General features: G+C 35.2%; 1 protein-coding gene across 3 annotated transcripts; it reads left to right on the plus strand.

The window, feature by feature from the left end:
* The first annotated feature begins 25,837 nt into the window (after positions 1 to 25,837).
* PKIA (cAMP-dependent protein kinase inhibitor alpha) lies at positions 25,838 to 120,409 on the plus strand. 3 transcript variants are annotated; one of them, XM_019453327.2, is made up of 4 exons: positions 25,840 to 25,952; positions 83,979 to 84,109; positions 113,622 to 113,799; positions 116,906 to 120,409. In XM_019453327.2, exons 3-4 carry the CDS (start codon positions 113,649 to 113,651, stop codon positions 116,983 to 116,985), a joined length of 231 nt encoding a protein of 76 aa, XP_019308872.1. In that variant the 5' UTR covers positions 25,840 to 25,952; positions 83,979 to 84,109; positions 113,622 to 113,648; the 3' UTR covers positions 116,986 to 120,409. The 3 variants fall into 3 exon arrangements, with proteins under 3 accessions (XP_019308871.1, XP_019308872.1, XP_019308870.1); XM_019453326.2 differs by lacking the exon at positions 83,979 to 84,109 and having other exon boundaries at positions 25,838 to 25,952; XM_019453325.2 differs by lacking the exons at positions 25,840 to 25,952; positions 83,979 to 84,109 and adding an exon at positions 106,931 to 107,055.
* Positions 120,410 to 122,062: the final 1,653 nt, after the last annotated feature.

Consider the following 122,062-nt stretch of genomic DNA (forward strand, 5'->3'; position numbering starts at 1 on the left):
AACCTGGGAGTTTTTTAGTTTATCCAGTTCTGAGTTTGGGCAATTACCTGGTTTAGCAAGTTTACTGAATGGAAAAATCAATAAAATACACAGTAGTAAATCTGCCCAGACAAGATCAATTCATAAACCACCACAGTCTCTCTGCCATACAAGGCAGCTCCAACATGGATCAGTGATAAGAACCACTTACACCTCAAGGCAGTAAAAACATTTTTTGCTGACCCTAAACTGTTCAAGGTCATTCTACTTCTTACAATGTAAGTGAGGGTGAAAACTGAAGAGTCAGAAAAATTCATAGGAATTGAGAATTTCAACACATTTTAGAAATCATTAATCCCAGCCCTTTCTTGTCATAAGTAAACAAACAGTAACCAAGAAATTAAGTGACTTGTTCACTTCTGCCAAGTAATTAGTGACAAATGAAATCAGACCTCAAGTCTCTCCATTTCCACATCAGTACATCTTACTTCTCTGGGCTTCCTCTCCAAGAAAACCTCTTTTAAATGAATCATTCATTCAACCAATCAACAATCAATCAATATTTGTGTGTGTGTGTGTGTGTGTGTGTGTGTGTGTGTCTGTGTGTGCTTGTACTTCTTGGCCTGTAGTTACATTTTTCATGCATTCACAACAGATTCTTTTTTAATAATAAAAGCTTCATTTGGCATGTAATTATCTTATTAATCACTCATGAAGTAACTCCTATAAAATTGCTATAGAGCCATTTTGCTGTTAGATGTACATACTACTATTAGTTGTTTTATTCATTTATTAAACATTATTGAGAACCTAATCTATGCTATATACTACAGTTGGTGCTTGGAAGCAGAGTAGTTGTATTTGCCCTTGTAGTACTGTAGGTTAAGTGAGAGCAATGAATACTAAAATAATTATCATAAAAATAAACACATGTAATAAAGAGCCTAATGCCATTTTTTACGTTGGATTGCTGACAGCTTTCAAGACCTACCGCTTTCTTTGTCCTTTATTCCCCACATCTAAACAAGCAGATAAGAAAGCCCCAGTTTCTTCCTTTTTTTATATTATCTATCTATCTATCTATCTATCTATCTATCTATCTACCTACTTATCTTTCTACTTATCTATATGAAAAATGTCAACAAGAATTTTTTAGCAACCACTCAATTACTTTAGAATACTTATTGAGTATTCTATTACTTTAGAATACTTATTGAGTATCTTTTCTGTTCTGGAGACAATGCTACGTACTGGCAATTAAACAGTAAACAATACAGACATGGCCCCTAGGCTTACATTCATTCCCACACATGTTCTCCAGATTTCTCCTTATATAAGTCGGAAAACTCAAGTAATTATTTTAGAGTAGCTCACCTCTTTATGAGTCACACTGTGCCTCACCTTTAGGAAAATGTTGGGACTTGAGCCTAGTGTTAAAAAACAAAATTCATCTGAGTGAATTTGAAGATCTACTTGGCTTTATGCAATAATTCATGAATTGGGCAGCATCCCACCTAGAAAGTGGAGAGGACCTCCATGTAGTTGTATGAAACAGAAGGCTTCATACGAAACAGAAATGTTTCTGTTCATGTATGTATGTATATTCATATGAACAGAAGGTTCATATGAAACAGAAATGGGGAAGAACAAAATGTCATTAGAAAAAGAAAAGACAGGATTATTTCAGGCCAGGTCACCTTCCTTTGGAGGAAGGAGGAAGGTTGTCTATCATGCAGATTATCTTACTACTAAGATCAGGAAATTCCAGACTGGTTAAAGGTCACATTCCTATAATTAAGTCTAGGTTTGCTGTCCTAAATCGACTGCATTTGGACCTTTTTTTTTTTTTTTAAGACTAGTTATACATTTAGAAGCATACAGTGATGGTGTGGGTACATTTTGAAGAGAATCAGAATTGTTTTGCATAGCAACTGCCTCAGGGGAGGGTATTACTGTTTCCTCAGGCAATGCAGAATTAATGCCCTCACAAAGAGATGGAAAGGTTTGTACCACTATGGCTGGGAATGCCCCCTGCACTGGGGATGGGGAGACCTCTTCCACATGCAAAGACTACCTATCATAATTTAGGATTCGTGGTCCCCAGTTTCATATTGGTCTTCCCACATATCTCCAACACAACTTAAAAATCCTGTATTTTTTTTTTTCTCAATCAATGCCCTCACTTTAACAGTAGACACTGTGAGGTAGAAGCTCAAGTTACATTGTAATTCAGCCAGTCACAAATGAGATCATGTGGCACCTAGGTGGCTCAGTTGGTTAAGCCTCTGACTCTTGGTTTCCATTTAAGTTATGATCTCATGGGTCATGAGATGGAGCTCCCAGTTGGACTCCACACTGATAACACAGAGCCTGCTTTGGATTCTCTCTTCCTCTCTCTCACTCCCCCTTCCTAACTTGCGCTCACTTGCCTGTGCATGCCCATGATCTCTCTCAAAATAAACTTAAAAAAAAAAAACAACAACAACAACAAGACAGATCATGCATTCTGTTTTCAGCTATTTCAGCCCTGTGGTTACAAAAGATAAGGGTCTCCCTCAGAGCACACAAGGAAGCTCTTAGGCCATTGCTGTGGCTTAAACTGGGAATTTGAATAACTGAGCTTATTCTTTTATTTCAACACTTTGTCCAGAGGCATTGGGAACAACCAATCAATATCACTATATTTTTTAGTTTTCCAAAATGTTCAGAAGTATCATATGTGGAGTTACTTGGTTCCTTGCTTCTTTTTTTTTTTTTAATTTTTTTTTAACCTTTATTTATTTTTGAGACAGAGAGAGACAGAGCATGAATGGGGGAGGGGCAGAAAGAGAGGGAGACACAGAATCGGAAGCAGGCTCCAGGCTCTGAGCCATCAGCCCAGAGCCGGACGCGGGGCTCGAACTCACACACCGCGAGATCGGGACCCGAGCTGAAGTTGGACGCCCAAACTACTGAGCCACCCAGGCGCCCCAAGGTTCCTTGCTTCCTATAAGTGGTTGATTAGGAGTAACCAATGCAGATATACTGCATATTTCTAAACAGTTCAAGCCATGAATTATCAGTTCTCTTTACTGCTGGCAATAATTTCATTAGTATCTTTAAATGTAAACAGATTAGAGAGATAATTCCAGAAACTCCAGAACCAATTCAGAAAATTCATCCTTAAAATTCCATTCTTCTAGAACCACTCTTGGTAACAAAATCTGTATTAGTCAGAATTCTCCAGAGCAACAGAACCAATAAGATATTGGTATGTATCGATAAAACATATATAATGTAAATAGATATTATATATATGTACATGTATATGCACATATATTTATATATATATTTACATAGAGATTGGTTTACATGATTATGAAGGCTGAGAGGTCCCACACTCTGAAGTTTGCTGCAAGCTGGATGCCCAGAAAAGCCAATGTTGTATTTCCAGTTCAGACTCAAAGGCCCGAGACCCGCTGCCAATGATGTAAGCCCCGGCCTGAGTCCAAAGGCCTGAGAACCAGGTGCACAGATGTTTGAGGACAGGAGATGATGTCCCAGTTCAATCAGAGAGCAAATTTGTACTTCCTTTGCCTTTTTGATCTATTCAGGCCCTCAACGGATTGGATTATGCCCACCCACATTGATGAGAGTAATCTTTTCTACTCAGTCTAGTGCTTTAAATGATAAGGTATTCTAGACACACTCACAGACATACCTAGATGTTCTATCAGCTACCTAGGTATCCCATAGACCAGTCAAGTTAACCATCACATGTAAATACCTGAAAAATTATAAAAAGCATAATGAACAGAAATGTCTATCCAATGGAGGTTGACAGCTAAATAAAATATGCTGGAAGGTATCTAAGTTTCTAAGAACCTTAACAATAATAAAGTCTTAGAGTTGTCAAGACTATGAAAGCAATATTGCAAGGTACAATATTGTTCTTACTTTTAAAAAATGTATTAATATCCAAGGGTGCCTGGCTAGCTCAGTTGGTGGAGTATGCAACTCTTGATTTCAGGGTCATGAGTTTACACCACACTGAACGTAAGGATAACTTAAAATTGTTTTTTAGTGCATTGACATGCAGATATTCATTTTGAAATAATATTGTAAAAAACTATAATCAGAATAATCTTCCAAATACTTCCAAAATTATGCTTGGCCAAATTTTCCCCCCAAAATGACACTTATAAGAAATTTACAGATATAGCTATAATTTTTCCTAATAATTGCATAAGCTATCTGCATACTAAAATATGAAATGTAAATTTTTAAAAAATCAGTGTTTAATTCTTTCCATTGCTTTCCTTTATTTATTTTAATATATATATATATTTTTTTTTTTGAGAGAGAGAGACACATACACACAGAATGCAAGTGGGGGAGGGGCAGCGAGAGGGAGACACAGAATCTGAAGCAGGCTCCAGGCTCTGAACTGTCAGCACAGAGCCCAACGCATGGTTCGAACTTATGGACCACAAGATCATGACCTGAGCCAAAGTCAGAAGCTTAACCGACTGAACCACCCAGGTGCCCCTTGTTTTCTTTTACTTAATCCTAGAAATACCTTTTAATATATTTGTGAAATATATACATGGTAACTATTCCTTTTGAAAAAACTTGAATACAGTGTATCCAACATATTTGAGGAAAATCAATATCAGCAAAATCATACTATTACTGAACATTACTGTGTATATTACTTTGTGTGTCTTTAAAAGACTCCTATTTATAAGAAAGGCAATAAAATTTTGCAGAGCTATTTTACAAGATTATCAAGAAGTATTTAAATTGTGATGAAATAATTGACAAAGGGCATAATAAAAAGTTTGATAAAAATTTTAAACTCTACTTTATTTTGATTCAAGGAAGATTTGTACAATTGTGTGTTTTAGCATTATTTTTGTTGGTCCAGTGAATTTGTCCGAGGAACAATAAACAGAACATTTTATTCATCTATTTATCAAGACAGTAATGAGTTCCTTTATTGCTTCAGGATGTAAATTATGTGTCCTGTGAAGGATTCATTGACAAATGCATGTATGCTTCTCTGCTCTATTGACAAGCTTTTAGATGTAAAGTAAGGATTGTTCTCTAAAATTTATATTTTGATTTGACAAAGAAAAATAAGCTACATTAAGTTAAAATTTAAAGTTATTTTCAATGCTTTAAAGGAAGTGCACATATCCATCTAAATACTATGGTGACTGCCCATTAGAATAGGTAGGAATAAAACACAACATATCTAAGTATTCACAATTAAATAAAATATATATTTATATAAATAAGCATACTTTGAAATACACAATAAAGGAAAGAGAAAAGATGGTAAAGAGTATTTGTCTATGCTAATACTATAAGTCTTATTTTCTTTTCATAGTTTCATATTGAATAGGAAAGTGTTTTAGTGCTTGTTAAAAAGCAAGTCAATACAAGAAAACCATCCTAATATAAAACTCCAGTGTGATAATATAAATAATAAAAATAAGGGGTGCCTGGGTGGCTCAGTCAGCTAAGCATCTGACTTCAGCTCAGGTCACAATCTCATGGTTCGTGAGTTTAAGCCCCACATCAGGCTCTGGGCTGACAGCTCAGAGCCTGGAGCCTGCTTCAGATTCTGTGTCTTCCCTCTCTCTTTGCTCCTCCCTCACTCATGCTCTGTCTCTCTTTCTCTCAAGAATAAACATTAAATAATAATAATAACAATAATAATAATAAAATAAGAATAAAATAAATAAATCATAGTATAAACCTCATACAAATTTAATATTGTACAAATATAATCATGTACAGCCTGCCCAATAACAAAGAAAACATTTAATGATTGGCAATGGAATAAACATGAATTTGAATCCATCAGGGCATGTTGCTAAACATCCTTTGGGCAGAACAACAAACCTGTCCTAACTTCATTTTCATCATCCATACAGTGGTTATAAACATCCCAACCTTAAAATAGTGGTGATTAAAATATGTTATGTATATCAAACACCTGCCTGGTAGTAAGCAACTAATAGTTTATGTTTTCATTGTATTAATAAAACAGAGTATGACTCAAATATTTTTAAATAGAGAGGCCCTTCTGTCATGTATTCATAGTCAATCATTCTTTTATCATCCATTCATATGTTTATTAATTAATAGGTGTTTGTAGAATGCACATTATGTGTAAAGTCCTGTTAAAAACACTGTGATACTCTGCCACACAGAAATGCATTCGATATGAAATTGTTGACACATCTTAACATGTCCTAAAATCACATTGCAGTACCTCTCTAGAACAAAAGGAAGGGAAAGATAATTAAATTCTTCAGATGAATACAAAGTTTTGATGTATATAATTTTAATGGTATAAATAATTTTAATGGCATGGAAAATGCATATCAGCTGAAAAACTATTAGAAAACCTATGGAGGCAACATAATGTCATATATTTTAACATATTTCTATATCTGAAATTTAGTATAATTTTAGCCACAAATCATAGAAACCTCAATTCAAACTATCTTAAGCTATAAGGAAATTATTTATTTTACTTAAGAGGAAATCCGGAAATATAGCAGACTTCCAATTCAATTGACACACTGGATTAAAATGTGACCAGAGAAGGAAGTTCTTTCCATTTTTCCACCTGACACTCAGCCAGTTATTGTCTGATGACTGTCAGCTCCATTCCTACCTGTGTACTCTCCTCTATGTCACAAGGGGCTGGATGCCTCAAACTACATTTCCAAGGAACCCATGCCAATGGAAACTCTGGTAGGAGATTGTACAATGGGAAGATAAATACACTATTTGGTTTCTTCTGGTGATGCTTTTTGATGCAGCAGCAGCAGTGAGTGGCATTGGAAGAGAGAAGACCAATGCAGCAAACTTCAGGCTTTATGCAGCATGGTCACTACTACAGGCTCTTATGTCACTACCCTGTGGCACTATTACTGCCTTCAGCAAATGGATGGCGGGTGTAGAGACAAAGACTTCAGTCCAAAGGTGAGAGCAGCATTCTGCCGTGTGTCACATTCTTTTCTTCCCTTTGCTCCTCCCGCCTTGCTCTTTCTTTCTTTGCTATCCCAGCCCTTTTAATGACTTTGCAATTAATATCCTGCATTAAATCTTCCTGTTTGAGCACCTAGTTCCATTTTCCTGACTGGACTCTGTCTGATACAGCCATTTTCAATGATGACTACATCCTTAGGCTGGAGCAAGACGACAACAGCACCAGGCATCAATCCAGGTACAGCAATGTTCACAGGAAAAAAAAAAAAAAAAAAAAAAGGCTTTCTCTTAGAAGTAAAGGTCTTTTCCCCAGAAAACCCATACCAAATCACTTCTGTTTATGCACTATTGTCCAGAACATAGGCATATGGACACATCTAAGAGGACTGGCAACAGAAAATATCTTTATTCTGAGTATCCAGATGTGGTAATACATCTGGATAAAACTTAGAAATCCTATTAACATATAAAAACATAGATATTTTCACTCTCTTTCAGAGGAACAAGCACCAAGCCCCAGCACATTAGTGCATTCAGCAAGAAATCTAGGATCCCTCAAAAATTCAGTCCTCTCCACAAAGTACAAATGTAGCTCCTTATGGACCAGTAATCTACAAACGAAGGTTATCTGCTTCCAAATTAAATAATATGCAATAAAAGCTCAGAAAAGTTCCACAGCAATTTTTACATCCTGTTGCACAGCAATAGCAAACATACTCTTCTCCATAGGTAAAATAAATTCCTTCATAAGCCAACCTAGTAGCTGCTGGTTTTATTTTCCTCAAAGATTTCTTTGTCCATTATCCTCCACAGTCATTATTTGACATGGACTTTAAAGAAAATGGTATCCTTAGACACTTTTACAGGCCATTTCCTGATGGTGCAAGATAGGGACCAGACATTATTTCAGTCGGGCTTGTGGGTTCTTTGCAAAACAAGCCCCTGGAAAACTTAGTAGAGTTGGGGTTTGTTTCTGGTCAGCCCCATGTGTGGGTTACCATAGCCAAAATTCTCATCTAGCCACAGGTTTTCAAGGCTTTGGCATTGCCACAACTGACCTCTGTACCTGCTCATTCCACTCTATCTCAGCTTAAGTCTCTGAAGGTCCTATTAAAGTATGGTTTGGAGTGGTGTTTTAGCAAAGGTCTCTCTCACATCCAACACAGACCCAAGATTCTTCTTGTGTGCAAGCAGTTTATTTGGGAGTGTGTTGGCAGAGAGCAGGCAGGAGTTTCTCGTAACTGAAAAGGAAAGGAAGGAAAGCGGTTTCAATAGGGGTATGTCAGATGACTAGTTTTATGTGTGACTTTCTAAAGAGACTCAGGAAATGATTCTCAAAAGTTTTTGGTTGAGGAGACCTGAAGAAGCATACAACCACTGGCTCACATCCCCTATTAGTTGAGAGTCACCTCAATTTCCCTGAGTTATGAGTGCTCAGGGGGTGCCACTGTGTCCCATGCTAAAGAGTTAGAAAAGCCTTGGAGCAGAAAAAGAGAAACACGTAGTACATACTCTGAGGTAGGGTGCTGTCAGGCAAAGAGAGTTAAACCCTACACAGGATTTTTTTACTATAGCTATGGCTGGAACCAGAGATAAAGGAGAGAGGAAGTGAGACAGTATACAGGAGGTGACTGTACAGGTAGAAAGGTATTGTCCTTAATCTGATCTTTGCTGCTAGACTGTTTCCCACTGCCTTGCCTTAACTTTTAAAGGAAGTGCTTTAAAAAGACCTGAGGCCACAGTCAAATCTCCTTTTGAGGAGACTGCAGCCATGTCTTGTAACCACTTGCATTTCAGGGAGAGAAACAGTTGGATTTTTCTACCTTGCATGGTCCAAACGTCATATTCTCAATCAGTCTAGATTACAGGTTACAGGCAGATAGCAATATTCCCTTTCATCTCTGTTTGCACGTTGGCTAACTCTAGCCTGAGTTCACCTCTCTTCTGGAGAATATACAGAAAATAGCAAGAAACAGCTATACAACAGCATTCTGAGTATCTCCTTCCATATAGGCAATGTAGGTTAGGTCAGCCTGTGGCTGCCTTTCAAAATAATAGGATGCATTAGTTTTCCCAGCAATTTTACCTCAGCATAGCAAATCTCACCAACCCTCCAGGAGACTGTATGGGTTACCTCAAGCAGGGCCCCTGGAACAAAAGAAGAGGTCTAATGTCTGGAAGAGGAGGAATGTCCAACACAGAAGATCTATATGGAATGATTAGGAAGGTCGGAGGAAAACTAGGAGAGGGTGGTGGTGTTGAAGCCATAGGTAGTGAGTGGTTCAAAGAGGAAGAGATTGACTGTGCCAAATGCTCATAACAGGTTGTAAAATGAGTCCTGAAAACTGACATTTGGGGTTTAGCAACAAGATGACCATGAGTGACAGTGATGGGAAATGCATCTTAGGAAAGCAGGTCCCTAGGCTCCTTGTTTTTCAGAGAATGTCCATCCATCCCATAGAAACTTTCCACACAGTCTCCATAAAAATAGAAAAATGAATCCTTGCTTTTTAGCATAATGGAGATGATTTGGAACAAACAGCATTAATAAGGTTAGTAAAAAAATAGATCATTCCTCAAAACTAATGGCTTTATTTACTCAAAATATAATTTTTAAAGTTCCATATATTTAAAATAAAACTATTGTTTACTGGAATATTTTTTAAAATAATATTTGTCAATAATTGGAAAAAAGCATCAACTTCTAATTCTTACAATTATAAAATCATTAATATGATCTACTTAAATATCACAGGAACCCAGTCAATACTCAGAAAATAAGAGTTTTAGTAATAAGTAATGCTAGTGACTTTATGAAGAAAGTCAATGAGCAATCATGATCCTAAATTCTGATTTTCTAATTCCTCTTAGTACCTCAAGTTATTGTGATAGTTACAAGCAATTTCTTCATTTCAATTAAAAATAATTATCATCACTCAGTGTTTGGAAATGAAAGGGGAATGTCACTACAAGGAGACTACCAAAGAACTATAGCTAAGATTTCTTGTTGACATTATATATATATATCTATATAATTACATTTATATAATTACATACATAATTAAAAAATTATAACAAACTTTGAACAGAAGCTTTAAATAAGTGTGATTTATGCAGTTAGTAGAGCTGCCCTACTATATGCAATTGGACTCTCTACTCTCCTTTATAAAGGGCAGACCAGTTTTTCCAAGGGGAATTCTTAAACTCATTAGATACGTGAGATTCATTATAATTAGTTTCATTTAATACCACAAAAAGGACTTGTTCACAGGCTATTTTACTCTCTTCTTCCTCGATAGATGATTAGCTAGGTTCATTTTTAAATGGAAGATATACTCTAGATATTTAAATGTAGGGCATCTCTTCCTTTCAAATCTCAGAAAGAAAGGTGTGCTTCAGTTTCCCTATGGAAAGTTCTAGTATTTGGCCCCTCTTTTGAATGAGAAACTAATCCTATTTTCCCTATTCTTCTCTGGCTTCTTCCTTTCATCAGCATTGAGCCTCTTTATCCTTTTTCTCAACCCAAAGCATAATTTTGTCTCATTCCAGGCCATTCAAAAGTTGTATATCAGGAGGTAAACAAAAACAATTCATCTTTAATTATAAAAATAGAACAGCTATGGCATTAATTCTTAAATAGTGCAAAATTTTGACCCCTCGCTATATCAAAAAGTGTTCTTATGACATAGGGTTCAAAGAGAGACAATAAACGAAAATGTTTTGGTGACTCATTTGACATCTCATTCACTAATAGGTTTTTATTCATTATGGTGAATATAAGGCACATTTTTGTGTTAGGCAATTAAAATGAAATAATTGTCAGACATATTTTCAATTGCATTATTAACATTAAAACTCATCTTTAAGGTAAAATGTACTTTATACTTTATAGTGAGAAAATAAAATATGTCAATATGCAAAGAAAATGTAATTATAATACCAACTAATGTTAATTGGTGTCTTTTTAAAGTGCACAAGCAGTACTTACATGATTTTTTCATTAATCCTGAATATCAATAATTTATAAATGAAGAAATCAAGGCATAGAAAGATAAATGACTTGTCTAAGAAACAAAGTTTGTGAGGAACAAGGTTAGACTCAACCCGCATCTCTGACTCTAATTCCCATGCTTTAATCACAGTGGCATACTGCAGAGGATTACAGATAGAATTTGACTTTGAAAGGGGTGACTGGGTGGCTCGGTTGGTTAAGCATCTGACTCTCACTTTCAGCTCAGGTCATGATCTCACGGTTTGTGGGTTCAAGTCCCGTGTCGGGCTCTGTGCTGACAGTGCTGAGCCTGTTGGGATTCTCTCTCCCTCTCTCTCTGCCCCTCCTGCTCTCTCTCTCTTTCTCTCTCTCTCTCTCTCTCTCTGAATAAATAAACTTAAAAAAATACAACCTTAAAAGAAAAAGAATTTGACTTTGAAAGCTAATAAATTCCAGTTTCTAGTGAGATATCTTTATCATGCCTTCATGTCCAAGGAAAAAATCTGATCTGTTCTGCCATTAATGATAATGCTACTTTAGAGGAATGTTCTGGAGGAAAAGGATACTATTCAAATTTATTTTTAAAGTTTGTTTTTGTTTGGCTTAACTCTGTTTCCTAATTTTTTCATGCTAGGATGAAAGGAAAAACAAAGATTAAACTAACAAAAACACGGTGTGCGTGCGTGCATGCGCACACGTGTGTGTGTGTGTGTGTGTTTAATTGGTAGAGCAATGGACAATGGTTGTTTGGGGAAATAAATGACCTGGGACCTAAAAATTGCAAGGCTGGGAATCCAATGAATCTTGATCAATCAATAAGAGATTAGCAACACCCTGGAAGCTTTATGTGGTTCACAAGGCTCTGAATCAACAGTGGGTCAGTATCATACAACTGCTACATAAGACAAGTGTCTACAGCTACCAAATGTGGCATGAAGAATCAGTAACAGAAAGGAACTAATCAGAGTCCATGCTTGTCACAGATAGATGTGGACTGTTACTTCCTTGAGCTGCATAAAACACAGAGTTTTAGGATCATTTATGAGAGAGGAGTTCCGCAAGAAGGGAATAATAGTATATACAGTAATCTGGCAAAAGAAGGTTGAGCTCATTTTAATGTAATGTAAACAAAAGGTTTGTTCTAGTATTTCTCCCTTGAGTTAGTGAAGAGTTCAGAAAACTTACCATAGCACGCTCTCAATGGCACCATTTTTAAAAACTTTTGCTAAATCCTGCTATACAAAAAAGTATCTGTCCATCTACATTTCTTTATTTTTAAGTGTTGCTTGGAAGGAAACAAAATAGATAAAGATTGACTGAAGGGAGAGATGGAAAGTGACTTGTTTTAGAAAAGGTTCCAGGAAAGATCTCTAAGAGGAAGTGACATTAAAGCTGAAACAAGAGTATGAGAAAGAAAGAAAGAAAGAAAGAAAGAAAGAAAGAAAGAAAGAAAGAAAGAAAGAAAGAAAGAAAGAAAAAGAGGAAGAATAAAAACGATATAAATAGAAACTTCCTACTCAGAAGTGCTGCATGAAAAATCTCATCCTGTACCTGGGTAAACGATTGACTGATACCAGTGTGAAGGAGATCAACACAAGACACAGCTGATCAGATTGATAGGGACCAGAATCTACAAGGCTAAGGATTTTTATTTTATTTTAGATGCAAGTGAAAGCCATTAATGGTTTTGAGAAGATAGTGGAAATGATCAAATTCTTTTGGGATACTAGACTGTTCAAGTAGAACAAGGGAGAAATGACAGTGCCTTAGACGAAGATGGTGGCAATGAATATGAAGAGATAGATTCCAGAGCACTTATTGATGAAGTCTACGCAAAAATTGAAGAAAAGAAAGGAATCAAGGATTATTCTTAGGTTTTTTTCTTTGAGTTAGTATTTGAATATTTGAATCATGGTACCATTCATTGAGGAAGAAAAGATTTGCAGGATGGAACAGTTTGGAAGAAGGAATAATTAAATAACTGGTTTTCATTTTAGACATCTTAATTGTAGAGATGTCAACCAATGTTTCTCAGACTTACCCAATGAAAAGAATTATCTAGGGAAGTTATTACATATATGGATTATCAGTTTTTCTGCTAGAAATTCTGGCCCATTAGGTCTGAGTTGAGCACAAAGTACCAGATTTTTTTCACGCTCCATGGATACGAGGCAGCTATAAAAAATAAAAATGAAGAATATCTGTATCAACTGATACAGGGTGATTTACAACATACATGAGAAGCAAAGTTCAAAAGAATATCTATACTATGCCACTTTTTACACGTAAGAAAGAAGGGACCATAGCAAAATGCACATGTATCTACTCATCTGTGCAAAAAGAGATACAGGAAGGATAAATCAGAAACTAGTGTAATTGATTATCTATAGGAAGCAGCAGGGAAAAGAAGAAGAGAAGGGAAGAATGGGAATGGGATAGAAGGGATGAGAAGGAGATGACAGTGAATTTATATTATTGTATAGTTCCAATTAAAACTATGAACATTTTTCACATACCCAAGTAAATAAATAATTAAAATCAAGCAGGATTTGAAAGGATACTAAAACGGAACATAAAGAGTTGCAAATAAACCTCACTTTATTACAAATGAATAACAAAATCACACAAAAGGACGTAGGAAGAACTAACTTCCAAAGTAACTTTGGAAAACAGTACTATAATATACTGTAATTAAACATACACTTAATATATACTGCAAGGCTAAAGACAAAAAGAACTATACACAAATATTAAACTTGTTAGTAAATTTATTTTTCACAGAGGTACAGGTTAATGATTTTTAAATATTTTATGTGTATTCTAGAACTGAGCAAAAAATAGATTATGGATAACGAGAATTGGGTTTTTAATTGTTAGCGAAAGGAGTTACAAATAAGGAAAGGATAAGAGAGACTAGAATAAACCCTATGGGATTGGATTGGAATCAAGGTAGTAGTAGTCTGAACTCATGTATCATTTTGAACTCTGTGTGTGTGTGTGTGTCTGTACCTGAAAAGATAAATATAAAAATGGATACATATTTGTATGTGTGTATATATGTATTCGTACATATGTTGTTAAGTCTGTCTACTCAAGAGGCAGTAGGTAGTTTGGGTAGCAATTAGTACACCTCATACCAAGATGCTGATTTCTAAATACCATTATTTAATGCAAAGAAAAAGAACTCTATGGAGAGATGACTGATTCAAGCCTAGGACAAGGAAAAGTAAAAGAAGGGTCTGAAACATTTGTAGTGCCAGAAAGTAAGGTATGACTCAAAAAGTTGTATGGCTACGTAGGAAAAACATGGGAGACAGCTTGAAGTAGTACCAATACCCAAATCTGGAACAATTTGAGAAACAAAATAATTAATAATAGAAATGGATTTTAACCCACAGAACAAAATAAATACCCACAAGTTCATTCTGATATATATAAATAAATAACTGAATAAATACAGAAATGAAAGAGATGGAACAGCTCTTCCTTTCAGTTGAATTATAGTTAACAAATGTGGACAAAATAATGGGAACAGAAAATGATAATTTGTCAAATAGCACAGTAATTGTTGGAACCAGGGATTATTGATCATGTTAAAATTAGTGTGAGAAAATAAAACAAGAAGTAGAACATTTGAGCAATCTCAATTTCAAAGGGAAAAATAGTAATTTTGCAGCTATCATTATAACCAAGCCATCTAAGTTAGTATCACCATTAGTGAGACATATGAATTTCTTGAATCTCCTGATATGGTGCACTGCCAAGGGCATAATATCTCCCTGTGGTGTGTTCTTGTCAGGAAATACATAACCTCAGTCTAACCATGAGAAATTTATCAAACAAATCCAAATTGAAAAACATTCTACAAAATAACTGGCCAGGATTCTCCATTAGTTCAAGGTCATGAAGATAAACCTAGGAACTATCTTAAATTGAAGAATGAAAAGATACGGCAAATAAATGCAGTAAGGGAGCGCGGATTTGAACCTGGACCACAGCAAAATAGACAATATTTGAATATTAGTCTAAAAATTAGATGATAGTATTGTGTCAATATAAACTTTCTGGTTTCAATAATTGTGCTATGATAACATAAACTTACCATTGGGGGATGCTGGGTAAAGGGTATATGGGAACTCATGCTGCTATATTTGAAGTTTTTTTGGTTAACTAAATTTGATAACACAATTTTGTAAAAACTTAGTTCGGGTGTTTCTTCTTTTTCATTTCTTTAAGAAAGAAATCTCGTTGTTTAGTGATAATGCTAATTCAGTGGGGAAGATGAGATTTACACAGAAGGAAGGCTAACATTCTTGAGTTGTGGCACAGGGAACAGCCAACTTTGAATGGCCACTTAAAGACTTCATACAATTAAGTGTCACGAGTGGAACGCATGAACTACACAAATTTATGAGGAGTTGGTAACATAGAATCAAAGAATTTTCTCATTGTAAAAACTCTTACTTTTCCAACTTCTTAGCTTCAATCTCTGCTAAAACACTTCAGTGACAGGAAGCTCATTACTTTAAAATGCAATCTATTTTACAGTTGAAAGGTTCTACTTGCTAAAATGTTCATCCTTTTATCCACCTAAACCTGGCTAATTGGTCTAAAATCTTCAGTGTGGAAAAACTTAATCCCTTTCCTTGGACAACTCCTAATGTAGATTCGAGCCATCACCTTTGCCTCCTGGTCTTGTTTTATCTCATCTTTTCTCAGTTCTTCAGTTACTTTTCATAGTGCTTAGATTCCAGACACTTGACTGCATTGATCACTTTCTCCAGCATAATAACCCATTTGTTGAATATGGTATTTTAAGTCTAAAAAAAGTTGTTGTTATGTGTAAAAAATCCAAACATAAAATTTCCAATCAATAATTCTTCACCTAACATGATTCAAATATACTAATTGTTAAGTAAATGAGAAATTCCAGCTTATTTCATTTGTACAGAACTAGGAGAGTATGTACTTATCTATAATGTGCAGGCAATGTGAATTATTTGTGTGTCTATGCACATCTCATGCTATATCTGATGCTGCTTAACGATGATATGAACGTGATATTCTGCTATGTACCAAAAAGTTAAACATTCAAAGAAAAATCTTTGCTCCCCATGGACGTACATATATGAACTTTTTGCTCTATTTTTTGTGTACTTCTCACTTTCATTATTCCTTTTTGGCACTTAAGTACATTCACCAAATGGTACCATAAACATTAAAGTAGATTACTTCATTTTACCTTTCATGAGATTATTATACTTATCAACCACTATTTGAGATCTTACATACGAGCAAGTCATTCTTAACCAGTTAAGCACAGAGTTTCAGTGAGTGCTATTGAAAGTGCACACACTTAGATTTGAACAAATTACCTCTCTGAGCCTTCATTTTTCTTTGTGTAAAATAATAATAATGTTGAACGCATAAGGTAGACAGTAGAAAACCACCTATATGTAGGTGCTACATGCAGTTTATTTGACCGACAATAAGCATTCATTTACCGTTAACATGATGATCATGGTGATGGTGATGATGATGAAGCTATCAGCAAGTGTCCTTATTAAGTCTTTAAGCATGGGTACATAAGCCACAAGTTCATGTCTGTGTACATTTAGTTTCTAAGACTAGGCTACCTTTGCCCTCTCGTGGCCAGCTCCCACTCTTCCTCTGTTTCAAGACCTTCCAAGACAGCTTAGGCCCTTTCTTGTATGAAACCTCTGTGAACTACCCCTTGAGAATGAACTTAAAATATGTTGCTTGCATTTATATCATGTACAAACTTTGGCAGTGAAAGTTATAACATTTCATTGCAATTTTTGTCTCTACGTCAAACTGCAACTCTTTTAAGGAAAACAACTATATCTTATTCCCAGGACCTAACAGTGCCAAGCACATAGTTAAGTCTTCAAAAGTTTGTTTTCTTGTTTATGTTTTTTTATGAATGAAATAGTGAAAAAAAAAAATAAGGAATGATTGTTAGAAGATACTCTTTGTTCTCTAGGAGGTATATTATAAATGCTTAGTTAAGCACATTGAAGTTACTTCTTCTAGTAAGTTACAGAAAATTCTTAATGAAACATTAGACTCATTGATGTGCACACAGTCTTAAGAATGGACTTCCTCATAACTCGTACAATTTCCTACATAGCAAGTAAAAGTTAATCAATGTCAGGCTTTCCTCTATTTATATTTATATAATCTTTAATTTAAGAAAAGCCATCTCACGCTTCTCAGTTAAGTTACAAACATTAAGGATTTTAATATTTAAATAAGGGTGAGACTAGCTTTCTCTCATAATTCTTCATTCCCATATTTAAAAAGAATGTCAAATTTTTAACTTTTTTGACTACCATCTTACAGATTCAGTTAAAGTGTGGTCCTTAACATCATCCCAAGTTTTTAAACTAATAGAAGAGGATTAAATATCTAGTGATTTGAATGTCTTTTGGTCAGTCTCTTGATGTTTCTTTAAAAATAATTCCCATTGACCACAATATCTGTACTTTCAGTCTTTTTTTTTCCCACTAAAAATAAGAAAAATTCCTGGTGACAGTTACAGAATCATCCACGAGGGGGCAAACATGCCTTTATATACACAGTGAGGGGGAAAATTAGCCTTCATATACTGCTTACATTGGAGGGAAAAAAATGGAAGTGAAGTCAATAGTGAAATTTGGCCCAGATTAGAAAACAAGACAAAAGAAAACAAAACAAAAGAGGACTACATATCTCTTTGAAGATAAAATGTTTTCTTTAATTTCTATTTTTTATTCTTATTTCCAGTGCTAGAGGAAGTGCTCTGCAAGTCAAAGCCAAGTGTAGCTTGCAAAGCACTTGAAAACACTGCAAGTTCTGTTATACTTATTTCTATACTAGCAATTTTAAAATTAAAAAAAGTTTTGTAAAATGCATTTCTGAAAGACTTATCAAAAATATGCACCTCACTTTAGATGATGCTATCGACTTAAGTGCCAAGAAATTACAGTTAGGAATTAAGCTGAAAGAAACACTATTCCTGTGGGACCAGGTGAACCATGGGGGTCCTAGTTGTGTTTGCTATTAACATACCACTCTGAGTCAGGATTTTCAGCTCTTGTGATCCAATATACAGTTAAAATCAAGTGTAGTGTCCAAGGTCTAAGGTCTAATTCCTCAGTTCCCTGCTTCACCCTGTTACAGTCCATGGTCCATCACTAGAATCACTCCTTTGTGTGGACTCTGAAGTAAGTCCCTTGGCCCTCACTCTCAGCTGTATTGGCTGTGCAAAATGCCAACCCTCACAAAATAGAATCTTATGCCAATTCAGTACCTGTGCCGAGCAGCTAAATATGGCTGGAGAAAAAGGAGCAACCTTGCTAATTGGTCTCATTTAATTTATAATCACTAATCCTATGTTAGCTCTTAGTACTTAGCAGAAAACTGACTACTTAATCAATTTTCTTTCCCTCTTCCCTAGGTGATAATTTCATAACTTTTCCTTCCTTACATCTCCAACACCTATGCCTCTTTCTAAATTCTCAGATGCTTCTTATTTCATTGACAACATAGGTAGATCAGAATAGAATCTCCACAAGCTCCAAACATCAAGTCTACCAACCTACTTGGGACTATCAGAAACCATATGCTCTGCCTTCCTTCTTTTGGCAGAAGAAATATTTGTCCTCCATCTCAGGCCAAACCCTTCACTCTGCACTGGATCCCTCTCCCCTTACCTAATCAGGGATTTTTCTTCTATTGTGTCTCTTCTCTCCCACATCATCAATTATTCGCTCTCTGCTAGATGTTCCCATCAGTGTATAAAGATGTAATACCTCCCATTTTAAAGGGAAAAAAAAATACTTTCTTTGCTCCCATACTCCACTCTAATTAATGCTCCATGGCTCTGCTTCTCTTTATAGCAAATCACTCAAAACTACTTAATGTTTCCACTTTCTTTCTCCCATTTGCTGATTTTTGTCGTCTCCGTTATACAGAAACTATTCTTTTCAAGGTTATTAATTATCTCTATGTTGCCAAATCTTAGACTAAATTATCAGTTCTCATCTTACTCAATCTACTAGTGGCATAGCACTAATAATCACTCCCTCTTCCTTCTAACACCTTTCCACTTGACTTCTGGGACAGTTGTTCTTATCTCTGCTGACTTGTACCCTTTGCTGGATCTTCTAGATACTGCAGTGTCCCATTGGTCAGTCCTCCAGCATCATCTATTCTCTGCCTATGCTCACTTCCAAAGTAATTTCATCTGGTCTAAAGACTAAATACTATGATGATTCACAAATTTTCTACTTCAGCCATTGTATCTCTCTCTCTCTGAATGTCAGACTACTATATCCATTGTATACTTCACATCTCTGCTAAGACCTGATAGGTATCACAAATTTAGCATGTCCCAAAACAAACTTCTAATCCCTTAAAGCTTTCTTTTAGCCACTGCCAAAAAAGGTCCTACCTGATTTGTTACTCACCTACCTTTCTAATCTCATCTTCTAACAATTTCCCCTTTTGAGCAATTCACTACAAACAAATTAGCCTTTTATAGTCTTAACACAGAAAGTATAAGCCCACCTCCCTACATATGCCAAACCTCTTTTTCAATGTACAACTGACCCTTGAACAACATGGGGGTCAGGGATGCCAACACCCTGTGCATTTGAAAATCCATGCGTAACTTTTGACTCCCCTAAAACTTAACTAATAGCTTACTGTTGACTGGAAGCCTTAGTGATAACATAAACAGTCAATTAACACATATTCTGTATGTTATATGTATTATATATTATATTCTTACAAAGTAAGCTACAGAAAATGTTAAGAAAATTAATTAAGAAAATCATAAGGGAAAATACATTTACAGTACTATATTGTAAAAAATCCACCTATAAATGTACCCACGCAGCTCAAACACATGTTGTTCAAGGATTGACTATATTCATATAGCATGCTCTCACACTTCCAAGTCTCTGCTCAAATGTCCATGGACTGTATATAATTGCCCCCACCCTTGCATCATTATACTGTTCCTTCATGGCCCTTCTCACCAACTAAAAAGCAATATTTGTCCGCTTATTGTCCTGTTCTACTGGAACATAAGTTCCATTAGGAAGAGATTCATTTGTTCACTTCTTTATCTCCAGTTCCTAGAACAGCACATATGGGACACTCCATCAATACCTGCTGAATAAATATCAACTTTCTGCAGACCAAACACAGTTCACTGAAAACTATGTTTAAATCACATTTAAATTTCTTTTCTTTTATTAGACTAAATTGGATTTGAAGAATTGAATATTCCTTTTTCATGGAAAAATGGAGAAATGTAGAAACATAATTCTTTATAAATACTATTTAATAATCCATTCATTACAATAGAAAAGTTTTCATTAAAGAGTACTTTCTGCAGAAGGGATTTATTGGCTTGGTCAGAGTCTTTAAAAGACTTGAAATTAAAAAGATTTAAAGAGCATTGCCTAAGTAGATTGTTTTACTTCATGACTTCATAATGATGATAAACAAAAAAGGTGTACTTGAGAATTACTTACACCACTCTGTTGAATGTATCATACGCCGTTTACTAAGCATTTTACTTAAGCAAATATACATTTCACAATTAAATATAGAGTTCCAATCACAGAATTCTCCCTGTATTATACTGATCTCGTATTATATGTCAAATCTTCACCAGTAAAAACAAGGTGAATTCTTAGCAATGTCTAAAGAAACATTTCTGTTCTGTTTGCAGTGCTCTTTTTTCTTTCAGTTATATCTGCTGATACTATTCATTATCTAGTACCCATCTTCATACGAATGATTGTTACCTTGTACTCTTGTATCAGTACTTTTTACTAGTGCAGGAAATCTTAGTCTATGTATAATTATTTGAATGCAACTTTTACTGTAACTATAAATTTGCTACCCTTGAATTACATCTGTACATGTTTTTCATGATATATTTTCTTACCTCATTGAAAGAAATGTTTGTCATAAACTTTTAAGATTTCTGTGGATCATGATTAGTCAGCAGCCGCCACCACACACACACACACACACACACACACACACACACACACACACTACTTCATAGAAATTCTCCTAACCTTTCTTATAAATCAAAATTATGTGAAACAATATTGACTGTCATGTACTACGTGCCCAATTCTTTTCTAGTAAACCAAATTTCCAGCTTTAGGCACACTCCTGTGGAGTGATGAGAGCAGGAGACCTGGCAAGTCAGTGGGTGACAGACGTTGGAGCCAAATCACCCTGACAACTCCTCTCCATAATAAATCTGAGAAGCTAATCTCTGCTAAATTGTTAATGGCTGTTAATGAGATACTCTATACTTGGTTACCACTCCTTGACAGTGTATTTGCATTTAAATGAGCCTCTTCTGGAACAACTCCCTAACCCAAAGGACTGGTTCCACTGCCAACAGCTTCAGGGACACAGGGCCTCTGGCTCTGGTTTCACATTGTCCCTTGCTGAGACTCATGATATCATTAGGCCATTTGATCTCTAATTCCAGGATATCTGAAAGGAAGAACTGCAGACCTCAAAGTCATGATCAAAAGGTTATTTTTTTTTTTAAAAGACTGTGCAATGAGAAGTCATAGCGTAAAAAAAATGATCTTTCACTTCACTCTATTCTCTACTCATGAAGTTATCTGGCATACTGGTGTATGTCAGGTTCTGAAAAGACAGATTCAAGCTCTATATGTTGACATGAAACATTTCTCATTTTTTATTCCTTTTCTATCTAGTTCCCTTTTACCTCTTGTCATGGTATAGTACTTGAACAGTTCGTTTCTGCCATTCTACATCTTTAATTTTTGTCTTTTCTCTAGCACCATCAACACTGATTCTCTACCATGAGTAAAAACACCTGACAAGAGTACTTTGATAGATGAAGGAACTTAAATTATCACGAGAAACTGTCTATACTTCCAGTGAGTCTGGCTTCATAGAATGGAAATTATACCATATACAACAGAATATGTTTTAGGACTGTCCCAAGTTGCCACACTTAATCTCCACAGCCTCAGAAAAATTAAAGGAAAAGATCAAATATCTACTTTCACTTTCGAGGACAAGCCAATGTAATAGCCGTTGTTCTTCTTATTTCAAAAATGAGACAAAATCAGATTGTGAATAAAAGGATCTGAGCTCAGATCTGTTCAACTACAAAACCCCCGAACTTCGGAGTCATCGCAGTCTTCTGGTTCCCTCACCTTTTCTTCCTCCTTCTCCTTAACATTATATGGACTTTTGTCTCTAGCACCTGATACTTAGCAAATCCTGTAAATAACTTATAAATTATTAAGCACAGGATTTAGCATATTCTGTCTTCCAGGTGTTCAAAACTCTAAAGGAAGATGGAAGCCTGCCCAAGTGGCCAAGGGTAACACTTATCAAGCATGAGCTCCCCTCATTGCCTGCACTGGGCAATTTTGCATCATCTCATAATATCCTCAAAAAAAAAATGTTCTGTGGATGGGATCCTAACCTCCTTTTTACCATGGTTCTCTTTAACAATCTGGAGCAGTTTATGTAACTCTTCTTAAAATAACACTTTTAAAATTCATACATATAATATATGTAACTTCAAAGGAAACTAATTACCAATTTTTAAATGCAGTTATTAAAATATTTTTAAAACAAAATTTGTGATATAGAAATATACAAGCATTTAAATTCACTAAATAACAAGATGTAACAATGGTTTATTAAACTACTATACTCAAAAATAGTGATATTGAGGTAATGGGCCAACAATTCTTATATTGCTATATGTGTACACTGGAATTGAACAGTTGAGCAAATGGATGAAAGATTGTTGGAGCCACATTTCTTACTCTCGTTGTAGGAATTTATGAATTAGCAAGGAGAAGAAACTAAAATGAGCTATGTGTTAACAGATTACACTTGAAGACATTAGTATGAACTCATATTTAGCTCAATATAAGTATGATAGTTACATTTAGCAATATTTATAAATATGTACACATATCTATAGTAAAAATATATTTTTTTACTACAAATACATATTTCTGCTCAGAGAGCCTAAAAAATGATATCCCCTTAGCAACCACCACACCTTAAGCCCAGATCTTGTTTTCTATTACCATTCTCCAATAAAAAGGAATCAGGACTTCTTGGAGAAATGGCTGATTGTAGGCCTGGGGCAGGAAATATACAAGATGGGCCTGGAGCACCTTGTAATGCCAGAAAGTAAAAAAAGTAATAACACACACACACACACACACACACACACACACACACGCACACATCAAAGGAGCACAGGAGCCAACAAATAGAGCTCCCGATGGATAAAGCTGTAACAATTTGAACAAAATAAAGCAGTATTGGATTATGACCCAAAGTATAAAGTAAATATGCACGAATCTATACTGATATAAACAAATTGCATAAATTAATATTTAGGGGACAATAGGCAATCTCCTGTGCAGAATTTCAAATACTTTATGTACATACTCTGCCATCAAGAAGCTGGAGGACAACTCTCCACTCCTTAGGCATAATCTTCACATAGTGACTTTCTTCCAACAAGCACAGTATGGAAAGGAAGGAGTAACTTTACAGTGGAGAAATCTGAGCTCACCGTACTCAGGTGATCAAGGTCAACATCAACAGTCATAAATCACATTTATAGTATAAATTCCTGATGTGACATTATGAAATTGGCACTCTATCTTTGTGGTCATCCTCCCAATAAACCATAACCCCAGTCTTATGGTGAGAAAAGCATCAGATTACAACAGTGAGGCATGCTACAAAATACTTGACCACTACTACTCAAAACTGTCAAGGTCATCGAAAACAAGAAAAAACTGAGGAACTATCATAACTCAGAGGAGTCTAAGAGGACATGACAACTAAATGCAATGTGGTGTCCTGGGTGAGAGCCTGGAAACGAACAGAAGACATTAGGTAAATCCCAAGGAAATTGCACAGACCTTGGTTAATATTCATGTAGCAATAGTGGTTCATTAATTGTAACAAAGGTACCATACTAATGTAAAAAGTTAATAATAGAGGAAACTGGGAGTGGGATATGGAAACTCTGTACTATCTCCTTAATTTTTCCATATATCTAAACTCATTCTAAGAATATATATAATGTATTAAATAAAACAAAAAAGGTGATGATGACTTGATTGTACCATCAGAATAGTGATTTTGAGATATCTACAAAAACTGAAATAGGAAATTATCTGGGACTTCTGTTGGTGACAAAGTCACAGGTTCCCCTAATATTATTGTGGTTCATTGCCTGCATTTATATTTAAAGGAAATACTAAATGCTAAACTTCAATTACGGATTAGCAAAACTAAAGATGTAATATTCCCATCCAGATTCTACATACTCTGTGACACAGATTAAGAACCTCGGTGATATTAATGGCCTAATTTTATAAATTTGAGGCTCAGAGATATAAATTAGGTTGCTGCAGCTTCCAAAAAGCATGCATTCTAGGACCAAGAATTCTTAATGATTTTTTTTGGAATTCTGTTTGCTACACTACCTCCCAATTTTGGAACTGCTAAACAGAGGGATGGGAGGGAGTTTTCTTCATGAATCAAATGTGCTTCCCTGGCCTTATGCAATGCAATGCTTATGCTGCTGTTCAAATCCACAAGGTAAAACTGGCTTGTACCTAGTGATGGGAATTCCAAAAGTAAGTTAAATGAGGAAACTCCATTCACACTGAACTCTAGTGTCAAAGAACATCTCTACTTGGGAATGGCTTAACACTGGGAGAAAAAAAGCACCAGCTTTGCTATAAAGAGGGCAATCCTTGGCCCTTTTTCCCCCTTAAATCCCCAAACCACTTAGTGGGTCAGAATAGAGAAAGAAAGGGAGAGAGGTAGTGACGGGAGGGGGGTTGTCGGGGAGAAAAAAATGAGAGAGACAGACAGACAGAGAGAGGAAGGGAGAGAGACAGATTAATAGCTGGTGCCAATTTTAAAAAAAGGTTAAGAAGGGGCTTATATGTGTATTTGCTTACATTATTCCTAAGGCCAATTCTGATAAATCCTTCGGAGGCAAAAAGAAGATACAGCCATCTGCCAATGTGGATTCTGCTTCTTGGCTTCCAAATATCATAGCTGTCACCAGAGCAGCCAGCCCAATTGCGGGGGGTGGGGGTGGGGGGGGGGGGTGTTAGAGGCAACATCTGTACACTAAGTGCACCACTAAACAGCAACAAAATCCTAGGGCCACCCCTCTCTGTTTCCTCGAGTGCTTTCTTTGGTCGGTCCTACTTCTCCACTCCTTTGGGAGTTTCCCATTCTATTACGTAGGCGACAGGGTGAGAGGTCCCAGCTTTCATGATTGTGAGTGGTTTGGCTGTGTGTGTACATGTGCGCATTTGTGCGTGTGCGTTGGGGGAAAGTGAGGCGTGCTCCAAGGGGTTTAGAAAGATTAATTGCCAATTTAAAACATTTCCGGAGCGTTTGAATGTTTATCTCAAAAGACAATCCCAGTCTCAAATTCAGCGAAATGAACAATACTGATAAGGAAAATGAAGAGGGTGGGAAACCCACACAGTCAAATGGAGCTGTCCATACAGCGGGCGTGACAGGGGAGCTCTCGGAGGAAAGGCGCTATGCAGAGAAAGTCCCTCTGGCTCTTGTCTCTCGGTCCACAATCCGGCAACGCTTCCTCCGTAAAAGCATTAATAGGAAAGAAACCTAAAACCCGGAGGGGTAGCGATCGTCGGGAGCAGTTTCCAGACTCCCTTCCCCGCGGCCGGGAGAGGTCCCTCTCCCCCCGCGACTGGCACGGAATGTGGTGATCCGGCCCGGGGCGGGGGATGACTTCATGCTGCCGGAGCGCGGCGGCGAGAGCAGCTGCTGCAGCCGGCAGGTGGGGTGGGGGCCGGCGGAGCTGACCAGGCACTCGGCCGGCTCCGCGGCACTGCGGCCCGGGGGCAGCGGGCGCTGGGACTTGAGCTGACTCCATCCCGAGAAGGTAAGCCGCCCGGCTATTATTAGCTTCCCCCACGTCGCTAGGTTCTTTCCGCGCGGTTAGTAATGGGGTTTGCAATACACGGGGAAGAAGGGGAATATCTCTGCTGCATTCTGCAAAGGGAAAAGGAGCAACAACTGGATTGAAATGTTAATCAGCCAAGTGCCTGAGATTAGAGGAGCGGTGTTACTGGGCAAACAAAGAAGACGGTCAGCCTCTATACTCTTCAAGATAACCGACCGTTGCAATGCCAGGTTTGCTTAGACACTGAAGAAGATTCAAAATGTGAAATAATTGGAGTTGCACTTTTATCTTTCTACTTCAGCCTTCACTTGGTTATTTTCTGGTTTTTGGAGCAGCAGGTCCTTGGAGGTAGCTTGATGAAGTAATCAGAAAGCTTTCCTCTCTTGCCTTCCTCTGTCCTCTCCCTCCCTAGTTGTCAGGATGGGTCTGTGCCCATTTCAATGTCAAACACCGACTTCAATACTGAACCTTTAGTAAGAGTCTCAGATTAGAGGAGAAACTTCTCTTATCTCCTGGAGTTCAGCTTGGGTTGAGCAGCACTTGTCTCTGCTTCTCCCTTCATTTATCATCTTCTCTCGTCAATTACTTCATTGATTTCCACCCCCCACTCCCTTTCCCCGGAATGCCGGGTCCATTCACAGGCCAGCTCTTGTCAGCTCCTATCCACAACCTCTGTTCCACGACTGATTTTGTCAAGGACCTACAAAGGGCATTGCCCTATACCACTTTAGTATTCTCTCTGTATACTGTTACTTGCGTCCTTCCCCCAAATACAAGGCATGAAAAATCCTGCTTTTAGCCCAGTACCAACATGGATCCTGATAACTCCCTTCACTGTAGTCACTGCGGCTACAAGAGGATTTTGAGGACAGCAGAATCTGTTGGGGTGTGAGAAAGAGGACCATACTTATATCTTTGCTCCCTGTGCATAGGCATAGGTGAAAGTACAAATGTGAATGTGTCTATCCAGTTTTTCTTGAAGCGTTTTAGTCCAGCTGGGTTGTGAGACACCTACCTGGGTAGGGTTTGGGGCAGGTCCTCCCCAAAAAGCAAGCAGTGTGTTTGTCCTAGGATTCCCCAATAACATCAGAAGAGTTTCCAGAGAGGCTTTCCCCACAGGCAGTTAGAAAGCCAATGGAGCTGGCCAATCTAAACCTCAGGTTATTTGAGCATCCTCAAGTCAGTTTCACCATTTAGGGTTTCTGACCACTTGTTCTAGGATTTCCCCACAAACCTCTTGATGCTGAGCTCAAGTGCTGCCACGTAGGGATGTATATTTGAATAATACGCTTTGAAATGGTTAAGATGGCTGTGATGGGGATTGCAAATGTGCCACTTCACCAACAGAGAGTAGTTGCAATAAGCCAGACTGGGGCATCTGTGTGCCAATATACTATTTAACAGGTGATCTGTTATCTTTAAATTTAGATAGTCTGACTCGATAGCCATGTAATTTTATTTTAGAAAATTAAAATAGGAGATCAATGAAAAAGGCAAGGTTTATAGCTAAAAATTGATCTCTGTCTACCTTCCTTTTTATATATTGCTTTTAGACAAAGATACTGGTTTTGAAAAATCATGTTCATTCTATTATATACCATTATTGCTTTTCTGAATACAATTTCTTTTTATAAAATACACCAAAGAAGGATTTGATTTGGCTTCTTTGTCTCTACCTTTAGTATATGAGGCAGAGGGAGTGGAGGAGGTAGGCAAATCCAAGTGGCCCACTCTGGGAACTCTTCCCCTGGATCACGAAAACCTCAGCATCAATTTTTTTCTTTTTTCTTTTGGCTTGTTTTATTATTATTATTATTATTATCATTATTACTACGTGTTGAGTGTGGTTTGGATTTGAAATATTAAAATTTCAAGATTCTGCGATTTTGAAACAGGCACACCAAATAGAAGAGGGAACAAAGAGCAAGAACAGCAAAACCCTTTATTCTACTATCTTTCTTTATTAACCTTCAAATATTTAACTATATAGATAATGATTCTGAATAATAAGTGATAATAAATGTTAATATAATAATTCATTTTAAGAAATTACGAAATATAGATTAGTACAATTGATCTTAAGTACAATAAAAATTTCTATAATTTCGAGGTTTCTTTATGTTGACTACTTAGTGCATGAGAATATCCTAATAACAGTTAGAAATTGAAAGTGTCTATTAGCTGGGTTTCTGAAGAAACTGAATTCTCTGGCAAGAAACGGGTCAGAATACCAAGACTGGTACTGCCTAAGCTGGCATCATACTGCCAGTGGCTTCATAGGTGAAATGAATTCACTAAGTTATGGACCTGCTTTTGAGAAGCCTTTCTGCGAAGAGAGAAAATAAGTTAGAAAATTTAAATTTTCATTTCAGTGCAACTGAGGAAGATAAATAAATTTAAGGGATTTCCGAATTTAGTCTTTGTTATGTTGAAATAATTTTTTTTTCTGAGAAAAATGACCAAATTCAGAGTCCAACGAAGAAATATATGTATGACTTCATGACTGAAACTGATTTATGACTTTATTTCCTTTCCTTTAAACGTTTCCCAGGGAAAGGAAAAATTAATTGTCTGTTCAAGAGATGGAGGAGGAATGAAAAACAGGAGGATGTGCACTATTAGATGCCAAATGAACTGCAGGCATTTTTGTAGATTTGACAAAATAGCATGAAGTCAATCTACTGCTTTCTAACCATGTAAAAAAAATACTTAGTTTAGTGGGTGGGCAGTGTTATCAGTAACTCAGTACAAATTTAGGAGTCAAAGTTGACTTATCATAACAAAAGGCATTTTCTGGTGCTACCTTATTTTCATTAGTTACAATTGAAATAGACTTATTTTGAGATTTTGAAACATGGAAAAGAAAAAAAATAGGAATAATAAAGCTCAAGAACTGTATTTCTGTTCAACCAGTGTCTCCAGTGAAAACACTATAAAAAGTGCTATTTTGAAAGTTGCCAATGGCCTCCTGACGGTCAGATTTATGTAATATTTCACCCCCTTCATTATGTCTTTAAGTTCTCATCCATGTTCTTTTTAAGTTAAATATTTGTGTTTATTATTTTTTTTTAATGTTTATTTATTTTGCAGAGAGAGGGAGAGAGATTGAGAGTGCATGAGGGTCTGGGGAGGGTCAGAGAGAGAGGGAGATAGAGGATATAGAGCGGGCTCAATGTTGACAGCAGAGAGCTGGATACAGGGCTCAAATCCATGAACCGTGAGATTATGACCTGAGCTGAAATCAGACGCTTAACTGACTGAGCTCACCCAGATGCCCCAATACTTGTGTCTAAAAGTATTATTAATAAGTAATATGCATCAGGCAGTGAGATATCTCCTTATCTAGTTTCTCAGTAATCCCCTTAAGCTACCCTATGATCAGCCTGAACCAAGTGCTCTTTATTTCCAGTTTGTGCCCCCATGATGTCATGCCTATATGTCTTCATTCATTCGTTTCACTCCTCCTGTACATGTCAAAACCTTACTCACATCAGACACTGCCTCTTCCATGAGGCTTTCCCCATACCCACTTGTCTTTGCATCAGATAAATTTTCTCCCTTGTCTAAATTCCTATTGTACTTTCTATTGTGGTCTGTTCTTTAGTGTGAACATAACTTGTTCTTCTAAAATACCCTTGGGGAACATGGTTTGTGATGGCCAACTTTTTATTACCTGCAACTCATAGTACAGTGTCTAGCTACATACAGGTCTTCAACTTATGAGGGGCTTACATCCCAATAGACCCATCGTAAGTGGAAAATACCGTAAATCAAATGCACTTAATACCTAACCTACTGAACACCATATCTTAGCCTAGCCTACCTTAAATGAGCTCAGAACACTTAAATTGGCCTGCAATTGGGCACAATCATCTAACACAAAGCCTATTTTACAATAAAAGTACTGAATATCTCACATAACTTATTGAATACTCTACTGAAAGTTAAAAACAATTGTTGTGTGGGTACAGAATGGTTGTAAGTATATCCGTTGTTTACCCTCATGATCGCGTGGCTAACGGAGCTGTGGCTTACTGCCACTGCCCAGCATCACAAAAGAGTATGGTAGTGCTTGCTCACCTGGGAAACAATCCAAATCCAAAAACTGAATTGTAGTTTCTATTGAACATGTATCTCTTTTGTACCATCATGAAGTTGAAAAATCATAAATTGAACCATCCTAAGTCAGGAACGTTTTGTATATGCATAGATGTTAAGTAATTTGATTTTAGTGGAGAAATTAGTTATTCTTTCCCAGGGATATATCTCTACCTACTCTTCTCTGTTAGCCAAGTTTAGCTCCCAGTATGTGTGCAAGTATCATTTAGTTTTTAAAAATATTTATATAATAATATAGTGAAAGCAAATTCAAATAATTATATTCAACAGAAGTTATTGTAAATTTCCATGCCATTAAATGTACATTAGTTCATACTTACTAATAGTATGCTACGATTAATAAAACAAAACTTTAAAGGAGAAATTGTTACTTGCTTTCAACATGCTTGCATTTTCTGAAAAAGAATAAGCAGAAGAAGGTACCTTACATATATAAGTACTTGTCCAGTTACAAGGTACTCTGCAGGTACTTTCACTTGTGGTATCAAATTTCAACCTTCTACTAGCTGTTGATTTTACATTGAAGAAACTGAGATTCAAAGATGTCATGTCACCTAAATGTTTAGCAAACATTCTTTCCAAGTTACCATGTTGCCCTTTGAAGTATTAAGAGCCAAGGAAAGCATGATAAAAATGTAGTAGTTTAAAATTGTTTTGTAATTAATCTTTCCAGTGTTTCTTAAACTTTTGGGTCTTAACATCCCCTTTGATAATTCAACAAAGGTGGTGCCTCCAGTCTCCAAGTACATACACACACATGCACACACACACACACACACACACACACACACACACACACATACAATTGTAGGTGTTTAAGGACCCACTAAAGTATTCTTTAGCAAATGGTTTAAGAACATCTACTCCGGACTCAACTTTGACAATATATGTGTCCTTTATTAGCCCAGACATTTTTGGCACTTGAAATGAGGTTCTCCTTCTATTGTACTCCCTGCTTTAAAACCTAAAATGAGAGCTCTTCACTATCACTGGCACAAAGGCAGCTAAAGATGATTCGGAAGCAAGTGCCAGTGAGAGGAGTATTCAAAGAACCCTGATTCATGGAAAAGGAATCCCAGAAGGAGTTCTGAATGTAACACATTCTAAATGATTTATTTAGGGTTTTCCAATCAAAACCTTTTTTTTTTTTTTTTTTTTTTTTACAAAAAAAGAAACAGTTCTAGACTTAGAGTACTGTAGTGCCAAATATGTAGAAGAACATTGCCAGAAATTGAGTGGTGTAGTCTACTTTGAAACATATTCAGTGTTCTTAAGATGGATGTATGTCTGCCTCAAAGTTACTATTTCTTTCTGGTAATTCTGTCTGCAGTAATGTATTTGCTTTTGCCAAGTTAGGGGAAGAAAGACAAATTCATCCCTCCTAGGTTCTAAAACAATTGCCAGCATAAAAATACATTAAAAATTCTTAACTGATACTTGGAGAGACCGGTACAAGCTAGCATGGTTCTTGCTGATGCTATTCAAAGGAAAGTGTGACAACATTAATCTAGAAAAAACATAGATGGAGAGAAAGAAAACTCAAGAGGCCAACTTAACCTGCTGTTTTCTTTACACTTCCCAAAATATGGTAACTGTATAAGCTCCTAAAATAAGGGCAATTTTATGAAAACTTTATAATATGCTTAATACAAAGTAAATTTATACTTTAAAATATAGTGGATTTGTATTATTTTTATTGTGGTAAAATAGGAATAACAAAATTTACTGTTTTAACCATTTTTAAGTGTACAATTCACTGGCATTAAGTACACTGACAATGTTGAGCAGCCATCACCACTAACCATTTTCAGAACTTTCTCACTATCCTAAACAGAAAGTTTGTACCCATTAAAGAGTTACCCCTCATTTTCCCCTTTTCTCAGCCTCTGGTAAACTCTATTCTATACATGTATGGATTTGCCTGTTTTTAGCCACGTCATACAAGTGGAATCATACAATATTTGTCATTCTATGTCTGGTTTCTTTTCACTTAGCATAATGTTTTCAAAGTTTACCCACGTTGCAGCATGTGTCAAAATTTCATTATTTTTAAGGCTAAATAATATTTTAATTATATAATGATAATTATATTAATTAATTATATTTATATTTATAATTATTATATTTCTATTATATTAATGATATCTAGCATAGACACTACCATATCACCTTTAGTAGATGCCTAGTAAGATGTGCTAAGAATGTGCCATAATTTTATTCAATGAAAACCCAGTGATAAATATTTATAAAGTTCCAAATTGTTTTGTGATTTTACGGTATGTGGTAACGGGCACAAAGGTATATGTCTTTATATGTTGTTGCTTTTACTTTTGTCTGTGTGGTTTTTTTTTGTTACTGTTGTTATTGTTCTTGATGGTGCCAAGACCCAGGATTGGCACTTCTCCTTTTGATGGGAAAATTCTTGGAGTGGTATTGTTGGGTCAGAGGTAACACATGCACTTTTATAATTTGAAAAAGTATATTGACTATAAAAAGTCATAAACTTCTTCAAAAAAATAGTATTTCTGTATTTTCTGTAGCCATTTCTAACTATCTTAAAAATGAATGCAACTAATATAAAGGAATCCATTTATCATGATTTGAGCAAGGAAATATTTTCACTTTTTTCATTTCTAATTCATGGAGGAAAAAATACTATACATGAGTATTGACAGATTTCAAGTTTTTCAGACACACATTTTTATCATTTCAAAGATATTACAGAGTACATCACAGATGTCAGTCAAGTCTCATAACAACACGGTAGAAAAACTAGTAATATCTATAGTTAGCTTTTTTTTTTTTTTTTAAGCTCCAGCAATGGGTCATTTGAATCTAGCCCAATCTAAAATTTGGTCCATTTTTTAGTTCAAATTTATGTACTGCATTATAGTAAATCTTTTATTTTGTTGGGTTTTTTTCTTTAGTTTCTCTTTAGTATATTCTTTAAAAAATTATTTTTTCATGTGTATTTATTTTTGAGAAAGAGAGAGAGTCAGAGCACAAGCAGGGGAGGGGCAGAGAGAGGGAGACATAGAATCTAAGCAGGCTTCAGGCTGTGAGCTGTCAGCACAGAGCCCAATGTAGGGCTCAAACTCACGAATGAACCGTGAGATCATGACCTGAGCTGAAGTCGGATGCTTAACCGATGGAGCCACCCAGTCGCCCCTTTTAGTGTATTCTTTTTAATTTGTTCTGGTGAGAGTGTCGTATTTAAGCTAAACTACAGAATATTGGAATGTATGAAGTAAAACAGAATTGGCAAGACTTTTAACTACCTTCTCAGAAGATTGTCTTGATTTGCACTGTCCGAGAGGGGAGAAACAAAGAGCTTGCTAGGGATTGCATCATGTTTTACCCTAATTAGACATTAACATGCTAAAATGTCAAGGATGAAGCAACATGTTTATAACATATTTTTTAAAAGCTACTTAAAACTGAAGTGTTAGAAGAACATAGATAGACATACCCTAGACACTTCACAATAATGCTTTTTCTTTGGTTGATTGGGATGAAAAACCTATTAATAAACATTTCTCTATTATTTACTTTTATTGCTGCCTGATCAAACCTTCTTTAAAAAGCAGGCATAAAACAAATAAGCATTCTGACCTTTGCTTAAATAAGCAACAAGAACCTCACATCTTGATCAATGCACTGCCATGTTTATGAGACTGAGGGTACAAGCATTGGCTTTGTTGGGTCATTGCAATCATAGCAGCAGTACAACCCACTTTGTTGCTTCTCTTCTATACTGCAGAGTTTGGCTGCATAAACAGAGAAGTCAGTAATATCTTTCATGCCATTTCTTACGCTCCTCTCCATGATTTTCATGCTCAGGTTCTCTGATAATTGAAATGTAGTGAAAAACAACAAGGGTGTTAATTCCTTCTATCCATTCACAAAACTTAATCCTGCTAGGACTTGCAAAAATAATATTGAATCTGAATTGGTGGGTACCCCAATGGAATAATGAGAATAATCTGTCAGACTCACCAATTCCCAATACAGATTTAAAGATCATCAACTTTTAAATATTGCAAAGATTTAAAATGATTTTAAAAATTTTAAAATTTGGGGCTTATTTATAAGGTAAGCTCACTAGAGAACAGTGCACTTTTAGAAGGATTCATTCTGAAAAGACTGCATTTTTTTAACCACTACCTTCCAAAATAAATTGTGACATATCATTGTTCATCCAAATTAATATCTCATCTCAAGGAAGTGAGTTCATGGGGAAACTGCCTTCAAGTAATCTGTGATTTCCTGCAGTGGATCAAGCTGAAATGCAACAAGGCTGACATTCTTAACTACAGTAACACACCTTATTTACTAGGATTACCTAATGATTAGTACACAAGAGTCTTAAAATAACCTGAGAATGTCCATTGATAAAAGTTAGTCAACACATGGCTGGTGTTCCTGTAGAAGACAAATCTAAATTTCATATCTTACATCATCTGCATATTAGGGAACAACCCAGGATTGCAAACCAAAGCATGAGACAGTAGTGTTTAGTATATTTTATAGGTGTTAAGGTTTCTAGGGAGCTTACTAGTATCATACACTGTAGTAAGTACTCAATAAATGTACAGTCATTTTCAAACTATAAAATATCAGAATCATAAAAATTTCTGCAACTCAAATGATTAGTTTCATGTTTGACATTAAAAGCATTTATAAAATATTTGTTGAACAACAAAATAAATCAGTACCATTTAGTTTTGAAAGCTGCTCCCCAACACAAAATAATTGGCATTCTATATATGTTTATTGCGATTATTTTTGTAGGTGTAGTGGCAATGAATTATGAATGGGATTACCCTCCTCTCTTGCCAAACCATAGTCCCTTCCCTCTGAGGTTTTGTAGGGTGCAAATTACAAATAATGCATATTAAAGATTGATATATATCTAGTAAGCACTTTAAGACACTCAGCCAAACACAGTCCTTTTACCCGGGACAGGAAGACATGACATTACCCTTCTTTCTTTAACTTCAATGGATTTGGACTTTAAAAAATTCAAAATGCAAGATTTTAATAATAAAATAATAAAATATTAATCAATGGTTCTCTTATGTCCGTGCCTTTTTCAATTTCATTTATTGTAAGGAACACAGTGATAGAGAAAGCAAAATTTTGGTTGATTGAAAATATGCAGGTTTGAGATAATCATCCTGTAACATCTTCACTGGGGCTTCGTAAAGTCAGTATTTGACCAGAAAAATTAAATTTGACAATAAAATGACCTGACACTAAACAGTCCATTGACTAAGCAGACGAAGGGTTGGCCTTTTGGTTATCATTTTTTAAAAAATCACTAACTTGTTCAGGCAAAAACCTTAAATGTTTGAATTTCCCCTTAATAGATAAAAAGGAAAAGAAGTAACAGGGCAATATGAAATAATATAACAGGGTTATGAAAGCAGAGCAATTGGGTTGATCTCAAAACGTTTGACTATAAAATTAATGTTTTTTGTTCAATTTGATAATTTTACTCAGAGCTCTCAGGCAGCTTTTGATCACTTTCAGAACCAATCAAAAAAGCTCTACGCATCATCTTCAAAGTATGCTGATCACTAGACCTTCCCCTTCCCTTGTTTGTGTGTTTATTTTGGGAGTTTTAGCTACCACTTATGTTGAAATCATGTATTTTAAGAAGTGAATTTGAGCTTTGAATTGTAACGAGTTTGAATCCCACCTTTACGATCTACTAGCTATATGACTTACTATAAGTTACTTAACCTCCGTGACTGGTTTCTTGGTGTTTAAAACAGGAAAAGCACAGGGTTGTTGTGAAGATTAAAGAAGATATCATAAAAGAGAATTTAGTGCAGTTTTTGAAACACTGTAAGGGTTAATAAATGTTTTTAATTTCTGTTATTTTTATTCTCACGGGCAACTTACAACCAGACCTCATTACCACAACTTCTCCCAAATGTTTATGAACTCTTATCCTACCTCTCCCATGTTAGTTAAACTAAGCCTTGAAATGACCTTGAACCTCACGGGAAGATGTCTCTGTGCAGGTAATGCCACCGGTGGGAGAGGTTGAAGCCAACACAAAGCAAAGTTGTCAGGCTCTGATCTGGCAATAGCTGCGGGAATTAGACTTAACTTCTATTTTTACCTCTGCAAGTAGTTGATTGGATGACCTGGGAAAAGTCAGTTGGCTATTAATTCTGCATCTTATTTTCTTTTGAAATTTTACCATATGTCTAATCACTCTTGTCACTAACTCATTATCAGAAAGGATATTAAGATTGAAGAAAGGTGTTGATGTCAGAAGCAAGTGTCAGATAAAATGGGGAAGCTCCCTTACTTAAAAGCAACAGTTGACTTTTATTTATTTATTTATTTTTGTTTGTAATACAATATGGAAGTTCTTTGGAGAGAACAACTTTAATTTATAGAGAGTTGTTAACATTCACTTCCACTGGCAAATGTCTTTGAAGAACCTGCTAATTATCTGCCTTATAACCAAATGTATATATATTTTTATGTGCAACTATTGAAGAAATTTCTTATTGTTAATATATTAAGTTGTCCAAAAAGGAAAATTAACTTGTAACTCCATTGTACATCATATATCAAGGACTCTTTTTGGTATATGATGTCTTTCTATTTAATTGAAGCTCAATGAATTTAGCAGGAACATATAAGCATTTTAATATTCCAGGTCTTATTCATTACTGGGTGCTACTGATTAGATGTGATCAATAGCAACATCTTTAAACTGTGAAATTAAAAAAAAAGCCTCAATTAGTGTGAAAACTTTAGTAGAAACACTGCCTATAAAAGCTTCATTATTAGTATACTGCTTTAGTATGATAAATTTTGGGGCTTAAACACATAAATTTACTTTTTTTTTCCTTATATGGCTTTTTATTATTAATATGAGTCATTTTGGTTTAAAGAAACCAGTACAAAAACTGTCTGGAGCTTGTGTTTAATATGTAAGCCACACTTCTTCACAGGTGAGAACTGACTGGTGATCACTAGCCAGATTAGCAATAATTTATTTTGTTTGGTTGAGTCAACCTATGTGTACCTGGGAACAGAATAACTTTATTCTTTGTATGAGTAAGCCTGTCCTACATTTCCAAACCCATATTGTTAATTCATGTTTGGATCCTGAATTCATTAGCTATTCACCAAAGGCTTCAGGCATATAGATTGTTGGCATAGTCTGGTTCTAAGATGAGATGTTATAAATAGTGAAAATACCTGCTTTAAACATATAGTACATACATGTATACACATATAAGTAAATTTATATATTTTAAGTGTATTGTATATTAATTATATTTAATCAATAATGTGTGAATATATATATATATATATACATACATATATACATGTATATGTGTATACTTTCATGAACATTTTCCTTCTATTTCAAATATTTGATTACTTTATAGTTGGATTTCATTTAAAATAAACAGACAAGTTCTTGGAAATGCGTTTGAACATTCTTTGTTTCCAGAGTCAAGTTTTGGGGAAAAAACCTTATCTTTTCACTGGATATTTATTTTTCAAAAGTTAAAGGAATATTTCAAAAATTTCAAAGTGATTCTTTAATATATGAATATGTATTTATGTACCTCAGATTGATATATACATGTGCATGTGTGTATGTGTTTATTTCTTTAAATGTTTTAAACTTAATCTTACTGAGTTATTACTACTATCCAATTATGTGAGAATAATAGTATAGTTGCCTGTCAGCTTGGAACATACTCCTGTTCCATTTGATTATTTTTTATGTCTTATGTTCTCTGATTGTCCATCATCTTTTCCGCTTTAAAAATATGTTTTAGAAGGCATAAAATGCATTCTTCTATATTGGTATTTCATGTTATAATTTTCTGGTGTCCCACAAATCCTAATTTAGAGTGTTCTCATTTTACCAGTATTTCAGAAAAGAAACACTGTCCTATTGAAAATCATCAGGTCTATCTGTTCACTAGGTATTCTTCGCTTTTTCTGTTAGAAAATGAGTAGGGAAAGAGAAGGAGATTCTGCACTATGGAACATTTTAGTTCTTTTTCTACACTTACACCTAATAAAATGCAAACAATAAACATGAGAGTGGCAGTTACATATCCCCAAATTAGGACATAGACCCAATATACTGTAACTTTTTTTCAAGTAAAAGAACCAAACTTGGTCTGGCATTTTTTCAGTCTTCCTCATCATCCTAACACAGGTAGTATAATATTAACTAGATTTTTAAAATAGCCATTGTTGATTAATGATGTCTATTTTTGGTTTTGCTAAGTTTTAACTGTTTTATAACACTTTTATACAGAGGCTTATATTAACAAACACCATTGGATTATTGGGTTTCCTCCTGCTTTATATCTGATAGCTCTATAACTTAAAACACTTAAAAGGCCAAATCTCTCAATTAGAAAATATAAGCACAATAAAAGCAATGTTTCAAAAATTAATTCTGGAATACATTTCTCTTAATGTTAAAGACATATAATCTTGTAGATGTATGTTTGGATGTTTTATAAATAAAAGTAATATGACTAATCATGCATTAACTCTACTATCAGAAATTCCCTTGAAATCCTTTTTAGGACACAAATATTTATGATACTTTCTTTACTGTTTTAATTTTATTAGCTTATTGAAGTGTTATATGTGAAGTATTTCATATAAACTGCATCAATTATAATACTAGTTTAGGAATTTTAATTCAGTATGTAAATATGCTAACTTCCATCAACATTTTTGTAACTTTAGGGTCAAAATTAATTTGAAGGTTATTGGTGTTATTATTCTGGTTTCTAATAACTGCTGTCTCAAACAAATGCATTACCAAGACAAAAATATCCCTGGCTTAATGTTTCTGGCCTATTAATCACATCCTGGGATGTCTCATGGATATCAGTAAAATGATATATTTTAGAGCATAGCCTCTGAAATGACTTCTCAGTTGGCAGGTAACCTTTGACAATAAAATATAACTAACATTCCATTCTGTAAATTCATTATACCACACAAATGTGATCTTAATATATGACAGGTGACTATTAATGTTTAATCATTCCCCATATGCCTATTACCAATTATTAACAGAATATTGAGTAAGCAACAGTCAGTTGAGCATCCCATTCTTGATTTCAGCTCAGCTCATGATCCCAGGGTCATGGGATTGAGTCATGCGTTGGGCTCTATGCTGAGCGTGGAGCCTGCTTGGGATATTCTCTCTCTCTCTCTCTCTCTCTCTCTCTCTCAAAAAAAAAAAAAAAAAAAAAGAGTAAGCATGAAGATGGAAATAGGCTTAGATCTGCTCCTACTTCCAAATTTGTAGACCTCACAGGAGCCTGAACCAGGAAAATCTACATGGATTACTTTCAACTCAAAGAGGTAGTCATGTTAAAAAAAAACTTCTGGTTTAATTAGACAAAAAATCTATCTTGTCTGTTTTTTTCACCATATTCCAGTTTGTACATTTGTGATTACCAACTTCTTTTGCAGAGAACCATGCCTCCTACCTAACGATTTCATTGCTTAATAAACAAACATTGATGATGCTGATGGATTACCTGAATTAAATAATATACTAATCTAGTTTGCATTGACAGAATGCTGACATTCATGAGAGTATATCATTCACACACACACACACACACACACACACACTTACTAGGTGAAAGTTAAGTAGTAGTTTTTGCTGTAAACTAGAACATAATTTGCAACCTAAATGGAGCACTTGCCGCATAATCATTTTAAAAGGTAAGAACTAAAATTCACAGAAAATTCTCTTCCATAACTACGTTGGACAGTTTTAATGCATTTCTACTAACTTTCTGTTAGGTATAAAATTATTTTAAACAAGTCATTTATAAGATCTGCCTTAGTATTTTTGTACTTCTGAAATATCACCACTATAATCTGCTTTTTAAAATAGTCTGACACCTACCAAGTACTCTTTCACCTCCTACAAGAAAGCAAGAAAAAGAAAGCATTTATGTTTTTAATTTTAGTGAAGGGTTCTTGATTTAAGAATTAGTCATTTTCTGTCATTTGAATTTCACCTCTTCTGTAAGTACTCGAGGTTCATTCTGTAGGACTTTTCCATAGTTTTCACATATATCACCATTAATTTCATCTTTAACTTGAGATTAAAAAATAAAGTTTACTTTCTACTATTTCTTAGTTCCCTTCATTTCCAATATCCAGTGCTTTCTCAAAAACAACATTATGGTTTTGAACTGTTTATCAGTAATAGATAATGCCAGGAAATGGTGACTCTGGTTTTTAGTTAAAAAATTAATAAAATGAGAAACTAAAGGAATAATTACTACAGAAACGTTTCCCCTCCATTTAGCTAATCAGCTATCCATACTAATGAAGATTAGATTTTGAGACTATGGATCCAAATACTAAATGTTTTACATAATTAGACAAGTGAAAAATAAAACTATTTTGCTTACTCTGTGCTAAATGCTATTCTTCCCCCCCCCACCCCCAAATGCTGTTCTGAAACCAAATAGATTCCCCCTCACAACAATCCTAAGAAGTAGGCACTATTATTACCTATTTTACAGATAGGCAAACAGACACCCAAAACGATTGAGTACAATAATAATACAGGTACAGATACAGTCTTTAAAACCAGTTTAAGGTATTTAAAACCTGTTATTGTGAGAGTCAACATTCCAAACAGCTGTAATGAATATAAGGGTTTTGATCCCCACTATTTGTTATTTGCCCATTTACTTGCTTATGGAAAGGAAGGGAGGGAGGGAGGGAGGGAAAAAGGTAAAGGAGGAAGAGCGGGAGGCAGGAGAGATGTCAAAATTCTGCCAGCTTGTTGATACTGTGTGCTATATAATGAACTTCAGTTTAGGGTCTTGTAGCATTTTCAATACAATAAGTAATTTTAAATTTCCTCAAGTGAAATCTCTGGTAATATTATCAGATGGAGACAGCCAGTGAATGTCTATTTACTTATAATCGTAATTGAAATGTTATAGCAGTCTCATATTTGGAACAAAAACAGTTGTGGTAATTTTCACAGCAATAAATCTATCTTTTCTTAAAATTATAATCAGGTTTTTTTTTTCACCCTCAACACTCAGCTAATTTAATTTTAGTACCTGCCCTTAAAAAAAAAAAAAAGCCCAAGAGTTTTAGTAAGAGTTTAAGTTAGGTTTAAATCATAAGAAAATTAAAGTTTAGAATTTGTAACAGAAAGGAAGCACCCCCGTCCCATTCCATGCCCACCTTTGTCCATTTCCACCAGAAATTTTCTACCAAGAAAGGAGAAATTATTCCAATTGGTCAGATTTAATGGAACATTCATTGAACCACATTTTACTGTTACTGCATAAAGGTACATAGTAATAGTTCTCACATTCTTTCTTGCCTATAATTTGATCCTATGAGAGCAAATAAGTGGAGTGAGGATCCTTGAAAGCTAGACCCCAGTCTCCTCTCTCTTGCATGCCTTGCACCAGGGAGTGGTTAATCCAGCAGACAATGGACGCTTCTGTCTTTTACTGGTTGTTTCCATGCAGATAAGTCAAGCTCTGTTTGAGCCTGCAAAATCTTACATGCTCTCTTACCAGCTTCTTCCTTCAGTATATATTAGAAAATAGTATCACACCTCAAATAAGCCTTTACCATAGCTCTGAACTCAGGGTCATCAGGAAGTAATCCCAAATCTCAGAGGTGGTTCTGTATCTTAATAATTTCTATTTATAGTTAATATTTACTTTGGATCATTCACATGTTCTTGTGCAGTGAGAAACTATTTCTGTCTTCACATGCTTAAAGCCAAGATAAGTATAGATTTTTAATCAAGGTGATTTAGAAATTGTATTATGTGTTTGTTATGTACTAGCCACTATCCTAAGTGCTGGTGTGTTAAACAGAGTGGTTATAAACCACACTGATTTTCAGCAATATTGTTAAGAAAGGTTAAAATTCAAATGGCAAAGGGGTACAAAAATAATACGCAAAAAACAAATTTCAGCTTAATATGCATGGTTGGCATTTTGGGGATAGAAAAAATCTAATACAGGAACTTTTAAGATTAATGTATGTCACTCTAGTTGGACTTCCTTTTATTTAAAATGAGCTTTTTTTCATACAAAGTCAACAAATAATTAACAGTAATTACGCAACTTTGTAGTCCTTTCTTTTCTTCTTTTTCTTTTTAAGATTTTATTTTTAAGCAATCTCCACACCCAATGTGGGGCCCAAACCCACAACCCAGAGATCAAGTCACACTCTCTACCTTCAGAGCCAGGCAGGTGCCCCTACAGTCTCTTATTTTTTAAAAATAGGGTGCCCTTGGCTCATGACATGTGGTCATTTTAGTATTTTGAGAAACCAACCTTAAGAATTTTGGAAATTAGTTTTTTTCATTAATGAAAATTCTAATATTTGTGCATCACTTTTATCTCATGCCTCTAAAATTGGATGAAAACATTCCAATTTTAAGTCATAAACCAGTATATTGCCTGTTGATTCTAGGGTTCCAAGTTTTATTATAAGAAATGGTAGAGGAGAGGAATCCTCATCTTGAAAACACCCAAATTTGAGTTCTGAAACCTTTTTTGATTGGTGAGTACATGTTAGTGTCACAGCATCATATGCAATGACAGAGGACATGGTCAAGTTTTTATCAGCGCTCACCCAGCACTAGGTTTTGATAGGTTAGTAGGTTTTTAACTACCTTTTCTCCTGCTCTCTGACACGTGGCCTCTAACTTTGAAAGTACTTTGGTTTATTTACATACCATACATTCAAAAATACTGAACATACATACTATTCCAGATATGGCAATGGTCACAAAGGAGTCAAAGATGACTAAAACGTGGCTCTCAAGGATTCTCCAATGTAATGAGCCTTTGCTTCTTATTCTTCAAGAGGCATCAATTGTGTCTTTTTAAAAAATTTTTTTTAGCATTTATATTTATTTTTGAGACAGAGAGAGACAGCATGAGTGGCGGAGGGGCAGAGAGAGAGGGAGATACAGAATCTGAAGCAGGCTCCAGGCTCTTAGCTGTCAGCACAGAGCCCCACACAGGGCTGGAACTCGCCAAAGGTAAGATCATGACCTGAGCCGAAGTCAGACACTCAACCGACTGAGCCACCCAGGTGCCCCCAAGCGGCATCAATTGTAAGCAAACAAAAGTAACCGGGATTTAAGTAGCATTTGTATCATAATTAAATGTTGATTAGGCCAGATGATTTTTTAAAAACCAGGTTTAACAAAGAAAGCACAAGAATGTTCTTTGGGCTTTCCCCTTGATGAGCATAGTTATCTATCCTTGGGATGTAATAGTAGAAGTCAGTAAGTACTACATCAACTATAGCCCTATGGGAACAAAAATGAATGATATTTTCTCCTTCAGCCGTTGACTTTCAACAGACATACATAGCCAAGTCACTTTAGCTTTCCCTGTCAAGAAATCACCAGAAAACAGCAATGATGGTAGATGCTATTTACTGCCATGGGGTTGAGAAAATTAGTGAGCTGCATTTCACTACTTGTCAAGCATTTTGACATCCTTGAACAGAAAGTGCTGTTTAAATATAAAGAGCATTTTCGTTTGAACTGCTGTTAGTCATCCCTGTGAGGAAATGACCTATCAAGTAATAGACCAAAGTATAGGAGAACTGCCACCATACAAGATTGATTTCTGCTAAAGAGACCTTAAAGTAACTGTGTGTTTCAATTTGTGGTTGTTTACAATCACTTGTAAATTACCACGTAAAAACCCAATATAAAAAGCTATTTGGATTCACTTTCCAGCACAATTTCCTGGGCATTCTCCGCCCCTCCCTACCTTCTCTTTCTGTCTCTCTGTCTCTGAGACCAGAAGGAGAGCAATGGGTTTCAAGCTTTAGCGTGAATCAGGAGATCAGAAGGCTTGTCAAAACAACGATTTGGGGGCCCCGCCTGATAATATGCCTTTGTAACAAGTTCCTAGGAAATACTTTTTTGCTGGTACACATTTGATGAACCACAGTTCAAATTAAAAGGGTTCAGGGATTTGGGAAGAGGAATGAGAGACCTTGGGAAGCTGAATCAGATCTTGCTTACCAAGCCATCCCAGCTGTTGGGAAGAGAATTGCTCCTGCCCTGGGGAGCCTACTGAAAGTAAACGGCCCTTCTCTGAGTAGGTGACTGAACTAGGTCAGCATGTAGAGCCCTCCTACTCTTTCTACTCTCAAGCCCAGGTTTACAGTTTTAATAAGCCATTTAACCTCTCTTTGCTCAAGTTTTTCTCAGATTCAGAGTAGTAATGGTAATTTCTCTTCTCTGTTATTAAAAAATAAGACAAACAAAAAACCCCACACAAATCCTTTGGTATTTTCCCAACATTGACAATTCTTTTTATTTATCTATTACTCTGATGTAGTAAAGAAAAGCTATAAAATTTTAGCAAAATCTCTCTCCATGAAGATTTTAGGCTTTTTAGCTTAACAATTTAGCTAAAAGTACCAAATACCTGTTCTTTACTTCCTGGGGCTAGAACTTGTCTCTCCTTAAGAGGGAGGGAACTGTAAGGATATAAGTACTTAAAGAGACTCTCTTAAAAGCACTATCTAATCTGTACGCCTTCCACTGTCACCATCTCCACTTTAACCACTATTCTTTTTAAGGTTTCCACACCAGGAACACCAACGTCCTTGCTGTGCTTTCAAAACACAGTACTCTCCCATCCAAAGGTCCTTGCATTTACAATTTATCTGCTGGAAATGTTCTACAAAATAATCCATATGCACACAACTAGAATTTTATAATGGAGGGTGTAATAATAGGATAAAACTACCCTCAAGTCTCTGCTCAAATATCACCTCATCAATGAGGGCTTAATCATTCCATAAAAAATAACTTTTGCATATGACCATGCAAAGCAAACACATATACCCTTGCATACATTAAATACGCATGCACCTATCCCATTCCTGATATATTTCTCTCCATACATTTGTTTCCATCTGACAGACAATATATGTTTGTACTGGTTTATTTACTGTCTCCTTCTCAGCCAGAATTCCATGATGGTAGGGTCTTGGTTTTTTATTGCAGAATCTATAACAGTCATTTGCATGTAAGAGCCACTCAGTCTCACCAAATATTTCTAGAATGAACAAAAGAAAGGTGATACATTCTTTTTTTTTTTTTTTTAGTGTTTACTTACTGTTGAGAGAGAGAGACAGAGTGTTAGTTGGGGAGGGGCAGAGAGACAGGCAGACACAGAATCCAAAGCAGGCTCCAGGCTCAGAGCTGTCAGCACAGAGCCGGACGCGGGGCTTGAACTCACAAACTGTGAGATCATGACCTAAACTGAAGTTGGATGCTTAACGAACTAAGCCACCCAGATGCTCCAAAAGGTGATATATTGTTACAGTAGATTATCCACTGCAAATTTTGGAATCTCTTGTGCTACTTACTCAAAAGACTTATACTCCAGTTATACTTAACTATTGACACTTCTTTAGAAGCACCAATGCTCATTATGCATGCTATTGCCTCTGCATTGAATGTTCATTTCTGAAACTTTTTTGTTGTTTTTCACACTCCTCTGTTTTCTTAAATTACATATCAGATGTACTGTTCTCCAAAAGTGTTTCATAGTAATGAAACCCCCTTCTGACTGAAACCCCTATCTTGGCACTTAACCTACTCATATCATTGTCTGCCTGGAAAGTCATCCCAGCTTTACTATGGACCACTTGAAAACAAGGTCTGTTCACTATTTCTAGCATCAAAAGCGCAATGCCTGAATGCCTGGCATATGGCAACTACTCATTAATGTTGAATAAATGAACAATAATCCTCCTTCCCCTCACCATCATGATAAGCTACTCTTCATTTCTCTATACTTCTAAAGTTGCCCTGGAGGTCTGAAAGTAATAAGGAATGTTCCTGAAAGTCAAGAGAATAGACACCTGTAACAGTAACCAGTCTGAAGATCAACCAAGTCAAAGTCTCAAAACTAGAGTAATTCTCAAACAAGGACAAAGAAAGAGGCATTCAAGCTCATCTAGCTAGAGGTAGAAAGATACTGGTGTCCACACTGCCACGAAGAAAACCGATGCCACATGAAGCTTCTAATACTAATGACACTGTATAGTATCTCTCAAGTATGTGGTAGTAGATCATGAAACTCTTCAGAAAACCTGTTTCTGGACTTGACCTCTTTAGGTATCATTTGGTGTGTGCTGAGGCAATACAGTAATTTCACTATGTAATTGGTTACATTCCCCTAGGGAATGTAACTATTCCCCTAGGGAAAGAAAGATTCGGTCTTAGTCTGACCTTGTTTCTACAACAAAATACCACCAAATGGGTATCTTATAAACAACAAAAATTTATTGTTTACAGTTCTGGAGTCTGGGAAGTCCAGGATCAAGGTGACAATATGGTCACCTTCTGTTGAGGGTCCTCTTTGAGATTCCTAAGCTGGTACCTTCTCCCTGTGTCCTCATATGGTAGAAGGGGAAGGGATCTGTCTGGGGCATCTTTTATAAGGCACTAATCCCATCTGTGATAGTTCCAGCCTCATGACTTCAGCAACTCCCAAAGCCCCATCTACTAATGCTATCACATTGGACATTGGGATTTCAACACATGAATTTGGTGGGTACAGAAACATTCAGACTACAATAGATACTTAAGAGTCAAAGCTTATTCTAACGTTCATAGCCTGGAGATAGGCAGAATTTGGAGATGTTCAGCTGGTATGTGACACAGTCTTGCCTATTTGAAAATGAAAATGACCCATCCCAGCAGACAGATCCTTCACACAATTGAGAAGAAACAACCGTGCATCGTGAGAGTGTTTGTCTTGGCAGAAAGCTATTATATTTGTTTCTCCTATATCTATCAGTATATTATGCATAATATTAACAAGAATTTAAATACAGGGAAATCTAAAGCAAAAATAATAGACAAAAAAAATGCAGGGAAATAAGGTGAGTGAGTATTGAAAGGCAGAGGTGGTACACTGGTGGGCCTGGAAATCAATTGTGACTAATTTAAGGTGATTAAACATAGCATAGAAAATGCAGAGGAAAAGAAAGGTTGGTGATATCAACTAACAGACTAGGCAGTTTTCTCAATAGAAATATCTGTGCTTTATCAAAGAAGAAAGCCCATACATGATAAGAGATTGAGAAAACAAGTACAGCAATTCCTTTGTCAGAAGGCTACATCTAAGGCAAAATGAGAACTCTACCTCAATGAGAGCAAGGAATCATTGTCAGGAAATGACAGTTGCATAGAATGAGAAAAGGGAGACTCAGAGGCATCAACTGGGAGATGAGAACTTGCCTGGTTTACTCATAAATAATTGGACTCAATTTATCTTGTTTCTTGTATTTCTTGAGAAGTGGTAAGTTTATTTTCATTATAGTACTTGTCCCTCACCTGCCTTAAAATACGGAATATTCAACATCAATAACTGATTGCTTAGTTTTGTCATATTTTTCTTGGACTAGAGTTATTTTTTAAAAAATTTTTAATGTTTATTTTTTAGAGAGAAAGAGAGAGAAAGCACAAGCATGGGAGGGAGAGCAGAGAGAGAGAAAGAGAGAGAGAGAGAGAGAGACAGAATCCAAAACTGGCTCCAGGCTCTGTGCTGTCAGAACAGAGCCCAGGGGGGCTTGAACCCATAAACCATGAGATCATGACCTGAGCTGAAGTCAGATATTTAACTGACTGAGCCACCCAGGGGCCCCAAGCTAGAGCTGTTTTAAAGCAGTAGTAAACAAGCTGTGGCCTCCAGGCCAAATCCATGCATGAGCTAAGCATTGTTATTATGTTTTTAGAAAGTTGTAGGAAAAGAACAAGAAAAAAAAGTAGAGTATTTGATAGAGACCTATATAGCTCACAAAGACAAAAATATTTGTTACCTGGAGAGTTTAAATTTTAAGGGATAAAATTAATATTCATTCATTTTATACATATAAATGAACATAATAAATAATGAATAACAAATGAATATTATATACAAAGTTCGATATATATATTTAATTATATATACAGTTGAATATACATATATACTCAAAGTTCAATATGTTTTAAGAGGGCAATTTTGTCATACACATTGTAGGGTTCACACCCTACAGGGTAGATTGCTGGAAAAGAGAAAGAGGAAAAAAACTTACTGGTTTTATAGTTCTTTGGGGTCAAGAAGAGAGAGAAATGAGGCAAGTTCACTTCATTTTTGCAATTATAATACTACAGAAGAAAATGCAGTAAAAAATGTAAACCTGATTGTGGGAGATACATAGATGGAATGAATGAAAAAGGCAATGAAAGGGTATAAATGACTTCTTTGAGAGCTCTGATGGTAGGAAGAAAGTAAGAAATGGTAATGTAGGTCCCTGTGAATACTGGTAGGTTGTCTTTCAATCTGAGATTTCTCTGCTACCCCTGCTGCTGTTCCCTGCCCCAAGCAAGTGTCAGAGAGGATGAAAACTCTATCTTTGAAGCTCTTGCTGATTTGTTAAGAGAGATGTTGAACAAGTAGACCCACATACATACATATATATCTATGTCTCTTTTGGATGTTAGTATGTAATAGCTTTTTCTGTTTTTGTGTGTAAAACACTTCAAACATGCTTCCTCTAATCAAATGCCCATAGGGCCAAGCAAATTGGGCCAGGTCACATGTAAGAGAGAAGGAAGAGGCCTGTGGCAAAATGGAGAGATTGTGCCCTTCCTAAAAGAACTAAAATTATATTAAATTTAAAGGAAAGAAATAAAGCATTTAGAAGTCACTAGTTTTCAATCTGTTCTCTCTTTTCTATTAACCATACCTCTTTTTCTGGCAACTGAAGGGAAAGGAGGACACCTTTCAGTTGTTACTTTTCTTGAAATGGTTCATTCTATTCCAATTTGGCCTAACCTCAACATACTTGCACTTCCCCTATGACCTTGTGAATCCATCTACTATCTCCATGTAACTTTCCAAACTCCTCCCGATGACAAATAATGTTCTTAATCACCATTTGTTGGGAACTTAAATACATACTGATTAATTTTTAGTGGCATTTAAACCTCACAAATATTGCCTCTATTATACAAATAAAAATAAAGAGACTTAAAGAAAGTAAGCAATTTGTCAAAAGTTGTACAGTTAGCAAGTGGGCAGGTCTAGGATTCAAGCAGAAAGGGTTCAATACCAGAGGGCATGGTCTTAACCATAAAGTTAAGCCTCTTGGAGGAAGTTAACCCCTATTCAAAGGAAATGACGGGCAGATGCTGGCTCCCTTTTGTGTAACAGCTGCAAGGGGGGTGGGGAACGTTTAATGGAAGTATATTCCCACTGAACTTTTCTATTTCTTTCACCATTGCATTAAACAGTAACACATCCTTGATAAACATAATCTCTCTCTTTTTTTAAAGTAAGCTCCATGCCCAGTCCCATCTGGGACTTGAACTCATGACTGAGAGATCAAGAGCTGCATGCTCTACCCACTGAGCCAGCCAGGCACCCCAAACATAATCTCTTTGTGATTCAAACTTTCTAATATTTCAGAAACTTCAGTGAATAATTTACATTTCATATTTTTTCTCTTTAACTTTTAGACCTTTATGAGAAAGGATAATATTGCTTTCTTTTAAATGAGTAGATAGCTTTGTAATTTTTTCTCTATATTTTAACATGAAGTTTTATTCAAGCATTGCAAATTACCAACTGTATTGCACTTTACATAAATTTATCACTTTTCTCAATTGACTTACTGTGAATAAGAGTTCATTTTTTTTCTGATTAGTCCAGAATTATTCATATGATGAGTGGCAAAGACATGTTTTAACACTAGTTTTTACTAACTCAACTTCCATGTTCCTCCTGAATCAACTAAGCTTTCTTTATTCTTAATATTTTATGATTTCCTCAGTTTAGATGAAATTTGGATTTTTCAAATGAGTTCCCTACCATTTCCAACAGAAATTTAGCTTTCTCTTTCTCCTAAGAAAGTCAGTCGCTGCTTACGTTTATGTCACTTTCTGATTATTATTCTACCTTCTCTAAATTCTAATTTGAATTTAATGTTAGGAAGTAATGTTGGCCCTCTTTCTGTTCAAGCTACTCCTGTATCCTCCAGAACCAGTGCCCACTTACACCTTCCTGAATGAGGTCAACTACAACGCACCAAGATCCTTATCATTTTTATAGTTTCATCATCTCTCTTTATCTATGCCATGACCTCATTTCTCATCCACATTTCAAAATTCAAACTTATAGGACTCAGTGCTACAATAATCAGTGCCAGTGAACTTGAGATGACCAGAAGTTCAAGTATTATAAGCATTAGTAATAAAGTCCAACCGCTGTCTGTTCTACAAATTAATATATGGCTACTACTAAAACTACTAAAATTTGCAGTTTCACCATGATAGTCTGCTTCTTTCCAAAATGTATTATATTCCTTTTATATGCCAGGGACTGATTAACTCTTTGGTTTCCTTCTTTTTCCCAAGTGTGACAATTTTTATTTTATTTTAATTTTTTGAGAGAGAAAGGGCATGAGCGAGTGGGGGAGGGGGCAGAGGGAGAGATGGAGAGGGAAAAAGAGAGAGAGAGAGAGAGAGAGAGAGAGAGAGAGAATCCCAGGCAAGTTCCACACTCAGTGCAAAGCCTGACATGGGGCTCATTTCCACCACCCTGAGATCATGACCTGAGCTGAAATCAACAGTCATACACTCAGCCTACTGAGCCATCCAGGTGCCCCGGTGACAGTTTTTAAAAACAATTTGTTTTCCAAACACTGAATGACAACTTGAGTTTTAAAAAATCTAATTGGTTTTATTCAACAAACCATAAATTAAGCAGCATCCCATCTAGCAAATAGAAGGGAACTCCAAGAGCTGCTGGAAAGGAAAGATTTTTAAAGGCAGAAAGGGTGGAATAAGGGAATCATAAAAGAAAGGATTGTTACAGGCGAGGTCACATTCCTCTGGGGGAAGGCAGGGTGGATTACCTCACTAGCTGGCCAGGAAATTCCAGACTGACTAGTTTAGGATTCAATTCCTAGAAGAGGTTGAAACTGCAGTCAGTTTAGGTAGATATTAAGTCTTGGTTTGCTGGCATGGGGCTTAGCCCAAGTGACTTCATTTTGGGTGTTTGTTGTTGCTGTTGTTGTTTTGTTTTGTTTTGTTTTTAAGTAGGCTTCATGCCCAGCATGGGACTTGAAATCACGACTCTGAGATCAAGACCTGAGCTGAGATCAATAGTCAGACGATTAACTGACTAAGCCACCCAGGTGCCCTGTTTCTTTTTTAACTGTACCAAATACCAAGTTGTCCCTCCTGCCATGCTTGCTTTTGTATCCCCATTCATACCATCATAGTTTAAATTATGTTACTTTTCACCTTGGCCCTTATAAGAGTCTCTTATCTACCTACTTCCCATCTCTTCCCCATCTGTTAATCTTCTAAAATAACAATTGTGAAAAATGATGTTCACAATAATAATTGCGAAAAAAATATGGCTGCTTGCTTTGCTTAAGGACACTTCAAAGATGCAGAGTTGGAGAGGAGGGCTCTCACCACCTGCTGATTTATGCCCAAGGTCTCAGAATTTAGAATTTCTTCCTTCAGAAATGGGAGACCCAGCACAGAAAGGGAATGAGGAAGTACCATAGAAGGGCTTATGAACTTCTTAATGACTTCTCAGAAAATGTACATACACATATACATGTGCACAGAATGTTCAATGTGATTTCAAAGAGATTCTCAGAAACACTATGTCTTGAACACTGGGGAAAGAACTCTTGTTCCAGACATTCTAAAATTTACTTTTGAATAATGCAACACAACTCTTTCAACACAACCCAGAGAGCTGTGTACTTGGACCAAATTGTTTATATCCCTTATAGTATTGTTTCTGCCAAATTGCCCCATCTGCTTTTGGCTTGCATAATAGACAACTGCCAGAATTTCTTTTCTATCTGTTTGTAGAGGTGCTCTTCCATCCTTTATACAGACTGTACAAATGCACACAATATCTCACATACTATTTCATAGCTTAACAGATACTTGGAGCCCAGAGTAAAGTTCCATGGACTCTAGGCTAACAATGATCTATAAAAAATAAACTAGTTCTTTCTTTCTTTCTTTACTTATTCATTTATTTATTTATTTATTTTTGAGACAGAGAGAGACAGAGCATGAACGGGGGAGGGGCAGAGAGAGAGGGAGACACAGAATCGGAAGCAGGCTCCAGGCTCTGAGCCATCAGCCCAGAGCCCGATGCGGGGCTCGAACTCACGGACCGCGAGATCATGACCTGAGCTGAAGTCGGACACTTAACTGACTGAGCCACCCAGGCGCCCCAAAAATAAACTAGTTCTTTGTAAACCAGACTTTTTGTATTTCTCACACTCCCTGTTTCCCACTTATTGTCTCTTATCATTTCATAAATTCTTTTGATGTTTCTTCTATATCATTTGTACTAAAGTGAAACAAAACAAGATATTTTTGTCTATATCTTCACAAAAGTGTTGAATGGAGGCTTAGAGGCTGGTATGGGGGTCCCAGTGATAGTCGAAATGAGAGAACCCCTTAATGGATGTGGTTTTCTTCTTTCAATTACCTGGAGATTGTTTTCCAATGCTAAAACCAGAACATTCTGAATTTTGCCTGAATTAAGGGAATCAGTGTGAACTTTCATTATGATTTTGTTTTCTCTAAAATTTTTATGTCATTTCACTGACCACTGAAAAATCCAAAATAAACTCTTTTGCCTGGCACTTCAGGTACCTTGACTGTTCCCACCTGCTGCTACAATTCCATTACCTTCTCCTCTCCTATATAAAAGCCCATGCTGCTGTCAAACCACACAAGCCTGTCTTCTTTCAAGAGCTAGCGAGATTCCTAATCACTGTCTACTTTTCATTCCATTGATCATGCCAGGAATTTGATTTTCTCATATCCAGTACATATTAAAAACACATTATTATAACATGCTTATACAGTTAATACATTAAATGAAAAATATTGACACCTAAAGATGGTTATGTTATTATAAAACTGGTATATATATTCATATATATTTATGTCTTTCAACACTAACCACACCTTCTACATAATACTTAAGATGTGCTTTGCTTTATATTTTCTAGAATATTTTATATGATACTTTCTTTACCTGGAATTCTCTTCCCTCCATACTTTATCTGCTTGCTATCCCTTCCCCATGTGATGACCCTAACTGGAAACGGCTGGTTTCTACCCTTCTCACAATTTGGCCTGGCATCTAGTTCCAACTTCTATTATATCACACCTCATTGTAACTCCCTGTTCATTGTCTTATTTCATCGTTTCCCCAATGCCTGTAGAGCACTGTGCAAGCATTCAAATGAATGAAAGTTGGTGACATTGAAATGTAGGTATAATTAGGGGCACCTAGCTGACTCGGTTGGTAGAGCATATGACTCTTGATCTTGGGGTTGTGAGTTCAAGCCCCACAATGAGCGTGCAGTTTAATTAAAAAATAAATAAATAAATAAATAAATAAATAGGTATAATTGGTTTTGACGAGTTCAGTGATACTAGTTACTGAAAGTCATGAAAATACTTACACCTTTGATCCACTACTTCAGGAGTCAAAAATTTGAAAGCTTCCAAGGGTCAGGTAAGTAATGTAAATGTGCATTGTGGCCTGAGGGGAGGCAGTGGAAACAGGATACTGTACATGCCTCACCTAAACACATTCAATTTTACACTTTTATAAATACTGTAAATGCAAGCCAAGCAAATCATAACACTTGTCTCACTCTTACTAAGTTGTTCTAAAGAAACAATTCCTTAGAAGAAAAAAATGCATATTCATAATAATATTCTTTGTAAGTTTATATGTAAAAAAGGGGAGGATGAACACAAATTAAGTAACTAGTAATAGGAAACTTATTAAATGTGGATATCCACTAAATGTCATCTATTCTTTAATATTAAATAACCCCCCCAAACTACATAATATGAAAAATGCTTTCACTATTGAAAATAGTAGAAGGATAAAGCAAAACTGTATGTTTGCTATAAACGTGACCGTGTGAAAATGTGCATCCTTGTTAACAAAAGGGACTGTGCAAAATAAAGATAGCTATATTAGGGTGCTCAAAATACAAACGACTTTTTTTTAAGTTCAACATTTAATAATTCTTTATTTTCCAATCCCAATCTCTGAAGAAGACTTTTGGGAATATCTTTTGGAATCTTAGAAGATAACATCTAACAAGCAGAACCAGGTTACTTTGGGTAAGAACTAAAGAATATGAATTGTGAGCTAAGCTAGAAATACCATTGTCATAGCAACCTCCAAAGATTTCATAGAAAAGACTATGACTTTTTTTTATGGAGATGACTAACAAGATCCCTTTTGAAACAGTTCTGATACAGTGAAGGATAAGATACGATAAGTTTGATAATAGTTTCTCTGAAGAATTGTGATAAATCAGCATAACCTTGAGATCAGAAGTGAGAATCCTTAGTTTAGGCTTAGCATGTTTTGTGTACTGATTAGGTTTTAGTGATGTAATGCTGATATGATGCCAATCTGTCTTCCCTGCATATAATAATCATTTATTTAATAATAATATAATAAGCCTGTAATGATAATAATGGTTATTTTCATTGCAAAAGCTTAGTTCTGGTCAAGAGAGATTTGATGTATTTTTCTGATCCTTCAGAAAGACCCAGTTATGTGTTTGCAGTGTTCTTCTGTGATACTATATATAACCTCTTGGAAACAGAGGCCTATGGAAATACTGTTACCATCAATAGAATTTATTGTAACTTCATTGGAAAGGGCATATTCCATCCATCTCATTGCCTCAGTTGTTAAGCTGAATTGCCATCCTTCATGATAAATCATTTCCATGTCCAATCTTCCTGCAAGGTTTTGTAGATGTTTGAGTTTAGATCAAGAATGCCCCTTAGATTATTTTATGAAGACCGGTTTGCCATAGTTAGCAAAATCTGGCCCAGCCTACTGGTCATGTATTGTTTTGAAGGTTTCCTGAATAGCTAATGAAATCAATACTTTTGTATAGCAACTAATGCATTAAAACTGCTAATTTTGGGGGGTGCCTGGGTGACTCAGTTAAGCATTCGACCCTTGATTTTGACTCAGGACATAATCTCAGGGTTTGTGAGTTCAAGCCCTGCATCAGGCTCTGCACTGACAGTAGGAAGCCTGTTTGGGATTCTCTGTCCCCCCCCCTCCCTGCCCCTCCCCTACTTGACCTGTTTCTCTCTCTCTCTCTCTCACTCTCCCAAAATAAATAAACAAACTTAAAAAAACCTGCTAATTTTTTTTTTTATCATGCTAAAACCAATTCCTTGACTTCACTTGGAACATCTGCCTCTTTGATGGCATATTTCAGCGGTAATAACTTTGGCATCCTGCACAAATCAGTAGCCTAGACACAGGGCCACATAATTAAGGGGGAAGAGACTGTTGGTAATTACATTAAAGGGGAAAATATTAATTAGCTTTTTTTTTCAGTTTGAGGTAAGCTTATGTAAATCTGGGTTTATCATAAATAACAATATACCCAAAGTATCATATTTCTCATACACATACAAAATATTGAGTGTAGCTTTCTATGTAATATTTTAAAAACCCACATATACAGAGTCAAATCACCTATTATCTCAAAATAAGGGCTTGTTTGGCAGTATCAGGAGGCATTATTATGTGAGCCAAAATTAACAAATTGTGGGGCTGAGTTTGAAACCTTTGCAGTTTAGTCCTCATCATTGAAATTGGCATTGGACTGTCTTTAGAATTAATACCTGTTCACTCAGTTCCCAAACCAATTCAATATATATCATAAATATCTTAGTTCTTCTAACCATTTAGTATGTTTTCTGAAGCCACTGGGAAAACTGCCTTTTTCACCATCTTCTGAGGGCAGAGGTCATGTTTTTTTTAGTACTTGACCACACAAAATTAAACCTCAGATTTTTAAAGAATAATTTAGTCATTATGATAGTGTATGAATGGGATCTGTCCATTCATTCATCCAACACTTACTTGGTGAGCTGCTGCTTGATATAAAATATTGTATTAGGGAGTCAAAAAAATGTTTGAGGAGATTCCTGGCCATTTAATCATGTAGCTAATCACCACTCATACTGAAGTCTTGAATCAGAAAAGAAACAGAGTTGAACCAATATTAAGTTTTGCACACAAATGCCCTTTGGGAGCACAGAAGGGAAGACTTCTTTCATTGAAAAATATGTGACTTTTCTATAAAATATTAATATGTATCTTAATCTATATTTTAACTGAAGAAAAATTAAACAATTCTGTAAAACCTTTACTGCTTTGAGTCATATAAAAACTTGTTGCTAATTTGAGGCTTTTCTAAAATTAAATTCATAAGATGAGTAATTAATAACCTTGAAATTTAGGAAAGTGACTGAGGTAGACTAGCCAGGATGTTGTTTGCACTAATTTGACTTATATATCCTTGCTGTAGTTAATCTTTTAAAAATCAGCCTGACAATAAAAAATGTTCTACCTTTAAATATCAGTAAACCTCCTGATGAAGTTTTCCAGATTAATCTGAATGCATTTAAAAAATGTGGTAAAAGAATGGGGGACATCTAAATATAGTTTCCTTATTGTGGTTTATATACACAATGGAGTACTACGTGGCAATGAGAAAGAATGAAATATGGCCCTTTGTAGCAACGTGGATAGAACTGGAGAGTGTGATGCTAAGTGAAATAAGCCATACAGAGAAAGACAGATACCATATGGTTTCACTCTTATGTGGATCCTGAGAAACTTAACAGAAACCCATGGGGGAGGGGAAGGAAAAAAAAGAAAAAAAAGAGGTTAGAGTGGGAGAGAGAGCCAAAGCATAAGAGACTGTTAAAAACTGAGAACAAACTGAGGGTTGATGGGGGGTGGGAGGGAGGGGAGGGTAGGTGATGGGCATTGAAGAGGGCATCTTTTGGGATGAGCACTGGGTGTCGTACGGAAACTAATTTGACAATAAATTTCATATAAAAATAAATAAATAAATAAATAAATTTAGTTTCTTTAACTAAACAGCAAAATACTTTGCCCAATTTACTTGACTTCAGAATTTTCATTTCTACAGTTTGAACCAGGAGATGTACCTTTATTGGCTTATTAATTTTCTGAAATTCTAATACTACATTGTTGTTAAATATCTCATAGTTATTAATAAAATATTGTCATAAGTATCTCTCATGAATATTGAGATAAATAGCTATGAAACAACTGAAATTTCTCAAAACTGTAGTAACAAAGTATTATTTCTAAAGGTGTATCTCAAGAAGTGTTAAACTGCGTAAGTATAATATTTAATGTTCTTTCTCAAAAGATAAGAGCTTTCTATCCCAAACACTCAACATATTAATAAACTCATTTTGGAGCTGAAATTCTCCCTTCAGCAGAACACATGGCATATGTAAGTGATTTTTTTTTCTTTGTCTGTATTCCTAATGCATTTTCTGTCATAGTCTCCCGGTGTAACTGCATTTAAAGTGTGCTCTTAAGCATTTGTCAGTTAAAGAAACCCAACATAAAGCCCAATCTAAGTTTGCTAAGTGGTATAAAATTAATAAAAACTGCAGCTCGTTGGAATCTAGTGTGTTACAGGATTTTTTGCACACTTGGCTCTTCAACAGATTTGGATTCTGGGTAAATTATTTGGTACCTTGGTTAAGTAAGCTTGTAAAGAAATTTTGATATATACAACCACTTCACATCAAGCTCATAGCTATGTTTGTCAAGTATTTTGTGGGAAGAGAAGATTAAAGAGCGAAGAAAGCTGGATTTCCTTAAGAGCACTGCACTATAACATGTAGACTAGGTAATTACCAGGGAGAAATAGGCCTGCCAATAAAGGCCAACATATGCAACTCCCTTCTTTTGCTGAAAATCTGTCCTAATTTCATGTTATTATGTACTAAAAGAATATTGCATTTTCCACTAATGATACTATTATAATTCAGGGGATATGTTTCCCACCAGACTCTGTATGTACAATATATGATAAAAACAAAGGTATAATTAAAAGATATCATACTCAACTCACTGAAGTAGTAAAGTATTCTAAACCTAATATAATGGATAAATATATATATTGTGAGATAGTTATATGAGTCTACAGTATATTTGAAAAAGATATTCATCTTTATATAAAAACAACATTTCTACTATATTGTAAATTATAACTACATAAAATGATCACACTAACTTTAATTACCACTTATTACACTAAATCTGTTCCCCAACAAGAACAATATATGTATATGGGTGTTTGTGTGAGTTAGATGACAGGCATCTTTTAAAAAACTGTCCAGGAAAATTTGGAGTAATGAATTTTCATGTAGCATGAGGAGGTAATCAAATCATTCTCCCATATTTCTTTAATTCTAAGGTACCATATGCTGTATGATATGCTTAAATTAGTAACACTTTTTTTTTTTTATAAATTTTTTTTTCAACGTTTTTTATTTATTTTTGGGACAGAGAGAGACAGAGCATGAACGGGGGAGGGGCAGAGAGAGAGGGAGACACAGAATCGGAAACAGGCTCCAGGCTCCGAGCCATCAGCCCAGAGCCTGACGCGGGGCTCGAACTCACAGACCGCGAGATCGTGACCTGGCTGAAGTCGGACGCTTAACCGACTGCGCCACCCAGGCGCCCCAGTAACACTTTTTTTTTTGAAAGAGAAAAGGCTGATATAGCAAATGTGCACATTATAAAAATAAATTTGGTTTTATAAATTCTATAATGAAAAAGGTATCAGAATGGAATGTTTTTATTTACCTTAAAATTAAATTTAAATTGAAGCTTAATTTCTACAACAATCTTTAGAATATTTTATTATTCAATCTTTGTTGAAGATAAATGTATAATTTATTATGATTTACTTAGAAATTTCCATCCATCTTAGAATTTAAAGTTGGGGCTAAAACCATCAATTATCTGAAATTCTTTTTCAGTCTGAGAATTCAGTGTCTCCATTGATCCTATAATGAGCTTCATGGAGAGTATGGCAGGTAGAGTCCTTGTTGAGTAATTTATAGATAGTGAACATGATGAATTGCTCCCATGTTTGCCCAGGATTCTGATCCCTTGAAATCACTGAAGTACCAAAAGAATGAGTATAGTAGGAAGAGTGAATATTTTAGCTTACTCACAGTCTCTCTGAAGCAAAGGCATATTTTGTACATAAGTGTAAAGAAATATATTATGGGGGGAAAATTCTAGTTACAATCAGAAAGTGGTCAACTCTGGGGCTTCATTTATTGCTGGTGAGAGTTTAGAGCCCTCTAGACATTGATTGACATGGTGGACTTATTTTAATCAGCAATTACAAAGACTGACAAGTGCTAGACATCAGTGAGTAGAATACCAGGCAAAAATCAGCTCTTCTTCCTTGTACAAAACCTAGACTGCATCCTATCAAAGGACAGAATTAAACAGGCAAGGGAAAGTGTATTGAAGACTCCTGCAATAAGGGAGAGAGACTGGGCTCAACTCTGCTGAAACGAAAGGTGGGAGAGTTTTTCAGTGCTGGGGTGAGCTAGTAGAATAGTACTGGAGGACACGAAGGCAGTAGATTGGTCAGTGGCAATTAGGCCTTCTGCATTTTCTAATTGGCACTTATTGAAGTAGACTCTTACTGTCCCACAGAGAATGGGGCTGCTCTCTTTCTTGATTATGTTTCAAGCAAATGGCTCCCAGGTAATTGAGAAAGATACTCCTGGGTTTGAAACTGTCAAGAGGTTGGAAGAAGATTTACATATCAAAGGGTCAGAGATCAAATTCACAGTAGCAAGTTTTCTAAAGCAAATGCTTTAAATAAGAAGAGGTTAGGGGCCTGCAGTCAGGAAGAAACCTGTCTGAAGTTTAGTCAAGCTAAGAGGAATGTTAAGGCTGACTGGTTGGTCAATCCAAATTTGGAATGCAAATACAGATCTGTTTGGCAACTCTGGAGAAACGCCTATAAGAACAGGAAGCTCCCCTAATCTCCCATTCTCCCTTATTTGATTTAGATGTTTCACTTATGTGTTCTTACAGGGCCACAGTTTTGCCAATATCACAGAACTTATCAGGTATAATTGCAATTTTTTTGTCTTTTTACTACTGTTGACACTAGACGGTAAACTTCATGAGGACAGGGATCTTGCTTACATTTGTAAACTCAGGACCTATTGTAATGCCCCTCATCTTACAGTACTTAAGTAGATGCCTGATAAATTAATCTAAATTCTAAAAAAAATCAGAAAAAGGTAGCCAGGCTGGGAAATAGGAATGCAAGAATTATAAAAGAATTAAGAGACTTTAGTTTGATAAAACTGAAGATTGTAAGGGAATAGAAACCATGTATTCCTAGAAGGTATGACCTGTTTTAGTAACTCCTAGAAAACTAGAAGTAGGCCATACCCAGTGAAGGTAACAGGAAAGGTAGCTCACATTGAATGTTGACTATATGGTAGATACCATGCTATTATCAGATTTAATCTTTTCTCTGTAGGGAAAGCATTGCAAACCACACTTTATAAGCAAGGAAACTGACATCTAGAGTGGTCATATGATTATAAACTTAAGTTGCAATAAAGTTTTAGAAGAAGGGGCAAATAATCAACACTTTAAGCTCTGTATATTAGATCATACCTCTAAGAAGAGATCACCCTCAAAATAGAAATAGAATCAGTATAGTATTAGATGTATCTTTAAATGTTAGAGACATGGAAGGTTATAAAGAAAACAGGTGATGTTTGGTGTAACTTTCAAAACTTTTGAAGGTGGTATCACCACAGGAGACTATCCCTTGGCTGCACTGTCATCTATACATTATTGGGTTGGCATTAGTGGGGCTCTCCTCTTGTACTTAGGACACTCTCTCTGATTCTTTAGTAACAAAATATCTTTGTTCCTTTGATTCTGTTATCACCGAAAAAGACTGTTTAAAGGAACAACCTTTTTTATTTTATCAGATTCACATTGGGAGTGGTATACATGAACTCTCACTGTATGCTGGCTATATGCTGGTAGTCTGTTTATATCTCCCTATATATCAGGACAGGAAATACCAAGGCTGCTGGTGCCAGTCCCATCTGGCTAAATAAATTGTTGAAAGGAGGATATTTCTGAACTGAGGAGGGATGTCTGGGACAAGAGCAAACAGGTGGAAAGAATTTAATTAACATTCAGTTTGATCTGAAAGCCTGATAAAATTCAAATACCCATGTCAGGCTTATATGGAACTTAGTTTTCAAAATAATGTGGCTTTATAGTTTTTCTTCAGAATTTGGAGAAGAAAAACAATAATTTAATCTAGTCAATAAAAGGAACATCTTCCTTATGTTGATTTGAAATCCTTTGCTGAATCCTTTAACTTGTCATCTTATGGATTTTACCCTTTCCAGAAAAAAAGCATACAGGGAGGAAGTAAGATCTAGTGCTTTTCCAATGTACCATTGGCATTCTTCCAACTCTCCTGGAAAACTCTATTCTATCATTTATATTCCTATAGATCTCTGAATTGCAGTGAATAATCCTCTTACACAACCTCTTAGACAAAAGTATCAAGATATTCTTAAAGAGACTATATACACTCAGGCATATTTAAAATAATTTTTAGTTCATCATCATTCCCCAATAAGAATGCAGGGTTGCTTAGCAACAGGATCAGGGAACCTTAACAGGAAAATGCATAGAAACAATGGTGAAAAGTGATCAAAACCTTAAAAGGCAAATTCTTTTAACTAAATCCTTGTGAAAATTTAATGCGTCATGCAGAGAATGAGCTTTTCAATCTACGAATTGTTTCCTGAGATTGATGCAGTATTATTTCAAGGTGAAACATGAACTGCCTTCTGTACAGTGGGTAAAGCAATAGTATTTCAGTCTTCACATAATTTAGGATACCTAAAAAGATTTAGCAGTGTTAGCTTGAAAATACATATTTCCATGCTGTTCCATTAATTATCCTTAAAACCATACAGGTATATAAAGGTCCTTACAAAAATAAGTAAATACTACAAGTATATTTGATTAGCTAGAATATTCTATTTTTGGCTATCGTATATAACTAGACAATTAAAAATTCAAAAATTATATTCTTTTAAATTTGAACACACACACATATATGCAAACATACGTTATCTAATTCCTATTTCCAGTTTTTAAAAAAAGAATCTACAAAGCACTGTCTCTTTGGGAATATTAGATTGACTAATTTTTGACAAGTTTGACTAATGGGCTAATTTTATGCTGTAATACCTGTAAAAGTACGGACTTGCCTCTATTAGTAACAATGGAAACAAATCTGGTACACGTGGGTTCTCTTGATGTAAATGCATAAACAGCTGGTTCAGTCAAAGAATAAGCTCAGTCTTCTGGATCAAAAGGCAGAAAATCCCAACTCTGATCCTGGTCTTGCCTCTGGTTTCAGCAAGTCACTTAACCATTCTAGACCTCTTATCCCTCCTCTAAAAAAGAAGACCTTCAGAATTCTCACCAGGTCTAATACTCCTGATGTCCATGTCCATTAACTCTTCTCATGGAAGAATTGGTTGTTTTATGGAATTGGTTATTTGGCTACCGTCTTCATGTGAATGTTAAAAGTAGCAGGCCTATCCATCAATACTGTTGAAGTATCTGGCAGAAAAATTTCATTACTGGCTTCTTTTTTGCTTTTACTTTGTGTCTGATTATATACTGCAGAGCTAATTTTTTAGTTCTGAACGCTGAAAACATGCAGGTGCAGATGTAATATGCCGCAGCTCTCTATACCAAGCCATTCTGTTTTAAAACTGGCTTTTTTGCAGTCTTTCGAAGAAGGCTAGATGAGCACATCTGTTTACTTTTCTTAAGAAGTTTTATAACATCACCAAAAGGTCATCCTTAAACAGTCAGACAAGATCAACAACAAAATCTTGGAAAACAGCCAGTCCACCAACAAAACAAACCCAATGGACTATTTGCAGATTTTAAGTTTAAACAGGCAGCAGAATACAAGAGTTGGGGGAGGGTATGGGAGAGCTACTTTACAGATATAGCAAAGAAGTAGCTTCAAGAGATGCCTCATACTATTAAACTGTTGAGAATCAACCACATTAAACAAACCTGGCCTCCAGTTATTGGTAAAAGGTGTATTTATAAAGAAGTTGGAAGCAACAAGTCTAAGATCATGAGTCAGAGAAGCAGATTCATGAGCCACACCCACGCTGGGTTCTACATGCCATTTATAAAACAAAGAGAAATTGATGTAAATATTTTAATTGCGAGGAAGTGAAACAGTGGTTTTTAATCCCACCAGTTGATGCCAGGCCAGGTTTTTTTTTTTGTTTTGTTTTGTTTTGTTTTTATCATGCAACTGAGTATGTAGTCCCAAAGCACTGACAGAGAAGTAGTAGCGAAGATGCTCTTTTCTTCCCATAAAAATACCACTTCTACTAATAATTCTAAGAAAAAGAAAACTTTTAATAGAGAACACATTAGAAAAGAGTCACATATTTAAATCCAGGAATTTAATATTGACATAAGAAGTTTGGGAAGAGAGAAAGCTACAGAAATCGTCGATGAAAACTTTGCACTGTTAGTTGAAATTTTAAAAATTATAAACATGAATGGGAGAATTGTCTGCAATTTGTATTTTATCTATGATTCAAGGAAGTGACATAGGAGAAGTTTACCAGATTGAAAAGTAACCTGCTAGGGAATATGGATACCACTAATATAGAAACAGTGATATAAAATAGAAACATATTTTTGTAGCCAAGGATTTCACCAGTTTTATAAGAGAGGATTTGATGGTTGACACCAGAATCATATTGTAGTTACACCTAAAAATTTTAGATTATGGAATACCTAAATATATACTTAGGAGAAATAGTCAATAAATTGTACACAATATATTATAGTGGTAAACATTAGATTCTTGTCAAGGAATAATTTTAGTCTTTTTGTGGTCTTTTTAAAAAAGCCTAATTCTTAAATAAAAATTCTTTCAATTTGGGAAATGAGAAATTTAAAATAAGAACCATATTTCTACAAGCCAGTTTCGGATGCTCAAAGTGAGCAGGCTACAAAATGGTGTATGGCCAAGGCCTTGTGGGAATCTGCCTGTTTCTTGCAATTTGAATCACACATTCTGTAATATGCAGGGGCACAAAGTATTTATAAGTTATGCTTTTCAGGTGAACTCTTACACAAAAATAGCAGTCACCTTCAGAACTTCCTTGTCTAACTAATTAGAATAGACCTGAGGCAAAACTACAATATTGACTTCGGTTTCATCAAGCTCCACTGTCTGAGTTTCTTTCCCCTGTGAGTCTATTTATCATTTCTATGCCCTCTGTTACCGAATACTCTCTGCAGAAGCCTGCGCCCTCAAGTTCTCTCCCTTCCCACACATCTTCAAAATTTGCTCTTGGATCATTCAGGCTAAGAAAAAAATGACTAAGATCTTAAGGTACGACAGGTATTTGAAGTTCAACAGGAAAGAAAGATTTAAGCTAAAGGGATAGGTTTAGAGACAAACAGGTACGAAGTGACCGTCAAGCATCTGTTAGTAGATGGGAAGACGTTTTTAGCATCAGATCTTTCCTGTATCTTCAATCATAAGACTAGTCCTGCAAGCCATATAGTTAAAAGTAATTATATGAAAGGATCAAGATACCAGTAAATAAAAATAATTTCTTCTTAGTTCATAAATAAGATGTAGGTTAACTAAAGCGGACACAAAAATGTCTCCCTGTTTCCTGAATGCAAACCAGCTAGCAGGGAAAAGGAGTTTGATAAACTGGCCTTGGTGTTGGTGAATGGCAAGGAAAATTCAGTGTGGAATTACAGATGGAAAGTATGTCAAATGATATGTGTGTGTGTGTATCCATGTGTGTTTGTATAAAAGCCATTTCTGTCACCTAGGAAAAGACATTTAAACCTTCCAAATTTAATGCACTGAGAAAAAGATATAAACCTCCACATCATTTTATTGCTAAATTGGATCATATTTGAGGGATGAATCAATACTTGAAAGGTCTCCTAAGGCTATTGATGTGGTTTTTTTTTTTTTTTTTTTTTAATGGCACTGGTATGCAAGGAAGTTGTTCTGAAAGGACACAGACAGGTAATACTATCTGTCAAGAATTTTGGCAGCAGTAGTTGAACAAAAACTAAAATATGATAGAAAGCACAGTTAATTTTCTTTGTCTCATTACAAAATTAAAATGAAAAAATTAAAAAAACTCTAAATTTTATTTTATATTTAGCAGTTATGTAAATTAAAACAGATTGATCTTATTCCTCATTATGGTTATTCAGTTACCAAAAAAACCCCAACAATAACACCATACTTGCTTTGAAATGATTCCTGAATATGGATGCATTTCATATTTAGAATCTGATAGACAAAGACTCTATTTAATTTACATGGACCAGTATTTAGTAGTTATTGATATTTATTCATGAAAAATAATTTTCTAATATTCCATCATTTACTATTTTTTTAACAAAAGTAGGATTTAGTTTTCTTATCAGATGCTCCTTTCTTTGTTAAGAAATGAAGAAAAAAGGAGTTACTAATTCTAAGCAAGCCAGATCCTTGATTTGACTGATGATTATGAATATGAATAGAGGCTTTTTCTATAGTACAGTAGCTCTTAATGAAAAAAAAAAAAAAAAAAAGGCGGGTTCTAACATATTCTACAAAGGAAAGTGTGCCAAGACATAGTCAGCAATCTTTTAAAAATTTTTTTAAGTTTAAAAATTATTGTACTTTGCATGAATTCTACATTTCTCCTAAATGATTTTTACTGTGGAATATATGATGCTGTAATACTAAACTTGTGAATAAAGTATAAGAGGCTTCATATATCTCCATATCTTACACTGATGACATTAAATTCAAATGATACATAACAATGAAACATTGTTATTGTTTCATTAACTAGGAGAAAAGTGCTCTGATAACAAGAAGATGACAGAAACAATAGATTTTCCACTCTTTGGTCTTTATTGTTTGTGAGACTACTCTAGTTGACCAATTAATGACAACACATGACAAAATTTTCCTGACTTCTAATTAATTAAATTAACTGTAATTTTACTGTTTTTATTACTGCTAAAGTTCCACTAATTCTATTCATTATCTTCCTTACTCATCATATTTTCCTCCTTGACCTTCCTCACAGTCAGAAACCCCATGTCATTAACTTGTCAGGTAGTACCTGTAATGATCAGAGAAAAAGCAAAGAGAAATGAATGTAATGCCACTATAACCATTAATTAGAAGCCATGTTTTAGAGTATTAAAACAGAAGAGGATTATAAACGATAGTTTAGATTTCGGAAAGCTATATAGTATATAAATGAAACCCCAAATGGCACCAGAGAGAATTTTCCAGAGATTTAATGTATTTGATACACATCCAATTTGTGCCCATGGATGATGAACAACGAATAGTAAAGGAGAATCAAAGAGATACATTTCTGGACAAATGAGGGTAATAAACTGAAGTAATTTACCTCAATTATTTCTTAGGCTTTCTTTGTTTATTAAGCTAGAAGTTATATGACATTATTGGAGTAAAAGCATTACAATGACTTCGCCATTTTAGAACATGAAACAAAATGAGAACTCAGGGCAAGGAAGGAAATGAGTAAAGCAAGAAGGAAAAAGAGAAATGAAAGAGCTGAAAGATTTCTTTCTGGGCTGCCCGGTGCTAGGAGAGTTTTCTTGTGCTCTACTACTTAATCTTAATGCCATTGTTATAATGGTATTAACATACACGTTTTATAGACAAGTGACTAAAGCTCTTCAGCTCCAGGTTGCACTTGGTCACGTGCCAGGTTTTCAAGCCTGTGATGGGGACAATCATGTCAGGAATTTCAATCCTGGTCAACTCACGACCTGGTGGAGATACCATTCTGTAAGCTCACAGTTTTGATCCAAATTTTGAGCACATTAAAATACTGCTTGTCTTTCTCCAGGATGGTAGTCTGTATTTTAAGAAGAACTGCAATTCTTTCCCCTGTAACAATTTTACTGAGTTGTTTGTGCCAACTAAGGGTTTTGATTGGTTTTTATATTAACAAATTCCTGGAATTACATGTAAAATGCTGTGAAGGGTTATTTGTTTACTTTTAGGGAAGGAATACATAGCTGTTATCAGATTCTCAAAACTCAATCAACTACTATATAATAGTTTACATTAAATAAGGTATTGAATACTCCTCTGAATCCAAATACTATTATAATGATTATTATTATTTTTATGTGATTTTATTTTTAAGTAATCTCTACACCCAGCATGGAGCGTGGACTCACAACCTCAAGATCAAGAGTCACGTGCTTTACTGACTGAGATAGCTAGGCACCCCTATAATTATTTTTAATCCTTGCAATGTCCCTTACAATCTCCATTTAACAGTAAGTTAAACAGAAGTCCAAGTAAATCACAGGGATGGAATTGAAATCCAGGTCCGTTTCAACTTGAGAATCACTAATTCTATACCCTGCACTGCCTCTCATTGTAGATAATCAATAAATGTCTATTTATTTCCTTTATCCCATTTGGAGAGGAAGAACACAGATGTGTGAAAGAAATCTAAAATCAAAAAGCAACTAGTACAAATTAGTTGTCTTTTTCTTTTTCTTTTTTTTTTTTTTTTTTGTTTATTCATTTTTGAGAGACAGAGAATGAGCAGGGGAGGGGTAGAGAGAGAGGGAGACACAGCATCTGAAGCAGGCTCCAGGCTCTGAGCTGTCAGCACAGAGCCCACTGCAGGGCTCCAACCCACCAACCGCGAGATCTTGACCTGAGCCAAAGTCTGGTGCTTAATGGACTGAGCCACCCAGGCCCCTCTTGTTTTCATGTAAATGGTGTAATAATAATGCTAGCTAGCAACTACTAAATATTCATATTGTGATAGAAGCTAAGCATTACACACTTTATGGGCATTCTTTTATTTAAATCTCACATGTATACTACCTCTTCTAGGAAGTAGATGGTATAAATGTGCTAAGGTGATTGAAATAACATGATCAGGTACCAGCAGTGAAACTGGGAACAAATTTCCTGGGTTGAATTTTGAATTCTGACCAAGACACTAAGAGAAGGGATGAGAACTGGTGAGAAGACTGGAAAGCTATTCACAGCAGGAGAAAGCACTCATGTAAGCATTGTACTGCTTTAAGAACTGTGAACCCTAAGGGGTGCCTGGGTGGCTCAGTTGGTTAAGCATCTGACTTCAGCTCAGGTCATGATCTCATGGTTCGTGATTTCGAACCCCGCTTTTCTATACTGACAGTGAGGCGCCTGCTTGGGATTCTCTCTCTCTCTCTCTCTCTCTCTCTCTCTCTGGTCCTAACCCACTTGCATGTTCTCTCTCTCTCTCTCTCTCTCTCTCTCTCTCTCTCTCTCTCTCAAAAATAAATAAATAAATACAGAAGAACTGTGAACCCTGTGGGGTTCCGATGAAAACTGAAAGGAGGTTTCTTCTTACAGTTTGAAAAAATATATAAACTGGTATCTCTTCATATCCTAGTGTTTAAACATGACTGTTTTTTAGATGTGTTGAAATAACTAATCCAAACTCTCTTTCAGCTCTAGAATAAATGTTTATATCACAGAGGTAGAGTCCATGGAGCCATTTTCCCAAATCCATAAATACAACCCCACCTCCCCACCCTCCTTTTTAAAGTGTTTTACACTCTGGAAAAACAAACAACAGCAACAACAAACACAGTTTCCTTTTATCCATAGTTACTATTCATCTAGTCAAGAAAACCCAACTTGATATATTTATGCCAAAGTATAAATGAAATTTATTATTCATTTAATTAGTTCTTCCCATAAAATTCTATTTATCCCTACAACATATATTATCACACAAAGAATTTTGGTAGTATTATAGTATCAGCTTGATAATCTAGATCATCTGACTGTGTTCTCCATTTAAATAACATTACATGAATCTTTCTGAAGGAATATTATAATTAATCTGCCCAAAAAAATTTATAATTCTCTGCTTTCACACATATTTGGCATCATTTTGACTTTCACTACTCATTTACTGTGTTTGCAAGCCTTTTTTGTTAAAATAGCTGGTACACAAATCATTTCCTGGTTGCCACATGTGGAATGCTGATTTTATTTGCATTTGAGACTTACTAGCCTTTACAACTAGCAGAGTCTACGGACTTGAAAGAAAAACAGTGCTTCCTTTTGGCACTTTCAGAAAATATCTCCAAATCTGCATTACTGCTTAAAGAAAACTGATTTATCATTGTAAATTTATGACACTTCTTTTTGCTAACCAAATGTAAATTAGACTATGAACTATATAAACTGACAATTAGTGTATATATTATAAATATAACTATATTGTAAATTAACTATAATCTGTCTTTTTTCCCCACCAAAGCAAAAGAAAATAACATTCTTTGGAAAGAAAGAAAGAAAGAAAGAAAGAAAGAAAGAAAGAAAGAAAGAAAGAGAAAGAAAGAAAGAAAGAAAGAAAGAAAGAAAGAAAGAAAGAGAAAGAAAGGGAGAAAGAAAGAAAGAGAAAGAAAGAAAGAAAGAAAGAAAGAAAGAAAGAAAGAAAGAAAGAAAAGGAAAGAAAAGAAAATAGTTTTCCTACCCGCATCTTGAATCACTGGCTCTCTTCTTTGAAAGTTCTGAATAAGATATATTTTTATCCATTGGAATCAAGAAAAAGCTAGCTTAGCCATCCCTTTGAGTAATAACTTATCTCACATTGAAATATCTTAATACATACCAACAGTAATAGCTTAAGTGATAAATATTACTGGCATGGAGATATGATTTATCAAGGAGAATGTACTGGAAGTGGAGATGGGCAGTGACAGAACAAAAATAATTTTTAACTACACGTTGCCTTGATATTTAGACCATTAACTAAGAAATCATATGAAGAGCATGAAAACAGATTTCATTCATTTCAAGGAAGCAGAATACTGGCTCATCACTTAACATTTACTAGGCATATTCTCATAGTATTGAAGGTTATGTACATCATTTAATTTAACCACATCCTTCTATAATAGTGTTATCCCTGTTTGCATATAGGAAACAGGCTCAGAAAGATTAAGAATGTTACCTAATTCTAGTAAGCAGCAAAACCTAAACTGATCTAATTCCAGAGCAAAGCTCTTTTCTGCCATCAGTGTGGATCTTTATTTCTGAGAATTGATGAACTCTTATGAGCATTCTTCTAGAAAAAATGCATAAAGAAACAACACATGGGATGATATAACAGTACAAAGCTCACTAAATGATTGGTGGGTTTAGAGTTGCTTCTGCTGGTAGAGCTTTTGCAAAATCACTTTCCTCTGAGATAGTATGCTTTCAATATTTTCTCTCAAGACTTTCCTAAATTATACATATCAGAAAGCTATTTTGCTTCAAGGCTAAAAAAAAAATGAGTGTTTTAAACTATACTTGGTGCCAGTGTTGTACTATATACTCTACATCTGTCAGGATCCAAGCTGTGTCCACAAACTGCCCACTATGCTGTGTCTTCTTTCTTATTGTGAAGTAGATATAATTTAAAAATTGTGAGGGAAAAAGAAGAGAGAAACACTGTCTCTCGGTCCCAAACATCATACTGTTAGCCTACCCTGGTGCCCTGGGCTAGTTCTTTCTCACTTTTGTTGCCCCTTAGTACAGAGAGTGCATTTTTGTGATCCTTTCTCACAGTCTTCTCTCCAAGTGCATCTTTCGTAAACGCAAGCCTTTTCAAGCAGTTACTTTGTACCAGGTGGTCTTATGTATAATTTTGAATTATATGTAAAATTTTGTACTTCTCAGTAGGGTCCTTGAAGACAATACAGCGTAATGGTTAAGAAAGTTGGTGATCTGGGGCACCTGGGTGGCTCAGTCGGTGAAGCGTCCGACTTCAGCTCAGGTCATGATCTCATGGTTCGTGAGTTTGAGCCCCATGTCTGTGCTGACAGCTCGGAGCCTTGAGCCTGCTTCAGATTCTGTATCTCCCTCTCTCTCTGCCCCCCCCCCCCCAACTTGCAGTCTGCCTCTCTCTGTCTCTCAAAAATAAATACATGTAAGAATAAAATTAAAAAAAAAAAAAAAAAAAAAAAAAAAGAAAGTGATCTACTGACTGCCTACACCCCTGACTAGCTATGTAACCTTGAAGCCCTTAAAAGTATCAGACTTCTTATGTGGCAAATGGGATAATAAATGCACCTACTGCATAGAGTTAATGTGTAAATTAATATAACATGAGATGGTACATGTTATGCATTAGCACAGTGCCTTGCTCTTATTAGTAATAGCTGCTCTTATTACTATTCACTCTGTATTCCCAGTCTCAGCTAGTGCCTAACATATAGTAGTTTTTTAGCAAATACTTAATGAAATCGAACTAGTTCTGAAATTTAAGTGTTGCATCCACATCCCTCCCACCACTTCTCCCACAGAAAGGAAGAATAGACAGAGGAAGAGAACTGGCATGTGCTCTTTTCTTACTCTAGACCTCTCATCCAGCCCCGATCAATAAAATGATATTCCTGAACCTCAACAAGTTTGAGAATTTTTCAAATCACATTATTTGAAAATAGTTGGGTTCCCTAACTTATCATGCCCCAGGTCCACAGAGTCACCAAGCTTATATTAATGCAATATAGTTGAGACTAATGGTGATAATTAATGAACCATTTATGAGTCATTGGGGATTTTTAAAATTTATTATCCACACCTCATAGAGGCACAGCTATTCTGTTTTTGTAGTAGACTCAACAGTCAAGGTAATCTTTTAAAAAACACAAATCAGATGATATCACTGCCTGCTTCTTACCTCTAACAACTATCTACTGTGAAGAGAAAAATATAAACCATTGAGTGAGGCTTAGGAGCACTGTATGCTCTGGCCACTTTTGTTACCGTTCCTCAACCTTCACCTGGTTCCAGGCACATTTTCCTCACAGGTTTGCATTTGCTGGTACTTGTACCTAGACCATTATCCCTCTAATCATTAACATTTCAATTCAAAGGGCCACTATTGTTTTGGCCAGATACCTGCCTCTTCAGTGCCTCTCTATCCCATTATCCAGTTATATTTCTGTCACTTATATGAAATTTATCAATGTGTTTACTCTTCTTCCCCCACCTCTGGGGCATTTGATTAAGAGCAAGGACTTGGTGCTTTCTCCTTCACCATTGAATCCTCTGAGGCTTTCAACAGAGACTGGGGCATGGAAAGTGCTTAGGAAATGTGTGTTTAATAAATGAGCAAATATGTGAATGAATGAAAAAAATGTGAAACAATAGAATAAGAATATTTCTCTTTCAAAAGAACAGAGAAATAATTTCATTCAATAAGAATCAATCACACTTAGTTACTGATTTATGACTTAGTAGTTTGCATTCAGTAAAAATGTTCCATTCATTGCTTTCTGGTACTTTATATGTCATTAATTAAATTTTGCTCATTTTAAGGCCAATCCATGAGACATCATTTAACTTGCCTTCTCTAAACTCTTTAACTTACCCAGCATTAACTCAATTCAGGACGTCACCAATTACTGCTCATGTGACACTGGGTAATCATACTTAACCGCTCAGTGCCTGTTTCTTTATTTGTAATATGGAATAATAATAAGACTTACCTCATAGGTTTATGAGGAGGGTAAACTCATATATAATGTGTATAATGTATATAATGTATATAAATATATATAATGGTATATATATATAACAGTATATAAATATGTATAAATTATATAGATTTGTATATAATTTACTATATAAATTTGTATGTAACAGTATATGTATATATATGTACATGTACATATACATATATATATACATACATATATACATATATATATATATATAAAACTGTCTTAAAATAGTGTCTGGCTCATGGAAGCATTATAGAAGTATTGATTACTGCTATTAGCATTATTATGAAAACTAAATGTTGAGAACAATCCCTCATTAGTTGTATATTGCATGAAGATAACTAAAACTAATAGAATATTTAGATATGAGATTAAAGAAGGGGAGCCACTAAAATATACCGAGATAGAAGATTAAGAGGGTATAAAAGCATAGAAGCATAAAAACAAAGTTTTTTGCTTTTGTTTTCTTTTTTAAGGAAGAAAGAGCCTAGAAATATGAGGACCAAAACTGTCCATTGGTTGTGTTGACATGGAGATAGCTGGTGACATTTATAAGTAAAATTTCAAGGCAGTGGGCAAAGAGGTTGGGGTGAGAGAAGCCAGATGGAACTAAATTATAGAATAAATGGGATGTGAAGAAATGGGAACAGTATATGAAGATACTTTTGAAAAGCTCAGCCATGAATTAGATAAGGAAGATAGGCAGGGATCAAGAGAAGATGTTGAGTATATTTTTTAACATTTTAAGTAGGAGTTACTTAGTCTAGAAGTTGAATTTTGATGGGAATAATTCGTAAGGAGTTTTCAAGTTGTGGAAAATGCAGTGCTGCAAAGTACTTGAGAAGATGAGAGAAAATGGAATACCCGCTATGTATAGTGAAAATGGCTTTTTACTTTAACTCTTACAACAAAAAGGAATACAAAGATCTGTACGAATGCTAATGAATTAATGGATTCGACAGTGAGTTATTTACTGACTTCTATTTTCTTTTTTTTTAGTATGTTTTTAAATGTTTATTTATTTTTGAGAAAGAGAGACAGAGTGCGAGCAGAGAAGGGTCAAAGAGAGAGAGAGACACAGAATCCGAAGCAGGCTCCAGGCTCTGAGCTGTCAGCATGGAGCCTGATGTGGAGCTCCAATTTAGGAACCAGGAGATAATGATCTGAGCCGAAGTCAGATGCTTAACCGACTGAGCCACCCAGGTGCCCCAGTGACTTCTATATTCTTAATGAGATATGAGACAACTCATCTCCTAAGAACAAGGGAGATAGAGAGGATAGAGGGAAATTTCAGGAGACTGGGGAAGATTTGTAAAAAAAAAAAAAATTAGTCCTTTAAGGACAATTAAAAAGAACTTACTAGTAAGTCAGAGCCATATTTCCAGTCTTGAAAACCCCATTTGAAATTGGTAATCTTTAATTTATTGGAATACCAATTTGCCTTTGCCATGTAATTTTTCTCTCCAACTACCTGGCTATAAGTTATGAAGAGGTAGAAAAGTTAAAGATGGCAGTGAAGAGAAAATACAATTATGGGGTACCTGGTGGCTCAGTTGGTTAAACATGTGACTTCAGCTCAGGTCATGGTCTCGAGGTTCATGAGTTCGAGCCCCAGATTCGGCCCTTCACTGACAGTGCTGGGTCTGCTTGGGATTCTCTCTGTCTGCCTCTCTCTCTGCCCTTTCCCCACTCATGCTCTCTTGCTCTCAAAATAAATAAACTTAAAAAAAAGAGAGAAAACATGATTAGTATTTGAAATATGTATGTGATATTCAACCTCAATAGTTGTGTGAAAATTCAAAGAAATGGAATGTGAGGTTTCAGTTTATTAATATAACAAAATAAAAAATTTTATATATATTTTGTGTTGACAAAGATCTTGGTAATATAATTTGATTTCATCTTTTGAAAAGTAATTTGGCAATATCTCACAAGATGAAAAGGTCATAGGTTTTACATAATAATTCTAAGTCTGGAAGCTTTAATAAATAATTGATATTTAGAAAATTATTATATAAAGGTGTTCATTGTCAGGTCATACCTAATAACAAAAAATTTGAAACATCTTTAATAGTCAACAATAAGAAAATATTTTAGTTAGTTATATCTCCTTAGTAGAAAATTCATTATTATAATTACAAGAAAATGCAGCAAAATAGAATGCTTAATGAAGAAATCTGATTTCAAAATCATGTTTACCTTGTGACAACTATGTAAATATATGAATATTTATTATAAATTAAACCAAAATAAAAATTTTAAAATTCTGTAACAGTATGAGAATTTTGTTTTTGTTTCAAAATAATATTTAACATGGTTCTTTTTATAATTTTACTTTTTAAGAGAAGCAGTGAGGAATTTTCTACCACTTTTCTTAAGACTTTCTGATTACCACATCATGTTACATTTCATACTTTCAGATCAAGTCAACAATTCTATCATCAGGGATTAGATTTATTTTATAGTTCATATTCCAAGTTATTTGATATAAAAAGACCAGATGCAATTGTAAGTGCTTCAAAAATATCATTTCAAGATCTTTTTTTTTTTTTTTTTTTTTTGCTTAGTCTCTCCTAGTATGGAGATTAAGAAAACTACTTAAAATTGCTAGCCATTCATTTCTACTTTTCTTATTTTTATTCACTTATCTTCACAGAAATGGAAACAAATGAGTCTTCCAGGTACATCTGCCAATTTCTTAAATCCTCTATTATCCACATTATGAAACCGCACTGATATGAATGCCTCCAGTATTTTCAGAGCTCTTCAGTTACTGAATTATACTTTGACTGTCTGCAATAAGTATCTTATGTAAGTGTAAAATTTCAACTCAACTTATGGAAACCTTTTAAGCTCTTAGTTCAAAAGTGAGAGATCCTTAGTTCAGCCTTATGATTAACAATTATTTCCATAGTTAGGAGCTCCTAAATTATTGATGGATACCTGGCAGTACTCACCATTTCTCAGAAGTTCCCTATTACTCTCTCTCTCTCTCCCACTTCCTCTCTCTCTCTCTCTCTCTCTCTCTCTCTCACACACACACACACACACACACACACACACACATTGTGATTAGAAGCATAGGCTGTGGCATCATAAAATCTAAAGTTCTAATTCCAGTTGTGCTGTTTCTGGGCCATTTCATTATAGGTGAGTAACCTAATCTGTGAGTCTTTTTATTTTTATCTATAAAATGGAGATTCCAATTATAACAGACAATCCTCAAAACATCCCTAATCATTTTAGAGTTTCTTTTACAGAGTCAGATACAAAGCAGGCACTCAATATATGGATAGGATTTTTATTACTTTTTTATTATTTAGGTTTTGCTTTTCCCTGAGTCTGTGAGCCCCCATAATGAAATGTAATTTCCAGTAAATTGAGTAACACTTGTTATTAGCAAAGATTTTAACTGAGTTGATTATTTTTCAGTGCAACCCAGATTAGTTTTCTGCCTTTTTTTTTTTTTTTTGCCTTATGTAGGTGTTCAGTAAAGATTCATTTAATAAATAATTGAATGAATAAATGAGTGCATTTATTATATAAATTATATCATTATATCAATGAGAATAAATACTAGTTCTTGAGAAAGTAGAACAAATATAACACAGGGGAAAAGGTGAGAAAGGGGTCAATGGAAAAAAAATGGCAAACTCACTTTTGTGCCCAGTGTCAGAGTAGAAGAACTGCCCTGTTTTCAAAAGCATGAAGGAGAATTTGCTAAATAACATACCTTAATTGTTCTTAAAAGTTAAGCATAACATTCCCTGATGATTTTTGTATTTTTCACCAATAAAAATAATCTGAGATTAGCCATATTAGAGGTAGAATCACGTTCAATGACATTATGTACTCTAAATTTCACTGTACTTTAGACATTGCTTACAATCAATGTTTATGATAATCTCTGCCCTTTGAAGTGGAATCATGCCCATGGTACATATTAGTCATATAAAGGTAGCGTAGTATGAGGTAGTATTTTTCAGGTAAAGTTACTCTTTTCCCCAATTCCATATTGTACATGTTGGAAGAACATCATTATGCTCAGCCCACAACTAAGGAGTGAGGAGTTATGCTTAAGGTGGAGTATCTGCATAAACTATTTGGAATTTTGCATTGGAGATTTATCTGTTTTCCCCCATTTAATTATGCATTCCATTATTCATTTTTATCAGTAAGAACTCATGGATTTTTATTTTATACTTTGGGTTATAATGTAATGCTACTTTATTGCTGAAATTGTTCTGGTTGTGACCAATCTGAACACTTTCAGTTGGCTCTTGTGCGACTTTGCTATGTCCCCATCCATATACGTCTGTATTTTTTACTACTTCATTGTTTCTTGAAAGAGGGTCTAGGCTCATCTTTTATATTTACTGTCCCAGTCTGAGAATCAGCCATTTTTCCAAGGAGCCCTAGATCCTTTTATTGGGGAATGGTATTAGACACTAAGATCTGGGGGGAGGTATGCTCATTCCTGCTAGGGTGTCATTGCTTCTAGGTCTGACTGAGCAAAGAGAAAGATGTGTGTATACTAGCCATGTATATACACCTATCTATAAACATTTCTGTACATAATCATGTGTGTCAATATTAAGTGAAACATGAATGTATATTGAAGTTTCCATCTCTGATCTATTACCACATAGATCATTCTTGCCTCATTCCTTGCTTATTTTTAAATTTCAAATCCAACAAAACACTTGACTTTTAAATGTATGAAAATCCACATTTTCAACATCAATAGACTACCTGACATCTGCTTCCAATAAGATGGGGTAGCCCATTTCTCCCAGGTCCTCACACTTAAAACTAAAACCCTGAACAGCATAAAAAACAAGCATAGGAAGACACTTAAAGATGGAAATAAGGTGGACTTACTAGGAACCTTAGGACTTGAGGAATGATATGGCAATGACTTCCCTGTTTCCTATTGCTCCCTATATATCCTGCAGAGGACACTGCAGGAACCTCTGACCCATAACCACCAACAGAACAAGAGACGTAAAAAAGTCTCAAGGAAAATCTGGTCTACCGAGCCAAAGTCTGAGGAAAAGGGTTGCTAACACCAGAAAATCATTTTGGTAATACATGCACTGCTCAAGCCAAATACCAATGGAAAAGTTGAATTCACCACCTATGCCCCCTGGTTTTCGTGGGACCAAGCGAGGACCTGATTTTCAATACCATCCCACTCTTGCCCTCCAAAAGCAGGCAGCACTCTGGTTCTCCTACCAGGCTACTTCAGTGTGGCCCAGCAGTGAGCTGAGCCTCCACCCCTATCAATCAGCAAAGAGACTTAAGAAGGTGGCCTGACAAGGCTAGTTAACACTGGACTGCCCTCACACAGTCTTAGGGTCCAGTTTGGGAGCTTAGCCTCCACCTCTACTTGAAATCAATAATAGGATGTTGCAAGTTGAAGCTAATAGACACTCTACTTTGACACTCTACTTTGACAGGGTGACACCACCTTGTCACCTGGTGTCAGTAAGACCCAGTAGGGTGCAGAATGCCTATTCTCTTCCTAAAGCACTAAGATAGAATGAGGTGGCACAAAGCAGGGCTGGTTCTCTTCCCACCCTGGTGTCAGCAGAGAGCTGAGCCTTTGCCCACAACCAGCATCAATGGAAAGAGATGGTGTGAAGAAAGACAATTAACACTTCCCTTCCACCTCCCCTAATGTCAGGGGACCTGCTGGGGAGCTGAACCTCCATCCCACTTATAGGAAATATGATGCAATGAATGGTCCTACTTTGGGGTGGTGGGGGACAGGTATCAGCAGGGCAGGAGGAGAGAGGAGAGCTGAATTTCTATCACATCTGTCTGCAGTGAACCATGTGAATCAGTGCCCACTTTTGCTGAAGTATTGTCAATAGGGCCCAGTGGAAAGCTGTACCTACGTATTCCCACCCCAGTCTTCATGCCACATCTCAATATAGGGATCTTGCTGCTTAAAATAATAATAATAAGATTAAATAAGATTCAGATTCATAAAATACTCAAAATGTTCAAATATAATTGAAAATTACTCATCAGGCCAAGAACCAGGAAATCACAAAACAAATGAAAAAATACAAACAACATGCACCAACACCAAGATAAATCAGGTGTTGGAATTATCTAAAAAGGATTTCAAATAAGCTATCATGTAAATGCTTCCAGTAAGCAATTATGTATTCCTTGAAACAAATGGGGAAAAAATAGAAAATGTAAGCAAAGAAGTGGAAATTATAACAATAAAAACAAATGAAAATGATAAAACTGAAAAATACAATAACCAAAATAAAAATCTTATTAGATAGGCTTTAGAGTGGAGATGACAAAGTCTAGAATCATTAACTTGAAGATAGATCAATAGAATTCATCAGATCTGAGAAACAGAAAACCAGACTGGGAGATGGAGGTGAAGAAGGAAAAGGATCTCAAGAACCTGTAGAGCAATAAAAAAAAAGAGCTAACACTCGGGGCACATGGTGGCTCAGTCGATTAAGTGTCTTACTTTGGCTCAGGTCATGATTAAATGTTTTGTGGGTTTGAGCCTCATGTGGGCTCTGTGCTGACAGCTCAGAGCCTGGAGCCTGCTCTTGATTCTGTGTCTCCCTCTTTCTGCTCCTTCCCCACTCATGCTCTGTCTCTCTCTGTCTCTCTCTCTCTCAAAAATAAATGTTAAAAAAAAAAAAAGAGCTAACATTCATATTACCAAAGTCCCAGAAGGAAACGAGAGCAAGTAGGACTGACAGAGTATTCAAAGAAATAATGACTAAAAGGTACCCAAATTTGTAAAAGACATAAACCTGAAGATTCAAGAATCTGAGAAACTCCAAATAGGATAAACACAAAGATATCCTTGCCAAGACACATCATTATTAAACTTAGAAAAAATAAAGACAAAAAAATCTTGAAAGCAGACGAGGAGAAACAATGTACTACTTACAGAGAAACATCAGTTCCAATGACAGAACATTTCTTTAATATTTTTTTAATGTTTTATTTATTCTTTTTTTTCAATGTATGAAGTTTATTGTCAAATTGGTTTCCATACAACACCCAGTGCTCATCCCAAAAGGTGCCCTCCTCAATGCCCATCACCCACCCTCGCCTCCCTCCCACCCCCCATCAACCCTCAGTTTGTTCTCAGTTTTTAAGTCTCTTATGCTTTGGCTCTCTCCCACTCTAACCTCTTTTTTTTTTCCTTCCCCTCCCCCATGGGTTTCTGTTAAGTTTCTCAGGATCCACATAAGAGTGAAACCATATGGTATCTGTCTTTCTCTGTATGGCTTATTTCACTTAGCATCACACTCTCCAGTTCCATCCATGTTGCTACAAAGGGCCATATTTCATTCTTTCTCATTGCCACGTAGTACTCCATTGTGTATATAAACCACAATTTCTTTATCCATTCATCAGTTGATGGACATTTAGGCTCTTTCCATAATTTGGCTATTGTTGAGAGTGCTGCTATAAACATTGGGGTACAAGTGGCCCTATGCATCAGTACTCCTGTATCCCTTGGGTAAATTCCTAGCAGTGCTATTGCTGGGTCCTAGGGTAGGTCTATTTTTAATTTTCTGAGGAACCTCCACACTGCTTTCCAGAGCGGCTGCACCAATTTGCATTCCCACCAACAGTGCAAGGGGTTCCCGTTTCTCCACATCCTCTCCAGCATCTATAGTCTCCTGATTTGTTCATTTTGGCCACTCTGACTGGCGTGAGGTGATATCTGAGTGTGGTTTTGATTTGTATTTCCCTGATGAAGAGCGACGTTGAACATCTTTTCATGTGCCTGTTGGCCATCCGGATGTCTTCTTTAGAGAAGTGTCTATTCATGTTTTCTGCCCATTTCTTCACTGGGTTATTTGTTTTTCGGGTGTGGACTTTGGTGAGCTCTTTATAGATTTTGGATACTAGCCCTTTGTCCGATATGTCATTTGCAGATATCTTTTCCCATTCCGTTGGTTGCCTTTTAGTTTTGTTGGTTGTTTCCTTTGCTGTGCAGAAGCTTTTTATCTTCATAAGGTCCCAGTGGTTCATTTTTGCTTTTAATTCCCTTGCCTTTGGGGATGTGTCAAGTAAGAAATTGCTACGGCTGAGGTCAGAGAGGTCTTTCCCTGCTTTCTCCTCTCGGGTTTTGATGGTTTCCTGTCTCACATTCAGGTCCTTTATCCATTTTGAGTTTATTTTTGTGGATGGTGTGAGAAAGTAGTCTAGTTTCAATCTCTGCATGTTGCTGTCCAGTTCTCCCAGCACCATTTGTTAAAGAGACTGTCTTTTTTCCATTAGATATTCTTTCCTGCTTTGTCAAAGATTAGTTGGCCATACGTTTGTGGGTCTAGTTCTGGGGTTTCTATTCTATTCCATTGGTGTATGTGTCTGTTTTTGTGCCAATGTTTTATTTATTCTTAAGAGAGAGAGGAGAGAGAAAGTGAGCAGGGGAGGGACAGAGTGAGAGAGAGACACAGAATCTGAAGCAGGCTGCAGGGTCTGAGCTGTCAGCACAGAGCCTGATGCAGAGCTTGAACTCAATGAGCCATGAGATCATGACCTGAGCTGAAGTCGGATGCTTAACTGACAGAGCCACCTAGGCGCCCCCAGAATATTTCTAATCTGAAGCTTGGAGCGAGAACATTGTCATAATATTTTTCAAGTACTGAAAGAAATGTCAGTCACAAATTCAGAAATTCTATATTTACTTTCTTGTTTGACTTATATCAATGGACTACTAAGTAATCTTTCTATATCCAGAATTGCCATCACCCTTCCCCAACAATCCAGCCACTGAAAGAAAACACAGGCAAATTTTTCTTACAAAAACTTCTGATTATGTTATGAAAATCAACTTTTCTCTCTCTTCTAACTTTAACTTTCCAGTTAAAATCCTTCAGTGCATTTACCTCTTCCTTAGGATAAAATCTTGCATTCTAACTGTATTAGTCTATTTGCACTGCTATAACAAAATACTACAGAGTGGGTGGCTTATGAACAATGGAATTATTGTTCTGGAGTCTGGAAGTCCAAAATCAGGGCAGCATGGCTGGGTGAGGGTCCTTTTCTGGGTCACAAATTTGTCATTGTATCAAGTGGCAGAAAGTGGTAGGGAGCTCAGTGGGGTCTCTTTTACAAAATCACCAATCCCATTCAAGAGGGCTCCACCCTCATGACCTAATCACCTCCCAAAGGCCCCACCAACTAATACCATTACATTTGGGGATTAGGATTTCAACGCATGAATTTGGGGAGAACACAAACATTCATACCATGGCACTACTACATGGACCATTCGTGATCTGGTTTCTAACTCTTTCTCCATGTTCTTATTATACTCCAGTGAGTATACTGATTGTATATGTAATTCCTTTCTAGTCTAATCCTTAACTATTCTTTTTCTTGCTACCATGAATTTCTCTCCTCTTTATCTCAAAAACCACTCCTCATTCATGTTACATATCCATCTCACATAGTGCCTTCTACAATAAACCCTGCTGATACTCACATACCACTGCCCACAGCATGAATTATGGTCCTGCTATGTCTTCCTATAACATGATGTAATAATTTATGTTATAATTATGGATTTACTTATCTGGGTGTCCTAATGCATTGCATTCCAGATGGTAAGATAATGCTTTTAATAATGGTAACACTGGTGTCTAGTATACCTATGGCATATTTTAGGTGTTCGGTAAATGCTTGTTGAATGAATGAATGATCAACTTGAAATCTTAATCATTCACTTTTTAAATATCTATCAAAGACACCCAGTTTTCCAAAAAGATTGGGGACTTGAGATCTTAGACTTGATTTAATAATGGAAATTGTTGATCTATTAGTGCTTAAATGCCTCAAAGTAAAACCATTAACCCAAGAACTTAAGGTTTTCCACTTGGACTTTCAAGCTAGTCATTAATATCCCCATCCCCACTGTATCAGATGCTGTCGGTGCTCCCCAGCACTCATCATTGCAGTAAAGACTGATAGAATCATGCTATCACCTGCAATTATCTACCCTGTACAGGCCAGAAGTGCCCAAGAGATGATGTATGTGGGTGTAGCTTTCAACCAATGACAGTTTCTCACCCACTATTGGGGTAACTGAATCACACTCTGTAGTCTCACAGAACTCCCCTGAAGGACTGACAGCAGTTCTCCCCAGGAGTAATCTGTTCAGTAAAGCACCACTACTGGCTTCCTCCCATGCCTCTATTCTCAGTTCCCACTCCACTTCTGGGTTTCCTGGGACTACCTCCCAGATAAACAGTTTGCATTCAAATTCTCTTCAAGTTCTGCTTCTAAGGGAATTCAATCTCAAATAATTTATAGCCTCGTAATGATTCACTAGTCCTTGCAGAGTCTCACTGTAAAAGTATCAAGGCATGGCACATTATGTGTCACTCTTCCTAGATCCTATTATAAACAGATAGGAAAGAACATAACTTTGAAGAGAAAAATAATTTATGAGAATGGTCAATGGATAAAGGGAAGGTAAGTTAGATAGTGCCATTTGTTTTCCATTAATGATGCTTTGGAATTTATCAGCAGATGGTCTGTAACAGGTGTGACTATAATTTGTGGAGATTGCTTCCTCAACTACTCAGAAAACTGCTATTATTATTTTGGAAGCACAGCTTTAGGACTTTATTGCTTCACTTGTAGCCAGCCTTTCCTTTTACCCTAATATCTCTTTTTCTAAATCACTGACTAGCATTCAACAGATTTATTCTCTCCCCATCTCCCCATCTCAAGAAAAGACACATCCTTGTGCTACCCAGAGACATTCACACTCTTATGTATCCATCAGTGCTTGAAAAGAGGAGCTCATGGTACATGTGTGCAGTGAATATTATACATTAAAGGTCTCTGTGAAATATACTTCTCTAAGTTCCTATGTTTATGAATAATTTAATCAAAGTAATAGTTTACTAAAGATCTAGGTGAAGACTGAAGAAAGGAAGTAAATTTTACAGAAACAGAAAACTTGCCTTTTTTGCCTTTTGTGTTGTAATGATCAAAGGATAACGGGGCTTTCTTTTTGCTTGGCTTGAAGGCAAAATACAACCTAAACCCTTGTCATATTCACTTCTGAGTTAGCAAACTTATAAACTAGATATAAACTTATAATGCAGAAGTTTATACTGCTTAGGAACCCTACATTTGGACATTTACTTAAAATTTTAAAAAATTGAGATCTCTAAGTAAAAATAAATGTCCCTTTCTCTTGCTGTCTCCATTTTAGTTTCCTGAGTTTCTGGAAGGCCTGGTTTCCCCAAAGGAGCAGTTTCTGATAGAAGTCTTAAAGTTTGACCCAAGAGGGGAAAAAAAATCAAGTATAGCCAATGAATTAAGGACAAGAAGGTTTCCAATCAGGTAGGAACACTTAGTCTCACATTCAACCACCTCAGAAAAAGTATACTGATGGCTGGATAAGACATGACTATTTGGAAAATGATGGATATATAACATACAAGGAAGTTGTCTGCAATTCCCTATGGTGTTTATCAGAGAGTACCTTGGAGGGAAATGAATACAATAACAGTATGATGCTTTTTTCCATTTTTAGCTCACTGTTGCCTAGTACATATAGTGATCTTGGTGACTGGTTTAATCCTGGGAGGTTAGTCATGTGGAGCAGCAGATTAATCTTTTTGTTACTTTCTCCTAAGACAAATCATATTCTAGGTTGTCTTCATGACCTTTTAGTTACTTATCAAAATTAAGGGCTATGATGACAACAAGTCTAAGTAAGGAACAGCTGCAGTCAATGGTGTGAAGGTTCTTGTTGGGGCACACTTAGTTTTGGTCTTGGCAAAAAGTAAGTGTACCTAGGGAGTTAAAAGGGAGGAAAATGGGGCATGGGAATTTACCTATGCATGTCAAAACTGCACTAACCACTGTATTTTTCATTAGCAATTTCAGATAAAACCCTAAAGCAAACTTAATAAAGATATCTCATTGTATGGCAAGACAAAAGACAGTAGTGACATCAAAATCAGGGCCTATCCATCTCATTCGCAGTTATATTCAGCGTTTACCATATCACCTGGTCTGTACTCAGTACTCAATATAAGACCCATGTTGAATGACTTATGGATGAATGAATGAGAAAAGTTAATGTGTTAGAAAATGTGTTTTATCCTTATATTTCCTTGTGTGTCGACTTCTGTATTCTCAGGATCCAGCACTGTAACTGACACTTTGAATGTAAGCAATAAAATTTGTTGCAAGAATGGATCAGTCCCCATGATTCTAAGGATAATTATAAGACCAAGACAGACCCCATATTGCGAAGGTCTATGACAGAAGTATCCATTAGTTGAAAGTCTAGATCTCACACTACTGATATAGCTGAAGAATTTATCTAGTTTTAATTTTTTTTGAGTATAGTTGACACATTTGTTGTATAGTTGTAACATTCGTAATGTTACATTCGTTTTAGGTGTACAACATAATGATTCAACATCTCTCACCTATGCTCATCACAAGTGTAGCTATCGTCAGTCAGCATATAACACTATTACAATATCATTGACGATATTCCCCATGCTGTGCTTTTTATTCCTGACTTACTCATTTTATAACTGGCAGCCCATATCTCCACTCCCCTTCATGCATTTTGCCCATTCTCCTACTCCCATTCCCTCTGGTAGCTGTCAGTTTGTTCTTTGTATTTGTAGTTTCGATTCTTTTTATTTCTTATTTATTCATTTGTTTTTGTTTTTTAGATTCCATATATGAGTGAAATCATATGGTATTTGTCTTTCTCAACCTGATTTATTTTACTTAATACTACCATCTAGGTTCATCCATTTTGTCTCAAATGGCATGATCTTATCCTTTTTGATGATTGTGTAATATTCCTGTGCATATATGTGTGTGTGTGTGTGCGCGCGCGTGTGCGTGTGTGCGTGCGCATGTGTGTGTGTATACCACATCTTTCTTATTCATTTGTCTGTTGATGGATACTTAAGTTGCTTCATAGTTTGGTATTGTAAATAATGCTGCAACAAACATAGGGTGCATATCTTTTCAATTAGTGTGTGTTTTTTTGTTTTTTTTTTTTTTGGTAAATACCCAGTAGTGGAATTATTAGATCATATGGTATTTCTCCATATTGTTTTCCATAGTAGCTGTACCAATTTATATTACCACCAACACTGAACAAAGGTTCCTTTTTTTCCACATACTCTCACCAACATTTGTTATTTCTTGTCTTTGATTTTAGTTATTCTGACAGGTGTAAGGTGACAACTCATTGTGGTTTTGATTTACATTTCCCTGATGATTATGACGTTGAGCATCTTTTCATACGTCTGTTGGCCATCTGTATATCTTCTTTGGAAAAAATGTCTATTTAGTTCTCTGCCCATTTTTGATTGGACTGTTTTTTTTTTTTGGTATTGGGTTGTACAAGTTCTTTATATATTTTGGATATTGACCCCTTATTGGATATACAATTTGCAACCATCTTCTCCCATTCAGTACGCTGCCTGTTTGTTTTGTTGATGGTTTCCTTCACCATGCAAAAGCTTTTTATTTTGATGTAGTTCCAACAGTTTATTTTTGCTTTTGTTCCCTTCCCTTAGGAAACATACCTAGAAAAGTGCTGCTGCTGCTGCTGCTGATGTCAATGAAATTACTGCCTATGCTCTCTTCTAGGATTTTTATGGTTTCAGATCTCATATTTAGGTCTGTAATCCATTTTGAGTTTATTTTTGTGTATGGTATAAGAAAGTGGTCCAGTTTTATTCTTTTGCATGTAGCTCTTCAGTGTTCTCAGCATTGTTTACTGAAGAGACTTTTTTCCCATTGTACATTCTTGCCTCCTTTGTCATAGATTAATGGACCAAATAATTGTGGGGTTATTTTTGGGCTCTTTCTTCTGTTCCATTGATCTTTAGGTCTATTTTTGTGCCAGTACCATACTGTTTTGATTACTACAGCTTTGTAGAGAATTTATTTAGTTTTAATTATTTACATATCATCCCATTACATTAGACATATTATTAAATGACTCAATTATGGATAGAATATCCCCTGATAAGCTTCTGTGCCATATTATTTGCAAAACATGATTTCTGGAGCATTTTTAAAATGACAAAGATAAGGGCAATTTCAGAATCATTAACTTCTAAAATTGGTATTTATATTTTTCCACAGGTAGGTAAGATAGCCACAGTAGTGCATGAGTGGCTATTTCTCTATAATCTGCTGTTGCTATCTTCTGCATTTCCAAGAGACAACAAAAGTCATTTCATTAAAGAAAGAAATGTAAATTTTAGCATAATGAAGCTTCCACCAAACCACATGTACTCTCTCTCTCAGATATGAAGAGGAAGTAACCATCTAAAATACCACCTTGGAACTCATTGCAAAATAAGAGGAAATCCACTCATACTTAATTATTTTATTCTTTAATTGATATATGATATTCTGATATACTTATTAATAAAATCTAAGTTGCTAATGGGGAAATAGCTTTGTAATGCTTTTGTATTTATATGTATTTATCAATAATGTATGATATTACCTCCCCCACTCCATCTTTTTTCTGTACTCTCTTGAGGCAGGAGATGTAGTTATCAGTTGTTTTTAACATTCCTAGGCAGCCACAGGACTAGTATCACTTAATTAATGACAATAAATTATCCCAAAGTAGGATGTCTTTATATGGAAAAAAAAGCCCTCATGTGAAGAGGGAAAACTTTCATAGCTGAAAGATTTCAACTGTAAAAGTTTAACTACTAAATATGTATGTTGTGTCAAAGTAGATTCCCTTTTCTATAATTAATGACTAAGGGTTATCGTTGATATATAGAGGATTTTAATTTTTAAAATGCTATTATATAATAATTAATACATGCAAAAGAAAATATTCAAATACATTAAGTTATGAGGTATAATAATAAACTCCTGCAAACACACCACTAAAATTGAGAACTGGAATCAAACTGCTGAATCATTTTGTTCTACCCTTATCCCACCTTCCAGTTTTCACCAAAGAAATAACTCTGATTTTGGCTTTATGTTCAACATTCACTTAATTTTTATGTATTTTTTTTACTATATATATGATTTTGCTTATTTTTGATTTTTATAAAATTGATTTCACAGTTTATATAGTCTTCTGTGCTTGTTTTTCACTCAGCATTATGTTTCTAAGGTTCATCTTTGCGTGTTGTATTAGTGTTCATTAATTTTCACCACCGTATTTCATTGTAAATGTAAGAAAATGTGCTTATTTATTACTCTATTGATGATATTTGGGTTGTTTTGGACATATTATGAACACTGCTTCCATGAACATTTATTTTATGTTTCCTGGTACACATGTGCAAGACTTATTTTAACCATATTTAAGTAAAAGTAGAGTTGCTAAGTCATAGGGAATTATATATTCAACTTTAAAGAAAATGACAAAATGTTTTCCCAAGTTATGGAATCAATTGGAAGTCCTTTTGTTCTATATCTCATAGGTTAGAATGGCCAATCTCCTTGGTATAAAATCCCATTTGGTCTTGGTATTAGTCTCCTAGTGTTGCCCTAACAAAATACCGCTGATGGGTGGCTTAAAAAACAGAAATTTCAGTCTTCACAGTTGTGCAAGTTTGAAGTGCAGTAAAAAGGTGTTGGTAGGTTTGGTTTCTCCTGACTCCTCTTTCTTTGGCTTGCAGATGACTATTACCTTCTCGTTGTGTCCTCACTTGACCATTTTTACTGTATATGTGCCTTCCTCTTCTCATAAGGACACCAGTCAGATTAGGTCCTCTGTTATGATTCCTTTTAATCATAATTACCTTTTAAAAGGCACTATTTTCAAATACAGCCACAATGGGAGTTTGGACTTTGAATATGAATTTTAGGGACTACAATTCCATCTAAAACAGTTTTAATTTGTGCTTCTTTAATTACCAGTAGGTTTAGAATCCTTTCATTTGTTTGTTACTATGTTTCCTGTTCTGTGATATTCCAGAGAATATCTTTGGTCCATTTTTGTATTATCCTTTTCTTATTAGCTTCTTTTTATTCTTTAAATACAAATTAATAATCCTTTATCAACTATACATGGTACAAATAGGTTATGTCTTCTCACTTTTTTGATCTTGTGATAAACTGCAGCTCTTAATTTGAATGAAATCAAATTTAACTTTTAGGTTAGTGCCTTTTTGTCTTAAAATATCCTTTCCTAGCTTGATGTTACACAGATATAGCAGATTTTCTTCTAAAATTTATTTTTATTTTTTGTTTATTCTGTATTCAAGCCATTAATTCATCTAGAATGTATTTGTATGCATTATCCAATTTCTTTGTTTCCTGATGAATAACTAAGTTTCCCAGGACTGTTTACGAAATAGTCCGTCCTTATCTGAATAATCTGTAGTGACTTCTCTGTGATATGTCAGATTTCCAAATACTGTATATTATAGTCTGAAATTCTTATTTTGTTCCATGAGTCTATTTGATTACCCTGAAACAACACCACACTGTCTTAATATAGGCTTATAATAATCTTCATATCTGTTGAGTAAATCCTTCCATGTTAATGTTCTTCAGGTGTTTCTGAGCTATTCTTGGCCATTTGACCACTCATAAAAATTTCAGAAGTAGCAGCTCCACAAAACCTCTGTTAAGTATTTTGATTGAAACTGTATTGAATATATAAATGAAGTTGGGGAGAATTTACATCATTATGATGAGTCTTTCTATCAATAAACAAGGTGTATCTCTCCATTTATTTAGGACTTCATTAATATCTTTCAATAGGCTTTATTATTTTCTCCACAAATGTCTTGCACATCTTTATTTGGGCTTATTCCTAAGGAACTTTAAATTTTAAATGATTTTTAAGAACTCTGTTTCTGGCTTATAGAAATGCAAAAGCTTTTGCATCTTGAGCTTATATCTAACCATCTTGCTAGTACTGCTTATTAATAAGAGAAGATTTTCTTAGCAAAGAGAAATAAATGTAAAATTTGTTAATGTAATTAATAAATATAATTAATAAATGTAATTTTTAAAATTTTAGGTCAGCTCTGGTCAATAGATTTTTCTGTGATTATGGAAATGTTCTTAGTGTTATTCAACAGTATAGCCTTTAGTTGCACATGTTTTTAAAATTTAAATGTAAATTAAACTCAACAAAATTAAGATTTCAGTTCCTGATTCAAACTAGTGCACATTCCGAGTATTCAATCGCCACATGTGGGTAATGCATATCATACTGGACAGTGTAACTCTAGATAATCAGACTGTGGAGCCATGCAGTCCCAGGATTTTTTGTCAGTGGCATAGTGAGGTCTTATATGTGACAATTATTCTTGTTATTAAAAAGAAAAGTCACTTAAACTAACCATCCCTAACTTTTTAAAATAATCCCACGTAGCTTTCACCATCCATGATTTTTCTTTAATTTTATTAAAAAATTAAATGATTTTTAATTATAGTGAGGTCTTATATGTGACAATTATTCTTGTTATTAAAAAGAAAAGTCACTTAAACCATCCATCCCTAACTTTTTAAAATAATCCCACATAGCTTTCACCATCCATGATTTTCTTCAATTTTATTTATTTTGAGAGAGAGAGAGAGAGAGAGAGAGAGACAGAGAGTGTGTGAGTGAGTTGGGGAGGGGCAGAGAGAGAGGGAGAGAGAGAATCCTAAGCTGACTCTGCACTGTCAGCACAGAGCCCAATGCGGGGCTCAAACTCAAAAACTGTGAGATCATAACCTGAGCCAAAATCAAGAGTCCAAGGCTTAACCAACTGAGCCATCAAGGCACCCCCTTTCACAAATATTTTGAATCTTATTTATATTTTACATAACATACTTCTTTAATTAAGTGTTTACTGTCCTAAAGTAGCACATACCACAGTATCAAAAGTTCCCTTCACTACTGGTAAACTATGATTGAATGAAGATGCCCTTGTTCCACTACCTTTTCGGTCTTTCTTATAATCACATATTAATCTGTATCAGCCTTCATATTCAAAATCCACCTTGAAAATTATCGACTATTCCCATGATAGTTATCTTTATTTCATTCAGCTAGTATTACGCCCTTCTAAGGGTAGTTTCAATTATTTTCTCCTAAAAATCTCATATTTATCCATGTGGAAATACATCTCCTACTTTTTCTAACCCTATTCTGTGTTCTTTCTGTAAATGAATCCTCATGAGATTTATTTCCTCTGACTTTAATTACTTAATATTTTCTAAAAAACTTAAAATATTCTGGTAAGCTCCTTTTAAAAAATTATTTATATATTTTAAATAATGTGTTATGATAAGAAATTATACTTGGTAACCAAAAAATCTGAGTCCAGTCTTTACCTATAAAAATGAAATAAATGCATTCAAGTAAGTCATTTTATATATAAGATTTGTTCTGATTCTAAAATCATAATGATTATTTAGAAAATTGTGTTTGAATATGAAGAGATTCAAAGTCTATTACACTCTTGAATTCTACAAAAAATCTATAAAAAATGTAGGGATTTCCCCCTTTTCCCATAAATTTGATATATAAATTATAATTCTTCATCCCTCACCTATAGCATACTATAGCTGCAGTAGACGCAAAGATGAAATATGTATAAATATGGTGCACTAATTTTTAAAATGGATACTTTCGTTTAAAAATTTTAAAATTGTTTAAAATTGTTAAAATTTTAAAAATTACCTAATTTTTCACAACTTTTCCATTCCCCATGACACTGCATTCAATCATGAGCTATTTGCTTTTCTGTTTGTTAAAGCTCATTTTACAATTTCAAGCATTAATTTATCCTTAACATAGGAAATTTTGGAAAATGAGCTTTCATGATTTCTAGTGTTACATACTCTCCTAGATTTCCTCCTTTCTCACTTGTCATTCCTTACCAGTATACTTTGGTCATGACTCCATCCTGAGTGTCTAACTTTAGAATGTCCTAACCTTCATTCCCTCTTCACTCTCCATCTACACTCACTACTCATGAGTTTTAAACTGGTCCCATCACTTTCATGGGTAGATGACTGTGGTTCCCAGATTTGTACTTCTAACCCTAACCACTCATCCAAGCTCAAGACTCGTTATTTCAGTTTCCCACTACCTCCACTCTATGCATAGTAGACATTTCAAAGTCAGCAGATAAAACTAAATATTTTCTTCTGATTCACCCCTTCCACTCCAGTTTTTCCTGGCTCCATAACTCATCCAGTTTTTCAGACCAAAAATGTTGGAATCATCCTTAAAATCTCATTTCCCCACAATTCCCACATCCAGTCCATGAGAAATTCATGCCAGATCTAACAGGAAAATATATTCTGAATCTACCTACCTCTCACCATCTTCAACTCACTCCAAGACACCATTGCTTGTCTTATCTAATGCAATAAGCAGCCTCTTCCATGGTCTCCTGGCTTTTTCTCTTGCCTCAACCCTTATAGTCTATTATTCAGTACAATAGCCAGACCAATCTTAAAAAACATACATCAGATCACATTATTTCTAAAAACCCATTTCCATCACTCTTAGAGTAAAAATTAAGCTGCTGTACACTTCCTACATGCATTCAATGTTTCTTCATTTATAATACTATCCTCACACACTTTTCTTAAGGATTTTTCTTTTTGTAATGGTTTTCCCAGGATCAGGGCCTTTGCATTTGCCACTCCCTAAAATCTGGAAAATCGGTAAGATTCCTCCCAACAAGATCTTGGAAGGCACTTATATTTCACTCTGTGGAGACGTTTTGTAGAAGATATTTTTGCATAAGATAGATATATTTTACTTTGGAGACTATTCATATATCTATCAATGTCTAAGTTGGTTAAATAACAAATGTGAACTAACAGAGCTAAAACAAAATTGTTATAGTTAGTAAGACCTATGTGTTTTAAACAGTGAGCTTTAAAGAATTATAGACATGTGAGGTACACCGTAGTCTCAGTATTTAATGCATAAGAATCAGCTGAGATGTTTCCCAAATATCCATTACCCTCTACAGAGATGCTGAGCAGGAAATTAGGACAGGATCCAAAAACCTGAATTTTAACAAGTACCTCAACTGATTCTGTTGCAAATGGTTTGCAGACAGCCTTTTGAGAGACACCGAGCTGGTGTATTTTCTTAGATACATGGAGACCAGACATGATTACCAATGATCGTACAACTCACTAATGAGATGCAACTGTGACTCACCAAACAGATGAACTTAAAACCTAAGTGATAAAAGAAGAAGAGCATCCAATAAGAACTAATATAGATGCTATCCCAAGCTAGGAGTTTGGCAAATCCATTCATAGAAATGGACTGGTAGTTAACAGTCAAATAGCACTATATATACGTGTGTTGTTGTGTATTAAAATATATTTTTGTTACATATTTTTGCTATAAAATTATGTGTACATGTGTGTCATAGATATAGCTAAAGGATATAGATATGTAAAAATATGTAATCTAGGTTCAGTTCTTCAGCTGATACTTCATAATGTCTTTATAATTCTCTGAATAAAGAACCTCTTCAAATATTGTTTTGGGAAGAAAAATACTTGTCTATTTCTTTTCTCATCCACTTCCTTATCCCTTCCCTTCTTGAAAAATGTAGTCCAGAAGCTATTAGATGAGATCAAGTTAGCCTTTGTTGGTGTGGGGATGGTGGGCATGCAGGGAACCACAGTGGTTTGGCATTGTGTCTCAGAGCCTGAAAAGGGTGAGAAGGATGTCTGCAAAAGTGTGGAGTGTTGAAGTCTGATTGGCATGAGAAGGACATCCTTATGAAGAAGTGGTCATGGCAACCACTCAATACAGATAGTCATAACTTGTACTAGGTGAGGAAAATGTATGGGATGGGAGAATGTCAGCTATAAGAATGTGTTTAACAGGGAGATTGATCCAATAAGTAAGGATATTAAGGATACGGTAATCAATGTTTCTCATTATCTGAGGAAGGTGTTAAAATAGGAAAAGGACGGAAACTAGAATGAACTTTGTGGTGTTGAATGAGGATCAAGGATATTAATGTGAACTCATGATTTTCAATACACAGACAGAGAAATAAACACAGATATAATGTGAATGTGTACATGAACATATAAATGTTTATGAATATGTTTTTTCATATGTGTGTACGTATATATGTACATAAATGCTCTAGTTCTGTCTGTTTGAAGTACCTGGGGCTGCTGCTTGCCAATAGCAATGAGCACACCGAGTGTCCAGATCTTTGATTCAAATTACAGGTCTCCAACTGAAGGAACTAAAGCTTTTTGGAGAAATGACTGATTCCAAAGCTAGGGCACATAAAATATAAAATGACTGTAGACCATATTATGGGTTCAAGAAGTAAGGAAGATATTAAAGGATAATGGTGAGGAGCACCTGGATGACTCAGTCAATTCAGCGTCCAACTTGGCTCAGGTCATGATCTCACAGCTCATGAGTTCAAGCCCTACATCTAGCTGTGTGCTGACAGCTTGGAACCTGCAGGCTACTTCGGATTCTGTGTCTCCCTCTCTCTGTCTCTCTCTCTCTCTCTCTCTCAAAAAATAAATATTAAAAAAAAAGAAAAAAAAAAAGAACGGTGAAACACCCAAAGACATATACACCAAATTGAAGGGGTTCCCACAGGGCAAATCTTGAACAATCTAAGTCTCAAAATAAATAATGATAGAAACAAATTATAGTCCATTGAATAAAATAAGACTCTATGAGTTCATACTGATGTAAATAATTAAATTTAATAAATTATGTTTGATGAGAAACAGGATATTTACATACTCACAAAGTACCTTACCATAAAACTTATGAATGAGGGAAAGAGAAAAAATAACTTTATAGTGAAGACTGGGTGACACCCCTCAACCAAATACATAAAATTAATATCCTAGTAAGGGTATAAATTAAAAGTTTGCCAAAATTGTTTGATAGGATGCACTAAGAATAGAGATTTACTACTGTGATATTCCTTCCAACTACATATATCCTAAATTTAATCATGAGACAAATACAAACAGCTAAATCCCACAAAATATCTGGATCTGTAATCTTTAAAAGTTTCAAAGTTATGAAGGTCAGCATGAGAAAATTTTCCAGATTAAAAAACTAAAGAGATAGGAAAACTGAATGCAACATGTGGACTTGGGATTGATTCTGTTATTTTGTAGGAAATGACTGGGATAGTCGACAAAACTTAAAAGGGGTCTGAAAATTAGATAGCACGGTAGTAATGTGTCATGTTAATTTCTTGATTTTGATTTTCATGATTATACTTGGATATATGTTTGTAGGAAATCTTAAAGTCTTTGAGGGTGACAGTGCATTATGTTGGCAACTTACTCTCAAATGGGTTGGGTGATGAATTATTTTCATTGTCATTTCAACTTTTCTGTTAGTTTTGAAATTATTTAAAAAAATTACAAAGATAAAGGAAAAGATTTCTGAGTCAAGTAATCCTCCTCCTGCTGGCAACTAGCATAGTTAAAACTTTACAATGATAGTCTGCTTCTCAGTCTACATGTGCTAATTAATTACTCTTACTAGCACTATATACTTCTGTTGGTTATATCACTTTCCATTTGAGGTTTCTGGGTTTTTTTCCTAATGATGTTTTTTTTTTTCTTTTGTTTTTTGCTCTATCAAATATCTATGAATCTGGCAAAGTCTTCTCTGTATTAAAATAAAATCAATACGATACATAAGAATGAAAATAGGTTCTTGAAGAAATTTATAAATTCCTACCTGCATTCAAATTGGAGTAAATTGGTCTGCAATTCATAAACAAAACAAAACACTATAAGGAACACTTGGACTCAGGAACTCAAAACGGTTGCGCGTGTTTATCCTGTAAGATGTCTATAATGAAACAGCAGGATAAAGACTGTCTGTCCAAACTGAAATACAACCTTTTAAATCACATTTCAGGTCAGGCCATGGAACAGCAGGCCAATTCAGTAAAAAAATTGAAACAATTCTTGTTTTCAACAATTTACTAAGTCAGCATTTGGAATAATGAAAAACTTACCTTTAACTCTAAGAAAACTGGACAGCCATTAGTTAAAGCAAATGTGTTGTCCTACTGGCCTACACCTGGCTAAAAATAGTAGTAAGACTTGAGAACACCCGGGGACACTCAACAGACTCTCTAAATATAGCCTTTCCTTTCTCTAAAAGCTTTTAGAAGTATACTATCTTTTGTGAAAACTTGGCCTTTATAAAGGACACATGGACACTAAGGTCGGTGACTGTTAGGCCTAGAAAAGCTTTGAAGTATTTTCTCAGTTTGGGAACCCACATTTTGGAGTCATGTAAACTGAAGCCCAAGAAATTCAGTATTTTGCTTAGCATCAAATGGTAAATAAGTAATAATGATGGCACTCAAACCTCTGTCTTCTAAATCCACTGAACATGGATGGCAGGTAGTAGTTTGAAATACCTGCTTATCGGGGCGCCTGGGTGGCTCAGTCAGTTGGGCGTCCGACTTCGGCTCAGGTCATGACCTCGCGGTCCGTGTGTTCGAGCCCCGCATCGGGCTCTGGGCTGACAGCTTGGAGCCAGGAGCCTGTTTCGGATTCTGTGTCTCCCTCTCTCTGACCCTCCTCTGCTCATGCTCTGTCTCTCTCTGTCTCAAAAATAAATAAATGTTAAAAAAAAAAGAAAGAAATACCTGCTTATTTTCATCACCCTCAACAACACATTCTTTCTATGCCTTATCCCTCTTACTTCTTTAAGAGGGTTGACAACAATCTGTAAAATTTAGCTATGCTAAATTTTTAAAATTTTTCTATATGATATTTCTATGTTAAAAATGTGTAAGGGCATTTTCTTTGCTTCTTAAAATGCCTCTGCCTACATTTACAGTATTTTACTGTTGAATTATTGAATAGTAATAAGCATAGAAACACATTCTAGTAGAGGAGACAAGTGTTAGGGGCAATATGGTAAGGAGTAGAGTAAGTAGTAACTCCAAGGGAGATGGGGAGAAAAAGAAGAGAACAAAAATGTGATTTGTTTGGAAAAAATTAACGGCAAGTTAATGTTTGGCTATACCTAATGCAGTATAACCGAACTTAATTTAAATTCCAGGTTAACTTCTGTTGTTTGCATTGCCACAGACTAGGGAGTAAACAAAGCAACACAATTTTTGTGTTCCACTATTTTGTATTAAATTCCTAATGATTTCTACAAGACTTTTTTTTTAATAAATAAAAAAACAAGACTTGTCTTTATTTTCTCTGTTGGCTTGCACTTTAATAAGCTGACAAATGGAATTTAGCTGAATATTTATGATTAACCCTGTGCCATAACTTTTTAAATGTTTATTTGAGAGAGAGTGTGTGCACATACCATGCACACACATGAGTGGGGGAGGGGGGAGAGAGAGAGAGAGAGAGAGAGAGAGAGAGAGAGAGAATGAATCCCAAGAATCTGCACTATCAGCGCAGAGCCTGATATGGGGCTCAATATCACAAACCATGAGATCATGACCTGAGCTGAAATCAAGAGTCAGATGCTTAACCAACTGAGCCACCCAGGTGCCCTAACCCTGTCCCATAATTTTAAAGTCACTAGAGATTGTGTGTGTGCACATATGCACACACACATACACACCCATTTCCTATCAACTATTGTGCTGCCTTTGGAACCAATGAAATAAAGTTTTCAATCAAAAAATTATTACTGTCATGTAGACAAAAATCAGATATAATAGTGGGGCCAGCCACTGGTGAGGTTAAAAGCCACCCTAGGTGATTTATACACGCAGCAGGATTGAAGGTCTCACTTCAGCTGAAGCACTTCGATGGCAGTATAACCAAGCATGGCTCTATTTTCATATCTGAGATCTGTTTTTTTTATTCTTTTTTATTTTATTTGAGTATAGTTGACATACAATGTTACATTAGTTTCAGGTGTACAACATAGTGATTCAATATCTCTACACATCATGCTATACTCACCACAAGTGTAGCTACTATCTGTCACTAAGCAATGCTATTACAATATCGTTGACTGTATTCCCTATGTTGTGCCTATTATTCCGGTGACTTATTCATTCCATACCTGGAAGCCTATATCTCCCACTCCCTCTCATCCATTTTGCCCACTCACCCCGACAACCATCAGTTTGTTCTCTGTATTTATAGGTCTGATTCTGTTTTATGTTTGCTTGTTTATTCAATTGTTTTTTTTTACATTCCACATATGAGTGAATATGGTATTTGTCTTCTGAGACCTGTTTTACTTAGAGTTCTTTGGCAAATGCTTCTATGTGTTTTTATACTATTTGGCTGTACTATAAATTATCAAAAGTTGGTGTGAATTAACGAAGTGATTTGCAAAAGTGAAAGCCTAGAAGATAAGCATGAGGTCTCCTAATTAACACTCAAATAAATTTGGATGACACAGACATTCTGGAAATTAACCAAAGACGTTAATAATTCATAGTGCTGAAATAAAAAATCTTCTAGTTATGTCAATACAAAAGAAATCCTAATTTATACCACAAGGTAATAAAGTCTAAAAGTTTATTTGTTAAATATTTAGTTAGTACCCTACACTGTACATATAATCCTTCTCTGAAATTTGGAAGATGAACAAAAATAGAAACTCTCCACCCTCTTGAGATCTCTTAGTTTCAGTTTACTGTAACTTCATAAGTAGTATTTTATTTATTAAAACCAATGTTTACCACTTTAAATAGTTTCTTAAATGTTACTAATAATGCAATTGAGTAATAATGATAATTTAAACTACTGATAATAGAGTTGATATTAGAGATGCTTGATATTGATAGCAAAATGATTTTGATAATCTACAAAATGTCATGAGGTTTTCCAGAATAACAACTTGTCTCCTAGACAAAAAGGCACTTATTATTTGCCTTCTCACCTTATAAAAAGTTACTAAAATTTTATTATATCTTATTTTTAAATGTTTATTTATTTATTTTTGAGAGCCGGGGGGAGGGACAAAGACAAAGGGAGAGAGAGAATTCCAAGCAGGTTCCACATGGTCAGCACAGAGCCATATGCAGAGCTGGATCTCAGGAACCGTGAGCTATGACCTCAAGATATGAAATCAAGAGTCAGAGGTTCAAGCCACTGAGCTACCTAGGTGCCCCTAAAATTCATATTTTAATATAGTTCTGTGTATTACCTCATTTTGAAACTATCGATTTATATATCCACTGTATATGGCGTAAATATCACATATATTTCTCAATGGCTACATTAATATTTTCTTAATTTGTTAAAGTATTTAATGCATGTTGCTGTTCTTTAGCATTCACTTTTCTCTCTGGAGCCTATCCCACTGACTTCAAAAAGCCTGATAAATCTGAAAATCTCATAGTAATGTATGGAAAATCTTAAAATATAATGATGGTAGAGAAAAACAGTATGAAACATTGTGCTGAAGTTCATTCCATTAATAAAGAGATAACATTCAGACATATAATAAATATGAAAAACATTTATTATAATACACTGAACAGGACATTTTCAATAAAGGGAGATATTGAATACCATATAGAAAATTCATATCTGCAAAGCAGATGAATTGGCAATGATGATATATATACTTAAATATATGGAAACATAATCATAGCACCTGTTTTTCTTTTTGGCTGAAAAAAGGAGTATTGGAGTGCTTAAGTACTACTTCAGTTGGAATAGATATTTAGACATTATGCAGAAAATACTTGATTGCCGAAGAGCAGATATTAGCATGTGTGTAAATGTGGGTTTTCAGTTAATGCGTTTTCATTCATGCAGAAAGGAAAAGAATGCCAAATTACTTTAAATGTGGCATTGTGATACCTTAACGTGCCATTCTTAGACTTTTGCTGCTGCTGCTTTTCCTTTAGCATTCACCAAAGAATGCCATCTTGTCATTCATCTAAGTTAGAATTCTAGAAGCAATCCCAGTATTCTCACTGAAGGGCCCCCTACCTACCTTCATGCTCCCCACTCAAAAAGTCAAATTCCTGGCTCTCCTATACTAGACAGCTCTCTCCAATGTAGGCCTGCTTTTTCACTCCCTGGCCCAAGATCTCTGCCTTAGCCTCCTACTGAAGTCACTTCCAGCTCGTTGTGAGTAGGGCCTTTTTTAAAGATTCCTCAGTCCTAGGCAACTGCACTTTTGGAAGCTTCACATGACATCTTATCAGTTGTATTAAAATGTTTCCATATCAGAGGCTCCCAGGTGGCTCAGTTGGTTAAGCATCCAACTCTTAATTACGGCCTGGGTCATGATCTCACTGTTAGGGAGTTTGAGCCCCACATTGAGTCCTGCATCAGGCTCTGCTCAGATAGTGCAGAGCCTGCTTGAGATTCTCTCTCTCCCTCTCTCTGCCCCGCCCCCACTCTCACTGTCTCTCTCTCTCTCTCTCTCTCTCACACACACACAATAAACTTAAAAAAAAAGTATCCATATCACATAGTCACTGTAATTTATTGATAACTCTATGAGAGTTGAGCAACACTATAGTTGATAAGCTGCACAAATATTAGTGTTCAAAAAAACTAGTTAGACAAGTTTTTATCGCAGTATTGCAGATTTTTTTCATGTTTTGAAACCATTTTTTTAAGGTGTCAATTCAATAAGTCCTTTTCAAACTCTGGTAAGTGTCGCTGGGAAGTGTCACAATGCTGAACAGCCCTGACTGAGGTGGCTAAAGATGAGGACCATTACCTGCATGAGTAGACCAGATCTGTGGGAGCTGGAATGCAAAATGTTTCTAGAACAAATATAGAAACCAAGGAAGGGATGGTAGTGTCATTTAATGTGTGTATCAGATGATAGTATTAAAAAACAAGGTACTGTAGGGATGTTAATAAAATGCCATCCTATAAAGTAATGCCTCAAAACAGTATGTGAACTGTTTACATACTTTTAAAAGAAATATTGCTGACAAACCATCAACAGAAAATTAAGTTTCTTACGCTCTTAAATGGCATACTGGTTTTGTAAGTGGTTAAATTACCTACCGGTTTCATGACTTAATGTTTCCAGACCCTTGTTATTTCATCTTTAAATTGAGATAATGAGAATACTCTACTTGATAGAGTTGTTGAGAATTTAAATTATATAATCCTAATAAACTGTTTAGTATGGAATCTGGCAAATAGCTGATATTTTGTTATTACTGATAAAACAGTAGTAAACAATAACTGTTTCATTCTTTTTATGGTCATTGTTACAACTTGGAGCAGACCAGAAAATACGACTGAGCTTGATTTGACCTTTCATTGTTATTTCAAAGATGGAAAAGTTAAGAATGAGTTATTTTGAAAAGAAATGTGTCAGTGTTCTAACATCCTTTCAAAAGCTAAATATTTATTCGATATAGAAAAAAAAAAAAACAGTCTTAGTTCAATAAGAAGGTATAGGTTTTCAAATTATCTTTCCTCCTTGGAATCATACAGACCCAGAAAAGGAGGAGAAAAGACAAAAGATTTAGAAAGTATTATATAACAAAGAACAGCACCAGCCCCAGGCTTTTAATGCTTTTATAATTTTGATGTGAATAACCCCAGGCTTCCATTCTGACATCAGTACTACCAGAGACTATGTAAGACATGGTCAATTTGATTAACCTCTCTCTGCTTTAGTTTCTTCATCTATAATGTGCAAGTAATATTACTTGTCACTTGCCAACCAGCAGTATTTCTTCAGCTAATTGACTGTCTCAGCAGGGATGTTGCAAAGATTAGCTGATAAATGATTTATAAACCCTTTGAAATATTAAGTAAATGATGTAAAAAGCTCTAACAAGAGGACAGAACAAATCATTCCATGCATTAATTTGCTACTTAATTATATATGTTTATATATAAAAAAAAAAACACCTTGAAAAAAGGTAACCCTCAGCACAGTGAAAATAGGATAGATTACTAGGAATTCTAGAGTGCTTTTTGTTGCTGTTATTTTTTTAAATCCTGTTATAATTAAGAATATACAGAAGAAAAAAAGTGTATTACAGGAAATGATTATAGTTCACCTCCTTAAATTTATGAAAAGTCTTCAAGACAGGAAAAGAAATGAATAAAAATAAGGAACCGTGCTTCCTCAGCCTACTTTTACTATTGACAATGGTATATAACCTTGATAATTTTACTTAACTAATAAGGATTTTGAGTAAGATAATTTTTAAAAAATCTACAAAATATTTCTTATAGAAATAAGAACAATATACAAAATCCTGTGCCAAGCACTGTTAGGGACTAAAAATTCAAAGACCCAGATCTCGGGAAAAGTATAATATACAGAGAAGAGTGATATGAAAATAATTAAATAATAATTCTTGCATAGCACCAAATTAAATGAACACTGTAATACATTATTCATTATACCTGGAGATGGGAAAAGGGTGTAGTTTATAAATTTGGTTTGAGAGATCACCAGGGTTTTGTTATTGGGAAAGAAGGGCATTCTAGGTTAGGAAAACAGGATTAGAAAACCATAAGAACACCAGACATATTGCAAATGTTAGCTATGAATGAAACTTAATATGCATGAGAGAGGTAGTTGTAGGGAAAGGTAAAGTAGGTTGGCTTCAAATTCTAGAAGACCATGCAAAAAATTTTAACTATGTTTAGTGGGTTTCCAGGAACCATTGAAGATTTTTGAGTACTTTATGTTTTATAAAGTTAATTCTGGTGATAGTGGAAAGCATAAATTGGAGAAGAATATGTTTAGATAAGTAAGTAGTAAGCATATAATTCCAATAGTCAAGAAACAGATGATGAAGGTAGTGACCAGAGAAAAAATGGAAATGAAGAATGTAAGAGAGACATTGAATAGACAGAATTAAAATAATGAGGTTTGAAAAATTATTGGATGCAAAGATGAGATGTGAGTAGTTATTGGATGGAGTAATTGAAGACAATTTTAAGATTTCTGTCATAGGTGGCTGACGAAATAGTGGTAATATACACTAAAATAATGAGAAGAATGAATAGTTTGGAGGTGGAGGTGGAGATACAGCAAAGGGATTCCATTTTGAACCTACTGAATTTGTGTTTTTGAAGACAATCATGGTGGATTTTCAATAGGCAATAAAAATTCTCAAGCTATACTTTAGAAAAATATCAGGCCCCCAAATTATAGATTTGATAGTCATCTATATATACAAGTGGCAGTTAAAACTACTGGGGTAGGGGCGCCTGGGTGGCTCAGTCGGTTGAGCGTCCGACTTCGGCTCAGGTCACAATCTCACACCCTGTGAGTTTGAGCCCCGTGTCAGGCTCTGTGCTGACAGCTCGGAGCATGGAGCCTGCTTCAGATTCTGTGTCTCCCTCTCTTTCTGCCCATCCCCTGCTCATGCTCTGTCTCCCTCTCTGTCAAAAATAAATAAACATTAAAAAAAAAAAAACTACTGGGGTAAATGGGATTACCAAACAGAACATAAAGAACAACAACAAGAAGAATAAATATTATTTAAGAGATAAGTGGGGGAAACAGCAAGATGAAATTTAAGGAAAAGATTATGGGGAAACTAACAGCAGTAACTACAGTAGCCAAAGGAGGAAAAACATTTCAAGAGAAATAACAATGTAAAATTCTGTATACAGTTTGATAGGGATGATTACTGTGAAAAACCTTGAATTTTGTGATTAATCTATGTTTTTTTTCTTTGAGAAAGCAGTTCTGGTAAATTGATAAATAACGTAAGTCAAACTGCAAAGAAAAATAGAGGAAGCAGGGAAAATTAGTATCTACCTCTTTTCCTATGAGTTTGGGAGGAAATGAAAGTAAAACAAGTGAGTGACTTAAAGAACATACAGCGTTAAAAAATGGAATATATTTTACAACAGGGGAAGTGTAAGCAATTTTATAGGCATTAGAGAAATAGGGAAAAGAAGCAAAATTGAAGGAACAATAATGGGGAGAAGATAGAATCAAAAACACCAGTCAGATATTAATGTTGGGCAAAAGACTCTTGAATAAAGAGATGGACAGTTTTGATGTGAGGATAAAGAAAGAGGAATTGAAGAAAATTATATAGGATGACCTTGATCTTCTCATAGAGTCATTAGGCAAGATTTTCTATGAAGAGTAAGAATTTGAAAGAATTTGAAATATAAATAAGACTTGAGAAGCACAGACAAATAAAGAAACTGCTGTTGTTAGGGATGATAAAGAGGTCAGCAAGAAATGAACAAAGGGATTTATGAGTGGCTTTGAAGTCACTTGTTGCCTAATTAGTGAAACTATTTCCTAAAGGAATATACCCTGTGCTTCTGGCTTTATAACACTTTTAGGCTTAGATTTCTCATTACAAAGTTTTGATTTGCTAAGTATTGTGGAAAGGAAAAAAAAAACAGATTTGAATCAGACAAGAAATTAAGTAATGATACAAATTACTAGATTATGAATTTACAAAAACAATGTGAAAATTTGCCCATGTTAAAAAAGGAAGTATATATATATCTATGTTTATCTATCTATACAGAGAGATCTGTATCTCTCTCTATATATAGAACCTTGAATGAAGGCATAAGAGTAACAATTATCACATCACTAAGATCAGAGATGAATTGATGAACAGAGAGAAGAATGAGAAGAAAAATCATTAGTAGCAAATAATTGGAAACTTTTTGAACTTGAGAATTTTTTTATATACTGAAAATCAGGGAGAAATTGAAGAACTTCCTGCAATGAAGGTCGATGGCATAGCATCTCTAATAGTCAAAATCTTATTGTGAAAACCATCAAAAGACATTCTATTCTTTTTCTCATATTGGGTAAAATGCATTCTAGCAATGTTTTGAATGTAATGAAAAGATCACTGCCTTGGAATCAGAATAAAAAAAGGTTTGGCTTCACCTAGTTAATACATGTTGCCTCTTCTCTGTGATATAAATCAGTATATGAGATTACTTTTTGAAAGTATGCTTTTGATAGGACACTATCCAAACTCTTCTGAAGTGCAATACCTGTCCCTATTATACCAAATGATACTTTAGAGCATGTAATGTCATGACTTGGTGCAGAAATTAGAATTACGCCTTAAGAGAGGAGACTTTTGTGGAATTTTTAAAATCGTGTCTATTTATAGGGCTGTGGTCTTTTTATTTCTTCCTTGCTGAGATTCGCTCCAAGTGTAACTAGAATATAGTTCAATTCAAGGAAAAAGGTAATTGAGGCAGCATCAAGTTCTGGAACTCTGTTTTGAGCTCAAGAGACCTAGTCTGAAGCCCTCTGATTTTGTGAGATTAAGGGTTTGCTTTTTGGGAATAAGCTACTAGAATCTTAACCCTGAATTAGATAAATAATTAGTACCTTTATACAGGAAAAGAAAAGAGAAAAAGATCGGTAGTACTTAGCATGGAAATAAAACAGCTGATATTTCCAGAATATTTTAGGAATGAACAATTTGCTTGCTAAATTCTTTGCAAAATTCTTTACAATTCATTACAATAGAGTTTCCTTCTAGGAAACTTTCCTGTAGGTCTCCTAAACCCTTTCAGTCAGTCTCTGAGATACTTTCAGTAGGTTCACAAGTTCAAAATTATTTTCATAATTATGATATTTGCTTTTTTTACTTGGCAGACATTTGCACAAATGGTACAAAAGCATGGTGGGAAAAACTGCTGGCACCTTAGCACGAATCAAGTCAGCAACACCAAACTCCACTAGTAACCCTGGTATTCTTATACACCACCATACACTCACAGTTAATATTTTATAAATACTAGATTTACCTACAGATATACTTGATGAAGCAGTAAAAAAATATTAATTTTGTCAAATCTTGGCCCTCGAATACAGATCTGTTGAATATTCTTTGTGATGAAATGGAAAGTCACATGAAGCATTTTTGCCAGGTACCAAAGTAGATGGCTGTCTCAAGTCAAGTACTTGGGTGACTACTTGGGTTGAGAGCTGAACTAGCCACTTTTCATAAATCACCATTTTTACTTGAAAGAACAACTAACAGGCAAACTGTGGTTTTTCAAACTTGGATATTTGGCAGAGATATTCTTGAAAATGAACAAAGTGAGCTTGTCACTTCAAGGGGAGCAAACTCCAACTGTGTCTGTTGCCAATGATTAAATATGAGCTTTCAAACAAAAATTATAATTTTGAAAAACTTATTATCTGTCCCTGTGACCTTGTCAGTTTCCCAGTTCTTGAAGACTTTGCTGATGAGTTAGGTGGTGTTACCAACAAATGTGATATTGTACAATATAGTACCATTTGGCAATTTTGTATAACCTAGTGAACCAATATCCTCCAAATGACCAATGCTTGATATTAAAAAATATATATATATATATACACACACATACATACATATGTATGTATGTGTGTGTGTATATATATATATATATATATATATACACATATATATATTTAATAAGCATAAGCAAAGATCCATTTAAAGTACAAGGTAGACAATAACTTTCAATAAAAGAGTATGGAAAGTATATTGATATGATTACAGATTCCACATTGCAGAAAAAAAAAATCCACAATCATCTGAAAAGGCTATTAAAACTCTCCTCACATTTCCAACTAAAAAAATCTGTATGAGGCCAGATTTTCCTCATATAATTCAACTAAAACAACATATTGAGACAGATTGAATGCAGAAGCAGACATGAGAAACCAGATGTCTTTTATAAAGCCAGACATTTACAAAATTAAGCCAGAGAATTGCAAAATGGAAAACAATGCCATTCTTTGTCACTAGTTTTTTTTTTTTTTTTCGCTTTCAAAAATATATATTTCACTAAAAATATATTATTTATGGAAACATTTAATGGGTTTATTTATATTTTAAGTGAATTAATAAATATTTTTAAAAATTTCAGTTTTAATATCATATGGTAAATATGAGCAGATATAACCACATAAACAAAAACTCACTACTGTTCTTAAAAATTTTTGAGAATGTAATGGATATCTGAGACCAAAATGCTTCAGAAACACTAATGTAGACTAAGCCCTAAGCACACAGTAAACTACTCAGGGGCTTTTAACACACTTTGCATGATTTCATAAAGAACAATTGAGAAGTTATGTAATTGTGTTTGTAATATGGGACAGGAAGAATTTTCTTTCTCTTTTAAACTTAAAAGAGATCATACCATTCATATTAGAGAGAAGACTTCAGTGCTTGCTGATGGCATTCTCTCCATTCTTTCTTCCAAGTCTGTGAGTCTCATTTCATGTGTCCCCATTTACAGGAGTAAAATTAGCATGTTATCCAGTCACCATTTGGCTCATGACTCAATGTCACTATAAAAATCATTTTAGCAGCTTCATAGGCCCAACTTCTTTTAGGATACACATCTGTGTGGAATGCTTCAATTTGTTTAATATAGGAGACGTAAGTACATACTTTTCCTATCCTCTTGCAATCTGTCTAAATCTGTAAAATCTGCTAAGGTAAAATCTTTTGGTTTATTTTTGCAAATAATTTGTCCATATGATATTTAAAAAGGTAAAGAGCATAAACAAGGGGAAGACCAACATGAATCTGAATCTCAGTTCAGAAATCCATTATACAAATGAAGAATTTTTAGAATACCAATATACTGTTTCTTTTGTTAAAGAGTGAGAAAGTAAGATTTTTTTTTTTAAGAAGGGGGAAAGAAAAAGCAAGCTTGTTTCTTAGTTATGAATTTTTATTGGATTTTTAGATATCAGTATTTGGAAATTTATGTTTTATAATTTAATTAATCTAACTTTAAATGGTGCATTTAAGTAATAAAATGTTTTTTCTCTCTCTCTCTCTAATCAGACTGTGAATATTAAAATAATTGGCTGTTTTGTATAACTGGATAAAAAAATAACATTTTATCTTGTTTGTATCCAGTACTACCATTTTGTGGTATCTACAAAATTCTAATTAAAGCAACATAAACAGGAAACTCTAGTGAAGCCCACTTTTGGTAAATTTTGCAGGTTTTATTCTGATTAGTTTTTTTTATAAGGCCATGTGTGCTAATTGCTACTCTTTTAAACGTCTAGCAGCTGCTGATATTTATTAGATTTTTTTAAAACTTTTATCATTATTTGGTAGGTATCAATCAGACATAATGATTTGGCAATAGGTTCCCCAAAATATCTAAGCAAAACTACAAGTCATTATACAGTGGAGTATTCAGTGTAAAAGATATTTCCGGTCTCTGATAGTCATAGCACTAAACTGAAGAGCTGTGTCTAAATGTTTAACTGAAAGAAAAAATAACATAGCTACCCTGCATGTAAAAATAACTCTTTTTGAGCACCTAAGGGGAATTCACTAAAAGAAATATAGTCATGGAAAGAGAGAGAGAGAAAAAGAAAGAGAGTTCATAGCATCTATATATTTTGTCTAAAAATATAATTGTATTCTTCATTCATGTATTTATATGTATGCTATTTGTCAGCTATTTTTCTTTTTACTGAAAAATAAGTCTATTGTCCGGAGAAATAAAATGTAATAAAAATGAAATGCTACTTTTGTGATAACTATTGTTATAATAATAATTATAATGGCTACCATAATTGAATGTCCAGTACTTAGCGTATCAACCTAGTAAATATGTTTCATAAGTGCTTAAGGAGAGGAGAAGTTTATAGGAATAAACTCTTCTCACAATCATCATTAGTGTCTTTCAATCCAATTGAAAGCCATATATACACATTTTAAAGGTGAGCACAATATACATTTACATATGTCATAACCCTGTTTCTTATTTCATGTTCATGGTACTTAAGAGAATACCATGTGAAAATTCAAATTAAGTTGTTGGCTCCCCCCTTTACAAATAGAAATGCTGCCAGGATCTTTTAACATTCCCAGATATACAAATCATTACACAGTATACATTCTTTTTAATTCATATCTTCTCATGGAAAATGTCACCACTTTTTTCTGTCTCATTCTTGACATTTCAAATCTCCTTCAAACTACTATTAGCAAAGTGAATAAGATACTAAACCCCCACAGGCACATGTATTATTATGACAGTCTACCAAGAAAAATGATAATGGCAAAAAAAAAAAAAGGATTTTGTTGCAAAATACAGTACCTTTTTATGCAAAACCCATCAACCTGGGTTAAGTCATAGTTCTGTGTATTATTTAGCAATCACTTACTATTTCTGGGATTTATTTTCTTCATCTGAAAATGAGGATATTTTTGGGAAATAATACCAGTTGTGCTTTTTTAAAAGCCTGAGTTTTAAAAAGCCATAAAGAGACTAAGAGTGAAAGACAGTAACAGTGATTGTGGGATGAATTTATTCCTGTAACTCACCTTTCCTGAAACTTTTATGACATAACATTTATTAGGTTGATGTGCATGTGAAACTCTAAATCATCAAAGTAAGGTAGAACCTAGATACTGTGTTGGTTAATTGGTGGTAGAGTAGATAATGAAAATATCTTTATAACTAAGTAACATTAAACTACTCCAAGGTCAAAATCTTTATCCAAACTCATAACTTACTCGCATACAGGCAATCTGGTAAAACAGAAAAAGTAAACTGGGACTTTCTAGACCTTCATTCCAGAACTTAACTAACTGTTAAGTGAAGATGGTCAGACCATAGAACTCTCAAGTCCTCAGATTATGTACATGTGAAAAATTCTGGATTTTTAGGATTTGGTAATTTAGTATAAACAGGGAAGAGGGAGGTTCTCTGTGGCTACTAATGAAAGATGTAATATATTTCTTCTTCATTGTTCAATTCTATGCAACATACTTTTATCTAGCACTGACTTTGTGCAAAGGACTCTACTAGGAATTGTATGTAATTAAAACATTAAAATGTAGTTCCTGTCTTGTCAGAGCTTGTGATCTGTCTAGAAGAAGACAGTGCTACTTAGAATTTAAGTGCCTTGTACAGGCACAAATCAAGGCCAGTGGGAATGCCAGCTGAGGAGACAGGGGAAAGAAGACAGAGAGAAGATGGCATTTGGCTGAATTTTGAGGGCTAAATCCATTTCACTGAGCAGATTTGTTAGAAGAAGGCATTCCAGGTGGAATAACAGACTTGAGCAATACACCAGCAGAGAAGCTCTGGAGAAATAGTGTATGCTATTCAGCAACATACGAAGTATGAGAGCTAGTAGTTGAAGTTAAAGCAACAAAAGTGGGTTCTTTCCAGATTATGGAAAAACTCAGCTATAACCCCAGGACGAGCTTTTCCTGTTTTACAGAAAGTAAATATGAGTGACATCAAATAAAAATCAATATGACTTGGCAAGTTATTAGACATGGATATCAAGTGAGAGAAATAAGCAAAAGTATGCTCCAACACAGTGTATTGGTGAGGCCAGTTTATTTGTGTTTTGTTGCTCTTTTTTATTGAATTTGAAATGCTTATGCAAAACCAGGTGAAAATACCTATTTAGCAGGCAGTTGACCTTGTGTGTGAGGAGCCTGGGAAAAAGAGATGCATACTTTTGCATTATCCATAGTGAGGAATCAGAAGCCTCAGGATTAGATGAGTTATTCAAGTTAGAAAGAAAAAAAAAAAAAAAAGGTCAAGGACTGACCTAAGTTCCTATAAAAATGTCCCCTAGGAAAAGAAATTTGTGAAGAATACCAAAGTCAAAATAGGATGAAACCAGGATAGTAAGATGACAGACTGTTTTATTTGTTTGTTTGTTTGTTTGTTTGTTTGTTTCAGCACCTATCCACCAGGTGCCAAACCAGGATAGTAAGATGACAGCACCTACCCACCATGTGCCAAACATTGTGTTAGGCTCTTTAGATACATGATCCACATAAATTCTCATAGCCACCTTGAGAACTAAGTATATTTATCACAGTTTATAGATGAAACACTAAGTACAGGAAGATTAAATATAGCATAACAACTAAATGGAAAATCTAAATTCAAATACAGATGGCTATAATAATACTTATGACAATACCTATAATAATCTTGCCTCTGTAGTTTGCTGTAAGTGGTAGGGGAGAGTTTCAAGGAGAATGTAACTGGCAATGTCATATATTGTAGAGAGTTCAAACAGGATGGGCACTTGCAAGAAATTTTATAATTAATCAGTTACTTAATGTTAATACAGATCATTTCAAAGTAATGTCCATAAAATATTCTACATAAAAGCCAATGGAATATGGCAATTCTAAAGGTTTGTTCAAGGAAAATGAGAAATAAAAGTAGCTGAACCCTTGTGAGAAGTTTAATAAAGGAAAGAGATGGTAGTGCAAAGAGTTATAAAGATTGAGAAAAGAATATTTGGTTAAATGATTGGTTTAGTTGTTTTGATTTTTGTTTTGTTTTGTTTTTGCTTTTGTTCTTGGTTTTTTTTTTTGTTTGTTTTTTTTTTAGTAAGGGGACTTGAACATGCTTACAAACTTACAGGAGAAATCCAGAGGAGAAAGAAGACTCAAATTATTGACGAAAAAAAATTATGGATGGAGCAAGGTCCTACAGGAGGTGATAAGAAACAGAATCAAGAGACTGCCTTAGAAAGAAAGCGGCTAGTTCATCTAGAAAAGAAAGAATAGCGTTTTACAGAGAAATGTGTTTGAGACAGGAAGAAAGTTAAGAGAATTTACAGCAGATGTCCTACATTTTCTCAGAGAAAGAAGATGCAAAATCATCTCTTAATGAGGGGGTATCTGGTTGTGTGGCCTGTGAAGCATTTGGAATCCTTCCCACAGAGAAAAGCATAAGGAGGAGTCAACTAGAGGTGAACAAAAGAATTTCTGAACAACCAAGAGTGTATACTAATAATAGAGTCAAAAATTTTCAGTTGAGCCAATTGGCACAATTTTGTAACTTTTTCTGGTAACATTTAGCTACCCAGGTAATGAGATCAGAGAAAGTGCACCATGCTGTTTTCCTAGGTGAGACTTAGGAAAATCAAGGTGAGAGTAGGTCAAAGGGATTTCTTGAGGCTAATAAGAAATGGTCAGCAATTGATCCAGACTGGACCTAAAGAAAGCTAAAAAAAAGTTAAAGGAATTAAAGATTTAACCAGTGTGAAGAACAGATTCATTAAGAGTAAGAGGGGAAAAAATGGCAGGTGGTTATGACCACAAAGGGAATCTCCAAATTCATAATTTTAGAAATGCGATAGTTTTGAGTGATCATTGTTTTTTGTTTTTTAATTTTTTTTTAACGTTTATTTATTTTTGAGACAGAGTGAGACAGAGCATGAACGGGGGAGGGGCAGAGAGAGAGGGAGACACAGAATCAGAAGCAGGCTCCAGGCTCTGAGCCATCAGCCCAGAGCCCGACGCGGGGCTCGAACTCACGGACCGTGAGATCGTGACCTGGGCCGAAGTCGGACGTCTAACCGACTGAGCCACCCAGGCACCCCGAGTGATCATTGTTTTTACAGCTTCACTTGAGCTGTTATTAACTATCATGCCATTCAGCTGTCCCATTACTTATTAGAAAATGGAAGACCAGGAGGTCATGTGATTTTCAAAAGTCACTCCATGACTAAACCCAGGATCTTTTGGGGAGCATTTTGAAATGTTAATAAAATAATAACCATTAAAGCATATTCCCTTACAAAATAATGGTACGTATAGTGAGTGAATGGAAAGCAATGTTATCCATAATATAGTCACAGTAAGCATGTAGTATACATATATTTCCTATTTCAAAAGTGCATTATGCTATTCCTCCCTCTTTCTTGTTTCAGCTTCCTCTTAAAGAAGCAAAATGTAACTTTTCTCCAGATTGAAAGAACAGCTCCTTCCTCAATATGCTTTGGGGGAACTAAACCTAAAAGAATGTGCTACTTACTGACTGCCATCCTAAATTATAGTGTAGATGGCATCAAGTTATTTCAGAGTGCCAGTGTGCATGCCCATGATGATGTATGGGGTCCACCATTTTTGCTTCCCCCATATTTCTTACATTTTGAAAATATTCCTTTCTCTTGACTATTGATGCGTTTTTAATCTTAAACTACAGTAAAATGTAATTGGAATGTTTAGGAATAGGAGGGAAATTATGTTATTTTCAAGTTCTGTTTCAACAAATTAGTACAACAGAAGTTTATTGTTTTATATATTACTACCCATTCCTCTTTTGACCTTTAGGGAAGGACATAAATTTAAAAAGAAAATATTAAAAGATTTGCATTTGGTGGTCTTCTGTTAATACACTTATCATATTTTACCTTGAAAATATTTTTTGCATTAAGTCTTTAATTAAGTATGTGTATCACAAGTTTGGGGAAACTCACTTTCATTGACTCCTTTTTAAACTTGAAAATTTTATTTCGAAGATTCAGTCAAGAATATTATTATTCCTCTCAAACAATGACTTAACAAGGGGGACCATAAGGGAGCTGTTCTCCTGGACTGGGAGCAGTTATTTGGTCACTGACATTGATTAGACTTGCTGGTTAATGGTGCTAATAAAAAGCAAACTGAATTTTGGTCAATTTCATTATCATTCTTAGAGTCTGTAGACAGTGTAACTTGCATTCTGCTTATGTCTAGGATGGACCACTTCGATTCCACCCCCAATTTTGGTATGCCATTGATCTCAAGTTCTCTCTGGAGTTGAAGACTGGTTAAAGTGATATTAGAGAAGAATTTTATGATCTAAACCAATACAAGTTATGGTATTCAGGCCAAATCTGCTCTTGCTCCTATTTTTGCAAACACAGTTTGTTTATTACATGTATTTAGCACATTTACTTTGACTATTTTTGCATTATAATCACAAAATTGAGTAGTTGGAATAGAGACCATATAGCCCTCAAAGCCTAACGTATTTACCGTCAGGCCTTCACAGAAAAAATTCCCTGACCTTTGATCAAGAATTAAAGCATTACTTGCTTTTTGAACATGAAAGCAAGACAACTATTTAACATTCATATTGTAGACCAGTAAGCTAACAAGCATCTTTGTTAAATGTTATCATCGACCAACACTATATTTACCTATTAGTTTTTCTTGTTTTGTAGTCCCTGCTATGTGGATATTTGTTAGCAATGACTGATGTGGAAACTACATATGCAGATTTCATTGCTTCTGGAAGAACAGGTAGAAGAAATGCAATACATGATATCCTGGTTTCCTCTGCAAGTGGCAACAGCAATGAATTAGCCTTGAAATTAGCAGGTCTTGATATCAACAAGACAGGTGAGTTGTTTGACACACATCTCTCTATGAACATGAGATGATTTGTACCATTTCACTGCGTAGGATTAAAACATGAAAAACTACCTTTGAAAATAATTCAGTAGAGTTATAAACAATCTTAGACAACATAAAAGTCAGAGACTAATCCCTTAGTCACTCCTATTTCATTTTCAGTGACTTCTCTTTATAGGGTTCCCACTCAAATGCAGAATCCTTAATCTGATTTTACTAATGCAATGAATAAAGCACATGGGTTTTAAAAAATCCTAATCTCTATAAAAGCTCTGAAATTTCTATGTAGAATATTTAACAAAGTTGGAGCTCCTACCTTTGACAATATTGGCCACCTATAACATTTCAATAACCACTTCAAAGGAAAAGGGTCTCCAGGATCAATTCTATTGAGAATGGGAGTAAAATAGTTTGTTATATCAATGTCTTAGGTAATAAGATCTTTCAGTTTTCTTTTCTTAATAGAATGGGTTTGTGGAAAATTTGTCTTATTATTGGGCCTTGGCGCTCTTCTTACCCAAGCAATCTAACTTTACCAATGGAAAAGTAAAGCAAATGTAGATGTCAAAGTACTTCTGAGTATTTAAATGAATCCCAATAGTTCTTTCACCCACAGCTTTTGCAAGTATTAAAGCTAAATGTATTTCTCTGACAAATCTTGTGCAAAAATAACCTTTAAAATTAAAAGAGGAGTTCACAATTAAGGAACCACAGTGTTGTGTACGTGAAAAGTCAGCTTCTGACTCATGATAACTATTCAGTACTTCTTTGCTATTAGAATTTTTATGGAAGAGCTTTCCAGTTATTGGAAAACTGAGTCAGAGTATATGTTAATGAAACAGCAACATTACCCTAAAATACCTAGTGACAGTACTTTATTCAATGGCTAAAGGTCAGCAGGTCACAGATTGGTCTTTTAAAATTCAGATTGAAAATAAAACTTAACATCACCACCCTGGAATATACAGACCTATGTATACTTTAGGTTTTGTTGTTTCCCTATTATTACTACCAGAAGTTGCTTCAGAAAGGATTTAGGGAATTATTGCAATTTGGTGGTATGAGGTAAGTAAAATTTTTTCTGTGGTCTTTGAGAAGTTGCTAATTAATTTCTTTTATAAGATTTATATTTTTATTTGTATATTAATATTCTGTTCTAAATAATATGCATTATTTTTAGCCACCCTCAATATATTCATAGTACAGTTACATTTCTTCTTTTTCTCCTCACTGAAATTGAAACTCAACAGCATCAAGACCTTTCTTATACAAGAGAATATATTAACTTGGTATATAGCAAATGAAATAATAAACTGATATTTTATATTAACAAATATAATAAAATAATTTTATATTTTATATTTTTAAACAGTTTAAAATAATTCAAATATCATTATGCTTCTAAATGTCTTCTTTTCTAAACATTTCTAAGTGTTAATTGCCATTCTCCAGGCTCCTGAAAATTTTCTGTTTCTTTTTAAATCCTAAAGTCCAGAATCAGGCAAAATATAAGCGGTAGTAACTTTTTTTATTATTCTAAGTACAAAGAACTAAAAATAGTAACTGTACAACACTGACATATAATGACAAACGAAATATCAGTAGCTGAGTATTGTAAGGGACTTCCTCTGTAATTCATGAGTGTTTCAACTTCTTTTTAATTTATACTCAACAATATTGCTGTCCCATGTTTACATGACTTGTTAAAAAGCATCTATTTAGCCACACCTCTGTAATTGCAGCATTATGCTAAGAAGCCCTGGGAAGTGTCCCCAGACACCCAGAAATCACAAGCCTCATGGGAGCCAAGTTCCTCATCTTGTATTTATGCAGTCACTTTCATCCTTAAATATTCTACTGTCTTGCATCTGCCCTAATTTGACTTCATTCCTTTGGTTATTAAGAGCTTTTCCTATTTATCAAGTTCTTGCTGCATGCTAATCTACACATCTCACATTCAGGCCATCTGCACATCTTGGGAGGTTGTTCATTGTTGTAATAATGAAAGTAGTTTATGAACATGATATATAATATATAATGTAAACCCCGAGAACCCCTTTAGAACAGAATATATCTATATAAGAATATAGATATAGATATAATTTATGTAGAACTGCTTTTAATTTCTGGAAGTATGGTGTATAGTGAAATGTTTTGTGTATACTTGTTAAGAATAAAAGAGAAATTGCCTTTCAACATTTCCATCTAAAGAAATGGAACAGTCCACTTACTTCTATCCATTTGAATTATGGTAACAAACATTTAGCAAACATTGATATAATTTACATTATTGCAACACCCAAAAATATTTTATCCACTAATATTTATTGGTTGCTTAATGATGAACTAATACATGCAAACATATGAATCTTTGAATCAAGGATTGCCTACAGCTTGTAAGTTTGAACTTTAGATAAAATTGCCTATGTGAAAAGAAAGCATTATTTAATTTCAGTGCTTGCTATGTCATGAGCTGAGATTGCTGCTGAGGATGCTGGTTTTATTGGCATTGTACATATGTTCTATAAGGGCAGACCAGAGGTCATCATAACTGTTCAGCAAGGGACCGACCAGCTGACATAATGTCCTTTCATACTCCACTGTTGCTTTTAATTTAATTAACTAAACCTCCGAGAAATCAGCTGGTTATCAACAAGTACTATAAATAATGTAAAATGAAATTTTTAAATATTTCTTAAAATAAGACAGGAGTGAAATGGTAGACTTGCTTCTCATTTCTGATTTCTGCCTAAAATCACTACTGATTTCTGCAATCTGTGAAACTATTAAGTGCCATCACCTGACCTTGAGATTTCCTGGCTATTTATCAAAAGCATAGATGATCACTAACAACTATAAAAATTGAGTTATTATTTTGTGCTGTCCCAAGTTCTTAGCACCAGAATTAGCCAGCCCTTGAAACTCTTATACTGTTTTCTTCATGAGAAATTGATCACCAATAAAATATACTTGTCTCTGTAGAATTTATGACTTTTTGAGTATTTCTGAAATTTTCAATATGATATATTAAGAGTTGGTAAATATAAGCAATAGCTTTTATTTGCCTTTACCCTTTTTTCATTGTTTCTTACAGAAGGTGAAGAAGATGCACAACGAAATTCCACAGAACAAAGTGGGGAAGCCCAAGGGGAAGCAGCAAAATCTGAAAGCTAACGCCCCACTTTGATAACTTCATCAACAGCTGACAATGTCTCAAATCTCCAGGCCTGGCTGGAATGAATTTGTTTCCAAGAGTGAAAAGGGGGGAAAAAAAATGGCTGTGCTGCATTGTAGGAATCTGCTCATTGTCATATTAAAAATGGGGGCAGAGGCTGTGGCTGCAGACAGACTTTTCTCTACCTCTGTCTTTAGCAATGGTTGAAATCATGTGGCTTGTGTTTGGATGTCATTTTTGAATGGATCCTTTCACTTGACCATATGATAAAATGCTTGTAGAGAGTAGCACAGACCTAGATGATGATTCTTCCTGTAGCATCTGGCCCCTCACAATGTCAGAGGATTTAATTGTGTTTAATTGCAAAAGGTTGGTTGAACCCCAGAGTTTAAATATCTCTGGTCCAAGTATTCATCCAGTAAAAGAACCATCCAGAAAGCACTGTTTTTAGCATTATGTATCTGTGTGTTCCTGCTGTGTTATTTACACTGTTTTGTATTGTACAATATAGACACTCAGCACTGCCCCCTTCTTTGATTGCTTATGACAAACAAAAACAATGTACATTACTGTGAATTTTTATACCACTCATTTTTAAAAGGGCTGCCTTTTTCCTTCTCCACAGCATGGTGGTGTACACAGGATAGATCACAATTTTTTTTAACTTAATCTTTCCCCTTGATTCACTGTTGATGGATTAAGTCTAACCAATTCATCAAGAGTCCTTTGCTTTATTAAACAGGCATTTGAAAATATCCATTAATGTGAATTTTACTTGAATTCAGTCTGTTTGGTGTCTGCACAGACCAGAATTCAATCTGTAAATTTTGTTTTATTTTCCATTGTTGAACTTTTCCCACTAATATACATTTAAAATTTTTTTTAATTATGAGGATTTTGGAGAATCAAGATGGTGGGAAAGAGAATACAAGATAATTCTAAGAACAGGAAATATTTTGTTCTTATGGAATCAAATTTCTCAGTGCTGTATGGTACTATTTAAATTTGGAGGACAACTTATCTGCATGGAGCTGTAACAGATGGAAAAAATTATCTTGCAATCATGTGGCCACCAATCACAAAAGTAAAGCCCTTGCATTGTGTTTTCCATGTCTTTTTTCAGCCCTATCAGATACAAATGTTATTATGCACTTTTTAATGTTTGTAAACTTTTACTAATAATTAGTGTGAATTGCATTCTGATACAATAATAATTATCATTAGAAGCTAACAAAATCCTCATTAATACTGTTGATAGCCTCTGCTGTGTTTTGACATCATGGTTCTTATGTGGAAAGTTTCTGTGAGCTGTGTAATCCCTCTGGTCAGTATTATAAAATCACTTATCAGTGGTAATAAATAAGGAACCAGTAATATGCCAGTGGCTCATGGATTACTGGACAAATAAGTAACAGGAAGACCCTTTATAATAAAGAGCCCAATTAATTATCCTTGAGGTCTTAGATAGAGTCCCATATGAAGTAGGTTAAGCAGAATCTCCATAGATAATCTCCATGGACATAGTGGGAACTCAGCTCTCCTCTATAGCTGCATATAGGATGAAATTCACAGTATGTTCCAAATGAGTGGGATAAGGGCATTGGTATCATTTGTCCTCAATCATGTATTACTAGAAAAAAATGTCAATAGGGTGAGTCTCTCAGAAAATAGAAGGAAGACTAAATATTAGAGTACTTCATTCTAACCCATTAAGGTCCAAAATACCCAGTTAAAATTCAAATAAATCCACCTATTAATAATCTTACAAGTGGGAAAAGAGGTTCCTGAGGCTTTTTTAGACAATCTCTCATAGTCCATTTAAAACATCCAACCCATAAAATCACTCTTTCAACATCCTCATTTACTATTCTCATAGCTTTCTTGTGAATCTAGGTAAAGTTCTCTCCATCCTTAAAGTTGTGGAATTCCAAACTGATTTCATGTAGTTTTGTAAAGTTTCGGTAAGACTAGTGCTGAGTGTATGTGGAGAGTTTATATTCCTATGTGATATATTATTATTAATGCATGTGGTGTCATGCTTGTCTTTGAATATATAATAGTGCTAAATTGCAAAGTCATATGGAGCTTTTTGAATTATTTTGACCTCTTACTGCTACTTTGTCTGCTATATTCAAACCCAGAGGCATTCCCAAGCTGGAAGATAAAAATCTACTTTCCAAAATGCCTACAACCTACAAATGTTGCTCAGCAAAAGTTCACAGTGTCTCCCAAATTGTACTGTAGTATCTTTTTCTTGCAAGTCAATAATATACATGGTATTGAATTTTTAAGGAGGAAAGGGTGGAAACTAAGACATTAGGTTTGATAATATGCACTTAATGCCTACTAACCAACTGACATTATGCTAATAACTTCTCAGCACATTTTCTTCCATTTAATTGTTTCTCAGACAATTTGATTAAAAAGGTAGTACTATCCCATTTCACAGATTAAGAAATTAAGTCTCAATAAACTATAACTTTTCCAAGTTTAAAAAGCTAATAAATGATGAAATTAAGATTTGAACCTATCTTGGTCTGTCTCCAAGGAGCTTTCTACTACACATGCCATAAAACTAAAGCCAATTTATAGAGCATATTTATTTATAAGGGAACATTTAGAGATGAAGTGGTTCATCCTCCATTGTTTTAGAGAGGGAAACTGAGTCTCAAAAGAGGGAATTGTCTTTCTCAAGGTTACCTAGATGAGTAATGACACAGATGTGACTAGATCACAGAAAGTGTACTTTTTTTAAAAAAAGAAATTCAATTAGAATTTATTTTTTGTGTTATACTTGCCCCAAAATATTTTTCTGGCATGCAGTCTATAAATTTAACATGGTTCAGATTTTTTTATGTCCCATTCTACTCGCTTTGTTTAATTAACTAGAAATATGTATGACAGTTTCAGTTTTTCAACTCATTTGCAATAAGTATGAACTTGTCAAATTTACCTTTTATCAACTGTAAACATCCTATACCAACATATTGCTATCATAATTTATAGAAATGTTTTTCCAATAGGTAATAGGCAGCCTTCAATTTTTAGGCAACACCCCCAAAACTGCTCGCTGTAAATGCCCTACACTTGAGTCTTACTCAGACACAGTAAAAATGCACCATTTTAGAAGATGAATGAGATTGCTCTTTCTCTTCAGAGAAGCAATAAAGGGTAAAGAAATGTAACTGCCAGGTAGCCAAGCTTCTGAGTGAAGCTTGTAGTAACAGGAAGACAATGTATAGTTACCAAGTAAAAATAAGAAAGCATCTATGATTTATGATGTCTTAATAGGCCCCAAATTGTTCTTTAATTAAAGAGTGGCAGTCTCTGAAGTCATTGTGAGCTTGTATGACTTTTGTATTTAGTAATGTTGCATGCTCACATAATTGATATTAAAAGTAATACATTTTTTTCTGAAATGTGCATAGTCTATGAAGAGTATTTATTGAACATACACTATGTATTTGATCCTGAGAAAGTGCTGCGAGTGATAAAGGAGAAGTTTAAAGCCTTCCTGTGGTGGACATACCGGCATTCTAGCCTCTTTTTCTGGGATTTTACTCCAATAATTTTTACCTCCATTCCACTCTGGTGGCCCACTTCCTGGACTTCATCATCTGCCAGACCCAACTGTTAAATCGTAAGCCCCAATATCACTCCTATCATTCTTACTTGCTCATCTGTAGGGCAGTAAAAGATTTTCAGTCAGCAGAAAGACCAGTGTTTATCAGAATCCCCTGAAAGTTTTACAACACTCTCTCCTCCACCCATATACATTCCCTCTCTCTCTCTCTTTCTCTCTCTCTCTCTCTCTCTCTCTCTCACACACACACACACACACACACACACACACACACACACACACACACACATACACACTTCCCCTTTGAAAGAACTCCCTGTGCAACTTTGGCATCTTTTTCTGCCCACACCCTCACCTCTACAACCCGTCAATCACTGATCTAGAAAAAATGCAGTTTCCAGATGCACCAGCCCTATTCACCTGACTAAAAATCTTTAAAATCAGTCAGTAACTAAATGGAGTGCTCACAGACACCCATGGTTTTACTATATTAAGGATAACATCTTGGGGTAGAAAAGCAGAGTGTTTAACTTCTTTTGTTTTGATGTTGCTCTCTTTTCGTTGTATTATTTTTATCACATAAAGGCAGCAAAAACCAAGCAGAATCCAAGGTGGGACTCGGGAGAAAGTAAGCATCAAATAACACACAGCCTGAGTTCAGGCAAGGTCTTAGGCAGAAGGGGTAAAAGAGAATGTAAATCTTTTAAGTTCATCTTACTCAGGTCACAAGGATAAAACAGTACACAGGGATTTGTAACAAAATGCTAGCCAGTGCAAAACAAGTTTGTATTGTCTCTGGTGTTTTTTTCTCTGTGTATATTTGTTGCCTCTATCTAGGCCAGAATGTGAGGATTTGGGATCCTGGCCATCTCTCACTATAAAGTCAAAATTAACAAAACTATCTGACTATAACTGGTTAACTTTCTAGTTTGCACCACATCTACTTTGTTTTTATCAAGATCGGTATTTCCTTAGCAACTCTCCTCCAGTCTGGAATCTACTGTTAATCCTTCTCAATGCTCCTGCTTTTCTTCCTTTCTTGTCTTTGTTCCATCTCTGCCCAATCAAAACCGTTCAAGCCATCTGCCTTCACTCTACTTTCTTCAGAGTGACTGTAAAAAGTTTATAACAATGCTCATTCATTATTTGCAACTTCAGTTTAGTCATAAGTGCTGCACAGCTTTTTTTGTCATGTCTCTCAGTACACAGGAAGTTTCCCACTTCTAAGATACAGGTTTTCACATCTGAGGTTTTTTAAACATTTTCTTTCAGGAGGTCTGTTAATTATCCTTTTTTCTTCACCGACTTTACCCTTTTTCACAAATGTACTCAAGTTCTCAGTTCCCCTCTTAACTTCACTACTTGTATTTCTGAAAATAGGCATCATTGCTGTCTGTTTTCATGTCTTTCTTCCTTATTTCTTATCCTTTTGCAATTTAACTTCCAATCAAATTTTTATTACCAACAATGTCTTCAGTAGCACCTGGACTCTC

This window comes from Panthera pardus, unplaced genomic scaffold (genome assembly GCF_024362965.1).
Source record: "Panthera pardus isolate Hobbes unplaced genomic scaffold, ASM2436296v1 HiC_scaffold_7, whole genome shotgun sequence".
NCBI classification, from domain to species: Eukaryota; Metazoa; Chordata; class Mammalia; order Carnivora; family Felidae; genus Panthera; species Panthera pardus.

Coding starts and splice junctions, on each gene's coding strand:
- PKIA (XM_019453325.2), top strand. CDS start 106,951: ATGACTCAATGTCACTATAAAAATCATTTTAGCAGCTTCATAGGCCCA. Junction 107,056..113,621: donor ATTTGTTTAATATAGGAGAC/GTAAGTACATAC, acceptor CTTGTTTTGTAG/TCCCTGCTATGTGGATATTT. Junction 113,800..116,905: donor TCTTGATATCAACAAGACAG/GTGAGTTGTTTG, acceptor TGTTTCTTACAG/AAGGTGAAGAAGATGCACAA.